Below are 144,179 nucleotides of genomic sequence, written 5' to 3'. Positions count from 1 at the left end.
CTCCACTCTCACCAAGGGACAGATCAACTAGACAGACACCAAATAGGGAAATAAAAGCACTCACAGAATCCCTAAATCAAATGGACCTAATAGACGTCTACAGATCATTTCACCCAAACTCAAAAGAGTACACCTTCTTTTCAGCACCGCATGGAACCTTTTCCAAAATAGACCATATAGTGGGCCACAAAGCAAGCCTCAACAGATACAAAAGGATTGAAATAATCCCTTGTATACTATCTGACCACCATGGACTAAAGCTCGACCTCAACAACAACAGGAACAACAAAAAGCCGACACGCACATGGAAACTGAACAACTTACTACTCAATGACAGCTGGGTTAAGGAAGAAATAAAGAAAGAAATTAAAGACTTCCTAGAATTCAATGAAAAGGAAGGCACAACATACCCAAATTTATGGGACACATTGAAAGCAGTGCTCAGAGGAAAATTTATAGCACTAAATGCCTGCAAGAAGAAATTCGTAACATCACATACAAACAACTTAATGGCCCAACTGAAAACCCTAGAAAAAAAAAGAAACAGATACACCCAAGAGGAGCAGACAGCTGGAAATAATCAAACTAAGGGCTGAAATCAATCAACTAGAAACAAATAAAACTATCCAAAGAATCAATGAAACAAAAAGCTGGTTCTTTGAGAAAATCAACAAGATAGACAAACCCTTAGCCAAACTAACTAAAAAGCAGAGAGAAACTATCCAGATCAGCAAAATCAGAAATGAAATTGGGGACATAACCACAGACATTGAGGAAATCCAAACAATTATTAGGTCATACTACAAAAGCCTATATGCCACAAAATTTGAGAATCTAAAAGAAATGGATAATTTTCTTGAAAGATTCCATCTACCAAAACTAAGTCAAGATCAGGTAGAAAGACTGAATAGCCCTATATCTCCCAAGGAAATCGAAGCAGTCATTAACAGTCTCCCCTCCAAAAAAAGCCCTGGACCAGATGGCTTCAGCGCAGAATTCTACAAGACCTTCAAAGAAGTGCTAACTCCAATTCTCCTCAAGCTATTCCACAAAATAGAAACAGAAGGAACACTACCAAACTCATTCTATGAAGCCACAGTCACCTTAATACCTAAACCACACAAAGACCCAACAAAAAAAGAGAACTTTAGGCCTATCTCTCTTATGAACATTGACACAAAAATACTCAATAAAATACTTGCAAACCGAATCCAAGAACACATCAAAGATATCATCCACCATGACCAAGTAGGCTTCATCCCAGGCATGCAAGGGTGGTTCAACATATGGAAATCCATCAATGTAATCCACTACATAAACAAACTGAAGGAGAAAAACCACATGATCATCTCCTTAGACACCGAAAAAGCATTTGACGAAGTCCAACACCCATTCATGTTTAAAGTCTTGGAGAGATCAGGGATACAAGGCACATACCTAAACATAGTAAAGGCAATATATAGCAAGCCTATAGCTAACATCAAACTCAATGGAGAGAAACTTAAATCAATCCCACTGAAATCAGGGACAAGACAAGGCTGTCCATTGTCCCCATATCTCTTCAACATAGTACTTGAAGTCCTAGCCAGAGCAATAAGACAACTAAAGGAGATCAAGGGGATACAAATCAGAAAGGAAGAGGTCAAAGTGTCACTATTTGCAGATGATATGATAGTATACATGAGCGACCCCAAAAATTCAACCAGAGAACTCCTTCAGCTGATAAACACCTTCAGCAAAGTGGCAGGATACAAAATCAACTCAAAAAAATCAGAAGCCCTCCTATATACCAAAGACAAAAAGGCTGAGAAAGAAATTAGGGAAACAACACCCTTCACAATAGCCACTAATAACATAAAGTACCTTGGTGTGACTCTAACCAAGCAAGTGAAAGACCTGTTTGAGAAAAACTTCAAGTCTCTGAAGAAAGAAATTGAAGAAGATTTCAGAAGATGGAAAGATCTCCCATGCTCATGGATTGGTAGGATTAACATTGTGAAAATGGCCATACTGCCAAAAGCAATCTACAGATTCAATGCAATTCCCATCAAAATACCAACTCAATTCTTTACAGACCTTGAAAAAAAGATTCTCAGCTTCATATGGAGAAACAAAAAACCCAGAATCTCCAAAACGATCCTGTACGACAACAGATCATCTGGAGGTATCTCCATTCCTGATCTCAAGCTGTACTACAGGGCAACAGTAATAAAAACTGGATGGTATTGGCATAGAAACAGAAAGGAGGATCAATGGAACCGCATAGAAGACCCAGAAATAAATCCACACACCTATGAATACTCGATATTCGACAAAGAAGCCAATTCCATTCAATAGAAAAAAGACAGCATCTTCAACAAATGGTGCTGGACCAACTGGATGTCTACATGCAGAAAAATGAAAATAGATCCATATTTATCACCCTGCACAAAACTAAAGTCAAAATGGATCAAGGACCTCAACATAAAACCAGATACCCTAAATCAATTGGGAAAAAAATGGGGAACAGCCTAGAACTCATTGGCACAGAAGACAACTTCCTGAACAGAACACCAACAGCACAGGCTCTAAGAGCAACAATCAATAAATGGGACCTCATAAAACTGAAAAGTTTCTGTAAAGCAAAGGATACCGTCATCAAAACAAAACGACTGCCTACAGATTGGGAAAGAATCTTCACTAACCCTTTATCTGACAGAGGACTAATATCCAGTATATACAAAGAACTAAAGAAGCTGAAAAGCAGCAATCCAAGTAATCCAATTAAAAAATGGGGAACAGAGCTAAACAGAGAATTCTCTGTAGAGGAATTTAGAATGGCAGAAAAACACTTAAAGAAATGCTCATCCTCATTAGCCATCAGGGAAATGCAAATCAAAACGACCCTGAGATATCACCTTACACCCATCAGAATGGCCAAGATGAAAAACTCAAGCGATAACACATGCTGGAGAGGTTGTGGAGAAAGGGGAACCCTCCTCCACTGCTGGTGGGAATGTAAACTTGTACAACCACTCTGGAAGCTATCTGGCGCTTTCTAAGACAAATAGGAATAGTGCTTCCTCCAGACCCAGCTATACCACTGCTAGGTATATACCCAAAGTTTGTACAAGTACACAAAAAGGACACTTGCTCAACCATGTTTATAGCAGCTCTATTTGTAATAGCCAGAACCTGGAAACAACCCAGATGTCCATCAACGGTGGAATGGGTACAGAAATTGTGGTATTTTTATACAATGGAATACTACTCAGCAATCAAAAAGGAGGAAATCATGAAATTTGCAGGCAAATGGTGGGATCTAGAAAAGATCATTCTGAGTGAAATATCCCAGAAGGAGAAAGACAAACATGGGATATACTCACTTATATAGACCTATAAGATATGATAAACATAATGAAATCTATACACCTAAAAAAGATAATCAATTGAGCGGACATGGGGTAAGATGATCAATCCTCATTTAGAAAGACAGATGGGATGTGCACTGAACGTATGACAGGAGTCTACTGAGCGCATCTGAAAGACTCTACCTAGCAGTGTTTTCAAAGCAAAGACTCATGACCAAACCTTTGGCAGAGTACAGGGAATCATAAGAAAGAAGGGGAGTTAGTCTGTTGGGGAAAGGATAGGAGCTCCACAAGGACCAAATATATCTGGGCACAGGGTCTTTTCTGAGACTGACATTCAACCAAGGACCATGTATGGATATAACCTAGAACCTCCACTCAGATGTAGCCTGTGGTAGCTCAGTAACCAATTGGTTTCCCAAAGTGAGGGGAACAGGGACTATTTCTAATAGGAACTCAATGACTGGCTCTTTGGTCTCCCCACTCCCGAAGGGAGGAGTAGTCCTGTTAGGCCACAGAGGAGGGCTTTGCAGCCAGTCCTGAAGATACCTGATAAAACAGGATCAGATGAATGGGGAGGAGGTCCCCCCTATCAGTGGACTTGGAAAGGGGCACGGTGGAGATGAGGGAGGGAGGGAGGGACTGGGAGGGAATGAGGGATCGGGACAGGGCTGGGATACAGAGTTAATAAAATGTAACTGATAAAAAAAAAATAATAAAAAAAGAAAATAGAGACAAACTCCCTGGCAATAATCAATGGGAATCGGTTGAGAATCGGATGGGAAAATTTTCTGCAATGTTTCAGACATGGCTTAGAAAAATAGCCATTGTGATTATATGCCTTAGCCATTGTGTTTGTGTGCCTCAGGAAAGGTCACCTGCCCTGCTAAACTTCTGTAATGTCAAGGCTTGTGCCCCCCTGTTTGTGCCATGGAAACCCCCTGCTCACAAACTTTCCCTTTAAAAATCCTGTTCACTCAGAGCTCAGAGTCCCACTTCTCTACTGCTGTGCCAGTGAGATTTGGGTCCCGAGTTCGATCGCTTTCATAATAAAGCTCTCTTGCAATTGCATCAAGCCATCTCCTGGTGGTCTCTGAGGGTCCCGTGAACCTGGAGGGTCCCGTGAACCTGGCATAGCATTTGGGGGCTCATCTGGGATGCCTCGGGACCTCTAGGATTCCTGACCTGGAGAGCTTAGTCCCGCGGGTAAGTGTAATGTCTTCTATGTTGTCTGTCTGCTTTAAATGTTTGTTTGCCTTTATTCTTTTTTCTTATCCTGAAAAGCCTCGAGGTGCTTAAGGGAGCAGCCAAATTATGTATGACAGACGTGTCGGGGCCTAGGCTGTGGGAGCTTCAAAAGACGTTTTGTTGTCCTGGAATTTCTGCCTCCTCGGGACCCCTGGGATAGGGGGACTGGAGTGAGGATCTGTTTCGGCCTCCTTGGAACTCCTGGGATAGGGGAACTGGAGTGAGGATCAGTTTTCTGGAACTTCTGTGGCAGAGAAGTCCAGGTTTTCAGTGTTACTTAGTTTCTGTGTGTGCTTAATTGTTTTTTATTTATTTTCCTTGGTGTTGTGCCGGAGTTACTGTTTAACTTTTGTGACTAATTGTGGTTTTGCCTCTACTTGAGAGTGCTTGATTTTACTTTTGTTTAAAACTGTGGCTGTTTTCGTTTCTATGATTTCAGTTTTGTCCCGCGATGTTAGCCTGGGTATAGGCTGTAGATTATTGTCTTTGGTTTTGTTTTTGTCTGAGACAGCCGGTTCTTTTGGTGCATGAGTGATTTACTATTTGTTGAAATTGTTCTCCTTACTTCTTTTGTGTTCTCTTGAATTCTCTCGACGAATAGACTGACTGACTATATGGGACAGACTACTTCTAAACTCCTTGACTTGATTCTGACTCATTTTGGAGAGGTTAAAGCTAGAGCTCACGGTCTTTCAGTTGATGTGAGAAAAGGAAAAATGATGACTTTTTGCAGCTCAGAATGGCTCACCTTCAATGTGGGCTGGCCACCAGAAGGAACATTCCACCTTCCCACCGTCTTAGCAGTGAAAGATAAGAGTTTTTCAGAAAGCATGCGGGCACCCAGATCAGGTGCCATATATTGTAGTTTGGAAGGACCTGTTGACTCATCCGCCTCCATGGATTAAGCACTTTCTGATTCCCACTAACAATTCTCCTTCCATAGAATCTCCGGAACTAGAGGTCACTGCTCTGATGACTGAGACCAAGAAAAAAGACCGCAAAGGTACCCCTTCAACTCCCTCTGCTCCCCTTCACCCTATTTTGCAGGATGGAACTCCAGAGGAAGCCATTTTTCTACTCCCTCCATATAGACCTCCTCCCACCCCTCAACCAGCTCCTTCAGTGCGGGACACTCTACCACCATCTGGCCCGGCCCAGAGGATCTGGAGCTACCGGGCAGCCTCTCCCTCTGGAGTGTCAGAGGCAGATTCCACAGTCCTTCCACTACGGGCCACTGGACCACCAGATAATAATGGCAATCAACCTCACCATTATTGGCCTTTTGCCACATCAGATCTTTATAACTGGAGAACTCAGAATGCCAAGTTCTCTGACAACCCTAGAGATGTGATTGATCTCCTTGAAACTGTTCTTTTCACCCATCAGCCCACCTGGGACGATTGCCAGCAGCTTTTACAGGTTTTGTTTACCACAGAGGAGCGGGGGACGTACTATTTCAGAGTTTCGAAAAAATGTCCCAGATGTTACAGGAATTCCAACTACAAATCAAGCCTGTATTGATGATTACTTTCCCTACAGGAGGCCCAACTGGGATTACAACACAGCTGAAGGTAGGGAGTGTCTGCTAGTCTACCGTCAGGCTCTGTTGGCAGGTCTCAAAGCGGCTGCAAGACGGCCCACTAATTTGGCCAAGGTATATGATGTCAGGCAGGGAATGGATGAGAGCCCAGCCACCTTCCTGGAGAGAATTAGTGAAGCCTTTCGCAGCTATACACATGTAGATCCAGAAAAGCCTGAATATACAGGTACGGTTGCTTTGGCTTTCATTAACAAGTCCACTCCAGACATAAAAACAAAATTGCAGAAACAAGAAAGAATAGAACAGATGACATTGCAAGATTTGGTTCAGATAGTTGAGAGAGTGTATAATAACAGGGACAGCTCTGAGGAAAAGCAGTTAAAAACAGGAAAGGCTTTAAACCGCGATCTGGCACAAGTCCTATTGGCCAACAATGTTTCCGACCCCAGAGAAAGGAGGCGCCAACTTCAGTGGATAGTTCAAGACAAAGGACCCAAGGGACGAAGCAGACCACCAGTGGGTAAGAACCAATGTGCATACTGCAAGGAGGAAGAACATTGGGCTAAAAACTGCCCTCATAAGGGACCCAGGTCCCAGATTAAGGTCCTGGCTTTGGGGGAAAACTGAGGGGGATGGGGTTCGGATCCCCTCCCCGAACCTAGGGTAAGTCTGAGCATGGAGGGGAAACCTTTAGACTTTTTAGTAGATACTGGAGCTCAGCATTCAGTGCTCCTGAAATCTGAAGGACCAGTCTCATCAAAAAGGTCTTGGGTCAAAGGGGCCACCGGTATGAAACAATATTCATGGACTACCCAAAGAACAGTGGACCTAGGAAAGGGCTGGGTAACCCATTCATTCATGGTAATTCCAGAGTGTCCTTATCCCCTGTTGGGGAGGGATCTGCTTACCAAAATGAAAGCTCAAATTCGTTTCAAATCAGAAGGGCCTCAGCTATTCAATGAAAAAGCAACCCAATTCAGGTGTTGACTCTAAATTTAACTTCTGAGGTGGAATATAGTTTGTTTGAAGAGCCAATTACCCCCTCAAGTGACTTGCAGGCATGGCTGGCACGATATCCCTAAGCCTGGGCAGAAACTGGAGGAATGGGATTGGCAAACCACTGACCCCCAGTGTTTGTTGAACTCAAGCCTGGGGCAGATCCCGTTCAAATACATCAATATCCCATGCCCCAAGAGGCTCGAAAGGAGATAACTCCTCACATTTGAAAACTACTGGCTGAGGGGGCTTTAAGGCCATGCCGTCAACAAACGGATAATGGATATACATTCAACAGTGCCTAATCCATATACTCTTCTGAGTTCTTTTTCACCTGAGCAGACTTGGTATACAGTATTAGATTTAAAACATGCTTTCTTCAGCTTATTATTAACCCCAAGAGCCAAAAGTATTTTGCCTTTGAATGGAATGACCCGAGAGAGGAATAAATGGACAATTAACATGGGCTCGTTTGCCACAAGGATTTAAAAACTCTCCCACCATCTTTGACAAAGCCCTCCATGAAGATCTGGGTGAGTACCGAAAAGAAAATCCAGATATTACTTTAATTCAATATGTTGATGATCTCCTAGTAGCAGCAGGGTCAGAGCAAGCCTGTCTGGAAGGTACACAGAGACTTTTGCAGACCTTGGGGAACTTGGGCTATCGAGCATCAGCTAGAAAGGCACAACTTTGTAAGACTGAAGTGACATATTTGGGCTATATTCTAAAAACGGGACAGAGATGGCTATCAGATACCAGAAAGAAAACAGTCCTCAGTATTCCTCCACCTACAAGTCCTTGTCAGGTGAGAGAATTCTTGGGGTCAGCTGGCTTTTGCAGACTATGGATACCTGGGTTTGCAGAAATAGTTAGACCCCTTTATGAAGCCACCAAAAGAACCAAGATCTTTGAATGGACTACAGAACAGCAACAGGCATTTGAACAACTCAAACAAGCTCTGTTGTCAACACCAGCTCTTGGGCTACCCGATATAACCAAGCCTTTCCACTTGTTTGTGGATGAAAACAAAGGAGTGGCAAAAGGGGTGCTGACACAAACATTGGGGCCTTGGAGAAGACCAATAGCATACCTGTCTAAGAAACTTGATCCTGTGGCTGCTGGATAGCTACCATGCCTTCGAATCATTGTAGCAACTGCACTCCTGGTTAAGGACACAGACAAATTGACTCTGGGCCAAAATCTGATTGTAACCACCCCCAATGCCATAGAAGGAATACTTAAACAACCACCCGATTGATGGTTGAGTAATACCTGTATGACTCATTATCAGACTTTGTTAATTAATCCTGGTCAAGTCATTTTTTAGCCCCCTGCCTCCTTGAATCCAGCAACCCTCCTGCTAGACCCGGATTTGGAACAGCCTCTACTTCAATGTGAAGAAATTTTGGCTCAAGCACATGCCATTTGTGAGGACCTTAAGGATACACCCTTGCAAAATGCTGACCACACTTGGTTCACAGACGGAAGCAGCCTCATCCATGAGGGTCAGAGGAGGGCAGGTACAGCAGTAACAACTGAGACTGAGGGTTTATGGGCTCAATCTCTTTCTCCAGGAACATCTGCCCAACGGGCTGAATTAATAGCCTTGACCCAAGCTCTGACTATGGGCAAAGGGCTGGCTATCAATGTATACACGGATAGTCGTTATGCCTTTGCCACCGCCCACCTACATGGGGCTATATGTCAAGAGAGGGGACTCCTCACAGCAGAAGGAAAAACTATCAAAAATAAGGAGGAGATCCTTCAGCTCCTAAAAGCCTTATGGCTTCCCAAAAAACTAGCCATTATTCATTGCCCTGGACATCAGAGAAATAATACTAAGATAGCAATGGGAAATAACCTTGCTGACAGAACAGCCAAAAGTGTTGCACTCCAGGAAACAACTGCTATACCACCAGAACCACCTGATCCAAACTTACCAAATGCACCCTGGTACACAAAAGAGGAGATCCAATGGGCAAGAAACCAGCCCATGAGTCAATGCTTAGAAGGATGGTGGCACTCATCTGAGGGTAAGTTGATCCTGCCAAACTCTCTAGCCAGAACAATCCTTAAAAAGATTCACAGAGTTACCCACATGGGATCTAAGAGAATGGCAGATGCTGTCTGGCAATCAAAAGTAACATTCCGGGACATACATAAGACTATAGATGACATTGTGACTAACTGCAAAGCTTGTCAACTGACTAATGCCACCAACCAATCACAACATCCAGGGACCCGTCTTCGAGGTAAGAGACCTGGGGCTTATTGGGAAGTTGATTTCACAGAAATCAAACCTGGAAAATATGGCTGCAAATATCTGCTGGTGTTCATGGATACCTTCTCAGGATGGACTGAAGCCTTTCCCACCAAAGATGAGACTGCCCAGATTGTGGCAAAGAAGTTATTGGAGGACATTTTGCCCAGGTATGGCTTTCCTCACATGATAGGGCCAGATAATGGACCAGCATTTATGTCAAAGGTAAATCAGAATGTGGCTAAGTTTATTGGGGCAGATTGGAAATTGCATTGTGCATATAGGCCCCAAAGTTCAGGACAGGTAGAGAGGATGAATAGAACATTAAAAGAGACCTTAACTAAATTGACCTTGGAGATTGGCGCTGACTGGGTGATGCTCCTCCCCTTTGCCCTCTATAGGGTCAGGAATTTCCCTTACCAGCTAGGTTTAACTCCCTTTGAGATTATGTATGGGATGCCAGCTCCTATAATACCCAACTTTAAGACTGATGCTATTGCTGAAATGGATGAAGATGATTTACTTTTTCGGGTCAAAGCCACCCAGTGGGCTCATAAACATGTTTGGTTTAAACTACGTGATCTTTATGAAGCAGGCCCAGTACCAGAGCCGCACAAATTCTGGCCCAGAGATTGGGTATACGTGAAGCGGTTTCATCAGAATACACTGGAACCTAGGTGGAAAGGACCCTATATCATCTTATTGACCACTCCTACGGCTATCAAGGTTGACGGGATTGCTGCTTGGATCCATTACTTGCATGCTCAGCCAGCTAACCCGTTATCCATCCCAGAGGATTATCTGACTCCAGCGGCTCCAGAATGGAAGGTCTCCAAGGACAATGCCAACCCGCTCAAGCTAAAGTTACAACACTCCTCCAATTAATAACTATAACTTTAAGTCTCTTTCAGAATCAGGCAGCCCGTAATCCACATCAATCCCTAAATTTAACTTGGAGCGGTATCCATACAGCTACAGAAGAAATTATGGGTTCAACGTGTAAGATAGCACCTCGAGGAACCTGGTGGCCCAATCTCCAGTTTGACCTGTGCCAACTGGCTAAGGGGGATCAAGATATGGACACATAGATTACACATTTTTAAAAAACAAAAAACTGGTTTGTGCTGGTCCTAGTGAAGGTGGAGGCTGCTTCATGAGGCTATTCTCCTTCCCCAGAGAGCCAGGCTTTGGACACATGACACGAAGGATGACCTTGCGAGATACCCCCTTCTATGTGTGCCCTGGGAAAGGGAGATCAAAATACGGGGTTAGCACCTGTGGGGAAGCAGATACAATTTTCTGTTCGAGCTGGGGGTGTGAATCCACAGGCACTGTGCCCTGGCGTCTTCCAGAGAATGACCTGATTTCAGTTTCAAGAATGGACCTAAGTGCTAATCCACTACTTAAAAAATGCCACACCCTGTTTTGTAATCCGGTACTGGTAAACTGCACTGACAAAGGTAAAGCCTTCCACTCCTGGGAAACTGGGAGAACCTGGGGCCTTAGGCTATACAAGTCTGGATATGATCATGGATTCATTTTTACAATTAAATTGCAAGTCACACCGCCCAGTACCACTGACCACCCTGTGGCTATGGGACCTAATGATGTCCTAGCACCTAGGCTGGCACCTCCAAAGCCAAATCCTACAATGGCTCCAGCTCCCACAAACGCTAAGGCTCCAGTTAGTTCCACCTCAATAAGGTCCCCTTCAGACCCTGATGACCCCCTTTGGTCAATGATGCTGAATACTTTCCAGATTTTAAATGCATCTCAACTAGAGCTTACTTCTTCCTGCTGGTTATGTTATGATGTTAGGCCCCCTTATTATGAGGGAATAGCACTCATTGATAGTTATATTATTGGGGAGGCTAAGGACTGTAGATGGCAGCAGAAAGGACACACCCAAATGACTTTACAATCTATAAAAGGGCAAGGTGTCTGCCTAGGAAAAGTACCAGATCCTTTTCAAGAATTATGCAACAAAACTGAGAGAGTAACTGCCTCGGGTGTTAAATACCTAATTCCTCCCCCTGAGGGATGGTGGGCCTGTGGATCAGGGCTGACTCCCTGTGTTAATGGCAAAAAAATTGTCTGATCATAATGATTATTATGTTTTAGTTCAATTAGTGCCCTGGCTGATTTATCACTCACAAGAAGAGGTTCTTAGCCAATATAATGATAAAAAGGTACCCCAAAGAATAAAAAGAGAGCCAATCACTGCCACAACTTTAACTGTTCTATTGGGACTGGGATTGGCAGGTGCCAGTACAGGTATTTCATCTTTAGTGATGCAAAATCAGTATTACAATGAGTTGAGGGAATCAATCGATGCAGATATTAAGCAATTTGAAAATTCAGGTACTCATTTCCAGGAGTCATTATCCTCACTGGCTGAAGTGGTGTTACAGAATAGAAGAGGTCTAAACTTGTTATATTTACAGCAAGGAGGATTATGTGCAGCGCTAGAGGAAGAATGTTGCTTCTATGTGGATCATTCAGGGGTAGTCAAAAACTCTATGGCTAAAATAATAAAGGGACTAGAAGAAAGAAAAAAAAAACAAAGAGAGGCATGCCAAAGCTGGTTTGAAACTTGGTTTGATGCCTCCACATGGCTTACTACTTTAATTTCTACCTTGCTAACGCCCCTTCTTGTTTTTTTGCCTTTAATCACTGTTGGACCATGCATACTTAATAAATTATTGGGATATATTAAACAAAGACTTGGAATTATACAATTAATGGTAATGAGGTACCAATACCAACAGCTTGGAGATGACCTTGAACTGTAAGAGCCCAAGATTGGCCTCTTTAGTTACATGAAAGGGGGAAATGAAGAGTTAAATTAGCCAGAATATAACTCCATTTTGAAATAAAGATTTTGACTGGGAACAGAATTCAGGTACCAGGAAATATCACAGAATGTACACCTGGCAGAAAACAAAGTTAACTCTCATAGCAACAGCCTCAAAGAAATACAACAGAATAAATGCTTCATAGAAAATAGAGACAAACTCCCTGGCAATAATCAATGGGAATCGGTTGAGAATCGGATGGGAAAATTTTCTGCAATGTTTCAGACATGGCATAGAAAAATAGCCATTGTGATTGTGTGCCTCAGGAAAGGTCACCCTGCCCTGCTAAACTTCATCCAATTCTGTAACGCCAAGGCTTGTGCCCCCCTGCTTGCTGCCATGGAAACCCCCTGCTCACAGACTTTCCCTTTAAAAATCCTGTTCACTCAGAGCTCGGGGTCCCACTTCTCTACTGCTGCGCCAGTGAGATTTGGGTCCCAAGTTTGATCGCTCTCATAATAAAACTCTCTTGCAATTGCATTGAGTCATCTCCTGGTGGTCTCTGAGGGCCCCGTGAACCTGGCATAACACCCTCTCCCTCTTTCCCTCCCAATCCTCCCCTTCCTCCCTCATCTCCTTTCTGCCCCCTTCCTAGTCCACTGAGAGGGAGGTCCTCCTCTCCTTCCATCTGGCCCTAGCAGGAAGGAAGGAAGAATTAGTATAACCTAGAGGGGATAGGGAACCCCACAAGGACCAAAGAACATTTCTTTTTAGACAGAAATCTTATTACCTTATGGGAGGTTTATGACCCCATGTAGTGCCTCCAGGCCATAAATATGACCCAGGTTTCAGTCAGACGACAAGTTCTCAGTATCCCTCAGTGTAAACTCTTAATTGTACAAGATGCTGATTAGAAGGGAATGCTCTAAGTACAATGACCTCCAAGCTTGGGTAATACCTAATCAGGAACATAATACTCCTTGGTATATACCCTGAAGAATCATATACAATACAGAGTCCTTTGCACAACCACATTTATTGCAGTACAAGAGTCAAGAAATGGAACACACCCAGATGTCCACCTTTGGATGAGTGGTATTTATAAATTCCATGGAGGGTGTTAACCTGTAACAGTGAACACTGTGTTATCTCCAGGAAAATAAATAGAAATGGAAATCTTCAGATTATATTATGCAAATGAGACTCCCAAAGACAAGTTTCCTATTTTTCTGTCATGTTCAGAATCCATATCTAAATGTACATGAAATGAAACTGAAAGAAATAGCATAAGGGAGAAAAAGAGAGCTTACAGGTTGGGGGCAGAGAACCATAAAATATAATGTAAAGAATAAGAAATACCAATACCATGTTTTCCCTTATTTGAAGAATCTAATATTAAATATATATGTATCCATATATTGCTTTATAAAAATTCCATGACATCAAGGCTGATGAAGTATTTGTGGAACAATGTTGATTGGCAGGAGGCAAGAGCAATGATATGTATTTATGAAAATTAAACAGTTTAAGTAATTATTTGTTTGCTAAATATGTAATACAAATAATAAATTAAAATTATGACTACAAATAAATGTAGTTATAAAGTTGAAAGTTCACTAAATAGATTAGTTGCATTTGAACTATTAACTATAGACACAACCACAGCTTTCTTGAGTAGTTAGTCAAAATTTCCTTCTCTTGCTTAGCTTCTTTAGGTATAAAGATTTTAGTATGTTTATCCTATATCATATGTCTAATATCCATTTATAAGTCAGTATCTACCATATGTGTCATTCTGTTTCTGGGTTACCTCACTCGGGATGATTTTTTCCTAGGTCCATCCCCTTTCCTTCAAATTTCATGATTTCCTGGTTTTTAATAGCTGAGTAGTATTCCGTTGTGTTGCTCAGATGTAGCCATGGCAGCTCAGGCTCCAAGCGAGTTCTCTAGTAAAGGTAGGAAGGCTGTTTCTAACATGAACTCAGTGACCTCCCTATGGAGGAGTGCAGCCTTGCCAGGCCACAGAGGAAGACAAAGCAGCCAGTCCTGATGAGATCTGATAAAGTAGGGTCAGATAGAAGGGGAGGTGGATCCTCCTCAGTGGACTAAGGAAGGGGCATAGGGCGAGAAGATAGAGGAAAGGAGGGTGGGACTGGGAGGAGATGAGGGAGGGAGTTAGAGCCAGGATACAAAGTGAATAATTTTTTTTAAAAAATGTCCTTCTCTGGGAGGAAGTCCATGTTCAATTAAGTATCTCCCATAAGAGCAATTTTAGCCATAAATAATATTCTTAGTTGATGGGGACCAGCCTTAGCAATAGCCAGGTCCTGAAGAGGAGCTAAGGAGTGGGTAAGGGTGGAGTGAGTCAGGCATGGAGGCTTCAGAAACCTTTATCCTGACTAGCTAGCAGTCAGACTGCTTCTGTATTCAGTATTCTGTATTTATCCATGCAGTAGGCATGGATAAAGTCATGTTGTTCCAAAACATAGAGCATATCATTTTGTTCCTGGATACATGTTTTAACTTACTCTTGGTCATAAATTTAATCATCACTGGTAAACTGTAAGACAACAGAATTATCTTTTACAATCAATTTCCCTTATCAACTGAGTAAACTCACTTTTAAGGATCTTGAGGCATATTTTTCCAAAATATGACAACTTTCAGGCTGGTAGGCTTTGCAGTTTCAAGGCCACTAGACAGAAAAAAAATCTCCAAGCCAGCCTGGGCATTGTTTAAAAAGTACATTGTTATTAGAAACGGTGAGTCCTTCCAATGCAGTGATTGTCATTTAAAAGATTCTCTTCTGTGTCATTAAAAGTCTCATTGGAAGGGAACAATGTTCTTGGCTCATATTGATTATCACTAGGCAAATCATTAAAGATGATTTTCATGTATCAGATGTGGTGCAATAGGTTCTACTTGCAATTACCCTGAGGAGGCGCCAGAACCATCTTTAATAACACCCAGATGGAGAGTCTCTGTTTCTTGATATCACCAAGTGATAGCAGTCCTTCTGAGCTGGTGATTTTATTTTGCAAATCCCTTACTTGATGTCCCTCACAGGCACATTGCATGTCAGGAATAGGTTCTTATGCCCACTGTTATTCCAGCAGCAGAGCCTGTCCTGGATAAGGCCCAGCAGTTGATCACAGAATAAGTTCTCTGGAGTATTTCAGCTGTTACTGTGAAGTTCACACAGCCCTCAAGATATCTTCATTTGGTTTCGTTATAAAAACCATGCCACAACCCACGGGGATGGGCATACTAAAAAGGTGGACAATAACAATGGATGTTGAAGACCTGGAGAAAGTGGAATATGATACTATGGACCCCTGTAATGAAACCATGTTATGAAATAGTCTACTACTACAGAAACAGTTACTTAGCAACTGAAGACACTGTCATATCAAAATGACATACGACCATGTGCTTAAGAAAGGAAAACAAAGGTAAAGACAGACTATTTGACTCACCACTAAAAAGTAATAAATAACTGTACTTCCCAGTGATAGGCTGGCATTTATCATTTAAGTAATTTTTGTTGGGATTTGTCAGAACCATTAATATTTTTGAGAATGCAGTCCAATGGCAATGAAAGGGAAAATTTGTTTTTCTTACTGATGTTCTCAAATTGCTAAACACAGTAGAGAATAAAAGCTTTCCAATGATAGGTATAAAGAAAAAACCTACTGAAAATAAAACAAGTTACAAAGTCTCTACTCCACGGTAAAAAAAAAAAAAATACAATACAATGAAGAATGTAAGAAAATATATTAACCAATACACAGTAAATCTTGGAAGTATAACAGGTGAAAGAGACACCAAGTTCTGTCTAAAACTTTCTTTTGGTTAGGGTTTTTTCCAGAGCAATTTTAACATCCTTGTTCCTAAGGCTATAAATTAATGGGTTCATCATGGGAACCACAATGTTATAAAAGACAGAAGATATTTTTCCCTGATCCATGGACTCTGCTGAGGAAGGTTTTAGATACATAAATGCACATGAGCCAAAGAACAGAGAAACAGCAATTATGTGGGAGCTACAGGTGCTGAAGGCTTTGGACCTGCCTGCAGTGGATCTTATTTTGAGGATGCTGGAGAGGATAAAGCCATAAGAGGTAAAGATGATGACAGTAGGCACAATGATGTCCTTTCCTGCTACAATGAACAACTCTATCTCATTGACATAGGTGCTGGTGCAGGAGAGCTGCAGCAAAGGGAGGAGATCACAGAAGTAGTGGTTGATGGTGTTTCCATCACAGAATGTCAGTCTCAGAACACATCCAGTGTGGATTATGGCACCAGAAAACCCCATCAAATATGAACCAAGTATAAGATAGGAGCACACCTTAGGAGACATGACAACATTATACAAGAGTGGATTACAAATGGCCACATAGCGATCATAGGCCATTGCTGTCAGTACATAACATTCAGAAATGACAAAAAAACAGAAGAAGTAGAATTGGCTCATACATCCCTCATAAGAAATAACATTCCTCTTTAGTATGAAGTTCATCAGCATTTTAGGTGTAATTGCTGAACAGTAACAAAGATCTATGCAGGACAAATTGAAGAGGAAAAAATACATGGGGTTGTGAAGGTGAGAATTCAGCACAATCAGCATGATCAAAGCCAAATTCCCCAATGTGGTTATCATGTACATCACCAGAAAGAGTAGGAACAAGGGTATTTGTAGGTCAGGCTGGTCTGTTAATCCCACCAAGATGAATTCAGTGACCAAGGAAGCATTTTCCAGAGTCATTCTTCTATAAAAGTATCTGTAGTAACAGCAACAACAAAAAGATGAAATTAGGTAACATAAAAGAACATACCACCAAGGCTTCTCCTATATAAGTGAGGTATCTACAAGAAATGTCTGAAATTGAGTAATTTGAAACCAGAGAGCCGCATTTCATGATACCACATGGTTCAATGGCTTCATCTTCCACTTTAAACACTGAGTATATTATAGAATATCAACAACAGTGTATAAAAGCTGACTAAGCTACACAATACAACTATTCAAAAAACTAGGGGAGAAGGGAAAGCAGGTTGTGTCAACTCAAATTGCCCCTCCTGTCTTTTTCAGTTTTTCCTTGACTGAGCTTCTCCCTTAGTCTGAAAGAGGGTAGAGCATCATGCTACTGAACTTCATCTACATTGGACCCTTGCAGAATTGCTACATAAATAAAAGAACTTAATTCTAGGAGTAGCTAATGTAGTGGACTCTGTGTCCAATCTGATAGTTTAAAAGGGACTGGCAGATGTTGATGTATTAACTTCTTGTACAAGGAAACCAATAGCTTATTGGGTATGCTTCAAAACGCAGCAAGCTTGCACTGGGCAATAAAGAGAGAACTAGTCACTGAATTGACTGTGAGTTGAAAGAAGTAGTGAGAATTCTGGAATTTTCTTTTTTAAAAGAAAACACAGAAATATAAGAATATGTTTTCTTTTATTCCCAGGTGTGGGGATACGGGCTGACTATGATTTGACTCTTGTTCTAGAAGAGGCAGAGTTTCGCCAGCTGCAGATAGTTTCTATGATGGTGTGACATTTGGAATTCTGGGAATTTTTCAGAGGGTATATAAATGTTAGGGGCCCTGAGGGGTGAGATTGGGGGTTGTTGGCCATTCAGGGGGTTGCTCATTCAGCTTGCGGTTTGTTAATAGTTTTGATTACAGAAAAAAGAAAAAGAAATTAGATTCAAGGATCCCTGTCTCCCTCTCCTCCCTCTATTCTTCTTTCTCTCCTCTCTAGTGATAGGGAGTGACAACTGGGTGCTAAAGGTTTGGAAAAAAGAAGAACACACAAAGTAGCAAAGACCAGGTACAAAAAGGATCACATTTAAATGTGTTTTTGAGGTTTGGCTGAATCTGTCTCTCTTTCTCTCTGTCCGTCTTTCCCTCTGTCTTTCTTTCTTTCTATCTGTCTGTATGCCTGTCTTTCTCTCTGTGTGTATGTGTGCTTGTACGAGAGTGTGTGTGTATTTGTGTGTATGCACATGAGCCCACAAGCTCATTTTCCTAGCATTTAATTCATACCAAGTAAAGATGACAGAACAAACTGAAAAGCATACAGTTTGGGGAGATTATTGTGAACCACCTTGCAAGTAGTAATCTCCAGTTAGATGATCTTTGTCAAGCAAATAGGAGCCATGCAAATAAGCACTCTTAGGGTCTTGCAGGTACTGGGGCTAGGATGCAACTTCTTCAAGTAGGCTGCAGCACTCCTGATGTTAAGTATTTGAGAGTCCCAGACTTTGCTGTAGAAATTCTCCTAGAAAGGACTACCTTCATTTTATAGTTTCTTACTGGTAGCTTTCTTTCCAATTTAGACACCAGCCTTGTCACAACAAAACCCTTAAGTTCAGAAGTGAGATCTGTCTATTGAAATAGAACTTGTTGATTAAAACACCACAGGCAACTTCTGTTTTTGTTGCCCATACAAACATCTCCTGCTCAGTTTGCAGGACATTTCCCAGTGAATTTTGGTTAGATTTTATGACTGCACACATTGGGAAAGAAAGCAAGATCTCAGATGTTGGGTTTCAGTTCAAATGAAGTCTTTCTGCAAACACAATAAGCTCAAATCTTAAAATGGAAAATACTTTTTGACCTCCATGATACGTATAATCTAATGGTTTCCACACAAGCAGAAAAGAGGATGTTGGTTACTAGAGAAAATGGGAGAAAAAAATCAAGATAAAAGGGTAAAAGGATGTCAAATGTCACTATAAAATGTGCTGAAAAGCAAAAGAATAGCTATAAATACAAGATGTTTGTTTTAAACATACAAGGAATCTATGCTAAAAATGAAATTCATTCATTTGGGAAAAATGCCTAGACGTGGAGATCAACATGTTAAAGAAAATAATGCCTCAATGTCAACCTGAAATTGTTAAGAGGATATGTCTCATGGTCACCTTCTCACTACATGTATGTACATTAAAACAAAATAAAAGGAGGCTTGTGTGCAAGAAAACCATGCTTGAATTAGTGTCATTGTTGGACATTTCACACTTAACACATGAATTAAAACAAATTTCTTATCTCACATTATCATTTTAGAGTTTAGAGATATTAAAGTGAAGGTGCCAAATAAAAAGTGAAATATTGGAATAGAATTCAAAACTTACCCTCTTGTGTTGAGAAAACTTTCTTGCTTGCTTACCGGTTTTATTTACCCTGGTCTCCTGAAGAAGATTTAGATTTCCTTGATTCCAAGATATAGAGCACAAAATTAATAACCCATACTCTTTGGAAGTCTTTCTGAAATACTAATCACAATTCATAAAACTTCTCCCTCACATTCTAAAGAATCACAGAGAAGCATGAAGCTTTTCTTTTTATCATGCTGGCCCCTGGGTGAGACACCAGAATATGTTACATAAATTTACTCCTATCCTACTGTGGGTAAGGCTGTGGGTAAGGAAGGGTTTTCCTCAGTCTCTTCTCTGGATACAGGGCCCAGATTTAAAGAGGTAATGGGGTTAATGTATGTGCCTGCTAGTCCATGGTGCGTGACCAGATCTTTAGAGACCAGTTCCCTATTCAGGTATGCCTTCCTCTTTAGGGAATACACTTCCGCTCCGCTTGGGCCAATACTGAACTCGGCATCTGCCAGCCACCTTCATCTCTTTAGGGAAATCTGCTGCTTTTCTTATTTTCTCTTAGCTTCCAGATTCATACATGGAAATGTTCCACTGAGTCTACTTCCAATATCATCTACAATCTCATTATTTTTAATTTCAAGGAAGTTACCTTTTGGAAAATATTTTTTCATAGTCATGTTTTGTTTTTACAGATCTCTATCAAACTCAGGAAGTAACCCATGCTAGGTATGTGCTCTACCACTGAGCAGTATTTCCAGACCTCCAAGACTCTAAAACCACATTTACTGCTCTGTGTGAAGTGGAGTACTCTTTTAATTCCACCACTCAAGAGGTAGAAGCAGGCAAATCTCTGTGAATTCACAGCTGGCCTATTTCTACCTATTAAATGCCAGGAGAGCCAGGGCAACATAATAAGATATTTTCTCAAAACAAAAACAAATGAAATCACATTTAGAGTTGCAAATTTAATCTCATGCAAGTTTGGTTTATTTTTCTTTGTGTTGTTGTTTTTTCTATTTTCAACATTTTTTATATTGCTATAGGCTAACTGATAGAAAAAAAATCAAGGTAAAAAAAAAAAGAGAGGCATATACCCAAATGATCAGTAAATTAACAAACATTTTAAAGTATGTAACATGCCAGCACAAAATGCAAATTAAAACCATTTTGAAATTGCATTTTATCCCACAACTATCATGAGATAATCAAATGACAGCAAATGCTGATGAGGATGCGGAAGAAAGCTAACACTTATACATTATTGTGGCATATGAACTGGTGCCACCACTGTATAAATAAGTATGGGTTCTTCAAAAAGCAGGAATCCTAGTTACCATGACGGAGCTACACTATCCCTGAACACATATCCAAAGACTCTATATCCTACTAAAGAGATGTGATCACATACACGTTGATCACTGCTTTATTCACAATAGCTAGAAAATGGAATTGGCTTGTAGATAAATAAAATATTAATGGATAATAAGCTAATCACATAATTCTTATCCTTTAGTCTATTAGTAGGTAGCATTGTGTTATTGAATTTTATAGAGCAGCTGTTTCTCGCTTTATGTAATATTCTTATATAGATAATTTGGTCATGAAAAATGGCTTTTTAAATATGTTGTTAAATTGCTTATATTGAACTATCCTTTCATCCCTAAAATGAAGTACAATTTGTTATTGTGAATGATTTTTGGGATATGTCTTAGATTTTATATACCACAATTTTAATAACAATGTTTTATACCATTTTATTAGCAAGACAGACACATAATTTTATTCCTTAATTGCTTTACCCAGTTTTAGAATTAGAATATTCTTTTAGATTTTCTACTTTACTGGACACAGGATTTTGCATTTCATCTACTTTAGATTTTCTACTTTACTGGACACAGGATTCTGAATTTCATCAGTCTATTGTAATATTGCCATTTTTATTTTTAACAATATTAATGTGTGCTTTCTCTTTCTTTTGGTTATCATGGATAGGAATAGACACTCTTGATTGTCTTTTAAATAACCTTCACCTTGTTTCATTGCTTTTTTTGTATTTATATTTTTATTTCCATTTCTTCTATATCTGAAATAATATTTCTTATTTCTTTCTAATTTCTTATTCGGGGTTTAATTTATTTTTATTTTTCTAATGTCTTAAAACATGGCTCTTTGATCACCTCCCCATGAATGGGGGAGCAGCCTTACCAGGCCACAGAGGAAGACATTGCAGCCAATCCTGATGAGACATGATAGGCTAGGGTCATGAAGGGGAGGATGACCTCCCCTATCAGTGGACTTAGAGAGGGGCATGGGAGGAGATGAGAGAAGAAGGTGGGATTGGGAGGGGTCTATAGCTGAGATACAAAGTGAATAAACTGTAATTAATATAAAAATAAAAATTTAAAAAACATTCTATTAAGCTACATATTAAGTTATATTTTCAAGCTTTCTCTACCTTCATAATAAAATTATTTTAGCTCTTAGCTTCTATAATCTTAGAACCATTTTCCTTGTGTCCACAAGGTCCAGTATATTAAGTTTTTATTTCATTCTAATCTATGAATATTTTATTTTTTTCCTGATATATTTTATAGAACATTCATGATTTAAAAAATGTACTATTCTGGCTATTACAAATAAAACTCCTACAAACATGGTTGAGCAAATGTCCTTGTTGTGTACTTGAGCAAATTTTGGGCATATACCTAGCAGTGGTATAGCTGGGTCTTGAGGAAGCATTATTCCTAATTGAGTAAGCACCAGATTGACTTCCAAAGTGGTTGTACCAGTTTACATTCCTACCAGCAATGAAGGAGGGTTCCCCTTTCTCCGCAACTTCTCCAACATGTGTTGTCACTTGAGTTTTTGATCTTGGCCATTCTGATGGGTGTAAGGTGAAATCTCAGGGTCATTTTGATTTGCATTTCCCCAATGGCTAATGAGGTTGAGCATCTCTTTAAGTGTTTCTCTGCCATTCGATATTCCTCTATCAAGAATTCTCTGTTTAGCTCTGTTCCCCTTTTTTTAATTGGATTACTTGGTTTATTGCTTTTCAGCTTCTTTAGATCTTTATATATACTGGATATTAGCCCTCTGTCAGATAAAGGGTTGGTGAAGATTCTTTCCCAATCTGTAGGCGTTCGTTTTAGTTTTGATGATGGTGTCCTTTGCTTTACAGAAGCTTTTCAGTTTCATGAGGTCCCATTTATTGATTGTTGCTCTTAGAGCCTGTGCTGTTGGTGTTCTGTTCAGGAAGTTGTCTCCTGTGCCAATGAGTTGAGTTCTAGGCTGTTCTATTTGTAATAGCCAGAACCTGGAAACAACCCAGATGACCATCAATGGGGGAATGGATGCAGAAATCGTGGTATTTTTACACAATGGAATACTACTCATCAATCAAAAATGAGAAAATCATGAAATTTGCAGGCAAATGGTGGGATCTAGAAAAGATCATTCTGAGTGAAGTATCCCAGAAGGAGAAAGACAAACATGGTATATACACACTTATATAGACCTAGAAGATATGATAAACATAATGAAGTCTATACACCTGAAGAAGATAAACAAGAAAGCAGACATGGGGTAAGATGATCAATCCTCACTGAGAAAGACAAATGAGATGTGCATTGGACGTATGACAGGAGTCTACCACAGAAGGCATCTGAAAGACTCTACCAAGCAGCATTTCAAAACAGATACTAAGACTCATAACCAAACCTTTGGCAGAAGGGTTTGACGTGGAAAGGATAGGAGCCCCACAAGGACCAAATATATCTGGGCACAGGGTTTTTTTCTGAAACTGTTTCTCCAACCAAGGACCATGTATGGATATAACCTAGAACCTTTGCTCGGACGAAGCTTGTGGTAGCTCAATAACCAATTGGTTTCCCATAGTAAGGGGAACAGGGACTATCTCTGACAGGAACTCAATGGCAGGCTCTTTGACCTCCCCACTCCCCAAGGGAGGAGCAGTCCTGCTAGGCCACAGAGGAGGACTTTGCAGCCACTCCTGAAGATACTTGACAAAACAGGGCCAGAAAGAAGAAAGGGGAGGAGGTCCTCCCCAATCCGTGAACTTGGAAAGGGGCAGCAAGAAGCTGAGGGAGGGAGGGTGGGATTGGGAGGGAATAAGGGAGCAGGATACAGTTGGGATACAGAGTTAATAAAATGTAACTAATAATAATAAACAATAATTTAAAAAATGTACTGTTCAGTCTCTATGATTTAATATATTTTCTTTTTTAAATTAAAACTTTTTTAATTTTTAATTTTTATTTTTATTAATTACAATTTATTCACCTTGTATTTCCCCTATAGTTCCCTTCTTCCTCCCCTCCCAAACCCATCCTCTCTCCCCCTTCTCTACCCATGCCCCTCCCCCAGTCCACAGATAGGAGAGGTCTTCCTCCCCTTCCTTCTGATCCTAGTCTATCATTCTCATCAGGACTGGCTGCATTGTCATCTTCTGTGGCCTGGTAAGGCTGCTCCCCTCTCAGGGGGAGGTGATCAAAGAGCAGGAAATCAGTTCATGTCAGAGAAGGTCCCTGTTCCCATTACTATGGAATCCACTTGGACCCTGAACTGCCATGGGCTACATTTGTGCAGGGGTTCTAAGTTATCTCCATGAATTGTCCTTGGTTGGAGTCTCAGTCTCAGAAAAGACCCCTGTGCCAGATATTTTGTTTCTGTTGCTCTCCTTGTGGAGCTCCTGTTCTCTCCAGATCTTACTATTTCCCACTTCTTTCATAAGATTCCCTGCACTCTATCCAAAGTTGGCCATAAGTCTCAGCATCTGCTTTGATACCCTGCATGGTGGAGCCTTTCAGAGGCCCTCTGTGGCAGGCTCCTGTCCTGTTCCCTGTATATTTTTACTCTTGATTTCAGTTTTTAACTATTGTAATCAGAAAGACCACAAGAAACCGCTTCATTTTTTTGTTGGTTTGCTATTACTGAAACTTTATTTATGTTTTAAAATGTGGTCTACTTTTAAAAAGTTCCATAGTCTGCTGAGAGTGTATACTTTCTAGTTTTTACACAAATGTCCATTTGATATCTACTAAATATTTTTTACTTGGGGTGTCATTTAATTCTGATGCTTAATTTTACCTGCATACCCCACATGCTGTTAGAAATGGGGTGCTGAAACTATCCAGTATTATTAGCTTAAGGTCAGTGTGTCTCATGAATTTGGGTGTGCTAATGCTTGGTGAAATTATATTTAAAAATATAATATCCTCTAAATTGATGACTGTCTTCATCAGTATGAATTGATATTCTTTATCCCTCTGAATAATCTTTTATTGAAATCCATTTTGTTGTTGCTGTTGTTGTTGTCGAGACAGGGTTTCTCTGTGTAGCCTTGACAATCCTAGACTCACTTTGTAGACCAGCCTGGCTTCTAACTCACAAAGATCCACCTGCCTCTGCCTTCCTGAGTGCTGGGATTTGAAACCCATTTTTTCTATTAAATTTTTATTTTTTGTATTAATTACAGTTTATTCACTTTGTATCCCAGCTGTAGCCCTTTCCCTCCTCCCCTCCCAATCAACCCAACCCCCCCAACTCCTCCTGTGCCCCTTCCCAAGTCCACGGATAGGGGAGGTCCTCCTCCCCTTCCATCTGACCCTAGCTTATCCAATCTCATCCAAACTGGCTGCATTGTCGTCCTCTGTGGCTTGGCAAGGCTGCTCCCTATCCAGGGGAGACGCTCAAAGAACTAGCTCGAGTTGAGGTCAGAGACAGTCCCTGTTCCCCTTACTAGGAAACACACTTGGATACTGAGCTGCCATGGGCTACATCTAAGCAAGGGTTCTAGGTTATATCCATGAATGGTCCTTGGTTGGAGTATCAGCCTCAGAAAAGACACCTGTGCCCAGATATTTTGGTTCTGCCACCATGCTTGTGGAGCCCCTATCCTCTACAGGTTTTACTATCTCCCCTTTCTTTCCTAAGATTCCCTGCACTCTGCCCAAAGTTTGGTATGAGTCTCATTATCTGCTTTTATACAAGGCTGGGTAGAGTCTTTCAGAGGGCCTACATGTTTCCTGTTTTCTCCTTCTTCCAAAGTCCTTCCTGTTTGCCTTTCTTTCTTTCTGAGTGAGGATTGATCATCTTAGGAGGATTGGTCCTCCTTCTAGCTCACCTTCTTTAGGTGTAGAGACTTTTGTAGGTTTATCATATATTATATGTCTAGTATTCACTTATAAGTGAGTATATACTGTGTGTGCCTTTCTGTTTCTAGAATACCTCTCAGGATGATCTTTTCTAGATCCCAGCATTTGCCTGCAAATTTCATGATTTTCTTGGTTTTTAATTGCTGAGTAATATTCCATTGTGTAAATGTACCACAATTTCTGTATCCATTCCTCCATTGAGGGACGTCTGGGTTGTTTCCAGGTTCTGGCTATTACAAATAAAGCTGATATGCACATGGATGAACAAATATCCTTGTTGTGTACTTTAGCATATTTTCGTTATATGTGTAAGAGTGGTATAGCTGGATCTTGAGAAAGCGCTATTCCTAATTGAGAAAGTGCCAGATTGATTTCCAAAGGGGTTGTAAAAGTTTACATTCCCACCAGCAGTGGAGGAGGGTTCCCCTTTCTCCACATCTACTCCAGCATGTATTGTCACTTGATTTTTTGATCTTCGCCATTCTCATGGGTGTAAGGTGAAATCTCAGTGTCGTTTTGATTTTCATCTCCCTGATGACTAAGGACATTGAAAATTTCTTTGTTTCTCTGCCATTCTATAATCCTCGACAGAAAATTCACTGTTTAGCTCCGTACCCCATTTTTTAATTGGATTAGTTGATTGGTTGCTTTTTAACTTCTCTAGTTCTTTGTATATACTGGATATCAGCCCTCTGTCAGCTATAAGGTTGGTGAAGATCCTTTCCCAGTCTGTAGGCTGTCATTTCGGTCTGATGACAGTGTCCTTTGCTTTTCAGTTTTATGAGGTCCCATTTATTGATTGTTGCTCTTAGAGCCTGTGCTGTTGGTGTTCTGTTCAGGAAGTTGTCTCCTGTGCCAATGAGTTTTAGGTTCTTCCCCACTTTTTCTTCTAACCGATTTAGTGTGTCTGGTTTTATGTTGAGGTCTTTGATCCACTTGGACTTTAGGCCTCTGCAGAGTGATAAATATGGATCTACTTGCATGTTTCTACATGTAGACATCCAGTTAGACCATTTTAAAGACATCAGTACTAGTAAACCAGTTTGCTTTTTAGTTGTATTTTTTGGAATTTGTATTTCTAGACTATCACTCAAGGCTGTTTTTGTCTTTGCCATTAATGTCCATTTCTTGAGAGCAAGTAAAAGATACAATCTATTTTTAAACCAAGTGATTTAGCACATGTCTATAATTACAGAATTGAGATCGCCACATTCATACTTATTTTTTAAAATTATATTTTAATTGCTATCATTTCCTGTTTTATAAGGTTTGGCACATTCTTAATTCCTACTTGCTTAATTGTTCTAATGCAATTTATTATATTCTTTAGTTTCATGCCTGTTTATCTTTTTCTTCAGTATAATAAAAACACCAAAATAATAAATATCAATGTAATACAAAGCTGTTTATTGCTTATGATTACTTATTATCAGCACAATCATCTTTTGATTTGTTTTCTCCAAAAACAAATCTACCTCCCATTCTAGAAAGGAAATACAATAATTTGGTTTTGAGCACAAAATTTCTTTCAAATTACTTGATTTATTGATGTTCAGATGTTTTTTGGTTTTGGTTTTTTTCATTTTAAAAATTTTATTTTATTAATTACACTTTATTCACTTTGTATCCCCCCATAAGCCTCTCCCTCCTCTCCTCCTGGTCCCACCCTCCCTCCCCCTTCTTCACACATGCCCCTCCCCAAGTCCACTGATAGGGGAGGTCCTCCTCTCCTTCCTTCTGATCTTAGTCTATCATGTTCAGATGTTTAAGAGTTCCCTACTGAAATAAGAGGCTTTGGTGACTATAAGCCAACACTGATTCATTATATAAAAGTCCAGATATCAGAAAAACATTAATTGTTCCCCGATATTCTTACCTTCAGAAATTAATATTTCTTTATTAGTAATAGCTTAAACCTAGCCTACTAAGGGAAATCTAGAAGTTTCTAAATATTTAAGGCTTTTTTCTTTGTAGATATATTATGATAGAATGTTTTTTTTATTTTTCTTATTTTCTTGAGTTTCAGTTATCATTCCTCCTTTATTTTAATTCATTTATTAATTAACAAATTAATTTATTGTGGCATATGCATACCATAGTACATGTGTGGAAGTCAGAGATTCCTTCAGGAATCAATTTTTTCCTTCCATCCTGTGGGTTCTAGGGATTGAACACAGGACATCAGTCTTGGCAGGTGCCAAGACTGTGAGATGATGCACCATCTCACCCAACCACTATTTTTTTTTCAAATTCTACCCAAATGTAGCCATTTCCTTTTCACATCCAAACATCATTATCTTGTGACCATAGCAAACTGTAGATTTTCTCAAAACTTTGAAAGTGGAAGAAAATACAGAAAATAAACATGTGTTTAGATTAAAATGAAACTTGTAAACCCCATTAGAGAGGGAACTCACATATTTTGTTTTTGTGTCCGGGCATGAAGGTATGTGTTAAGCTCTTTCCTTTCCTATGCTGGTTTTCTTAAATATCAAATGCCTGAAAACATTCCAAATTCAAATTTTTGATTGTTTTTGAACAAAATCTGGCTTTTTCAGCCAATAACCTTCAACTATCTTAAATCACAACAAAAAGAGCCTTTAAAATATTTTCTGGTTTAAAACAAATCAACATTTATCCTGATAAATGTGTAAATGTGTTGCCCATGTAAAAAAAAAAAAAAAGGAGGCAGTCACTTTCATAAAAGAATGATTGTTTTATTTTATTTTATGCCTTCACTGAAACAAAACTAGTAAATGTTGTGTGTCCAAAGCTAAAAAAGGGCATCCTTTTACTTGAGGCTTTATTAAAATAATTGTCACACTTTATTTATCAATCTTGCTGCAAATTAGTATTCTATTTGTGATATATATATATGCATATATGATGCAATCTAGTGAGAGTTTTGGTACAATGATGAATATTAAAAAAATACAACAAAGAATCTCAATGTTTACAGCAAAAAGACAGATTGTATTTGATGGTCTTTGTGGAACTTTGTCTACACCTAAGATAATCATTTATGAAGTTCAATGATGGGAATTAAAGCTAGACATAGTCTCATTTGTGAATTCAATAGAATGTAATAAAAAGAATCACACACCCTTTTCCTTAGAAAAATTTTATCTTAGCATTTGTTTTATCACTTAATAAAGAATTTATCTTTCCTAAAAGAAAAAATATCAAAAATGATTATAAAAAATCAATTAATCAAATGTTTTAATGATAAAATATGTACTAAATGATAAGAGGAAAAAGGTAGCTATTGTTAACAAAATCTGCAAATTAATTTAGAATATACTTAACAATTACACAAGAAAATAGGAGAACATTTCTTCTTCTAATATTTTAGTAAAAATTTATAAATTTCTACATAACTACAGGTAACTAGACATGCTGTTTCTATCATAATTTCAACATGCTCAAGGTTTTCCTCAGGGCAACTTTAACATCTTTGTTCCTCAAGCTGTAGATTAAGGGGTTCATCATGGGGACCACATTGGTATAAAAGACAGAAGAGATTTTTCCCTCATCCATTGACCCAGCTGAGGAGGGTTTAAGATACATAAATGCACCCGATCCAAAGAACAGAGAAACAGCAATGATGTGAGAACTGCAGGTGCTGAAGGCCTTGGACCTGCCCTCATTGGAGCTGATGTGGAAGATGATGGAGAGAATGAAACCATAAGAGATGAAGATGGTGATGCTGGGCACAGTGATGTTGATGCCAACCACGATAAAAACCTCCAGCTCGTTGACATAGGTGCTGGTGCAGGAAAGCTGCATCACAGGGAGGATGTCGCAGAAGTAGTGGTTGATGGTATTTGCATCACAGAAAACCAGTTTCAGCATGAATCCTGTGTGAGCCATGGCACCGGAAAATGCCATCAAGTATGAACCGAGCATTAGGTAGGAACATATTTTAGGGGACATAACAATGTTATATAAGAGTGGATTACAGATGGCCACATAGCGATCATAGGCCATTGACATTAATACATAACACTCAGAAATAACGAAAAATGAGTAAAAATAAAGTTGGGTCATACAGCCCATATAAGAGATAATATTCTTACTTAACATAAAGTTCAATAACATTTTGGGTGTAAACACTGAAGAATAACAGAGATCTATTAAAGACAAGTTAAAGAGAAAAAAGTACATGGGAGTATGAAGGTGTGAATTCAGTCCGATTAGAATTATCAAACCCAAATTCCCCATCATAGTTACCATATACATTAAAAGAAACAGGAACAGCAGAGGCAGCTGAAGATTGGGCTGGTCTGTTAAGCCAATCAGAATGAATTCCGTCACAAAAGACCTATTTCCAAAAACCATTTTTTTTTCTATTGGAATCTGTGGGCACAGGACAATGTGTTACGTTATAAAGCAGTTTAACTCTTCCCATATATAATCTCTTGCCACCAATATGTATTCACAGGAAAATTTCAAGTCTATCTCAGTTTCAAACTGTAGACTCTACCTTTCTCATGACCATGAGTGGCATAGAATCTCCCCAGTTTGATAATATGCTTCTACTCAGTGTTATTCAGCTACTTAATGAATGAAGGCTGTGTCAATTCATGAAATATAACTGCTCACAAACCAAGGTATAAGGAAGGTGGGAGTGGGAAGACATGACTTTTATCTTATTATTTCTTCCTTGTCTTTATTTACTTGCTTTCTGGGGAAAAAAACAGCAATGGAATATTTAATCAGTGCTGATCTCTATTCCATGCATAAGAAAGGATTCTGCCTACAGTCAAAGTTCCTAAGTACTGTATGCCACAGAATCAAAGTTCTAAATCTACTTTTAAAATTTCTGTACTTAACACAAATAAATAAATAAATAAATAAATACAATTCCATAAATGGAGAAGGAATTTATTTAGACTGTATTTCTAAACTATCTCTATTTTCTATCTGGAATATATTTATGTCAGCTTTATTTCCATCACAGGGTTTAATAGATGGGGAAGATATCAACCTGTCTTATATTTCTAAACCTCCATCATAAACAAAGTCATTAAGGTACGTAGAATCCATAAACTCACCCTTGTTGAGCCAGAAAACATTGGTGTTTCTTCATTCTTGCTTGAAGTGAAAATTTCAGGATTTGTGTTTTATGGAGTTTTTGCTCTTGTTACTAAGACTTAGTTACCAAAGTGCCTCCGAAATATTTAGGAAGTGTAGGTTACATTTTCTGATTAAGATTTTTCATTACTTATTCATAACATGGAAAGTCTTCACATTGGTCTATTTGCACCTTTTTAATATGGAGAAGGCTCAGTGTGAGTATAATAATATTAACATAACATAGAAGGTTTTAAACAGAATGAAAGCTTGTTTGTTCTCTTCCCTTGAGAACAGACCTTCAGTATAAGAAGGGAGTAAAAGGATTTTATTTATACCCTGGACCAAGATCTAACCTTAATCCCTAAGGAACTTGCAATTTCACTGAAGTTTTTTATTCACCCTTGGGCTTATACAACTCCCAGACAAGCCCCAAAACAAAATTCCATCTCTATATTGTAGTCACATCTGAATAGAAATATTATCACATTTCTTCCCACATCCTAAATAGAAATAATCCAAGTGTTCTCATTTTATATTTCCTAATTCCTTTGTCTGAAACAGTTCAATAATTGGAGTAGCTCAGTTCAATAGCCTCTCATAAAATATTTTATTTTGTAAAATTTCACCCTTCCAAAGCTTGTACTTTTACAATAATTAGAATTTGCACCCTAAGGGTCTTTCTAAGAATTCAATGTAATTAGTTCTACCAGCTAAACTTCCTTTGTTTTATGTTCATCATTTGTAAAGTAGTGATATTGACTAAGAACACATATCTTATCAGGTTGTGGTGCAACTAAATTAAATATTGTTAAACTGGTAATCCATAATGTATTGTATTACTCTTGGTTGCCCACCAGATGGAAACAACATATTTCTGAAAAACACCTTTTGGCTGCAGGATATAGAGAAATCAATCTTGAAAGAAACAAGAAACTTTCTCTCTCTCTCTCTCTCTCTCTCTCTCTCTCTCTCTCTCTCTACTGGCTAGTATTCATAGTATGGGCCATCACTATGCAGAATGGTAGGTATAAAAAGATACAAAGACATTAATGATATTATCTACTGATGGACCCTGCATACTACAATGTGAATCTGCAAGGCAAGATGTCCCCACTGGTGCTATAATGAAAATACTGTCTAGGGTCAGGTGGAAGGTGTGGGGGACCTCCTCTATCAGCAGACTGGGGGAGGGGCTTAGAAGGAGAAGAGGGAGAAGGGTGGAAGGGAGGGGATAAGGGGGCTACAGCTCAAAAATGAATAAATTGTAATAATAAATACAAATAAAATGCAAAAAAAGAAAAGAGTATAATCAGCTGTTCACTTTATTGGATTCCTGTTTCACAGGAAAAATATTTTATCTCTTACTGTAAACATAGCCAAACTCATGGGTAGGATGCCTTGAGTGGAAGGCATGGAATGGAAACATACTGTTAGTGTTTTTATTAAATGGTCATATATTCAAATGGATTTCTAAATATTCATATTACTATAGATCTATATTATTCTCATATTTGGTCAGAGAAGCTTCATATTGCAAAGAGCACTAATGCAGAGATGAGGCCATAACAACAGACAGTGAGGAAATCCAAGGAATCATTAGGTCCTATACCAAAAGCTAATTGCTACAAAATTTGAAAATCTGAATGAAATGGATGATTGTCTTGATAGATTTCATTTACCAAAGTTGAATCAAGATCAGGAAATAAATTAAATAGTCCTATACACCCCAATAAAATAGAAGTTGTCATCAAAAGTCTCCCATCCACAAAAAAAAAAAAAACAGGACCAGACAGTTTCAGTGCAGAATTCTACCAGATTTTCAAAGAAGAGCTAACGACAATACTCGTCAAACTATTTCACACTATAGAAACAGAAGGAACATTACCAAACTCATTTTATGAGGCTACAGTCACCTTGATACCTAAACCACACAAACACCCAGCAAAGAAAGAGAATTTCAGACCAATCTCCTTTATGAATATTGACGCAAAAATACTGAATAAAATACTCGCAAACCAATTCCAAGAACATGTCAAAGGTATCATCCACTATGACCAAGTAGGATAAAAAAGCATTTGACAAAATCCAACACCCTTCGTGTTTAAAGTTTTGGAGAGATCAGGAATACCTGATAGACTAGGGTCAGACAGTAGGGGATGAGGACTTCCCCTATCAGTGGACTAGTAAAGAAGGCTAGAGGAAGAAGAGGAATGGAGGGTGGGATCAGGAGGAAATGAGGGAGGGGACTACAACACAGATACAAAGTGAATGAATTGTAAATGATGATGATGATGTAAAAAGAGAAATTAACCAGCTTCAGTGAGAGTCACTTCAGCTAGTACTAATTGGGGTATGGTTCTTGCTCACCAACCTCAACAATTCCCTGGCTTTACTACTAAGAGTGTACTTTCCTGAACTTCGAATTGTTTTCTAAGATTTTTACATCAGAGCCACTAGCAAAAGCACTTTACCTACTCTTGCTGAACAATCTATTTTTCCAATTCTTTCTAAGGGTAGTGGCCATTGCTAACAATCTACACCTGTAGGTTCTTTTGAAGGATGGTGGTTAAATCATTTCTGCTCTAGCAACTATGCCTGAAAGAGAACAAGCATTGTTATTTGTAAGTGCCAGATATACTGCCCAGTCAGGGCCTGAAGCCTCCTTAGAATTTTCCCACAATTCATATATTATGAGGGACGTGGTGACCATAAGGGCAACAAGCAGTGCTATGCTTCATAACAGCATGATGTCCTCAGAACACATAGTTCTTGGAGCTGTGCCACACCGAGACACACCTGTCAAGGCTCTGCTAGCTGGTGGATCACATTCCATGAGTTCTACAGCTGTTTTGCTGCTGCTCATTCAGACAAGTAGCCCTCCTCTGTGAAAAAGATGAACAATCTGAGAAAGAAATTAGGGAAATAATACCCTTCACAATTACCGGGAAAAAAAATGTATCTTGGAGTAACTATAACCAAGCAAGTGAAAGACTTGTATATTAAACAGAAAAACAAAAACAAAACCAAACAAAACTCTGAAGAAAGAAATATCAGACAATGGAAAGCTCTCCCTTGGTCATGGATTGGTAGGATCAACTTAGTAAAAATGGCCTTCTTACCAAAAGCAATCCACAGATTCAATGCAATTTCCATCAAAATACCAACAATTCTTTACAAATCTTGAAAGTACAATTCTCAACTTCATATGGAAAAAAAAAAACCCAGAATAGCTGAAACAATCCTGTACAATAAAAAATCTTCTGGAAGTATCTCTATCCCTGATCTCAAGCTGTACTATAAAGCAACAGTAATAAAAATGACATGGTCCTGGAAGAGAAACAGACTGGTGTATCAGTGGAATTGAATCAAAGACCCAGAAATATACCCACATGCCTACGGATACAGGATTTTTGACAAAAAAAAGCCAAAATCATACATTGGAAAAAAGATAGCACCTTCAACAAATGGTTCTGGTCTGAATAGATGTCTACATGTAGAAAAAGCAAATAGATACATATTTATTACCCTGCACTAAATTAAATTCCAAGTGGATCAAAGACCTCAACATAAAACCAGACACATTAAATTGGTTAGAAGAAAAAGTGGCGAAGAGCCTTGAACTCATTGTCACAGGATACAACTTCCTGAACAGAACACCAATAGCACAGGCTCTAAGAGCAACAATCAATAAATGGGACTTCATGAAACTGAAAAGCTTCTGTAAAGCAAAAGACACTGTCATCAGAACAAAACAACTGCCTACAGATTGGGAAAGGATCTTCACCAACCCTATATCTGACAGAGGACTAATATCCAGTATATATAAAGAACTCAAAAAGTTAAGCAGCAACAAATCAAGTAATCCAATTAAAAAATGGAGTACAGAGCTAAACAGAGAATTCTCAATAGTAAAATATCGAATGGCAGAGAAACACTTAAAGAAATGTTAAACGTCCTTAGTCATAAGGGAAATGCAAATCAAAATGACCCTAAGATTTCACCTTACACCCATCAGAAAGCAAAGGACACTGTCAACAGAATAAAAGGATAGCCTGTAGACTGGGGAAAGATCTTCACCAACCCCACATCCTGTTGTAACCTGCTTAAACTCTGCAGCTCCTCTGTTGAGACCTACTTTATTCCTTAGCATAAGTGTGGCTCCTCTGTTAATACCTGCTGTAGCCTTTAGTATATCAGAAGCCATTCTGCCTTCAAGTCTCCATTTTGATTATGTCTCTATGGTTTCATTTCTCAAACTCTGAATATTTTTTTTAAATGGACACTCTATGAAGTAAGTCTCCCAACTGCAGAACCAGTCAAATTAAAGGTCAGTTAGAAATGCTTTGTTGTTCTGAGTGAGGATTGATTATCTTACCCAGAGTCCTCCTTCTTGCTTAGCTTCTTTTTTTTTTTTGTTTTTTCAAGTTTTAAATTCATCTTTATTTATTTTGAGACAGGGTTTCTCTGTGTTGCTCAGGTTGTCCCGGACTCACTTTGTAGACCAGGTTGGCCTCAAACTCACAGAGATCCACCTGCCTTTGCATCACCAAGTGCTGGGATTATAGGCATACATCACCTCACCCAACTTATTTTTTTTTTCAATGCAGTTTATTCAGGAACCTTAACAATCCTTGGACCCTGGGGAAAGCCAGCCCACAGCTTAAATAGCCTCTGGGTAGCCAACCCAGGCGTGCCACGTGGGCAATGCAGATAGGTCCACATACATGGAAGCAAGCCAGATCCTCAGCCTTAGCCAAATGTGGAATTGTTCGTGACAGAGAGCACTCACCATCAGGAAGGTGGAAGGCGGAAACCAGCTCCATCTTTAAGGCACAGCATTCCGCAGCTCTCTACAGTTCCCCCTTTTTGTTTTAGATGCATCAGGCAAGAGTAGAGGTCTGATCTCTGATATTAGAAATAAATTGGGACTTTGTACCGATGTTCATTTAGGTGTCATCCACCCAAAGAGCATCAGACCCGTCTGATACCTTTTTCTCAGAGGCGGGACCTGGGGCATCAACCCGCATGCAATCAGACATGCTCTTCTCTGGGTCCAAAGCGGCTGACCCTGAGTGCAGTGCTTAGCCTCGCATCCTGAGCGTAACATTTTAGCTTTTTATGGTATCCAACCATGCTTGGGGAGAATGTCCTGCTTCAATGGCTGTAAAGGCCTGAATGATCATGGCTGCATGGCTGCATCACACTGTTGTGAGACTCTAATCTTGCATATATACCACAGGCAAACCAAGGAGACCAACACCAGAAGGCCTGCTAACGTTCCAATGCCCACCCATTCCTTCAGATGATTCATGGCTGCAGCAATCCATGTTGATAATCCTGTGGCTAGACAGATGTAGCCCAGGGCAATTCAGAGTCCAATTGGGTTACATAGTAATGTGAAGAGGGACTGCCTCTGACATAATCTGATTGGCCTGCTCTTTGATCACCTCCCTCTGGGGGGGAGCAGCCTTACCAGGCCATAGTAGAGGACAATGCAGCCACTTTTGATGTGAACTGACAGACTAAGATCAGAAAGGAGAGGAGAACCTCCCCTATTAGTGGACTTGGGGAGTGGCATGCAAGCAGAGGGAGGAGGGAGGGTGGGGTTGGGAGGGGAGGAGGGAGGGGCTTATGGGGGGATGCAGAATGAATAAAGTGTAATTGATGAAAAATTTTAAAAAAAAGGGAAAAAATAATTTAAGAACCTTAAATAACTTTCAAAAATGGAAGAAAACATGGAGTTAGTCAATTGGCATGGAGCACGTCTCACCCCTGGGGGCAATGGTCTCCTGAACCTACTCAGACCTCGGACACCACCACTGCTAGTTCTAGAACTGATGCAGGATGTTCCAACGAGGGGGTTAAGGCTTCTCATAATATTTCCTATAAGCCCACACCTGTTTGTCTATATCCCCCATTTTTATTCATTATTAGCCAGATAGAGCCAAGTAATTGTGGTAATGATACTTGCTTTTTTGCCCAATGCTGGAATGCTAGTAAATTTAGGTATGCCCTGGTTACTCGCATGCCTCGCTGGGTGCCTGTGCCCATTGATGCCCCTCACGCTATGACTCTCTTCAGACAGAAAAGGGATCTTGGAACTACAGCCACCATTGTTACTACCATCTCATTGGCGGCTGTTGGAGCTACCACTGGGGCATTAGCCATGAGTCATACTGGGCAGACTGCTCAGACCCTGAATAATCATTTAGCCAATGTAGCTCATGCCTTAGTTGTACATAAAGGAATTAATGCTCAACTAAAAGGAAGCTTGATGGTGTTCAATCAGAGGATTGACCTCGTGCAGGAGCAAATTGATACCCTATGGCAAATCGCTCAACTTGGCTGTCAATGAAAATATGCTGGACTTTGAGTCACTAGCATATAACATGAGAATTTTTCCTGTGCTGCAAATTTGTCTAAACAATTGTCGAGCTATATTTTAGGTAATTGGACTGGAGAATTCGATACTACGATGGAGCAGCTGAGAGTGGCCATTGTCACAGTAAATTCTACCAGAGTGGACGCAGGACTTGCTTAGCTTCTTTAGGTGTATAGATTTTAGTATGTTTATTCTGCATTATATGTCTAATAACCACTTATAAATGAGTACATACCATGTGTATCTTTCTGCTTCTGGGATACCTCATTCTGGATGATCTTTTCTAGTTCCCACCATTTGCCTGCAAATTTCATGATTTACTTATTTTTAGTTGCTAAGTAGTATTCCACTGTGTAAATGTACTACATTTTCTGCCCCTACCAATGGACTTGGGGAGGGGCATGGGTAGCGATGAGGGAGGGAGGGTGGGATTGGGAGTGGTTGAGAGAGGGGGCTACACCGGGGATACAAAGTGAATAAACTGTAATTTATAAAATAAATAAATAACATTTAAACATGCTAAAAGAAAGAAAGAAAGGAAGGAAGGAAGGAAGGAAGGAAGAAGGAAAGAAAGAGAACCTGGTTTCATTTTTGTTACCTGGTAGTTACCTAGTTGTGGTTTGTTTCCTACGCCTGGTTAAAGTTTTGTTACCTGGTTGTTACTGTTTTTGTAACAGACTTTAGGTGAAGACTTGGTTACTTTTTTTTTTGTATAAAAAAACCTGCTTTAGGAGCAGACTGTCTGGTTCCTGAGACCAGATTATGGCCCTGGCTGGTCAGTTCCTGTTTAGCGTTTCGTTGAGTCTGGTGTGTGAGTGGTCAGTGAGCAGCTATTCTTGAACCTGTAGCACATCCAACAGAGGGCTAATATTCAAAATAGATAAAGAACTCAAGAAGTTAAACACTAACAAACCAAATAACCCAATCAAAAAATGGGGTTCAGAGCTAAACAGAGAATTCTCAACAGAGGAATATCAAATGGCAGTGAAACACCTAAAGAAATGTTCAACGTCATTTGACATCAGAGAAATGCAAATCAAAAGGACTCTGAGATTCTATCTTACACATATCAGAACGGCTAAGATGGGAGGGGATGAGAGAGGGGGCTACAGCTGGGACAAAAAGTGAATAACTGTAATTAATAAAAAAAATTTTTTTTAAAGTTATGACCGCACATGCTGATGAGGATGTGGAAAAGGGGGAACATTCCTCCAATGCTGGTGGGAGTGAAAACTTGTACAACCACTTGAAATAAATTATAAAAAATTAATTTATATATATGAAAAAACAAATGAATTACTTTATTCACTTTCCATGCCAATTGTAGCTCCCTCCCTTGTCTCTTTCCAGTCCCTCCCTCTTTTACCCTTCCTCCTCCCCTAGTTCTCAGTAAAAGGTAGCCATCCCCCGTACCATCTGGCCAGAGCCCATCAAGTCTCATCAGGACTGCCTGCATCCTCTTCCCCTGTGGCCTTGCCAGGCCCACCCACTATGGGGAAGTGATCAAAGAGCAGATTTGTCTTCCTCTGTAGCCTGGCAAGGATGCACCCCCGCCCCCAGGAGGCAGTGCTCAGAGAGCAGGTCACTAAGTTCATGCCAGAGACAGCCCCTGTTCCCCTTACTGGGAAACCCTCTTGGAGGGTGAGTTGCCATGGGCTACATCTGAGCAGAGGTTTTAGATACTCTTCATGCATTGTCCTTGGTTAAGGTATCATTCTCTGCAGGGGCCCCTGGGCCCAGTTTTTTGGTGTTTTGTTTTGTTTTGTTTTGTTTTGTTTTGTTTGACTCTGTTGGTCTCCTCGTGGAGCTCCTGTCCCCTCTAGGTCTTTCTATCCCCCTTCTTTCATAAGATTCCCTGCACTCTACCCAAAGTTTAGCTATGAATATCAGCCTCTGCTTGGATACCTGGAACAGTAAAGTCTTTCAGAGGCCGTCTGTGGCAGGTTCTTGTCCTGTTCCCTGTCTTCTCCCTCTCCCGATGTCTATCCTGTTTGCCCTTCTGAATGAGGATTGAGCGTCTTCCTTAGGGTCCTCCTTCCTGTTTAGCTTCTTTAGGAGTATAGATTTTAGTATGTTTATCTTATATTATATGCCTAATAACCACTTATGAGTGGGCATATACTATGTGTGTCTTTCTGCCACAAAGGAAGACAATGAGGCCAATTCTGATGAGACCTGATGAGGTAGTGTCAGATAAAAGGGGAGGAGGTCCTCCCCTGTCAGTGGACTAGGGGAGGGGCATTGGGAGAGAAGAGGGAGGGAGAGTGGTATTGGGATGGGCTAAGGGAGGGGGCCACAGCCTGGATACAAAGTGAATAAATTATAATAAATAATAAATAAACAACAACAACAAAAGAGAAAGTGTGCCTTTACTGAAGGAATGTGTTAATGGAGGTGGACTTTGAGGATTCAAAAGCTCACACCTGGCCCAGTTTCTGTCTTTGCTTGCAAGCCATGAGTCAGAATACAAGTTCTCAGCTACTGCTCCAGCGCTGTGCCTGCCTTTTGCCATGCACCTTGCCATGATGGTCATGGACTCACCCTCTCTTACTATATTCAGGCCCTCACTTAAGTGCTTTCTTTCATTAAAAAACAAAAAAGCAGGACGAGAGAATCCAAGTCAGAGACAGCCCCTGCTCCCCTTGCTAGGGCACCCACATGGAGACAGAGATACCTAAGGGTTATATCTGAGCAGGGGGTTTAGGTCCTCTCCATGCATGGTCCTTGGTTGATGCATCAGTCTCAGTAGGGCACCCTGGAGTAAAGTGAATAAATTAGCCAAAAGAACCAAAGTAAAAAAGAAAAGAAAAACTGATGGGATACATGAAACAAATACATTAATGAAAAAAAGAAGAAAAGAAGTGAAATAAAAAACAGCGTTTCCAACAGGGTGGTGGAAATGCTTCCCAGCACTTGGGAGGCAGAGGCAGGCAGATCTCTATAAGTCGGAGGCCAGCCTGGTCTGCAATTGAGTTCCAGGAGAGCCAAGGCTACACAGAAAAACCCTGTCTCAAAAACCAAATCAAATCAAAACAAAACAAACCAAAACAACTCATACAAACAAACAAAAAACCCCACACAATATATAAAAAGTAATTTGGGAAAACTTAGGAGAGATGAAATATAAAATATTTTTCTACAATTTTGAAAGCAATAAATAAAGTCTAGGTGAAGTTTGAATGGAATGCGGTGGAATATTAATGTTAAAGATTAACAAACTTGACATCAGTAAATAAAACAAAAGATTTCCCTTAAGAGACAAGGTCAGTGGGAGATGGGAGTTCAATATTGGCATAGGGCAGGTGATATATCAATCCCCAAAGAGAAGGTCATACTTTAGTGCCTAAGATCATAAAGATATATATATCATGGTTTAGCATGCAAAAGAAACCACCTCATTTCCTGTTTATAACTGGCACCTGTACTCTAGGAAGAACTGAGGAAGATTTTACTGTGGGTTTACAGGCAAGTGCAGTATGCGTTAAGATTTTCTGGTATCTTATCCAGTAGCAAGAGTGATCATAAGTTGAAAACCTGTTTTTTTTTCATCTAGTGCATCAAAAGATTAAGAATTCATATTATACGTTATGAGCAGCATTTCCAAAAGAGTTCCAAGAAATGTGAGAGATTCATTTTGTGCTTCAAATTATTGGAATTCAAGAAACACCAAGTCTTGTAGCTTGATATTGTCCTTTGGAATAACAAGAGCAGGTAATAAAAAGAGAACTCATGATTTTTCTCTCCTAAGTATGATAAAATATATTTTAAAAATTCCTTTCATATTTTCTAGATTACTATATATAAGTAAATTTCTCTTTCTTTTTCTTCTCATAATAACCTCCTAAGTTTTTCTTTAAGTTCATGACCTCTTTCTTATTAATTTTTTATTATATTAATATATGTTAATATATTATTTTATCAAAATTGTTAATTTTAAAAGGTGGAACATGTATGCAGGTACATGCATGTGCACATAGTATGTATACATACATATATATTAACACATAAGTACAACATTTTCATTTTATATGTCATTTGCATGTTATGTATGTTTTGAAGTCTATTCTAATGTCTAACTTTTATGCAAGACTTTTATTGAGACATCCCTGAAGTCTGAAGCAAATCATAGAAGATTTACAATTTGCTTTGAGCAATATATTCATGTAAGATGCCCAAAGTGAAGTTAATTCGCATATGCCTCTCCCCACATAGACTTGTTTTCATGTGTGTGGGGCTGAATATAAAGTAAGAAGACAATTTTAGGATGTAATCTGTTCAGACTAAAGTATACATCAAAGCATTATTACATATTATTAATATGCTGAACACTGAGTCTCCAAAACTGAATCATATTTTATAACTAAACTATTTACTCTTCAGTTAGCATTTCTTGCCTTTGTCTCCCATAGAGTCTAGCAAGCAGGTTTGTGATTTTTAGGCATTCCTAGCACATGTGTCATATGTATGGGAGAACATAGAGCTGTAAATTCTTTGTGGAACTTTACTTTCTCTGTTTCTTTTCTATCTTCACAGATTCTCTAAGGGGAAGAATGGCTCTGACAAATGGCTCTTTGATAACAGAATTCATTCTTTTGGGTTTAACAGATAATCCTGACCTCCAAATACCCCTGTTCTTAGTTTTTCTAGTAATGTATATGATAACTGCCTTGGGGAACTTGACGTTGCTCTTTCTGATTGTGCTGAACTCTCACCTTCACAGCCCCATGTACTTTTTCCTCTTTAGCTTGTCTTTCATAGACCTCTGTTATTCTTCTGTTGTTACACCCAAGTTGCTAATGAACTTCTTACTAGAGAAGAATATTATTGGCTTTGCAGGATGTATGACTCAACTCTACTTCTTCTGTTTTTTTGTCATTTCTGAATGCTATGTCCTGACAGCAATGGCCTATGATCGCTATGTGGCTATCTGCAATCCACTCATGTATAATGTTGTCATGTCTCCTAAGGTGTGCTCCTATCTTATGCTTGGTTCATATTTGATGGGGTTTTCTGGTGCCATGATCCATACAGGTTGCATCCTGAACCTGACCTTCTGTGATAGGAACATCCTCAACCACTACTTCTGTGATCTTCTGCCTTTGATGCAGCTCTCCTGCACCAGCACCTACATCAATGAGATAGAGATTTTCATTGTAGGGGGAAAAGATATCACTGTGCCTAGCATAGTCATCTTTATCTCTTATGGCTTCATCCTCTCTAATATCCTCCAAATAAAGTCCACTACAGGTAGGTCCAAAGCCTTCAGTACCTGCAGTTCCCACATAATTGCTGTTTCCCTGTTCTTTGGATCATGTGCATTTATGTATCTAAAACCCTCCTCAGTTGGATCTTTGAATGAGGGGAAAGTATCCTCTGTCTTCTATACCATTGTGGTCCCCATGATGAACCCTTTAATCTACAGCCTGAGAAATAAAGATGTCAAAGTTGCCCTGAGAAAAACTTTAAGCAGGAGAAAGTCTTGGTGAGAAACATACTTTATGACAAATCTAATATTCTCTAGGTGTGATGCGTAGTTCATTATTTTAGTTTCTCCTCATAGTAAGGTAACATATTTTTCTTTCCATATCTGAGGAATATGTTTTCTTTGTTTCAATACAATTCTTACCTGTACTTTCAGTATTAAAACATTTTAGGACTAGTAATTAGTAATTAAATTACTAATTGAAGGCCTTTTTCATTGTTATTCTGGGGTTTGCTCTAAAAAATAAAAACTGATCTGCCAGTTAATAAATAGTTAGTCTACATGGTATTGGACAATGCTGCTCAATTTTTATGTCTGTTTTAAATGACTATTTACTGCTTCAGTTCTTTCTACATTTGCTAACTATAACCCAATACCTTCTTTTATCACATTAGTCATATTTATATTGATAAATATAGATGTATATGTTGAATGAGCAAGATTCTAGAGTTTAGAGTAATCTATTAATCTTGATTTCAAGCCTAGTACTTTTAATACTGACTAAATCTACTACAATCTTTAAATATCATTTCACAAAAGCAAAAAAATGGTAATATTTTAACTTTTGGAATTTGTGGCTTTATCCTAAATATAAGGTTAAAATACAGCATTTATTTTCACATCTTTGATCAAAACATGTATTTCCCACGAAGTCTAAATCCTCCTTACCTGAATTTTACCAAACACACAAGTGAGGTGCACAAGCTCCTCCTCACTGTGTGAGACACATTACAAGTTATGCTGCCATTTTTTTCTCCCTACTATTGAGGAGCACAAAATAATTTTTAGTGATGATAACCTTACAAGAAGTATTCCACAAAACATAACAAAAGAAACAAAGGGGTAAAATTAAAATGGAATGCACATCCATTCCATTATAGGCACAAAATACAACAACAAAATCACAAAGAGTAGAAGCTAACAACCCACACTATTGAAAGGAAATCCAACTTAAGCCATGCTAAAGAGCAGATAGAATAATTAGTCCTTTAATGAGGGTTGTCCTTCCCAGATTCTCACTCCTAGTTCAGTAGGGTATGGGTCATAGCTATGCATATTCACAAATTTGTTACCTTTTCAAAACGATTGAGAAAATACAGCTTCTCCTTTTCTTCTTTCTATCTCTTTTCTAACCATGTTTTCCCCAAAGCTTCAGCTTTTCTCAATTTATTTTTTATATTTTTATTAGTTATTTTTATTTTTATTAATTACAGTTTATTCACTTTGTATCCTCCCTGTAGCTCCCTCCTACCTCCCCTACCAATCGCACCCTTCCTCCTTCTTCCCCACCCATACTTCTTCTTATAGGCAGGGTAATTTTTGGATCAAAGGTTTTGTGGATGGGTTGTTATTCCCTTCCCTTCACTAGAAGTCTTGCCTGGATAGAAGGTGGTCACTTCAATCTCCATGTCCCCTCTTTGTTAGGATTCATAATGGCTTTATTCATAATAGCCAGAAACTGGAAACAACCTAGATGTACCTCAACTAAACAATGGATAAAGAGTGAAAGACAGATGGGATGTGCATTGAACGTATGACAGGAGTCTACTGAGCGCATCTGAAAGACTCTAACTAGCAGAGTTTTCAAAGCAAAGACTCATGACCAAACCTTTGGCAGAGTACAGGGAATCATATGAAAGAAGGGGAGTTAGTCTGATGGGGAAAGGATAGGAGCTCCACAAGGACCAAATATATCTGGGCACAGGGTCTTTTCTGAGACTGACATTCAACCAAGGACCATGTATGGTTATAACCTAGAACCTCCACTCAGATGTAGCCTGTGGTAGCTCAGTAACCAATTGGTTTCCCAAAGTGAGGGGAACAAGGATTATTTCTAACAGGAACTCAATGACTGGCTCTTTGGTCTCCCCACCCACGAAGGGAGGAGCTGTCCTGTTAGGCCACAGAGGAGGGCTTTGCAGCCAGTCCTGAAGATACCTGATAAAACAGGATCAGAGGAATGGGGAGGAAGTCCCCCCTATCAGTGGACTTGGAAAGGGGCACGGTGGAGATGAGGGAGGGAGGGAGGGACTGGGAGGGAATGAGGGATCGGGACACGGCTGGGATACAGAGTTAATAAAATGTAACTGATAAAAATAATAATAATAATAAAATAAAAAAAGGAAAAAAAAAAGAAATTGTGGTACATATACACAATGTACTGACCTAATAAAAACAAGGAAAAAATGAAATTTGCATCCAAATGGATGGAACTAGAAAAGATCATCCTTAGTGAGGTAACCCAGACCCAGAAAGATTCATATGGTATGTACTCACTTATAAGTGGATATTAGACCTATAGTACAGGATAACCATACTACAATCCACAAACTCAAAGAAGTTAATTAATAAAGAAGGCCCAAAGGAGGTTGCCAGAATGTCACTAAGAAGAGAAAATAGAATAGATAGCAGAAGTGGATGAAGGGAGGGAACTGAGCAGGAAATGGAATGGGAAGAGAAGTGAGAGTGGGGATCAGATGTGGGGAGAACAGGGGTGGGAAGTAAGAGGGCTGGGAAAGAGAAAGGAAACTGAGGAAGGCATCTCTTTGACAGGCTGGAGGCCTGTGACAAGATAAGCTTCAGGGAGGATATGTATGTGACTCTAGCTCAGTAAAGCAAGTTCTTATTGTAAGAATTTTATAATAATTATTAGGAAAAATATATATATATATACTTCTGTGTTCATTAAACTATAACCTTCCCCCCACAAGAGAATATTCTCAGTGATCACTTCAATGTGATAACATGTTAGGGATGGCATACCTTTATGTGTTTGAGACACTTGATTCTGTTTTACTGTTTTTTGGTACTCTTTGAGCAAAAAGTTCGGTTTGAAGGATTTGCAATTAGTTTATGTTTTCTTTATTGACTTTAACACTGTTTTCAGGTCTTGAACAGTTTTATTCATTTCCTACACTTGTTTGATTGTGGTTTCCTGTCTGTCCTTGATGCCTCTATTTGTTTGTTTATATATTCCTGTATTTCTTTGAGAGACGTATTTGTTTCCTATTTATATGCCTCTAATAACTGCATAAGCAAAGATTTAAGGTCATTTTCCTATGTTTCAGTTGCATTAGAATATCCATTTGTGTGTGGGGGGGGGTGGTTCTGATGGAGCCAGGGTACTCAAAATGACTCTGAGATTCTATCTTACAACTATCAGAATGGCTAAGATCAAAGACTCAAGTGATAACACATGCTGGAGAGGATGTGGCAAAAGGGGAACCTTCCTTCATTGCTGGTGGGTATGTAAACTTACACAACCACTTTGGAAATCAATCTGGCACTTTCTTAGAAAGTTGGGAATAACACTACCTCAAGACACAACTATACCACTCCTGGGCGTATATCTGAAAGATGGTCAACTTTTGCTCAACTACATTCATAGCAGGTTTATTCATAAGAGCCCGGATCTGGAAACAACCGAGATGTCCCTCAGTGAAAGAATGGATACAGAAACTGTGGTACATCTACTTGATGGAATACTACAGATATTAAAAACAAGGAAATCATGAAATTTGCAGGCAAATGGATGGAACTAGAAAAGATCATCCTGAGTGAGATAACGCAGACCCAGAAAGACACACATGTTCTTATAAGCAGATTTCAGTCATATAGTACAAGATAGACATATTACAGTGCGCAGACCCCAAGAAGATAAGTCTGATGGGCATCTTAGGCTTCATTTTGGCCCAGTAGGTTGAAGAGTGGAGGAAATCTCTCACACGGACTATGTTGCCTGTTGTTTTGATCACTTCCCCCTGATGGGACTTTCCTATCAAGCCACAGAAGAGGAAGAACTCAGTCCTCATGTGAATAGATGAGCTTGGGTTTCTGGGTATGGGGCTTCCCTATTCTGAGAAATAGGGAAAAGTGGATGCAGGCAGGAGGGTGGTACTGGGAGGAGAAGAGGGAGGGACCTATGAACGAGATGTAAATTGAATTAATTAATTGATTAATTAATAAAAAGTATGTATTACTGAACAAGGATGACACCAGGAGACATGACAACAGTGAAGGGGGAAATCTCAAAAGTTCTCCACCAAAGAACAAGAACATAATACAACTGAAGAATGCTAGGAATAATACAAAGAGTCATTTTTTTTCAGGGAAGAAATGTACACAATCAGTTACCAATTATTATATGGTCATTTATGAACTCATGCAAAGAAGTAATATGTGGACTGAGGTTGTTTTTATATATTTAAGAATATATATAAATATATATGTAGCAATAGCTAAGTAAATAGAAGCTCAGATTTTTAGAGATGGCAAGAGGATATGCATTGGAAAGGCAGGAAGCAAGAAAGAGCTGGTGGAAAATTTATGTAATTATATTTTAATTAAAAAAATAAAACTACTAAATTCAATAAATAAAAACTCTACAAAGTTTTTTATTTATTCACTTTACATCCTGATCTTATCCCCCTCCATTCTCTTCTACCAGTCCCATCCTACCTCCCTCTTTCCTCTCCCCCATCTTTACTCTTCAGAAAAAGGGAAGTCCTCCTCTTATCAACCTGCCCCAATACATCAAGCTGAATCAGGACTGAGCACATCATCTTCCCCTGTTGCCTGGCGAGGCATTCCTGCCAGGGGAAAAAGATAAAAAACCAGGCAACAGAGTCCATGTCAGAGACAGCTCCTGTTCCCATTAGTAGGGAACCCACAAGAAGACTGATGTGCCTGCCATTGTCTACATCTTCGTAGAGGACATAGGTCCAGGCCACACATGGTCCATGGCTGGTGCTTCAGTATCCACAAGCCCCACTGGGCCCTAGTTAGTTGGCTGTGTTGGTCTTCTTGTAGATCTGTTTCCTTCCAGTCCTTCTATCCTTTTGCCCAAAATTCCACAAGTCTTCCTGTACTTGGTCCAATGTTTGGCTGTTTTTCTCAGCATCTGTTTGGATTCTAAAGAGTATCTAAACATGTCCCCATTGGCAAATATGAATGAAACATTTTAAACAAAAAAGCTTAACAGTTTAAGTTTAGATATTCTCAGAAATTTATATTACTACTTCAAAAGTACTATCTTCAAAAGGTGTCCAGCCTTGTGGTCCAGCCATAACTGCACACCAGAGAGTGCTGTGGTTTAACAATGGTGCACCACTAAGCCCCAAAGATATGACCTGTTGCATTCACTTGAAGTCCTGCACAAGACTCTTAGAGTTGCAAGTTTTATAGATGATCCATGCAGAAAAATTAACAATTTCAGCTTCAGTAGGTTTGTTTCATGCTGTAGTAAATGTAAAATAAATGTGGGGCTATATAATGTTTATTATTAGCTCTGTGTTTATTGAGGAGGTATTATCTAACCCTCTATAAGGCATAGACACTTGTTAGAGTTTATAATTGCCTTATTTACCTTGCCCTGGGCTGTTATTTCACTTACACTATCTCAATATCCTCCCCATCTATCTCCCAGACCCAATCCAATGTCATCCACTTTAATCCTCCTCAACTTGACATCCAAAATCCCATAGTACTTGATTTTACTCTTCATCTGGATGTTTTCTCCATCCATGCCATCCTCAGGGCCTTCCTCCTAGCCCAAGTATTTTGTGTTTTTTGTTTTTTTTTTTCCTTCACACTAACCAATTGTGGTATCCTTGTTCCTCCTCTCTTCCCAAATGTATGTCTTCTGTGAGTCTCTTTGTCCCCTCCCAGCTCAGGAACTTTAGCCACAGCTACCCCATTCTGCCTTGCCATAGGCCATTTAATTAGCCAATCAGGTAGTTTTACATACACAGATAGGTGTATCCAGATCTTGCGGGATAGTAACATGCATCAGACCAACCTCCCACAGTTTCATTAGAAATTTATGAGCTATTACTTTTCAAAATTTATAAACTACAATAACGCTTGAGTGCCTGTTATACGTTTTAATGTACAAAATAAATAAATAAATTGACCAAATCAAGATATCGCTATCTTTAGCTTTAAGGAACCTAACATGAAAGCACAGAAGCCTATGGATTGTTTGCGCTAACTGGCGGCCTCTGGACATTTTGTTCACTATAGATACACAGAAATATGGATTGTAGTTGAGCAAATATCCTTATTGTGCACTTGAGCAACTTTTGGATATTTGCCTAGGAGTTGTATAGCTGGATCTTGAGGAAGCACTATTTCTAATTGTCTGAGAAAGCACCAGATTGATTTCCAAAGTGTTTGTATAGGTTTACATTCCCATGAGCAATGCAGTAGAGTTCCTCTTTCTCCACATGCTCTCCAGCATGTGTTGTCACTTGAGTTTTTATTTTTTATATTAGTTACAGTTTATTTACTTTGTATCGGAGCTGTAGCCTCCTCCCTAATTCCCTCCCAATCCCACTCTCCCTCCCCCATCTCCTCCCTGTCCCTCTCTAAGTCCACTGATAGGGGAGGTCCTCTTCCCTTCCATCTGACTATAGCTTATGAGGTCTCTTCAGGACTGGCTGCAATGTCCTCCTCTGTGGCCTAGCAAGGCTGCTCCTACCTCAGAGGCAGGGGCGAGGGGGGGAGGTCAAAGAGCCAGCCATTGAGTTCATGTCAGAAACAGTCCCTGTTCCCTTACTAGGACACTCACTTGGAAACTGAGCTGCCATGGGCTATATCCGAGCATGGGTTTTAGGTTATATCCATGCATGGTCCTTGGTTGGAGAAACCATCTCTGAAAAGACCCCTATGCCCTGATATATTTGGTCCTGTGGAGCCTTGTCTTCTCCAGGTCATACTAACTCCCCCTTCTTTCATATGATTCCCTGCACTCTGCCCAAGGTTTGGTTATGAGTCTCAGCATCTGCTTTTACATACTGCTAGGTAGAGTCTGAATACTACAGAGCAACTAAAAACAAGGAAATCATGAAATTTGCAGGCAAATGATGGGATCTAGAAAAGATCATCCTGCGTGAGGTATCCCAGAAGCAGAAAGACACACATGGTATATACTCACTTATAAGTGGATACTAGACCTATAAGATAGGATAAAGATACTAAAATCTGTACCCCTAAAGAAGCTAAATAAGAAGGAGGTCCTGGAGTAAGATGATCAATCCTCACTTAGAAAGACAAATAGAATGGACATTGTAAGTAGGAGAAAACAAGTAACAGGACAGGAGCCTACCACAGAGAGCCGCTGAAAGCCTCTACCAAATAAACTTTTTGATCTCATAGTTGATGTGCCTCACCTTGCCCTTTAGATTAAAAACATGTATCAAATTGTCGCTCTATAAAAATACTGTGCATCAGTTTTTTAAAGTGAAAAAAAGTTACCTACTTAATATACAGTTCTTACCAAGTTGGAATTTTGGCTTCTGTTTTAGCTGTCTTGTTTTTCTTAGTATATGTTTGTGGAGGCAAAATATATACAATTAAGTGCTGCTATTAAAAACACCAGGACAGAATACAGCAGGGTGAGTGGAGTGCCTGAAAAATGGATATTGCTTTATTGACAACTCTGGAAGTTAACAATTCAGGGTTGGTTTGTGCAGAGGTTCCTGTTATTGAAGGCTTCTTACTTAGTTTAGAGATGACTAGCTTTAACTGGGTCCTCACCAGGACCTTATTCTGTGTATCAATACCCTTGTCTGAATTCACACTTCTTCTGCTTATAAAGATACCAATCAAATTAGATTAGAGCTTACACTATAAGCTTCATTTTAAAGTAATCCCTACATTAATGACTCCATTGTAGGCTTAGATTTTTAAAACAGCTACTTCATTTAAGGTTCTTAAAAGCCTTTTCCTCTCTTCCAATCTCACCCCCACTTTAAGTAGGAGATTAGTAGGGGAAAAAAGTCTATAGATCTCTTTTATCTACTTCCTGCTGATTAGGGTCCATAGGTCCTTAGGGGATTACCAAACTCAGTCATCAGAATACCAGCAGTCTGGCCAAAACACTCTTCAGCAGCAGCAGAATGATTCAGCAGAAATGGCTAGACTCTGCCCAAAGGACACAAATCCTACCAAGCAGAATAACTCTGCATGAGCAGTTCTCTGGAGCATTTCCCTCTGTGAGACCATCTAAGGATGGAACCATTGCAAAGTACAATACAAAAGCACAGAGATGCAGAAATCATTGTCTCACTGTTTGTGAGCTTCTATTTAACCCTTCTCAAAGTCCACAGGAGGATGTTTTGCAGCTCACAAAAAACAGGCCCCTCCTACAAGATAGTTTTCAGCTGACCAAAATCATATGCCCTCTCAAGCAGTCTGTTTTCCTTGGGTGCTGTTTCCCAAAGGGGAAAAACATTCCCACATACCACACTTGGCACCAAAACAAAAAATATATTCACATGCCACAACTGATTTTCCAACGAAACCAGAAACTTCCACTTCAACCTGGATTTAGATGATGCCATTTTACAACAAAGTGCTGGATAATTGATACTACATTAATATTAACCATAAAGCAATACAAAAATTATATTAATTTCCTTGAAACACCATTGTCATTATGTGTGAGAGATAACATTTTATTTTGTATCATTAAAAGAAAATAAAGTTGCCAGCTATATACCAAAATTATATCCACTAATATATTTACTTTAATAGATTTAGTCAAAAATATTATAAGGTTCTTGACACTGCCATAGAAACAAAGCAGTCATGTACATGAATTGAATGTGGAAGCCATTATTTTATTTTAAAATGTTTTTATTCTTTGAAACTTTCATATACAGTCATACAGTGTGTATTGATCATATCCATGTAGCATTACCTTGGTAGTGTTCCCACTCGATCCTCCTCCCAACTTCATGTCTTCTTTTTTATTATTATTAATAACCCCATGTCTAACTACTACTACCTATAAGTATAAGAATATGTGGCTCTCCACCAGGGCATAAGTAACATACCAGTCGCCATGTCCCCAAAGGAGAGTGGCTATCCCTTCATCAGCAGAGATCGACTGCCAATAGCCATTTCCCATGTACATCAGGAACAAAAAAAAACAGGAAAGAACTTCATCATTTGTGCATCTTGTTTTCCAAGAGCCCATAAAACATTTTATTATTATTATATAGTAAACATGTAAATAAATACTCTTCCTAATAATAAACGTTTTTAATTAAAAATAAAAATTAAAAATTTACAACCACCATTATATTCTTTGTGTCCTTCTACCTATATTCTTTGTATATCATTGCTATGTTATAATTGGATTATTTAAAGATTTGTTTATTTTATTTTATGTGTATGATGGTTGTGCCTGAATGAATGTATAACACACACATACACACAAATGCAAGGTAGACAGTAAGACCAGGAGAATGCATTGGATCTCCTGGGACCAGATTCACACATGGTTGTGAGTTGACATGTGGGTACTGTGAATCAAACCTAGGTCTTCTGCAAGACCATGGAGTGTTCTTAACTGCAGAACCATTGCTCCAGTCTCTGGTTTGTTTGTTTGGTTGGTTCTTTGAATTTATAATATAATCATAACATTTCTTCCTTTCTTTTCCTCCCTTCAAACACACCCATATAACCATCCTCTGTGTTCTTCAAATCCTGGCCTTTTCTTCACTAGTTATTGTTTGAAGAATATGTATATGCATATGTATATAGAGAGAGTATATATATTTTTATATATAACCTTTTAATCTATATTATGATATTTCAATTTATGTTTTCAGGGATGACTATTCAGTGCTGGACAGCTAACTGGTATTCTCTTCCCCAGGGAAGACCACCCCTCTCCCAGATTTCCTTGGTTGCCTATAGTTCTTTGTGTAAGGTTGATGTCTTATGGGCTTCTTCCCATTCCCATCCACTTTGCCATGTCCCTTTGTCTGGTCTTTGTTCAGACCACATCATATTTTTAATTAAAGTTATTTAAATTGTATACCTATTCAATATCTATTAAATAATATATATAAATAAACAATTTTCAGTGGCAATGAATTTATTAAATCTGTGTTACCACCAATTTTTCTGACTCGATTTCAATGGGAATTTCAATAGCCATGATAATGTTTGCACAAGAACAGCTATATTAGAACTCCCAATAAGCCAACACCAATATGGATGGGTGACTCATTTCAGGGATGTTACTTGTCAAGAATCTGCATCTGAGAAAACACTAAAATAAAACTTGTACAAGATGAAACAAAATACGCTGTTTAAACGTGCAACACATGATTTAATTTGTACAGCATCTTTAGTTTGGAAACTAAGCCTGAGAGATATAGAACACAAAACTCACAGAATTTATAGTCAAAAGCCCCTCATGTGTTTACAGTTTCAGTCCTCTTTCCTTGTAGAGACATTTGTAACACATGGGTAAAGTGGTGGGATCAATGAAACTTTCATTTTGGTTGATACCTGATGCACTTCAGATCCTGCAGCCTGGAATTTCTCTGAGGTCAAACATGAAAATATTAAGAAAAAAAAATTTGGCCTGGCACTTAAAGAGTTGCTAAAGTATTGCTAAAGGGAGCTACAAATCATCAATGAATTGCTTAACGTATCTGGAGGATGTGTACAAAATAAATACAGGGCTTTAAAAAGGTAAAAAATCTTATCCTTTGTATAGTTAAAATAGTTTGAATTTTTATTTCTTCCATCAGCACTCATTTTACCTATAGAGACTCTTAACACATCAGCTTTGTTTCTAAATTATTTCTTTATGGATAACACAAATCTCCAAGTTTGTGTCCTTACACACTATATTGGAGCTGAATTAGTGTCTTTTCTGCTTATATACTCACTAAGGTTTTCATTGCCTGTCAGATTTTGTGTTAACTACTCCACTTGGTGGAAATACCATATTTATGGCTGTCTCCTTCTGTTCAATGACCTCTCAGCTCACAAATCACCTCCTCAGACAAGCCCACCATTGCCACTCGTTCTGAAGAAGCCACAGGTGTTCCCCATATCATCTCCTTACATAAAACCTCAAATATAAACTGCATGATTTTTTTACATATAAACTTCTGAAACACAGATAATACAATTGAAATATGTGTCTGTTAATTAATTAAGATTATAAAATTCATGATGAGAACAAACATCCTCTTCAGAACATTATTGGAATTTGTGGTTAGAAATTTTGCCAGTGAGGATGGTCTGTCTTCAAACTCACCATATTCCTAAAGTCAAGGATGTGCACACAGATGCAGGTTCCATTTATTTTGGCCACTGAAAATTGCTATTTTATCTCTTGTCCTTAGGAATTGGGATAAGAAAATTTGACTTTACTCTTTCAAATACTCTTGAACTTAAAGTAGGACGAGAAGTCAGTGTGACAGTAACACCCACATTTCTCCTCTATTTCTAGGAAAGAATGAATTCTCTCCCAACAGAAAGTTGTTCAGCCCTGAACAGAGATTCCTTAAATTAGGAAATGAATAGCTCTAGGACCTCCAAATGAATGCATTTCTATCACAGCTCTGTAGGGTTCTAATTGGAGTATAGTAAAAAAACATACTTCAAAACCTTGTCATTTCTGATTTTGTTAATTCAGAACTTGTACTTACACAACCAATACGCAGTGATATGTGCCTACCTATAATCCCGCACTCAATGAGTTTGAGATAGTCCTAGGCTACATGATGAGACAAAATGTAAAGTGAAAGTTAGAAAATTGAAAAGTGAGAGAAATAAAAATCAGAGTATTCACTTAATATTTTTGAAAGAACGAAGGACTCATCTTCTTCTTCACAGTGTCTTGATCCATGAACTTATTTGTACAATCAGTTTTCTATATTAACAAATAATTGAAATTTCATTTCGACGTCGTAGGATTCTCTATAGCTTGATAAATTGCACGTAGCAAGTAAGGTCTACATCTATAAGAAAACTGTTTCTATCTATTTAATCATGCTTTTCTTCAAAGTCTTACTCAGTGCAATGTGGACATCCTTGTTCCTCAAACTGTAGATGAAAGGGTTCAGCATTGGGCCCACAATAGTGTAGAAGACAGTGGATACTTTATCTTCACCCACAGATCCGATAGGAGAAGGCTTAAGATACATGAATGCTGAGGCTCCAAAGAAAATAGAAACCGCTATTATATGAGAGCTACAGGTACTGAAAGCCTTGGACCTGCTCTCTGTGGAACGGATATGGGAAATGCTGGAAATGATCAAAGTGTAAGAAGTGAAGATGATCAGAGCAGGTCCTATCACATTGACACCCACAACAATGAAAACCACCAGCTCGTTGATGGTGGTGCTTGTGCAGGAGAGCTTCAGCAGAGGGGGTATGTCACACATATAGTGATTGATGACGTTGCCATCGCAGAAGGTGAGTCTCAGCATGCACACTGTGTGGGCCAGGGCACCCACAAACCCCATTGTGTACACACTCACTGTCATCATGAAGCAGACACGATATGACATGGTAACCTTATAAAGCAGTGGCTTACATATGGCCACGTATCTGTCGTAGGCCATTGCTGTTAAAATACAACATTCATCAATAACAAAGAAGGCAAAGAAAAAGAGCTGAGTCATGCACCCAGCATGAGAGATGATGTTCTGCTTCACAAAACTCACCAGCATTTTGGGGGTTATGACAGAGGAGTAGCAGAAATCAATAAAGGAAAGGTTGAACAGAAAGTAGTACATGGGGGTGTGCAGGTGAGGATTCAAAACAATCAGAATAATCAAGCCCAGGTTCCCCACCATGGAGACCACATAGATTCCCAAGAAGAGGAAGAAGAGAGGCAGCTGGAGCTCCGGCTGCTGAGTCAGGCCCAGCAGGATAAACTCCTTCACTGTGCTGGAGACATTGCCAGAGGCCATTCCTCTTCAGGTGGTATCTGTGGGAATGGAAAAAAACAGGGAACATTAAGGTAAAATCCCAGTTTGTTTGTTTATTTGTTTTCAGTAAACTCACAATAATAATATTAAGAGCCAGAATGGAAAATTAGTGTCAAACCTGGCCTTCTCTGCACGTTTTCTTTTCTACTTACATTTCCATATGCATGTCTTTATAATAATAAGGGAATGTGTGAAGATAAATAGTGGGCCAGGGAGACCACAGTAGCACTTGAATCCCAGGATCTGCAGTGGGAAAGGGGAGAACCGATTCCTGCAAAATTTTCTCTGATCTTCACATAAGAACTGTGAAATGGATGAACTCACACACACAAACACATAAACAAATAATAAGTTATTTAATATTTAAAAGGATTGTTATCTAATAAATTAATATGTGTGTATTAAATACACACTTCTGTGAGGATAAAGGGAAGACTGCTTCCGCACCTCTGCTATATTTCTACTCTGATAGCCTAGCTCCTACCTCAGGATGGGTTGTCTCCGGTGAGGTGAGGCACATCGAGGACTCCTTGGCTCCCTTAGTAGAGGTTCTAAAACACAAGTTTATGTTTTTGCTTTGAGACTTCAGGAAAGATTCTTCTTAACTTTCCTCCCTTTCATTACAGTGGTAGTGGGTTCCAATAGTTCTGATGTGTTTAGGGGCATATGACATGGAAAAAGATAATGCTCTTTTATTTTTGGAATGAATTCTGGATTGAGAGATCCAGAACACACTGCTCATTCTCTAAGGCTCTGAGAATTCATTAGCTACAGATCATAACTGATGGAGAGGATTTGCCCACAGGGTCCTTCTTAGCCTTGGGGAGATAAATAGCATCTACTGATGCCAAAGGAGCTGCTTGCCAACATGGCCCAAGAGGTTTTTATGACCCTGTAAATCCTAGGGACCTGATTAAAAATTGAAAGACCTATGATCCTCCAGGGAAAACAGTATGGAGAATTAGTTGGCCTGTATTTCCATACATGTTCACTACAGTGAGATTGGCTTTGTGGAACTATACCATTTTATATCCATTTTAATTTCATATCAAATGAGGATGTCCAAGAGAATATGAAATTAAGGAAAACATAGCATATGTCCACAGAGGAGTCTTCCTAGCAGCTGTCACACCTGAAAGATATATATATATTCCCTCCCTGGTAATTTGAATGAAAATTGTCTCAAATATTGGCATGAATTTAAACAGGTGGTCTCACTGGTGATATTGCTTAGGGAAGCTATGGAAACTTTAAAGGTAGAAACTTACTGGAGAAGGTATGATACTGGTTTGAGCATTTATAGCCCTAAAACACTTACTATACTATCTCTCTCTCTCTCTCTCCCTCTTTTCTATGTGTGGATGAAAGTGTGATCAGCCAATTTCCTGCTTCCGGCAACATGCTATGCCATGCTTGCTAAGATGTACCATTTGGTTTTGGAAATATAAATTAAATGCTTTTGCATATTGCTTTTGATCATGGTATTTTAACCTATTTATATACTCACTAAGAACACATATGTGCATGTGTGTGGGTCATCCACCGAGGTATAGTCAACCCATCAATGGCTCCCACCCTAAATACATGTTCTCACACAGTGGGCTGCTAATGCTTTCCTGACTTCTACTTGTTCTCCAGTCAAAATACAGGAAACAGAAGATTTGAGCTATCACCTAGATATGATCGATTTTTCTCTACATATAATTTTTCCAGTTTCATTCACTTAAATTCAAATTTTACTATTTCATTTTTCTTAATGGCTGAGTTATATTTCATTGTGTATGGCTATCACATTTCCATTCACTTTTCCTTTGTTGATGGACGTCTACCTTCTTTTCCATAGTTATTGCTAATAAAGTCGCAATGAACATTAACATTTAGGTACCTTTATTGTAATAAATAAACTCCTTTGTGTGTATGCTGGGAAGTGACGTAGCTGGCTCATGTGGAGGATCTATTCATAGGAATGTGAGTACCGCAGACTGATTTCCACATTGCTGATAGTGTTCCCTCCTCCCAACAGCATATAATAACTCCTGTTCTCCTACACCCACATCTATACTTGTCATTTGTATTCCTGATGACTAGAATGAGGTGACAGAATCTAAATTTATGGGTGTAGCTAAGGCTGCTGAACAGTTTTTAAAGTGTTTGCTGAACATTTGTTTGTTTGTTTTGAGGGGTTCAAGAGTCTATTTTATTTTAACATTTATTTATTCATTCATTATCTATTTGTTTATTTATTCACTTTACAGCATGGTCAAAGCCTACTCCCTCTTCTCCTCCCAGTCCTACTCCCACCCCACCCCCTTATTTCCCCATCCCCTTATCCTCATAGAAAGGGAGACCTCCCGCATGGGTACCAACCCACCCTGGCACATAGAGTTGTAGCTGGACTAGGCACATACTCTCTCACTGAGACCAGACAAGGCAGCCCAGCTATGCGAATGGGACCCAAAGAAAGGCAGGTCAGAGACAGCCCCTGCTCTAATTATTAGGGGACCCAAACTGCACATCAGCTACATATGTGTAGGTTCAGCCCATGCATGCTCTTCAGTTGGTTGAGTCCCCATGGGTTCAAATTAGTTTATTCTTTAGGTCCTGCTGTGGTGTCTTTAATCCCTTTGACTCCCTCAATCCTTCCCCTCACACACACACTCTTCCACAAGACTCCCCGAGATCCACCTCTTGTTTCCTGTTGGTCTACACATCTACGTCTATTAGCTCCTGGATGAAGTTTCTCAGAAGACAGTTATGCTAGGCTCCTGTCTGCAATCTTCGCAGAGTATCATTAATAGTGACAGAAGTTGGCTCTCTCCCATGGGGTTGCTCTCAAGTTGGGCCAGTGATTGGCATTCCCTCAATCTCTGCTCCATCTCTACCAGTTGTCTTGTAGGCAGGACAAACTTTGGGACTAAAAGGAGTCTTTTGTTGTTTTTTGGGGGGGAGGGGAGGAGGTGAATAGCATAGAGATCAGAACATCTGGACATGCCCTAAAAGACCCAGTGGCTAGGAGATGGGAGGGATCTAGCCTATATGTTCCTGGGGTAGCAGGCCTGCTGAAGGCTGATGGAGTAGTGGCAACACCTGTTTTTTACGTTAAGATTTTTCTTTTAAGAACATCTTGTTCAGTTCCACAGCCAATTTATTACTTGGGTTGTTTGGTTTTTGATGCTTAAGTTTTATTTTTTTATTTTTGTGGTTTTTAATTTTTCCCTTATTTGTTTTAGTTCTTTGTATATTTTAAGTATTTTTCTTCCCTTTCATCTTATCAATTTTAGAAAAAAATTCTACAATATATTTTGATCATATTCTTTTCTCTCCCCTAACTCACCCCAGATCATACCCACATCCTAACCCAACCACCTTCACTCCTCTCTATAGTCCTCTCTTCTTTCATTCTCTCTCTCACTCTCTCAGAAAAACTCAAAGGTTGAAAATCAAAAAGACAAAATAATAAGACAAACAAAAAATACCAAACCAAAGAAAGAAATCACATACAAAAACATAAAGTTTTCTTTGTGTGGCCCAACTACTCCTGAAAATGGGGCCTGTCCTGGAGTATTGATAAACCCATTGATCCTCCATTAGAGAAAGCTGTTTTCCCATTTCCCAGCAGGTGTCAATTGCAAATAGCTTTTTAGTTCAAGGTAGGACTTAGCGTCTACTTCTTTCTCAGTGCTGGAATTTCGTCTGGTTTGAATTGTACTAGTCCTGTTTCTGTGCATGTCATCATAGTCTCTGCAAGTACATCAGCCCTCTGATGTATGTGCATCAGTCCTCAAGTGTCTGGAAGGTACTCTGGAGTCATCTACCTTCTCTGGTTCCTGCAATCTTTCTGCTTCCTCTTCCACGTAGATCCCCGAGCCTTGAGATCACTGGGACTGTCTTTAGGAGTGATGAGAAGAAAGTTACTAGTTACCATCCACAACCTGCCAGTAAGGCCCTATTGTTGAAGAGACCACGTGCTTATGCCATTGAACATGGAGAAATTGAGTTAGTGACCAACACAATTTTCATCCCCTCCTGACTAATGTTCTGGAGCTAGAAGGTACTTTGATTATTACCAGAGAAGAAAAGTAATCATCATCTCTCAGTTACAAACCCTATGATCTGCAACAGTTGAAGGGAGAGGTATCATCTCAAGACAAACTGAGACCAAGTTTTCAACACAAGGAAGATTAATTTTCCCCAGAGGAAAAAAAGAGCATGCAACAAGAGATGAAAACAGGAGATGGAGGACAAGCAAGAAGGCAGCAAGGCAAAGGAGAAAGGGGTATTTGTCCTTGGGGTACAAACGACTTCCTCTGGAGAGAGAGAGGAGGCAGGTGTAGCCCAGAGGCAAATGTCAATTTGTAGAGGCAAAAGGGGAACCCATGTCAGGATAAATTGTTTAGTTTTGATTGGACATGTTAATTAAGGTGGCCAAAAGAGGGCTTTTGATTGCTAGACTTCAATACTTTGATAACTGGACACTGTTAGTCAGCTTCAGGAGGAGGAAATGGGCAAATAAAAGAATACATTTTTGTGTCTAGGTTTAGGAATGTAATCTAATGATTTTTAGCAAGGCAGAGGGAAAAGGGCAGAAGGAAAAAGGGGAAAAGGAATGTAATCTAATGATTTTTAGCCAGAGACATGTTTGCCATGCTCCAGCTAGTTAAACTCTTCAACAGTGACCTGTCTATGAGATTTACTGCTGCAATAGTAGCACAGATTTTTGTGTGCATGTGTGAGAGAGAGAGAGCCACATTTTAATGTTGATAGTATGTGAGAATGCTACATGTAGGCAGGACTCAAGATTTTATTATATATATTTTTTTCTTTTGTATCTGAATATAGTTGATGCTTTCTCTACTCTCCACAGTTCTTCCCACTTCCTCTCCCATCCAGATCTACTTCACTTTTATCTTATCTCTCATTAGAAAACCAAACAAACAAACAAAAAAACAAAACAGGCTTCTAGGAGTTAACAACAAAACATAACAAAATAAAATATGATAAGATAAAAATGAAAACTATCATATCGAAGTTGGAGAAGACAAGTCAACAGAAAAATTTAAAAAGCCCCAAAACAAGGCACAAGATTGATAGACCCAATAATTTACACATTCAGGAGACCCATAGAAATACAAAACTTACGGCTTGATTACACATGCAGGGGGCCTAGTGCAACCTATTCAGGCCCTGTGCTTTAGTCTGTCAGTTCACACAAGCTTAGCCCATTTTTTTTTGAGGGCCTTGGTCTCCTGGTATCCTCATGCTCTCTTTCTCCCACCTCTCTTCTGCCACCACTTCTGCAGGGTTCCCTGAGCTCTGGGTAGAAGGATTTGACCAGACATCTAAGTTAGAGCTGTGTGTTTCAAAGCCTCTCTATCTCTCTGTCTTTCTGTCTCTCTCTCTCTCTCTCTTTCTCTCTCTCTCTCTCTGTCTCTCTCTCTCTCTCTGACTCTCTGTCTCTCTGCATAGCATATAGTAGCATAAATGTTAACAGAATAACCAACCACTTTTTAAAACTGAATTTAAGGCTCACTTCATGAATTCTTTTTTATATTTTAGTCACTAATCCTCTGAAAGACAAATAACTGGCAAAGACTTGTTTCCTATTATATTGACTCTCTTACTCACTAGATGGACAGTTTTCTTTGCAGTATAGAAGCTTTTTAGTTTCATAAAATCTTATTTTCCAATTGCCAGAGCCCAAATTAAAAATAAAATAAAATAAAGATTTGCAGTATCTATAAGTTGAATTGTACTCCACACTTTTTCTACTAGCAGTTTTAGGTTTACTGCTTTGAGTAGTTTCAGGAAATATCATATACACAAAACATTGCATAGATAGGTTCAGCACATGTATCACAAAGGGTATATAGATATTGGCAACATCATTTCTCTAAGCATTTATATAAACTGTGATATTTCTATTAGAGAGAAGTCAAGCAAAATGGTAGTGATTAATTTGTACACTCAACATTCAAGAACTAGACATGAAAATTTATGATGTAGGAAAAATGTATAAATAAAGCTCAGGAGTCGAAACCTACCAAGTGAATGGAGGAGGATAACTGGTACTTAATGGTCTAGTCTTATAGTCTAGAAGCTACAAGATCCAGCTTCAGTGAGAAATTCTTCTAAAATAGCATGGTAAGTGATAAGTCACTTAACATCTGCCTCTGGCTGTCACTTGCATGTGCATGTACACATATATATGTGAACTTGCACAAACACAAAAAGCATGATGCTGACTGTGAATTTTGAAAGTGAAATCTAAAAGAATAAGAATTATAGGAAAAACAAAATTTTAAACATGTAAAGCCATTACAATTTTAGTTCACAACACCTCTAATTTCAAAAGCAGGCTGAACAACATGTGCCAACTAGTAATAGTTGTCTTATTTAAAGACATGAGAAAAGAAAATGTGTGAAAGACAGACAACCACAGAGAAGACAGCTAATAGGTATGTGCATTTGTATATATGGACCTCAAAGTTTTCAACATGGTTTGCTTTTAAAAGCTGTTACATGTGCACTTAATGATGCTGCTTTATAATCTATATTTATCTACATATTATTTCACAAATAGTACACTATGGGGTTGTTGCAGCATAGTCTTTAAGTTGGGTAATGAGAATCCGACATTGTTCTTTTTAAACTTTTATCGGAGGAGTTTGCACACAGGTACACTGTACATGCTTCCTTTCCACTCCCCTGTTTCACTTTTGGTTCCTTTCTTGTAGCCTCGTATATTCATGACCCCTTCTTCTATGTTTAAAATATACATATATACTAATATATTTAAATTTATATTATATTAACATATTTCATATATTAATATATATCCTACTTAGTCCACCAATTAGCATTGCCCTTCCTTACATATATTTAGAGCTGATGTTTAGAATTTGAGTCTTATTTTGGAAGAACAAGTTGGTCCCCATTGAGTGCATATAGCTCTTCCTCTAGGGGTGAGGCCTTGTTAAAACTTCCTCCATCCATGTTTGCATATTAACTGTTGTGGTTGTTGCAGGTCTTGTGCAGGCAGCGACGTGGTTGAGAGTACATGGGAACAATACCCTGATCCTTTCTAGAACACAGTTTAAAAATCTTCCAAGATGTTCCCTGAGCCTCAGATACCGGGTCTGTTATTCAGGTCTAGGCAGCTCATGGTTACTTTTTCTTTGCATTTAGAAAGATGGGGATCTCCATTCTAGTCTTCCTTTGCTGAAAAAACGATCAGACATACAGGCATAAGGATCAGCACTTAGGAGGCGGTGGTGTTTACACTGCAGAGAACAGAGCTGATTTCAAAAGTATGCTCTGGTTTGCAGCCCATCTGTTCTAAAGAAAAAAAAAAAAAACCATTGAGGTTGACAGAAACACAAATTAGAAATGATTGGATAAAATTGGGAACATTTACCTATTCCCAAGTTTTGCCTCTAAAATATCTGTCATGTATCATAGTGTTTGTGTTTCCATGACCAAAGTAAGGACCAATATTCTAGCCTTATTTATTTTATTATAAAAACAATTTATACATGAGTAAATATATTCTACATTTTTAAAATCCAAAAGAAAATATTTCAATGGACAGAGATGGTGACATAGGTCTAAGATCACTGTGCCCAGGAGGCTGGGGCAAAAGAAAGCAGGACTCATGCCAGCCTAGATGCTATGTTTGTTGTCTTGGTGTTTTTGTGTGACTCCTAACAGTGGGAGTGGAAATAGCTCTGACTCATTTGCCTACTTCTGGAACCCTTATTCTCCTACTGTGCTGCCCCCCCAAGCCCTGATAAGAGAGTTTGTGTCTAGTCTTTTTACATATTGTTTGTTATGCTTTGGTTGGTTCATATCCCTGGGAGTCCTGCTCTTTTCTGAAAGGAAATGGAGGAGGAATGGGTGGGGATGCTGGGAAGAGTGGAGGAAAGAAAAAAACTGCAGTTGATATGTACTGTATGAGAGAACATTTTTTTATTATTTTATTAATTACAGTTTATTCACTTTGTATCTGAGCTGTAGTCCCTTCTCTAGTCCCCTCCCAATTCTACCCTCCCTCCCTCATCTTCTCTCATGCCCGACCCCAAGTCCACTGATAGGGGAGGTCTTCTTCCTCTTCCCTAGAGAGAAATTTTTTTAAATAAATGAGATACAACATGGGGAAAAAGTCACAAATTTATATCTCTCAGGAATGCAAAATATAATGTTTGAAAGGAAAAATGTACTGACTGTAAAAACACATGCTTCCAGTATAATAATGAGTCAAATGAAAATTACAGCTAAGACAGAGGTTTAAAAGATCTCTCCATGTGATGGCTTGAAGGAGCAGAGCTGGGATAAGAAAGAATATACAACATCTGAAATCACAAAGATGGTAAAAAACACAAGACGACTGTAAAGTTACAGAAATATAAGAGATTCAGCAAAAGAAGTAGGCCATTCCAGACGTACTCTGATTATATAAATCCCTAGAAAGGAGATGTTGGAAAAGCAAGCTACTAGGCTGTTGTCAGGTCAGTGAAGGAGAAGTGAGTCAGGTACAGTAGTTGGAAGAATCTTGCAGCTCTGACTAATTGACAGAGTATTTCTGTATTTATGACACAACTCAGTAAGCAGGGATAGATTCATGTTGTTCCAAAACATAGATCATATCATGTCTGTCTCTGAACATGTGTTTTAACTTCCTCTTGGTCATAAGTTTAGTCATCATAGATAAACTATAAAAAGATCAGAGTTATCTTTTACAATCATTTCTGGGATCACAAGTTTAGTCATTGATAAACAGTTATCAGAACAGAGTTATCTATTACAGTCTTTTTCTTCATTTACCCATAACTCTACACTGAAGAATCTAGAGGCGTATTTTGCCAAAGCATGACAGTCCACATGCTGGTAGTTCTTGCAGTTTCAAGAGCACTAGACAGAAAGAAAATCTCCAAGACAGCATGGGCAGACTGATATGTCCCAAGTGGTGTATTTTCAGCTCTTAATGCTCTGAGTGCCAATTAGCATTAGGCCCAAGAAAAACTTCAGGACAAAGCTGCTGCAGTTATTATTCAATTTCTGGCATAATCGAATGCCTATATCTTATATATCTTTGTGGAATTCATTTATGTATCTAATATTTGTATTTTTTGTTCCTTGGTCATGTGACAACACAGTGGCCCTACATGCACTAGCTTTTCTAAGAAAGGGAAGACTTGATATCTCATTCTTTTATCATTTTTCTACACGGTTCTTTGTCTCTCAGTATAAGCCCCTGTGTAGGGCAGAGATGAATCCAGCAATCTAACTTTGTTGCTGTATCTTTTCCTCAAGGGGCACACCATATAAGGCCCCCAATCTTATATGCCACATAATTATCTGAGTGTGTGTTAGGAGGAGGCTTTGATCTGATCTTCTTACAAATCCTCTATCCCATCAAATCAAAAAGGTAATTCTTGTTTATCTTTTTAAGTTTGATCAAGACCAAAAGTGAAAGATGGCACTACTGTGATCATAACATGTGTCTCATTTTTGCTGGATCTTTGTCAAACAGCTGTGCTGGCTTTATGAGTTTTGCTGTTCTTGTTAAATATGGCCGTGCCAGCAGACCCCATTGAAAGGTCATCTTAAGGTAAATAGACAGGATACCCATAAAATAAGCCCATACCTCTTATAAGTCTGAAATCCAGTTATAAGTTTTCATGAAATAGTGACTCCTTTAGTGGAATTATACAGCAGGGACAGACTTGGAAGGCCGTCACCAGTCTCCAAATGTAGGTGGATCTTATTGTTTAAAAACTGACACACTCCTGGTACCAGAGAACACAGACCATCATGAAGCCTGAAGTTGAACATCCACAGGCCCAGAACACTGTGAAATGTAGTCAAGAAGATGGTTTGAGTGTGTGTGTGTCAGATGTTGACAGAGCAAAGTAGAAGGAAGCTCTGATCAAGGAGTAAAGTCTACAGGAGAAAGCAGATACATACAGTGGCTAAGAGCAGACTTCATCAACTAAAAGAACTCTGGAGTTTGATAGCCCTGAGCTGAAGTCAGTGGGTATATCAATCCACAAAGCTATCTGTCTGCCATGGATTTCACTACTATAAATTAGAGAACACGGAAGCTCCAGAAAACTGACTGGCATCCACAGTGGCGTCTTTCCAGATAAACAACTAACACTATGTAAGTTTTAAAAATAAGAATACATCATTTGCACAGATCTCAATGCTGTGTTTGCCTCCCCAAACCCCATTTCTCTTGTGAAACACCTCCAAACTAGAACGTTAGTCAAATCAGGTCTAAGAAGTGGGAACTTCAGAAAAGTAGAATCTGCTCAGCCTACACACTTCAGATTTAATCACGGCCAGCAGAGGGCCGGGGTGCACAAAGGAAAGAAGCTACTGAAGTGAAGACAGATCAACAGGCATCTTCTAGGTGCTCGAGACAGGAGAGCACAAGTTCAGCTAATTCTTGCCATGCTGCATACATCTTTCTGATGTCAGGTCTCAAAGATCTGCTTCAACCCTTCATCTGTTTTTTAGTGTATGTCATGTAATCAAACCCAAGATGATGTCTGGAGGAACTTCTTATTACTGGGTCCTCAAAGACTGGAGTCAGCCAGATATATGCAGGATAGTCAGAACCAATTGAGCGTGCCATCTCTTGTCTTACCTATAATTTATGATATATATATTATATATATGATATATGATGATCACATTATAATATATCACAAATTATATATATATATATATGAGTTATTCAACCATAAAGTAGAACAAAGTTGTGCTATTTACAGGAAGTGAATAACTAAAGTTATCACAGCAAGCAAAGCAAGACCTGGAGAGAGAAATATTACATCTTTTCTATAAGTTTCAGTTTCTAGATCATATAATTCACATATTTGTACCATGTGAAAGAAAAGCAAGCCTATCTGAGCAAAGGAGGGAGAAAAGAAAGAGAAGAAGAAGTGTAAGTATTGGAATTATTACCTTTATGAGTGAAACTGTCTATGTGACTCTCACCAGTATTTTCTATTAATATATGCCAAGCAAAGAATATAAGAAAAAGAAGCGCGTCTGAGGAATGAAAGCAAATATCAAAAATCTGGATTTAATGAAAGCAAAGAAAAATTGATCAGGTCTTTATGTAAAGAATAAAGCAGTGGTTTGGGAGACTTGTCAAAAGAAGGTAACAGCAGTGATTAAAACCAAAGTTTAACTATATATATAAATTTATCAAAATGTCATAATGAAATATATTGTCTTGTTAATAACTTCAAAATTTACAATAATAAAAATAAAACTTGTTCAGATACATATTATAAAAAATTAAACTGTGACATGCACAAATATGACAGTTTATTCAGTCATGACGAAGAATTAAATTATGTCATGTGAAGGAATAAGGATGAAACTGCAAATAGCTGCTTTACATTATTGAAGCCAGAATCAGAAAAATATCATATTTTTCTCTTATTTGCAGAATCTAGATTTTTAAATATAAATATTCATTATATGTTAAATATAATAAAATATTAAATTAAATAAGGAAACATGACAGGAGAGACAGGAGTTTAAAATCAGAGAGAAGGTAACAACAAAGGGTGGTGAGAGGAACAATGACAAAACATCACATTATCATTCATATGATCAGTAATTAATTATAACTATGTGAATATAATATATTGGCATGTATAAATACATACGTGACACTAAAGTTTAAGAAAGTATTTAGGGAATGGGGGAAAAAGAGACGTGAGAGAGCATAGAATGGTGGATGGGGAGAGTGAATGATCACGAATATAAGTAAAACTCTATGACTTAATAATCTTATAATGAAATTCAGTTTTTTGCTAACTGAAAATTAATTACAGTACCTTGTTTGCCTCCCCAATTAAACACCAACAACACCAGCCACAATTGTAGCCTTCCACAGAACCTTGTCTTCAGGGTTCCTCAAAGCTTTCCAGTTCATCTTTAATATGCAGAGTTCAGTAACTGACAAAGAACACAATGAGAGCCAGGTACAAGTCTGTAATCCCAGCACTCAGAAATCTGCGTTCAAGCCCCAAACCAACCAACCAAACAAACAAATGAAAAATAGTAAACCTAAAGAAAATTCACCACAGTGAACTGAATGTGATATTCTAAGTGTGAGCCTGAAACAGATAAGGACTATGAGATTAAAATCCAAAAACTTTCCAAGCCTGGTGGAAATGTATGCCTGTATGTATGCCTATAGTTCAGTGCTAGGGAGGAAGGAAGATCATGAGTTCAGAGCAGAATAGGCACCAGAGAAAGTTCTTGTCAAAAGTAAATAAATAGATAAATAAATGAATAACAGAACAAGTCTGAATAATGCAGATACTTTAGTAATATAGTAATATTGCTTCATTAATTATTACAAATATATACACTAAGATATGATAACGGGAAATGCACATGAAATTTATCTGCCACTCTTCTACTAAATTTAACACTTTTTTATGAATCTAAATCAATTCTAGTAATTCTAGTACTGAAGTATCAGGTTAGAAAATACATAGGAAGCTAAATGTAATTAGCAATTTAAATAGCAAAGAATGAATTTTGAATAAACTTGTAAAAATCAATAAAATATTCAAATTAAATTCAGAAAAAGGACTAGAGAATAGCAAAGCTTTGGTGGCACACTGGTCGTCTTTAGTCCACATACTGAGTATTTATTTAGCACCTGGAGAAGACAAACTAGAAGAGACAAAAACTAAAACATGCAGCTGAAGATGCCCAAAATTAAAACGTTAGATACCTAACTACACTAGGAGGCCCTGGGCTCTCAATAGTGTTCGATAGCAAGCTGACTAAATGAGCCGCATATCCACTATTATAGTTGAAACATTAGTGCTAGATTATTAAGGCCTAACCACCTGTAAACACAGATTTTACTGTGTAAAATCTTCTGCAATATTCTCTTTTAAGACAATTGCAATCGTCATAACATTTTGTAAAGTCTTTTAAATATTTAAGGATTATGTTTCACAGCAAAAATCAGAGAATAAGACATATTAATTATGCAGCATATTAATAGAAGTATTCAAGTATGAAGATGGGGAGATGGCCCGGTAAGTCAAACTGATTGTCACCTCAGCCTGATTACCTACGTTGTATCTTCTGAGCCAATAGAAAGCTAAACTACTGACCTCATATATCTTTTTTAAATTTTATTTATTTTTATTAAGTATGGTTTATTCACTTGATATCCCATTTGTAGGTCTCTCCCTCTTCCTCTCCTAATCCCCTCCTCCCTCCCTCTTTCCCACCCGTGCCCCTCCCCCAGTCCACTGATAAGGGAGGTCCTCCTCCTTCCTGCTGATCTTAGTCTATCAGGTCTCATCAGGAGTGGCTGTATTGTCTTCCTCTGTGGCCTGTGAAGGCTGCTCCCCCTTGAGAGGGAGGTGATCAAAGAGCAGGCCAATCAGTTCATGTCAGAGACAGTCCCTGTTCCCATTACTAGGGAGCCCACTTGGACACTGAACTGCCATGAGCTATATCTGTAAAGGGGTTCTAGGTTATGTCCATGAATGGTCCTTGGCTGAAGTATCAGTCTCAGAAAAGACCCTGCCCAGAATATTTGGTTCTGTTGCTCTCTTTGTGGAGCTCCTGTCCTCTCCACAACTTACTGCCTCCCCCTTCTTTCTTAAGATTCCTTGTACTCTGTCCCAAGTTCGGCTATAAGTCTCAGCATCTGCTTTGATACCCTGCAGGACAGAGTCTTTCCGAAGTCTTCTGTGGTAGGCTCCTGTCCTGTTTCCTGTTTTCTCCCTCCTCTGATGTCCATCCTCTTTGCCTTTCTGAATGAGAATTGATCATCTTACCCAGAGTCCTCCTTCTTGATTAGCTTCTTTAGGTGTACAGATTTTACTATGTTTATCCTATATGTCTAATATCCACTTATGAGTGGAACTCAAGCATCTTTAATCCCAGTGTATATGTGGGATGTAGAGGCAGGACAGTCCATAGAAACTCACATCCCAGCTATCCTGGCTTACCCACAGTGAAGGTAAACTGCTTTGAACAACGTGGAAAGATTAAAGTAACACCTGAAGGAGGACCTCTAGTCTTCAAACACACTTACAAACTTTAAACATCTATAAAATTCATCCAAAATTTAAAGTACTTGAGAAGATACAAGTCCATTTTTATTCTTACTGAATATTACTTCAAATAAAATGTATTGAAAATTACTAATGAAAATATGTAATTGTTCTGAAGCACAATTCATCAGGCCTTGTGCCTACTTGTTAACAACTATGTCTTTATTAATTACATATCATGTATGCAAATGAGTTTTTCTGATTTTATTTGTAATATAAAAAGTATTACACATTTTGTTTGTAACAATACTATCACATAGATGTCCACTCTGCAGTGATTAAATTTAATAAAATAGCCCATTCATCATTGTTAATAAAAAATAAATAAAACCATAATTGTTACTTCTTTGTAATATGAACATATAAAATTTACTTTATTAATTTAAGATATGAAATAATTAACCGGAATCATTATGTGGCTCAATGGACTCGAATGTAATATTGCTGATTGAAACCATGGACATGATTAGCCTTCTTCTTGTTGTCTTCCAACCAGCGTCCCATCCAGCAACCTTGATTCTACTACAAAGTGAGAAATCACCTATAATTTGTCATTTTTTGTTTTAGTTGTGGAAGGTTTTAATGTTTTGTACTATAAAATTCACTTTGCTTTTTGAGGTGAGAAGAGCCTAGGAGCCAGAGTATGGACCAATAATGAAAATTGCTTCATAAATATATTATAAATTACTAGGAACACCTCTTAGGTATGTTGAAGTTACAGAAACAAAAATAAAATTATCAATATATTGTAAAAGAAGTTTATCAAACTACACATGTAATGATAGGTAAAGTTACATTGATAAACAAAAGCTCCTCATTGAAAGCACTAACAAAATTTATGTTCCTCCAATTTCTTAGTGCACTATTGTTTCTCATTAAAATCTGTCTTTTCTCTGAAACTTACTCAATGATTTCCTTAAGGCCACCTTGACATCCTTGTTTCTCAAACTGTAAATCAGTGGATTAAGCATGGGTCCAACATTAGTGTAGAAAACTGAAGATATTTTTCCTTGTTCCATAGATCCAGAAGAATATTTAAGATACATGAATGCAGCTGATCCAAAGAAAAGAGAAATTGCCATGATGTGAGAGCTACATGTACTGAACGCTTTTGATCTTCCTTGTGTGGACTTGATGTTTAGAATGTTGGCAAGGATGAAAACATAGGAAATGAGGATTGTAAAGCTGGGAACTGTGATATTAATACCCACAACTATGAGAACTACAACCTCATTGACGTAAGTGCTGGTACAAGAAAGTTGGAGGAGAGGGAGAATGTCACACAAGTAATGGTTAATGACATTAGCATTGCAGAAGGTCAGTCTGAGCATGCAGCCTGTGTGGGCAGAGGCTCCAGCAAACCCCATCCCATAAGCGGAGAAAGATATCACAGAACAGACCTGAGGGGACATGGTAACCTTATACAGCAGTGGATTACAGATGGCCACATAGCGATCATAGGCCATTGAGGTCAACATGTAGCATTCAGAGATGACAAAGAAGAGAAAAAGGAACAGCTGAGTCATGCACCCCACATAAGAGATGGAATTCCTCTCAGAGATGAAGGTCATCAGCATTTTGGGACTGAAGACAGAAGAGTAGCAGAGATCGATGAAGGAGAGATTAAAGAGGAAATAGTACATGGGGGTGTGAAGGTGAGGATTGAGACCAATCAGGGTGATCAGGCCACAGTTTCCCAACACTGTGACAATGTAGATCATTAGAAACAGGCAAAAGAGGGGCAGCTGGAGCTCCGGACGATCTGTCAAACCAGCAAGGACAAACTCAGTCACAAAGGAGCCATTTCTGGCCAGCATGCTTATCACTGAAAATCTAGGAGAGAAGAAAATTGTATTATTGAACCAAACAGCTCTAATTTCTAAGCTTTCAACAGCAGAAGAATTTGGCAAAATTGAAAAAGTTATCTTTTGGCTCTATTGGTCTCTTTTTGAAGCTCCTGTCCCTCCAGGTCTTTCTATCATTCCCTTCTTTCATAAAATTCCATGCATTCTGTCCAAAGTTTGGCTATGAGTCTCAGCTTCTGCTTGAATACTTTGATCATTGGAGTCCAACAGAAAAAAACAAAACAAAGCTGGGCCTAGCAGGCCCTGCAGAGACTAATATCCCAACCAAGGACCATGCATGGAGAGGACCTAAAACCCCTGCTCAGATGTAGCTATATACTCAGTCTCCAAGTGGGTTACCTAGTAATGGGAGCAGGAGCTGTCTTTGGCATGAACTCAGTGGCTGCTCTTTGATTACCTCCCCTTGTGGGGTGCAGTCTTGCCAGGCAATGGAGGAAGACAATGCAGCCAGTCCTGATGAGACCTGATAGGCCAAGTTCAGATAGAAGGGAGTGGTCTAAGGGAGGGGCATAGAGAGAGAAAAGGGAGGGGGCCACAGCTGGGACAAATTGAATGGATTGTAATAAATAATAATCATAAAAATATTATTGACTAAAAAAAGAAAAAGTTATTTGTCACCTGGATATATTATCACACTCTTCTTTTCCTGCAAATGTGTCACTCCTGCCTTTTTTAATCTTCATAACTGAGTATTACAGTAATATTCCTCTCTGCTTGCCTTAGCATATTTAGGTAGTGTGACTGGCCTGAAGCCTATCCACTGATAAACTTAGGTAGTGGGATGTGGTTTACAAAATTTACTCCCTTTCATCTGCTCCTTACTTCCCATTAGGTAACCTAGTTCTTCTGTGGTGTCCATAAACTGAATTCCTGTAGGGCATCAGACCCACGGATACATTCCTCACACTGGGTACAGTTTCCATTGAACTTACTGGAAGTCTCTGTGAAGCTAACAACTGATAACAGGTATGAGAGATATCCAAGCATCTTGATATTTATCTTTTTAATTCTATGATATCTAATTTTATTCTTCAGTGTTTCTTCACATTTTCTTCTACTCTATTCTAGCTTCTCAGAGGAATGGAGGATTTACTTTCATGGGTCTACAAAGACATGGAAGAGAAAATACTAATTAATATGGGTGTGGGTTTCATTAATGACAAATATTTTAATGCCCCAAATGTATTCTTATTATATATAAACTCTTTATGCACACGGTACTTCAGTATTCTTTTTAAATAAATATCTCCTTCCTGCTAAGGTATCACTGTAATTAATGTGTAACCTGGACCTATTATGCTTGTCTTGCTATCAAACTGAAGAGGAAGCAAGAATACTACAGACAAGCAGTGGAGTGTGAGCTCCATACTACTGATTGCTGTTGTTGTTCAATGTAATAACTACTCTCTTTTTTTTTACCCAAAAAAGGAATTGGAGACATGAGTAGGGAATGAATGAACTCACCTTTTCTTGTTTCTCAACAGTCCTTTATATAGGTCTCACCTCCACTGCCTACGAGGTGGATTCAAATATGACAAGAGGTAGCCAAAAGTCATCACAAAATCCAGTGTAGCAAAAGTATGATTGCACAGGTCTCACAATCCGAACATCACAGGAGTCACTCAGAGATGTGAATAACACTTCTAACTAGTAATTTCCCCCCAAACAGTAAAGGAAATTCACAAACGTCACTCCAGAGCCACCATTTACATAAAGGATGGCCTGCTTATAGTCCTTTTGGACCTGATTATAAATCCATGTACAGGTTCCCCCAAGGAACACTCCATGGTGATCAAATATGAAGGGGGAAAAAACAATTTATGTTTAAATCCCACTTTTCTCCAGGGACTGTCTAGTCCACTGGGTATAGATTTAAAAAGATGTAAATACAATTAATATCATTAAAATTTTCGCTAAGTGAATGTCTATGAAGTAAATTAGTTTTAGTAAAAATATGTATGCAATTGAAATAAATTTATTTGTTATGCTCATTTTAAATATTTTAATATGTATTAATTATACAAAGCAAGAGTTGCATCTAATAAATTTTGAATGTATTCATATTCATGTCACGCTACTCTTTCTATTTCCTGTCTCTCCACTCCTTTTTCTCTTTTACAACCCTAATACTACCAATTCGCACTTATGCCCTTTAATATTTCTCTATAGATTCCGCATACAAAAGAAAATATATAACACTTGTCTTTGTATGATTAGCTTATTTTGCTTAACATGATGGTTCTCAGATCCATCTATTTTCCCCTAAATAAAATAATTGCAGTGCATTTTATAAGTGGAGTAATAAACCTACAATGTCTATGATGTCACATGATCATTATACATACATCATTTGATGGGCACTTTAGTGTTGAGTTACACATATATCAGGGATGAAAACAGGTTATTTATTCTTAGTCACTGATACTTTAAAATACATAAAATTGGAATGACCCTTTACTTCATGATAGTTTAATTATCTTGCATTGTTCAGACAAAGCTTTATCCATAATAGAATAAAATTAAATCAGTAAAATGACTTGATATTTATCTTAGGAACATCCATTTCAAAAAAACATAACTTCACAATTTCCATAAATACATGGATATAAGTATATGCATATATATATATATAAGCAAATATGAGTATATATAAGTATATATAACCGTATCTACTATATCCATGTATTTTGATATATTTTAAGTAAGAATTGATATACTCTATATTTTAATGTAAAAATTTTTAACTTAAAATTATCTGAATAACATTGCTAGATTTAGTGTTCAGAGGTTGTTAGCAACATATTCCAGAGGATTCTTTGTTAATTTTAGTATACACATGAACAGAAATTGAAATTTCCCTCAAAATTGTATGTTAAGGTTCACCATTAAATTTCTATTTACTATAATTGCTTCTTCCACTCAACAAGCATTCATTAATAACTTCCTATACACAAGTCAGTGTGGGCGTGAAAAGAAAGTGAAATAAGTTAACTGAGTGGTGAAGAGTTCACTTATAGCCCTTATTGTGTTAGTTGTAATAAGTGAGCCAACTACAGGTAGTGGAAGCATCAGTGTCCCGTAGCAGGAGAATACAGGAAGGAATCAACATCTGTCGATGCTCATTTGACCAAGTAGTTCTCTCACTGGTCCACATAAATGTCTGAAAGGCTTCAGCCTTCAATACAGGGCAAAATTTAAGGAGATTAAAAGAATGCGATGCCCTAAACACACACACACATACACACAGGGGCTTACAACTAGTGAATGAGATAGTCTTTGCATTACACTAAAAAAGTTCTAAAAGAAAGGGAATGTTTTTGAGGACTGGGTAAGCTATGCCCACATGTGTGTGGGATGTCATGAAAACATCCTGGAAGAATTCAATAGAAGGGGAGAAAGCAACCATTTGGTTAAGACATCCAGGGTGGCTGGGCAGTGGTGTCCCGACTCCTTGGGCATATAGGAGATGAGAAAATCAAAACAAGTCCTTAAAATTATTAAATAAGGATTCACATAAAGTTTTTAAAGTGATACACAAACTCCTCTCATCCAGCTTCTGCCCACGGTGACATTACAAGTGTAAAACAATAACAACAGTAAGAAACTGACACTGGTACAATAATGTTAACTAGACCACAGATACTGTTCAGCTTTCAGGTACTCCCTCCCTCTCCCAACACTCTCTCTCCCTCTCTGTGTGTGTGCATGTGTTTGTGTGTGTATGTGTGTGTTTGTGTGTGTGTATTTTCAAGGGTCTCTGCATAGATATGTAAAACTCAATCCTACTTATGTATTGTAATAACGCTCACCACTATAAAGATACAAAATTATTCTACCAATATAAAACAGCAGCCAGATATAATCTATATATCCTCACCACTAACATCATCATCTTATTCTCTGACAACAGTGATCTCATCATCATCTCTATGGATGACTAACTTGAGGATGATTGATGAACTCCTACTACATGTGACCTCTGGAGCTGCTCACAGAGTATTGTAGTTGTTTTTTGTTGTTGTTTTGTTTTGCTTTTCACTAAGCATAATGCCTTTCAGATCTCTCTAAGCTGTGGCATCTGGCAACAACTTATTGATTTAATGACAGAAAAAGATTCATATTACACATATTTGTGTTTTATAAATCATACCATATTTGTCTTTCTGGGTCTGGGTTACTTTGATCATGATAAATTTTTCACGTTCTATCCACTCTCTTGCAAATTTCATGATGCCATTTTTAAGCAGCTGATACCTTATGAATGTATGTACCACATTTTAAAAAATCTATTCTTATGTTAAGGGATAATTGTTTCCAATTTCTGACTACTTTTGATAGAGCAGCAACGAACATGGTTGAGCGAGTATCCTTGCGGTAGAATGGAGCATACTTTGAGTATATGCTCGAAACTGGTATGGCTGGACCTTGAGGAAGACTGATTCCTAACTTTGTGAGAAAGCATCATACTGAATTCTGTAGTGGATGTATAAGTTTGTACTCCTACCAGCAGCAGAATAGGGTTTCCTTTGCTCCACGTCCTTACCAGCATGAGCTGCCATTTCTATTATAGTTCTTGCCATTCTGACAGATATAAGATGGAATTTCAAAGCAGTTGTGACTTGCATTTCCCTAATGACTAAACACATTCATATTTTCTTTGTTTCTCAGCCATTTGAGTTTACTCTATTGAGAACTCTTTATTTAAATCTGTGCCCCATTTTAAATTTGTATTATTTTATTTTTTAATATCCAGTTTCTAGGGATCTTTATATATTTTGGATGTTAGTCCTCTGTTGAGTTGGAAAAATATTTTTCCATTCTGTAAGCTGCTGCTTTACCTCAGTGATGTCGCTCTTTGCCTTACAGAAGCTTTTCAGTTTCACCAGGTCCCATTTATTAATTCTTGATCAGAGTGCTCATGAAAATGGTGTTCATTTCACACATTCAGGAACTTTTCTCCTGTACCAGTACTGGGTCTGGGATATAATCTCATTGATTTGTTGACCCATGGAAATCCACAAACGACCCTGCCACAAAACTTTACATCTATAATGCTATTCTCTCAGGAAAATATTCTAAGGCATGGGGGGTACAAAGCTGTGGAAGTAACCAACCACTGTCTGATTTGACTTAAGGCCCACTCCCTGACATGGAATCTATTGCCTATACTGCTTCATGACCAAGAACCAGAGTCTACATAGCCCAGAGACCTAGGGAAAAACCAAATATTTTTAAAAAGTAACAAAAATAGAAAAATGGCTTCTAATGATATTCTTCTATACTCACAGATCAGTGCCTTATTCAGCCATCATTACAGAAGTTTTCTGCGTTGCAGATGGAAACAAATAGAAATTACACAGAGAAAGAAAGAAACCTTGGAACCATCAACTCTAAAAGGAATGTCTCCATCAAATCCCTCCCATCAAGCTCAGGGAACCCATCAGAAGAGGAAGCAGAAAGAGTGTAAGAGCCAAAGGGAATGGAGGATAATAGGAGATCAAAGCCCTCCAAATCAGCTGGCCAAAGCTTAAATGAACATGTAGAGGTTGAAGCAGCACAGAATCTGTACAGGTCTGCACAAGATCCTCTGCATATGTATTATGGCTTTAAGTTTAGTGTGTTTTTGGAGGACTCCTGAGTGAGTGAACGAGTGAGTCTCTGAGTCTTGTAACTTCTTTGGGGCTCTTTTTCTTTTGGTTTGCCTTGTTCAACTCTGATGTGGTGTTTTTTTGTTTTATCTTATTATATTTTATTTTGTTATGTTTTGTTGTTATCTCTTACAAGTCTCTTCTTTTCTAATGAAAGACATAAAGAGATTGAATCTGGATGGGAAGAGAGAAGGAAAGGAACTGGGAGGGGTTGAGGGAGGAGAGACTGTAATAAGTATATACTATATGAGAAAAGAGTCATTTTTAATAAAAGTAAAAAGAATGAGAAAGGAATAAAAAACAACTGAGCTCACAGATGTTCTATATTTATTATGTTATTTAAAATCATAATTATAAGTTATAACCACATCAGGCAGGAACAGAAAGGACTGGAGGTCAAACCTGAGAATCTATATAATTTCCAAGTGTGTACCTTGATTTGCCCATAATTGAAGTACTCAAAAGGTAAAGAAAAGATGTCTTTGGAGAAAGCTGGCTATCTCGACCAACTTTATTGGTGAGCTTTGAAATCAACTGAAAGACTACAACTCAATAAATAAGTAGATTATGATGGAAAAGGACCCTGATATCAATTTCAGGCATCTATGTGTACACACATGTACACTCAAACCTCATGTGTCCACAGACTCATATGAACACCATACACACACGCAGATGAGATAGACAGACAGACAGATAGATAGATAAATGAATAACTAAATAAGCCTGTTTACTTCACAGAACTGAACCACACATTGTTCTGCTATTGACTAAAAAAGAACAATACTTTGTAGTTTGAACTTATAATTTAATATTTACTTTTTATTAAGTGCATTTAGGTTTGGGTTTTACACAGCTGATCATTAAGAAATCTTGCATGTCTAGTAAAATGTGTACATTTAAGTAGATTTCAAACTGTTTTTCATAAATCTAATTCATCATATGAAGTAAGGAATAAAGCAAAAATTACAAAAATATAGAGTATTCTTGAGAAGTTAACTTTAAGCATGTTTGGTAATCACATAAATGTTGCAATACATAAAAATTCTTACCTCTAGTGCAATTTTATTCAGATTTATGTAAAGATTTAACTAGTGTAAGGATTTCTCATTCTATATTTCCAAACATGTGTTTTAGAACTATTCAAATATCATGTTATACATAAATAAAAGAATCACAGTTTAAAGGTTAATCTCACTCCAGCTGCACATACCTACTGTTTTCTATATTATTTACACAGAACTGAAACAGTCTGTCCTGGTAGAAAAGGTAAGGCTGTGTCTAATCAAGAACCTCACAATATTCACAACCTGTTGTCTCAAGAATATGTTATCAGTAACGGTCCCTGAAGATGACAAGGCTTTATGTAGAGATGACTGCTTGTCAGCCATGATGCTTTAGCGAGCCATTGTCTGTGATGGCCAGGCCCTATTAGCAGAGTATACCTGAGTCTCCTACATTCCTGACAGTAACCCCTCAAATGGACTCCTGTGAGCAACCCCAACAAACTCATTGTTTTTCCAGCTTGACTTGTGTTCACCTGTTTCTTTGGCCTGTTGTTGGTACCCTAAGTAGAATAACTGAAAGTTTATCCTGGTGTCCCCGGCAAAAGCCATCTATGTACATGATGGACCATGAGTTATGAGCGATTCAAGTCCTGTATATACACACGAAAGAAAATGGGATACAGTACAATTAACTTTTTTTGTGTTTGCCTGGCTCAGTCATATTTCTCTACAAATAAATATGTGACATTAGCTAGGCTCTGTAAATATATATTTAGCTAAGAGAACATGACTGATTGGGAAAGCTTCCTCAATCCATCTCCTCAGTCTCACCATCCTAGAAAAATGATCACTAATTTTAAAGGAATATGAAAATATTTCTCTGTCTCCTATGCCTGTGCCACTTAAATACGTGCACTTAACTGCGCACACTATAGGATCATGAGCTTTTTAAACTCAATCTTAAATCTCTGCATTACTCCTATAACATGCATCGTGGCTGGCTCTATTTTCCAACGCAATCCAAACTTCTGAAATCATTATGAAACAACTCCATAGGGGTCTGCCTGTTTTTTTTCCCTACAATTATCTGTCCTTTCTTTTCTTCTTCCAATGTACAATAGGGATTATTATAGCCTCTGATTCATAAGCTCTGTGGCCTTAAAAAAGAAAAGGGGAGGAGGACCTCCCTTTTCAGTGGACTGGGAGAGGGACACGGGTGGGGAAGAGGGAGGGTGGGATTGGGAGGGGAGGAGGGAGAGAGGTACAGGGGGGATACAAAGTTAATAAACTGTAATTAATAAAAATAAAAAATAAAATATATAAAATGTTAAGAGAAAAAAAGTCACGTAATTATTTCTTTAGCCAGATAATGGATACATATATAAATAACAATATAGATATGCATATTGCTTTTGGCCCTGAGACTAGACTCAAACAAAAGCATATATGTACTTTATCCCTAGACCTTAAGCGTATCTGTGGTTTGGTTTTTAGTGGAAGTAAATAGATTGTTTTCATAGAATTTCATTTTTTTTCATATATAAATATCAGAGGAAATAAATGACCCTGTGTTGTATGGCCAGGAATGTGAGTATGTCATGTTAAAAAAAATCATAGCTGAATCCTTATATCAGAGAAAGACAGTGACGTTTTCAGCTCTATTTAAAACCAGATATCAGACTATTTGTGTTGTCATAATTGTGGTGGTGGAATAGGCTGATAATATCCTTGGAGACTTGTAGGAATCAAATATTATTTAAATAAAGTACAATGTTTCATTATAGATTACATTATAGATGTAGGAGTAAAAGTATAGAATTACAAAAAAAAACTTTTGGGAGGGAATGAGAGAGGGGACTATGGCTGAGATACAAAGTAAATAACCTGTGGTTAATATAAAAAATTAAAATTATTAAAAAAAATAAAATAAAACCTTTAGGGGAAGCCAAATAATTTAAAATTTGACAACTATGCCATATCTGCATTTTGTCATCTTTTATCTCATCTAATTGAGTTAATAAAACTCCCATTGCCATTGTCACAGTAAATTCTACCAGAGTGGACGCAGGACTAGCCGCAGGATTATCATCATGGATTGCTGCAGCCATGAATCATCTGAAGGAATGGGCGGGCATGGGAGCATTAGCAGGCCTTCTGGTGTTGGTCTCCTTGGTTTGCCTGTGGTATATATGCAAGATTAGAGTCTCACAACAGTGTGATGCAGCCATGATCATTCAGGCCTTTACAGCCATTGAAGCAGGACATTCTCCCCAAGCATGGTTGGATACCATAAAAAGCTAAAATGTTACGCTCAGGATGCGAGGCTAAGCACTGCACTCAGGGTCAGCTGCTTTGGACCCAGAGAAGAGCATGTCTGGTTGCATGCGGGTTGATGCCCCAGGTCCCGCCTCTGAGAAAAAGGTATCAGACGGGTCTGATGCTCTTTGGGTGGATGACACCCAAACGAACATCGGTACAAAGTCCCAATTTATTTCTAATATCAGAGATCAGACCTCTACTCTTGCCTGATGCGTCTAAAACAAAAAGGGGGAACTGTAGAGAGCTGCGGAATGCTATGCCTTAAAGATGGAGCTGGTTTCCGCCTTCCACCTTCCCGATGGTGAGTGCTCTCTGTCATGAACAATTCCACATTTGGCTAAGGCTGAGGATCTGGCTTGCTTCCATGTATGTGGACCTATCTGCATTGCCCAGGTGGCACACCTGGGTTGGCTACCCAGAGGCTATTTAAGCTGTGGGCTGGCTTTCCCCAGGGTCCAAGGATTGTTCAAGGTTCCTGAATAAACTGCATTGAAAAAAATAAAATAAAATAAAACTCCCATTGTCTCATGAAGCAAAACAAGCAAAAAAGAAAAATAAAAATTGTCTTAGAAGTACAAGAAAGAAAGAAAAAGAACATAAAAAGAAAAAGAACACAATCTATAAATTTCCTTGCACAGAAGAGGAACACAACAAAAAGCCATAGGTATTGTTATCTTTAGGAACAGAAAGACAAAAGAACAGGGTCTCGATCTGATACTGGCAATAACCAATGTCTTGGAGCCATATGAAACTGAAAACAACTTTGATGGAAAAAATTAGATACCAAAGGTACATTTCATAGTAGCGGGAGGAAAGCTATTATGGTAGAAGTCCCTCTCCAGCCTCTAGAAAGAGGAGAAGAAAACAGAATAGAAGAAATGGAATGAGAAAGACAAAGAAGAGGGGAGACAGAAATGCAGTGGAGCAGGGCTAAAAAGCCCTACTGTTGCCCCAGCTTGTGACTCTCTTCATGGTTCTCTTCACAGCAAGTTTGACATCCTTGTTCCTGAGGCTGTAAATGAGAGGATTCAGCATGGGCACCACAAGAGTGTAAAACACTGAGAAGAATTTTCCCTGGCCCACAGTCTCAGCAGATGATGGCTTGACATAAGCAAGCAGCCCAAATCCGTAGAAGAGACTAACAGTTATGATGTGAGACCCACAAGTGCCCAAGGCTTTGGACCAGCCTTTACCTGATGACATATGAATGATATTGAACAGGATCATGGCATATGAGACTAAGATAATGAGGCTAGATAAAATGATAATTGTTCCCACCACAGCAGAGCTCACAAGCTCATTGACATAAGTACTACTGCAGGAAAGCTGAAGGAGAGGGAAGATGTCACACATGTAGTGGTTGATGATGTTAGAATTACAAAAACTGAGCCTGGTCATAAACCCTGTGTGGACCATGGCACCCGCAAAACCCATCAAGTAAGAACCAAACATCAGCAGAAAGCAGATCTTAGGCGACATGGCAGTTGTGTACTGGAGGGGCTGACAGATGGCCACATAGCGATCGTAGGCCATGGCTGTCAGCACATAGCATTCAGAGTTGACAAAAAAGCAGAAGAAAAACAACTGACTCATGCATCCTGTATAGGAGATGGTTTTCCGCTCTGAAACAAAACTCATCAGCATTTTGGGGTTACAAACAAATGAATAACAGAAATCAATGCAGGACAGATTGAAGATGAAAAAGTACATGGGAGTGTGAAGATGTGAATTTAGGCAAATGAGATTCATTAAGCTCAAGTTTCCCACCACAGTCGCTGTGTAGTTTAGTAAGAAGAGGACAAACAGGGGCAACTGGAGCCCTTGTTTAACTGTTAATCCCATAAGAATGAACTCAGTCACTGAAGAGTTTCTTTCTGTAACCATTTGCTTCGTGAACTGCATCTGTAATAAGAGGAGAAGAAAACGACACCAACAACTAACCCATCTTCGATTCCAGAGTGAGAACTGGAGTTACCGCTTACGATGTTTGGGGCTTAGTGAACACACAGCATACAAATAGCACAACTGCTAGTGTTTGTTCTCCAGAAAGCCCCACTTCCTCTTTCCTCACACCCATTTTATCTCCACACATCCAGAGGAAAAAAAAAATGCAGATAAAACTCCGATGTCTCTGAACATTATTTCCCTTGGTTTTCCTAAGCTTTCCTAGGAATTAGGGCAGAAAAGAGTAGCATGTAAATAACCCACCATGGTCTGAAGAGAAATTTTCCAGGCAAGGAATATTCACAGCTCACCTTTGTTTTCTGGAGCCTTCCCTGTTATCAGAACTCTGATGTCTTCCTCCTCATTGTTCTGAGAGGGTGGCAGTTAATAACAATGAAGGTTATAGTCGTTAGTATAGATATGAGTGTGTCACTCTAGGAATAGCATAACGGGAAGTAAAGTGATCTGTACTTGAGAACTTCACTAGGAATTTATTTTCCCATTTAGGAAAGAAAATCATTATCTTCTATGAATCTCCAAAACATCCCATTTGTTAAACGAGAATGTGTATCCTAAGACCAAGGTTTCTGAGAAAATGAATTAGCAGTCCAGGAAATTATTCTCTTTGTTATGGGACTTCTTCCCACACTGGATGAACCCTCGAGGATAGATGTCACTGAGCTTGTGTTTGCATCCAGTGTCATAGCTAGAGCTGGATGTTTAGAGATCATGTAATTTCCCAGCAGGAGTACCTGAGCCTCAGGGCAGAGATGTGACTGGTCCCCTTTCTTATTCTCATTATACTTCTCACAACTCTGAAAGACAAATGTCCAAGGATGTGCCCAACTGCCATTTGTGATTTTTTTATGATCACAGTAATAAATATTAGACAGATAAGTAACCTTGTACAAAAATTTAATACAAGGAGGATTGCAAGTAAGCATAAATTTAAATCCATATTTTTTGACTTTGTAACTACAAAGCTCCAGACTTCTCTGACCCTTGTTTATGTATAGTTGTAAAATACACTCATAAAAAATTATTTGGTTTTATATCAGTGTAGAAGTCTTCTCCACCATATGCAAATCCATGGTTCAATTTTAGCACTGCACAAAGAAAACTAGGGTAATATTCTCAAATTTAAAAAAAAAAAAAGCTATATCACTGTGTAATTCAATGAAATTATTCAAAGACGTATTAGAACTCTACTGGTGGAGAAACAGTCTCAGAAAAGACCCCTGTGCCCAGATATATTTGGTCCTTGTGAAGCAACTATCCTTTCCACGTCATACTAACTCCCCTTCTTTCATATGATTCCCTGCACGATGCCGAAGGTTTGGTTATAAGTCTTAGGACCATGTATGGATATAACCTAGAACCTCTGCTCGAATGTAGTCTGTGGTAGCTCAGTAACCAATTAGTTTCCCATAGTAAGGGGAACAGGGACTATTTCTGACATGAACTCATTGGCAGGCTCTTTGACCTCCCCACCCCACAAGGGAGGAGCAGTCCTGCTAGGCCACAGAGGAGGACTTTGCAGCCAGCCCTGAAGATACCTTATAAAACATGGTCAGATGAAAGGGGAGGAGGTCCTCCCCAATCTGTGGACTTGGAAAGGGGCAGGGAGGAAATGAGGGAGGGAGGGAGGGAGGGTTTGGGAGAGAATGAGAGAGTGGAATACAGTTGGGATACAGAGTTAATAAAATGTAACTAATAATAAAAAATTTTAAAAAAAAGAATTTTACTGGATGTATAAAGGGGAGCTGATAAGTGTTAGCTACCCTTTACTCCACAGTCTTATTCAGATATGTTGTTTCTCAGCTTTGGCACTGTTGGCATTTGAAGTATGTACCTTGTGGTACCATACTATGGAGTGGAGCAGAAAGAGTGTGTCCTTGGACACACCTCCAACATGTTAAGCTCTCCTCCCATCATCATGTACTCCAGTTGTCACCAAAAGAATTTCTGTAACTATTTTAAGGCATTTTGTGCGTACTAGTGTGGCTGAGAAAATTAGGTGCCAAAGTATGGTGCCATTAGAGTGAGAAGTTGGAGATTAAGAGCTGCTAAGAGATGATACATAAAAATCAAATTCTAAGAAAAATTATCAAACTGTTCTCACTTGGACGAACTTAAAATTCCATTTTAAAACAGTAAAAAAAATTCAAAGGGTTAACCTTTTGTATAGAGATAATTTTCATAGTTCTAGGGAAATATATAGATATATATATCAGGAACCAATTGATTTCCCATAGTGAGGGGAACAGGGACTATTTCTGACATGAAGTCAATGGCAGGCTCTTTGACCTCCCCACCCCACAAGGGAGGAGCAGTCCTGCTAGGCTACAGAGGAGGACTTTGCAGCCAACCCTGAAGATACCTGATAAAACAGGGTCAGATGAAAGGGGAGGAGGTCCTCCCCAATCAGTAGTCTTGGAAAGGGGCAGGGAGGACAAATATATATGTTTGACATATATATATATATATGTATGTAGATATATGTGTATATATATATATTATGTCAAATAATCTACTTATCATGGGTTACTTTTGCTGCTTACAATTTCTACTTAATATTAACTCAAGCCTAAGAAATGATAGTTTATATTTGATATGTGTTATTATGACATATTATTTGAGTATCTGACTTGTTTCATGTGAATATTACATGTACTGTTTACTTGAATACTGGAATCAAACCTCTGAACCTCACCCTTGTGTAGCAAGTGCTCTTCCTCAGTGAACTATGTCCGCAGCCCTGATTTACTTATTAATTTTAATTTCTGTAAATTTTTGAGTGTATTGTATAAATTTCTTACATTATTTATTTATTTATTCATTTTTACATCCTGGTCTTAGCCCCCTTGCTTTTCTCCTTCAAGTCCAACCCTCGCACTTCCCTCCTCCTCCCCTATTCCTGAGAACTTCCCTCCCCCCCACCCCAGCTCATCAAGTTGAGGGAGGACTGAGTCCATCCACTTCACCTGTGGCCTGGTATGGCAGTCTTGTCAAGGGGATGTGATCAAAATCCAGGCAGCAGAGTCCTTGTCAGAGACAACCCTTGCTCCCTTTGCTAGTATATCCACATTGAAGCCTGAGCTGCCCACCCACTACATATATGTAGGGCATCTAGGTCCATTCCACCCATAGTCCCTGGTTGGTGCTGCAGATGCCACAGGCGCCTCTGTACCCCGGTTAGTTGACTCTGTTGGTCTTCTTGTGGAACTCTTGTCACCTCTATGTCCTTTTATCCTCCCCCCCACACATACACACCTTTTCACTAGACTCCCAGATTTAGTTATTCTGCAGGAGGGGCTGAAAAATCTACTTGGACCTATTTAGGAGTCATTGTTAAGAATGCACGCCTGGGTTGGCTACCCAGAGGCTATTTAAGCTGTGGGCTGGCTTTCCCCAGGGTCCGAGGATTGTTCAAGGTTTCTGAATAAACTGCATTGAAAAAAAAAAAAAAAAAAAGAAAGTCAAGCTCAGAAACATTGCCATCCCTACACAGAGAGTGGGCACCACACAGCAGGACTAGAATCTGAAGACCTAGGTTTGAACTTTTTATCTTCAAGATTGTGATGGTTAAATTTTCATTGTTAGCTTGACTGAATTGAGACATGATTAAAAGATTAGTACATTGAAAAAAAAAAAAAGAATTATAAAATCGTCCGAGTAATGATTCTAAAAGAATCTTCCTGGCAAATAAAAGCAATCACATAAGAGCATAGGCAATGAATAACATATAGATTTTTATGCTATGTAATTTTTTGTGTGTATATGTAATATATGTCTACACACATATATGAAGGATACAGGAAAAACAAGCATGGAAAGGCAATCAGGAGCAAGAATCAATCTAGAGATGAGCTACCTAGGGACTTTGCCTACTAGGCCACACCCATCACAGATATTGGAGCAGTGGGCACCTCCAGTTAGCTTTCTTGCTTGCCTCAAGTCCATTCCTGCATGATTGGCTCTTGATAAAATACAACAATATTTTAGAAATTATGTCATAGAAAATGTTACAGATATATCTTAAGATCTTATAAATACAAGCAATAGTGGAGACATCTAACAGGACTTTAAAGAAAATGCTCATAGGAAAAGAGGGGACTCGGTATTTCAAAGGAATAGATTAAATAATAAATTATTGAGTTTAAATTTTTAATGTCAATGAGAAAGATAATACAGCTGCTGGAAAACACTGGGTTTTAGAAAGGACTGCTAAATTAAATCAAACTATGGATCTCTTAACTTCAAAATGGAAATCAGGAAATGTGTTGTGTTTGGGAAAGGAAACAAAAAACCTGTCACTCTCTCCAAATTAAATAAAAAATCAGATTTGACTAGGGGAGATTGCCTGAAGATCTTGGCTACAGACAGGTTAAAAGAAATCAAGAGCAACAAAATGGATAACATGTATGGCTGATCCCTCTACTTGGGAACAGCCCTGAGGCTGGCTGAGACGTGAGAAAATGTTTCTACATAGCCAATAAATCCTGTTGGCCACAGAGTCTTCAGGATTTATCATGCCATCCTTTCCTATGGCATAGACGAAAACTATGTATTACAGTCCGGTGCTACAGTCCAGACTGGCTTATGAAGAAATGCCTTTCACCTACTCAAACAAAAAACAGAAAAATCTTTTTTAGCTTAATTGTGCACACTGCACGTTCCATATATGTGGTTATACAAAAATGTACATCACCTGTGAAAGTTTATATGTTCACAGAACAAAAGGACCCGACACCAAGGAAGTTGGAGTGACCCTGACAAGATTCATTATGAAGGATGCTGAAATGCTGAGATGTGTTTGTTCCAGCATCCTGCTTGATCCAGTCATAGATTGCCTTTGTAGCTGTTTTCTAAAGAATCTGCATCTAAAACAATTTAAAATATCTAGGTAGATCACCAGCATCATAGAATGTTCCAACCAGGACTTCAATTAAGCCCTGCACTTTCACAGCTCACAGAGACTAGACACAGAGCACAATATTTCAAGGACAGTTTTTGAAAATAAAAATGATAGAAATAACACTTACACATTAAAAGAAAAGTTTTTAATTGCCCCTTATTTAAGATATAAATACACATATATGAACATAACTTCAATATCTTGACATATACATATTAATGTAAGTGAACAAACCTAAAATTATGAACAAACATATATTTGATCAATGAAATATTATTTCAGCTGTGGCTTGTTTTGGGCATTATATCTTTTGTTGTAAAAGAGAATTCTGTCATGTAATAAGATGAATAGTAACTGTTGACACTGTTTAATCCTCTGTTCAGAGGCCAGACACTTTTTAAAACAACCATATACATAATCCAGATATCAAAACTAATGATAACTACATTTACATTCGTGATAAATTGTCAGTTCACAACAGCAATGTCAACTGGGTTTGAAGAAAATCATGGGCAAAAGGTAATGTAATCCAGCTTTAAATATCTGAAAAAATTGGACATTATTCCCCAAATATGTAGTATCACTAAAGGCACATATCTAAAAAACCAGAATAAAAAAATATCTTCACAATACTCAGAACAATTCTCAAGGTATTGATGACTTTACAGTCTTAAAAGTTTTAACATCTAATTTCTTTTTTTAATGTAAGCACAAGTAATTAATACCCTTAAACATGAGATGGGTCTACAGAATTCTTTCAGAAAAGCAAAACAGAGATAGATTTATTTAGAAAACAATCAACTCCCTGAGAGTCCTTGGATGGATAATATATATCAGAAAAATAATAACTGGTGCTGTAATTTAAGGTTAAAACAAAACAAAACAAAACAATATATCAGTTCCTGCTCATTTCCTCCAACTCTGGTGTCTGAAGAGCATGTTGTCTTCAGCAATAGTGTTTTGCCTTCAAATTCTGAAGGCCAACTAAAGGCCACGGGAATAGTGCAGAAAACTGGGGGAAAATCTCTTTGAATCTCTTGAACAGTAATTCAGAGGAAGGGCTCACATGCCTGACACTGAACTGAGGACTAGCTCTCAGAGTATCAGAAGGTGTGATATATGCTGACAAGGGGGAAACAGTCAATAGTCCTATGCAGCTGCAAAATCTGTGAATGACAACAATGACCACCATTTCAAGATATCCCTAAGAGCCCAATGATGGCACTTTTGTCTTGGGAACAATCAATGGCTGTCTAAGTGTTTTAAGGCCTGCATAATAGGCAGGAATTGATACCTGATACTGTAAACCTAGCCAACCACCCATCCATGGCTAGTCAAGTCATGGAACCTAGAGGATAACTTACTACTGTCACTTTCCCAAACCAGTAAACTTTCTCACTCCATTCAGAATATATATTCTTATACTTACTGATATGTGTAGATCTCAACATCATTAAACACACGTCTTTCCCAAGTAGATCAGAACCATTACAGAAATCCACAGCTGATCAAAATGCAGAGAACAAATCGTCATGGGTTACCCGTCCCCAGTGACTACATACGTGCTATAACACCTACACTTTAGGGTCAGAGGACATCAAGAATGAAGCCTGAAAAGACTGTAAGAGCCTGAAGACCAGATGTCTGCTGTGAGATAGTATCTTCTTTATATGACAGGACATTGTACCCATGAAATTTCAAAACATGCCTGCCTAAACCAGACCTGAACAACAGTAACAACAGCAACATTTGCTATGCCAATGCAGATAGAGGAAATCTCGCAAGGTCTCACACCTAGATTAAGAGTTATTGGCAATTAACAGCTACCAAGTATAGAAGAACTCTGTCTTCTCCTGAGGTGAGCCCTCTGATAGGCTATCTGATCCCAAATAAAGTAAATAAATATAAGTAATACTAAAAAACTAAGTAGGCTTTATTTGCACATATATGTATATATATATTAATATGTGCATATATTAAATTAGAGATCATGAATTTGAGACATGTGGTGGAACACAAGAGTTGGAGGGAGGAAAGTGGGATACAAATGATGTATATATAGTACCAATATAAAATTTTCTAAATAAGTAAATAATAGAAAAAATATGAAAAGATATCCCAGGGTCCCTACTGAATCAAGGTACAGGAGTAAGTTGGAGCCACATTCACACATAAGACAATTCTCCAGGCATGAATAAGTCCGCACAATTGTAACTCCATTCTATGCAGAGAGATGAAAAAAAAATGTGACTACAGTTCATGGAGAAAGAGGTAAAGACATTAGAGTAGAAATATTCCATTCCCTGTCTATACATATTATAAAAAGAAAAATGCAGAGAAGGAATGTGCATCATAGAAGGAAGCTGATAGGGAAGAGAAGTGAAGAGAAAGAGCCAAATAGGAGACGTGGATGATGTCGACAACCTTGCCAGTTCACTTAGACTGTGATTTTCTTCAGTGTCCTCTTCAAAGCAAGTTTAACATCCTTGTTCCTGAGGCTGTAAATGAGAGGGTTCAGCAAAGGCAGCAAAAAAGTGTAAACTACTGAAAAGAATTTCCTCTGAACCACAGACTGTTCAGATGATGGTTTGATATGAGCAAGCAGACCAAAACCATAGAACAGGGCAACAGTTGTTATGTGAGAACTACATGTGCTCATGGCTTTGGACCAACTCTTAGATGATGACAAATGAATAACATTAACAAGAATCAAAATATATGAAGATACAATAATGAGGCTAGATAGCACAACAACTACAGCCACAGAAACAGAACTCACAAGCTCATTGACATGGCTGCTACCACAGGAGAGCTCAAGGAGGGGAAAAGTATCACACATATAGTGGTTGATAACTTTTGCATCACAAAACCTGAGCCTAATTATACATCCTGTGTGGACAATAGCAGAAGAGAGCCCCATCAAATGTACAGCAAGCATTAGAAGACAGCAAGCCTTAGGAGACATGACAAGTGTGTACAGCAGGGGCTGACAGATGGCCACATACCGATCATAGGCCATGGCTGTCAGCACGTAGCACTCAGAATTAACAAAAAGGCAGAAAAAAAACAACTGGGTCATACATCCTGTGAAGGAGATGGTGTTGGTTTCTGAGACAAAGCCCATCAGCATTTTGGGGGTAAATACAAATGAATAGCAGAAGTCAACGAAGGACAAGTTGAAGATAAAAAAGTACATTGGTGTATGAAGATGTGAATTCAGACAGATGAGACACATGAGGCTCCAGTTTCCCACCACAGTGGCTATATAGTTGAGCAAGAACAGGACAAACAAGGGCAACTGGAGCACAGGCTGGTCTGTCAGTCCCACAAGAATGAACTCAGACACTGAAGAAGAATTTTCCTTGGCCATTTGCTTCATGTGTGACATCTGTAAAAACATTAATCAGAACGAGGTGATTTTAACAAAGGAGCCTGAACTTTTTTTGTTTATTCTTTTTTTGATATTTTATTAATTACACTTTATTCACTTTGTATCCCCCCTGTGGTTCCCTCCCTCCTCCCATCCAATCCCTCTCTTCTTCCCCCCTCTGCATGCATGCCCCTCCCCAAGTCCACTGATAGGGGGCATCTTAACCCCAGAGAAAGGGTTGACATGTACTGGTTCCGATCTCAGGGTTGTCTAAAGAAACACAGCAAGGCATCCAAAGAACATGACTATCACGTTTTCTCTATGGCTCACCCACAGTGAGTGACTTTGCCCTAAGATAATGCTGAGAGGAATGGCGCTGAACATTTCCCCATTCTTTGCCCTCCACTAATGATTTGAGCTAAAAAAAAAAGCAATCCAGATCCTATGATTTATATTGCTTTGTATTTCAAGGGAAATTACCAAACATGGGTGATTCAGGGCTTACCTTTTTTCTGGATGCTTCAGTGCTGTTGAATCATCTGGGGTCTGATGATAAGTGAGTTAACACACATCAGAATATATCCAAAACAGGTACACTGGGTTCAGTGACACAATTTCTATTTGAGAATTTAGCTAGATTTTTCTCCTTACCTACTTGAAGGGAGAAAAAAACATGCATGAAATTGCAAAGATCACCTCATTCAAATTACATACTGTCTTTTGGACAAGCACAAAAAATTATTCTCACCTTTATGACTTCCTCCCATGTTGCAGGAACCCCATAATGGTAGAAATTATCTATTTACAAAAGATACCAGAAACCTAACATTGGATCTTTGGGGACTGGAAGGTCTACCCAATTTATAGTTTCCCTCCAGGAATACCTGGTTCCCAGGGCAGAAATATATGTGGTCCTTTGTGAATTTTTCCATTATGTAAGAACAAATCTAATAAAGAAAAGCCAAGGATATAATGATTTCCTAAAATCCTCTGGGAATTCATTAATAAATATACAATGCCTTAATTTTCAACAGAAATTTTGTGAAGAATAGATTTAAAAAAATAAAGAAAGCACTTTAAGTCCTTCTGAGCTTTAATCCATGTTGTGATATTTCTTACTATGAAGGTATAAGAAGTGATGTAATTTACGTGATCTTTATTTTGTATTTGTAACTCCATATTCTTCTGTGTATCTGAAATAAGGTTCATAAAAGATAGTTTGGACTTGAGTTTTTTATGCAAGATGATAAATATTGATAGTTTTTGTTTCTTCTACATGCTGACACCTTGTTAGACCAGCATCATTTGTTGAAAATGCAATCTTTTTTGGCTTATTTGTCAAAAATTTGGTGTTCATAGGTGTGTGGATTCACTACAATTAGATTCCATTGATCAAACTGTCTGGTTTTATTGCCAATACCATGCAGTTTTTATTAGTATTCTTCTGTAGTGCAGCTTGAAATCAGGGATGGTGATACCTTCAGAAGTTCTTTTATTGTATAGAATTGTTTTAGCTATCTTGAGTTTTTCATTTTTTATGTGAAGTTAAGGATTGCTCTTTCAAAGTTTGTAAAGAAATGTGTTGGAATTTTGATGGGAATTGCATTGAATCTGGAGACTGATTTTGGTAATATGGCCATGTTTACTATGTTAATCTTATTGATCCATGAGATGGGAGATCTTTCCATCACTAATATCTTCTTCAATTTCTTTCTTCAAAGACTGGAAGTTCTTGTCACACAGTTAACTTGCTTGGTTAGAGTTACACCAATATAGTTTATATTATTTGTGACTATTGTAAATGGTGTTGTTTCCCTAATTTTTTTTTCATCCCATTTGTTGCTTGTATAAAGGAAGGCTACTGATTTTTTGAGACAATTTTTTACCTACCCAGTTTGCTGAATGTGTTTATCAGCTTTGGGAGTATAGATCAAAGACATCAAAATAAAACCAGACACGCTAAATTCAATAGAAGAGAAATTGAGGAAAAGCCTTTAACTCATTATTACAAGAGACAACTTCTGAACAGAACACCAGCAACTCAGGCACTGAGATCAACAATCAATAAAGGGGACCTCATGAAACTGAAAAAATTCTGCAAGGCAAAAGACACTGTCAATAGGACAAAACAGTAGCCTACAGGATGGCAAAAGATATTTATCTATCTATCTACATACACATATATGTATACTGTCAGATATATATATATATATATATATATATATATATATATTCAAGAAATGCCAACAAACCAAATGATCCAGTTAAAAAATTAGGTACAGAGCTAAACAGAGAATTTTCGACAAAGGTATCTCTAATGGCCAAGACGTGTTTGAATAAATGTTCACTGCCCTTGGTTATTGGGGAAATGCAAATTAAAAGGAATTTGAGATACTATCTAACAGCCATCAGAAGAGCTAAAGTCAAAAACTCAAGTGACAGCACATGCTGGTGAGGATATGGAGCAAGGGGATCCCTCCTCCATTGCTGGTGGGAGTGCAAACTTGTACAACCACTGTGAAAATCAATCTGAAGATTTCTCAGAAAATTGGGAATAGATCTATGTTAAAAAAAAAAAAAAAACAACTATACCACTCTGGGCATACATCCAAAAGATGCTCCATCATACCACAAGGACATTTGCTCAACTATGTTCATGGCAGCTTTATTCATGGTAGCCAGAAACTAGAAACAACCTAGATGTCCCTCAATCTAAGAATGGATAACGAAATTGTGATGCATTTGGACAACATAATACTATTAAATTATTAAAAATAAACAATCATGGAATTTTCAGGCAAATGCATGGAACTCAAAAAGATCCTGAGTGAAGTAACCCTGACCCAGAAAGACATTCATGGTATGTACCTACTTGTAAGTGGTTATTAGCCATAAGGTACTGGATAACCATGCTATAATCCACAGACCCAAAGTAACCACAGAGGGCCCAAGAAGGGATGCTTGAATCTCACTCAAAAGAGGAAATAAAATAGTCATCTGAAGTAGATGGAAGGAAGGATATGAGTGGGAGATGAAGTGGGGAGGATAACAGGGGTGAGGCTCAGGTGAGGGGAGACTAGGGGTGGGAGAGGGAGGACTGGGAGAGAGAACAGAAACCTGTGATGGGGCATCTCTGAGACAGGGGAAGCTCCAGAGAGTCTGTGGTAGTGACCCTAGCTGAGACTCTTAGCAGGAGGGGATATGGAGGTTGAAGTCTAAGTCTGCACTTTGTATAGCCAGGTGGGACTTCCAGTGGAGGGAGGGAGACTCAAACCCACACATAAAACCTTCGCCCCAAAATGTGTCTCACCTACAATAAGCGTAGGGATGAAGTTGGAGCAGAAATTGAGAGAAAAGCAAGCCAATGACTGGCCCAATATGAGACCCACTCCATGGGAGAGAGTCAACTCCTGACACTATTAATGATGCTCAGCTGTGCTTGCAGACAGCAACCTGGCGTAACTGTCTTCTGAGAGGCTTCATCCAGTAGCTGATGGAAACAGATGCAGAGACCCACAGCCAAACAGTAGGCACCTCATTCAGGATGATCGTTTCCAGTTCCTACCATTTACCTGAAAATTTCATGATTTCCTTGTTTTTAATTGCTGAGTAGTATTGCATTGTGTAAATGTACCACACTTTCTGTATCCATTCCTCAGTTGAGGGGTATCTGGGTTGTTTCCAGCTTCTGGCTATTACAGATACAGCTGCTACATACATGGTTGAGTAAATATCCTTATTGTGTACTCGAGCCTCTTTTGGATATATGCCTAGAAGTGGTATAGCTGGATCTTGAGGAATCTCTATTCCTAGTTGTCTGAGAAAGCGCCAGATTGATTTCCAGAGTACTTGTACAAGTTTACATTCCCACCAGCAGTGGAGGAGGGTTCCCCTTCCTCCACAACCTCACCAGCATGTGTTGTCACTTGAGTTTCTGATCTTGGCCATTCTGATGGGTGTAAGGTGAAATCTCAGGATCATTTTGATTTGCATTTCCCTGATGACTAATGATATTGAACATTTCTTTAAGTGTTTCTCTGTTATTCGATATTCCTCTATTGAGAATTCTCTGTTTAGTTCTGGTTCCCATTTTTTAATGGATTGAATGATTTGTTGCTTTTTAACTTCTTTAGTTCTTTATATATACTGGATATTAGCCCCCTGTCAGATATAGGGTTGGTGAAGATTCTTTCCCAATCTGTGGGTAGTCGTTTAGTTCTGACAACAGTGTCCTTTGCTTTACAGAAGCTTTTCAGGTATATACTCACTCATATAGACATATAATATAGGATAAACCTACTAAAATCTGTACACCTAAAGAAACTAATCAAGAGGGAAAACTCTGGATAAAATGCTCAATCCCCATCCAGAAAGGCAAAGAAGGAGAAAACAGGGAACAAGTTAGAAGCCTGCTACAGAGGGCCTCTGAAAGGCTCTGCCCTGCAGACTATCAAAGCAGATGCTGATACTTATGGCTAAACTTTGAGGAGATTGCAGGGAATCTTATGAAAGAAGTGGGAGTTAGTAAAACCCAGGGGGTGGGGGCAGGAGCTCCACAAGGAGAGCAACAGATCCAAAAAATCTGGGCACATGGGTCGTCCCTGAGACTGATATTCCAACCAAGTAGCATGTGTGGAGATAACGCAGAACCCCTGCACAGATGTAGCCCATGACAGTTCAGTCTCCTAGTGGGTTCCATAGTAATGGGAACAGGGACTGCCTCTGACTTGAACTGATTGGCCTGCTCTTTGATCACCTCCCTCTCAAGGGGGAGCAGCCTTACCAGGTCAGAGAGGAAGACAATGCAGCCACTCCTGATGAGACCTAACAGACTAGGATCAGAAGGAAGGGAAAGAGGACCTCCCCTACCAGTGGACTTGGGGAGAGGCATGCTTGGAGAAGGAAGAAGAAGGGAGGGGTTGGGAGGGGAGGAGGGGGGAGGAGAGAGGGAACTACACGGGAGATACAACGTAAATAAAGTGTAATTAATAAAAAAATTAAAATAAAAAATGCCAAAAAAACAGGCAAAAAAACAAAAACAAAACAAAACAAAAACAATAGGCAGCTCAGGAGTTTTGTGAAATGGTGGGAGGAAGGACTGAGGAAGACAAGTAGCCTGGGCCCACAGGGGCTCACAGAGACTGAACCATCAACTGAGAGACCAAAAGATAAAGTAGCAGCGATCTAGAGTAGGTGCGGTATAAAAGTTAGTAATGCCCTGAGGGGAGAGCTAGCTCACTGCGTTCTTTCCCCACCCACTAGAGATACAGTTGCTAGGAAACTGGACCCTCCCCCTAGGGAGGGACACCTGGTCATGGTCAATGGTCTGGGAACCTTCCTATAGCCAATTGATTCAAAATGTAGCATCTTGACCAATAACAGGAATCGCCCCTGCCTTGGGCATGCTGGGAGGGACCAGAATCTATATATCACCCAACTAACACACTGGTATTCTATCTTACTCCATTCAGAATGTCTAAATAACAACTGGCTAGGATATTCAGAGAAAGTAACCCTCATACAAAACTAGTGGAAATGTAAAGGAGTTCAGACACTATAGAAATGAGCACAGAGGTTCCTCCAGAACTGCTCAAAATGAGCCTTCAAATGATCCTGTTTGTCGCTTTTGGACTTCAGTAGCTATAACTGCACACCCATGTTTACTCAAAAATTCTTTGTAGCTGAGTTACAGAACCATTCTCCCATTCCAAATTATCATAAAAAGTAAATGAAATTTGTAATTGTTCTAGATCTTCCTCAGTGTTAGAAAAGTCAGGGGGTCAAGATTTTACTTTCAAGTTTAGTCATCCCCATGGATGTAATATATTTGTTTTAATTTCAAATAAGGTTTCCTTTTTGCAAATGCTGATGTTCCATCCCCTATTTTCTTTGGTGACAATGGGTATTCAAATTTTTCCTGTGTCTTACTGTTTTATTTCTTTGTAATTGAGTGTGTTTAGTGTTATTTACTTATTGTACATAGCAGTTTCTCATGAGATATGTATTTTAAAAAATACTTTCTGTCATGGTGTGGTTTGCTTTATTTTTCTTTATTGACATAAAAACAGAAAAATATTATATAAAGATATAATCAGACAAAAATTAAGGTATTAATCTCTTCATATAGAAACTTTTGTTCCTTGAGATCTGGGAAATATTGGGGGGAAAAAAACTGTATTTCCATTTCTAGCCAAGATGACCAAACTTAACTCTTCATTTGTGTGCTTGATAACTCAATATCCTAATGAGTGATTTCAATTTAAACACATGGCAAATTTTATGTCAAAGTACCTAAACCATTATGCAAAACAGTAAGAAAGTTTAATTCATAACAAGGAAAAAAACTGATGAATTTGAAATGTATCTATATTTTAAGTGAACAGACAAAAGCACAAAGAACAATTATGTGTATGAAAATCATACCATTTAAGAAAGAACTCAAGCTCCAGATGTGAGATTCCACTATATGAGCTATTGGCCAGAGAGGACCAGAGCCCTCCCAAGTAATACAGAAAATCTTCATTGCTCTTGGTTGCCCACAAGAGGTAGATAGTAGACTTCAACTTACAATGTTAAATGCATGATACACTTTAGGCACATGGTACAGAAATCAAGTTGGAACTGAGCTCGAGGATCCCTCCTTGCTGGTTATCATTCATAGTGCCAGAAAATGCAACACAGGCTTTTGCAAGAGAACATTTATCAAGTTTCACTTAGCTATAGAGTATGTGTGCTATAATAGTGATATTCCAGGAAAGAGACATCCACTAAAACAATAATTCTACAACCATTTGAGGGATAGAACTTTCCTTGGATCACGTAATATATCCAAGTAAACTATATTCTTAATTACTAATGAGACTGTGTAGCTACTTCTAGACTATAACTGCATCATGCTTTGTGTTTATACATATGATAGAAACATATTTTATTCGTTTATTCGGTATTTCAAGCATAATCTTACTATACGGCTCAGGTAGTCTGCAAATTCAAGATCCTTGTACTCCTCCTTCTCTAGCACTGGGATTACAAACCTACTTTTCCTTTAAGGATTACTAGCAATGTTCTTGTTCACATTTTCTTTCTGTTGTTGCTTCTTTGATTTTGTTTGTTTGTTGCTGTTCACATTGTTTTGCTTCTGAAATAGGGTATCTCTACATCATCTAGACTGGCCTGTAAATCAGCATGTATGTCAGAATGGTCTTCAAGTCGTGCCTCATTTTCTTTCATTCTTATATTTTGTATGTGCCACCACAGTTCAGTGTGTGTGTATGTGGGTGTGTGTCTGCATGTTTAGCACTTCAGTTGGTAGCATGAACCTAGGCGACCAGGACATATGAGGTAGACACAAGTATCATGCAATAGCTAACTTTATTCAGAGCATCGGGCAATATATGCTCTGAAAGTTAAGAAGGATCAAGTGAGTAAGGTGCTCAATCACAAGGACAAGCCACACACGGCTTGTTTTTTTCCATACAGATATATAACTAACATGTTTTTTAGTTATATATATATATATATATATATATATATATATATATATATCATGTTTTTTCCATACAGATACATAACTAACAATAGCTGAGGTGAACTCACTCCTATCTGCTGTACCCGGGAGGAGCATCCAAGCACATTCAAAAACAGTTCCATGTTTTTGGAAAATCTGAGGTCACAAGACTTTTGTCTTTTTTCTTGGAGTTTTCTCACAAGCACTCAGAATTCCCCTCCCTTAACCTTATTCTCTCTCTCTCTCTCTCTCTCTCTCTCTCTCTCTCTCTCTCCTGGACTCACTTTGTAGACCAGCACTCATTGGCCTCAGACTCTCAGAGATCCACATGCCTTTGCCTCCCTGAGTGCTGGGATTAAAGATGTGTGCCACCACACCCAGCTCACAACTTTATTCTTGCCCTGTGTTCTGGTGTGTGTTTGTGTGTGTGTTCATGATTATTTATTCATAGACGAGTAAACATAAAGCATAGAAAGTGTCATAACCTCTAGTGAAAAGAGCTAAAACTAAACAAGAATTTTAGTAACGAAATATTCTATTTACATAAGGCAGAATATAAAGACATAAATCAAGAGAAGGGACATTTTAAAAATGTAAATGTATTCTTTAATGCATAATTTTTCACAGCATTGCAATGCTAATTTAAAACATTATCCAGTATTTTTAGGTAACCTTAGAGGGAAATAAAATGCAACCTAAATAATGGCTATTGAACAAAAAAGAATGCTGAATTTATAAGCCTGCAGAGTTTTTGTCTGATCTGCTTATCACTGCTAGGTGATTATTCTGTTTTACATCTCTCATTATGGAGAATTAACAACCTTTTTCTAAGTTATCTCTCCAAGAATATACAGCAAACAACTTTCAGAAGATGGAGATAAAATTTCCTTCCAGAAAAAGAAATGAGAGAGAGAGAAGGAAATTTCTGATTGTTACAAATTTGAGGTATGTATACCAACAACCACCTTACATTGAGAGTTCCCTAAAGTTGAGACAGTGACACATACAGCACTTAAGCTTCCTCCACACTGGCTCTATAAGATAGGAAATAAAACGAGGCAAACTTGAAGTCCGTGCTGTCTACTGTATTGTGAATGATCACGTTGCTCCTGAATCAAGCCAAGGCACAGACTTCTTCCATGACCACCACAGCTGCTAGCCAGGTATAGAATGAGCCTTTGCTTAGGCTGTTGTAATAGAGTAGGTGATGCTGTTTTAGTCCATTATTCTTTTTTTAATATAATTTTTATTTTTATATTCATTACAGGTTATTTACTTTATATCCCAGCTGTAACCCCCTCCCTCATTCCCTCCCAATTCCACCCTTCCTCCCTGCCCCTCTCTAAATCCATTGATAGGGGAGGTCCTCCTCCCCTTCCATCTGACCCTAGTTAATCAGGACTAGCTGCAATGTCCTCCTCTGTGGCCCAGCAAGACTGCAAGACTGCTCCTCCCTTGGGGAGGGGGGTCAAAGATCCCACCACTGAGTTCATGTTAGAGACAGTCCCTGTTCCCCTTACTAGGGAAAACCCATATTATTCTTGCTCCTGGAGCCACTGGGTACTGACACATTGGACCTCATTACTCCTAACCCCATGGCACTTTTTTCTAGGCAACAATCTGCCAAAGCAAACAACGTGAAATGCCAAATATGCCAGGTAACATGTGACTGGCCTAGGCCCAATACCACATCATCTAAGATGCATGCTGTTTCTGCAGTGCTCTGTTCAGGTGCTTCTTTATGAACTTGAAAAGGGTAATAACCTTAGAGAGAAATATTTGAAATTTTTGATGAATGCAGAAAATCCAGAATACATGAAAATCTCAATTACTTGGGGAGATGGAATGAATTAGGTGGGTAAACAAGCACCATTCAATGGCATGAACATGTCGTTTCTGAGAATTTTTAGTTACATTTTAGTTTGACAGCTCAACATATGGATATTGCCTTTATGTTGATGATACTGAATTTTCATGAGTTGATGTAATGGTCCATTTTTATGAAAGAGAATCAATATCAATCTAATATATGTTAATAAAAAGTTATGGGATCATAACTTTCCTAATTCAAGTTATACATTTGAGGAACCTATGATGTCAGAATACTATAAGCCATATGTGCATATTATATATGTATATAATTTAATAAATACATATACAATAACACCAAACCTTCAGTAATTAGAGAATATGCTTATATTAACTAGCATTATATTTATACTGCTTTAAAAAAATCATTGACCAGTGTCTGAAGAATAAATATTATTAAAATATGTTTTATTAAAATTATTTCATTTTCTCTGGATATTTTCATTTTCATTTCATTTTCTCTGGATAATATATCTTATTAGAAATTCAAAATAAGCTTGTTTCTTCCACAAAACTTAACCAGATAACTTGTTGATTTGTTCTGCACTAAACTATGATGCTGAACAAAATATAGAACTCTGTCTATACTTTTTATGATTGTAACTCAGATCCACTTTCTGTGAAGTATCAAAGCTTTATAGATATGAGTTTTACACATCTTATTCTATGTCTTTAACAAAAGTTGTGTTCCGATTAAAATATGTGTTTCTGAGAACACTTCAAACCATCTTTCACAACTCTATCATGGTCTGTAATGAATAAAATGGAAAACCAGTAGTTGACACCGAGAAATTAAACATTGTAGTAACTAACCAATATTGAAACAAATCCAAATGCCTGACTCTGTGATACCAATCATTTAAATTAGGTTTAAAAAGGTTTTAACAGGCTTTTTTTCCTAAGCCCATATTTCCAAATAAAATCTTTTAGAATCCTTCAACTGTCAATATAAAAATTACAGTTTAAAGATTTACTCTACCATAAACAAGACATATTCAGTATTTTGTAGCTATATCCTCAAAATAGAAACATTTCTTCTTGAAAGAGGCTTGTAATACTCTCAAAGCTTGCAAAACTCATCACACTGACAAGCCAGTGCTCTATGAACACATTAGCACTGAACAGTTTCTGGGAGAAAGCAGAATGTGGAGAGCTAACTACAAGTTAGACCGCGAGCCACAGTAAGGAGGCAGCTGTGCTTCTGAGGCTTCTCCAGTGAGCCACCTGCCTATGAATCTCCCATATTCCTGCTAGTAGTTACGACGAGGCCAACATATAAACTTCAAAATAGCCATTGTTTCACCAAACCAGAATTATGCCATATTATTTCTTTGGTCTGGTGTTGGTTCCCCATCTGGAGTAAATAAACTTTAATTTTGTTTTCTTAGGAGACATCACAACATTCACTGAGAAGCATCTGCCCTTAACTCATTCATGGTCATGACAAGCACTAAAGATGTGTTCTCTTCCCGTGAGACACAATAAAAAAGTGTGACAGAATACAAATTTCTATTTCCGCATTTTATGACCAAATCACTTTCTATTCAAATAAAGATATGGTGTGTGACAGACTTGTGAAAGTTTCATATGTAACTTTGGGCATGGTGAAATGCCTCATCAGGATGGCTTACCCAAATTCCTCAGTGCCATCATACCAAAATAAATCTCAAAGGCAAGAGAACAACATGAAGTATTGTTCTGATGCTCACAATGCTTGTGACACTTTAATCTGAGGCTGTTGTGGAAATGTGTGCATGATTTCATTTGTACTGCCAATCTCTACAGGTAAACTCCTTGTAACAGTCATCTATATTCTTATACAACCGCAATCTTTTCAGTAGTCCATAGTCTTTTAGGGCCTCCAATCTCTGCAATAGTCCGTATTCTTACACACTTCCAATCTCTGTGATAGTTCATATTCTCTTACAACTCCCCATCTTGCTGTCTTGGGAACACTTTTCTGTTTCTTCAGAATTCTGTTTTCTTCCTACAAATTTCTTTCTTTTAAGTATTTTTTCTGTGTATATATGTTTTAGCTTCTGTGTGTATGTGTGTGTGTGTGTGTGTGTGTGTGTGTGTGTGTGTGCCACATACATGCCTGGTGCCCATGGATGCTCAAAGAGAGCATTGAGCCCCCTGAAACAGAAGTTACAGAGAATTGTGAGTTACCTTGTGAATGCAGGAACCAAACCTAGGTCTTCTGCAAGAGCACCATGTGTCTTTATCCACTAAGCCATCTCTTCTCTTCCCCCCATACAGTTCTTCAAGAGAGACATAAGGTATTAAATTGTGTTCTGCACCACTCAGCCATTTATTCATCTAGGCTACAGATATACAGAGAGATACAGGGAGACAGAGGTGAGAAGTAGAGATTTCCTTTGCTCCCTGGAGTTAAACTCACAAACAATGGCATGTATAGATATATCCTTAAACATATACCCAGCAGGTTTTGTTTTTCAGGAGTAAGTTGCCTCCTGATTTTTATTTTTACAACATAGTATTCAATTTGGGGCAAGAGAGAAAATAATCTAGATATTACCATGACCTTTTGGTCTTTGTTTTGAAGTAAAGAAACTATATTTCTTAAAAAGGATTGTAGACATAGCCCCAATATCAGGGAAAAGAAAGTGACAATCTCAATTAAGTTCATAACAAAATATAAATGGTAATGCATTATCAGAATTCATGGATTTGAGACATTGAGCTGAGAAGTACGCCAAATACACACTCAAATAACTATAAAAATAAAGCCTAATCCCAATAAATAGACTTCCATCACAGGTTTGAAGCTAAAAGCCAAGAGTAGGAACCAGTCACACAGATACACACACACACACACACACACACCACTAAATAATTATTGGAATATTGGCAGTTCTATCACACCCACAATTTTAGTCATTTTTGCCTTTTTAAAACTACATCTGTAGGTAAGAAAACTGTCAAATCTTAAAGTAGTTCTAAACACAGTTTCAAAACTTGAGAAAGAAACAGGTGACAAATAATGCATAGATGAGATGTAGCCAAACAGGGTCTTTGCCTGACACAGATAATTAACACCAGCTCGAATCTAAGGCTATCAAGTCGCCAAGACATATTTCGAATTCATGACTGGAAGAAAATTGATGGTAGAGTAGAAACCATGTTGACACTGAAGAAATATTTGAGGAAGGAACAAGAATAGCAGACAGGTAATGGAAGACACTTTAACCAGTAGAGACAAGGCTACGGGAAACGCCACTGGTTCAATTAACCGGTGATTCTCTTCAGGGTTTTTTTCACAGCAACTTTGACATCCTTGTTCCTGAGGCTGTAAATGAGAGGATTCAGCATGGGTACCAAAAATGTATAAAACACTGAGAAGAATTTTCCCTGGCCCACAGTCTCAGCAGATGATGGCTTGACATAAGCAAGCAGCCCAGATCCGTAGAAGAGACTAACAGTTATGATGTGAGACCCGCAAGTGCCCAATGCTTTGGACCAACCTTTACCTGATGACATATGAATGATATTGAAAAGGATCATAGCATATGAGACTAGGATAATGAGGCTACATACAATGATAGCTGTACCCACCACAGCAGTACTCACAAGCTCATTGACATAGGTGTTACTGCAGGAGATCCGAAGGACAGGGAAGATGTCACACATGTAGTGATTGATGATGTTGTTATTACAGAAGTTGAGCCTGATCATTAAGCCTGTGAGGACCACAGCACTAGAAAACCCTATCAAATATGAACCAAACATCAGCAGACAACAGATCCTAGGTAACATGATAGTCTGGTACAGTAAAGGCTTACAGATGGCCACATAACGATCATAGGCCATAACTGTCAGCACATAACTCTCAGAATGGGCAAAAAAACAGAAGAAGAACAGCTGAGTCATGCACCCTGTAAAAGGAATGGTATTCTTCTCTGAAACAAAACTCACTAGCATTTTGGGGGTAAAAACAAATGAATAACAAAAATCAATGAAGGATAGATTGAAAAGGAAAAAGTACATTGGTGTGTGAAGATGTGAATTTAGGAAGATAAGACTCATTAAGCTCAAATTACCCACCACTATGGCTGTATAGTTCACTAAGAACAGGAAAAACAGGGGCAACTGGAGCTCCGGTTGGTCTGTCAGACCCATAAGAATAAACTCAGACACCGAGGAGTCATTTTCTGTAGCTATTTGCTTCACGGGTGGCATCTGTAAGAATGGACGATGACACTATCAAGCAATTCATCTTTGACTCTAGAGGGATAAGCTGAAATTATTAGTTTATGAACTTGAATTGATAGAACACACAGCAAGCCATGCAAAGATCTGCAGCTACTCATGTTGATTTCTGAGCAGCTCCTATTTCTTCTTTATCCTACTCATAATATGTATATCTGTCCAGAAAGCATGAAGATAAACATCCCAATTTCAATGTAATTCCATTTCTTTCCTTGGTCTTTACTAAAAATTAAAGCTGAAAAGAACAGCATATGGGACTTTTATGAAGTATTTATAATTTATATAACTTTTGGTTTCAAGATACATAGTCAAGAAAAAAAGGTAACTGTGCTTACCTTTGTTCATGTGGAGCCTTCTTTCTTTGAAGCTCTTAGAGCTTTCCTCCTTAGTGTACTGTGAGGGCCAAATACCTCAAAAATTTTTAAAAAGGTATAGACATCAGCACAAATGTGCTTATGAACTCCTAGAAGAGATACAGAGGAAATATTTGTTTGAAAATTTCTTGACAAGTTTTTTTCACATATACAAAATAAAATAGCAATCATATGTAAGTCTCCAAAGCTTTGCCTCACTCAAATGAGAATATCTATTTCAAGATCACAGAGAATTATTCTCTTTTTTGTGAATTCATCCCTGTTGGATGTGTGCCTGGAGAGCCTTAATTAGAGAGCTTGTGCTTGAATTCAGTGCTACAGAACTAACATTGGAGCTTTTGAGATTCAAAGTTCTGCTCAATTTATTATTTCCCACTAGGGGTACCTAGTCCCCTTGGCAGAGTTGTGAGGGTTCCTCTTTGTCCTTCTCCTCTGTGCTTTGTCTGTATCTATAAGAAGAGTGTCCAGGGACATACTCAACTGCAATTTGGAGCTTTCCTGTGGGCATCTCTGACTGCAGTCATACACATTAGACCAATGTTTAATACTATACCAAAAAAAAAAAAACTTCTACAAAGACTTGGAAAGCATAGGAACAGTCTCTCAAATAACCTTGAGTTTATACTCACTCCACTTCCTTAGAAACTGTAGACTACGTAGACTGTTTATTATGTATTTTATATCTGCATATTCTTGTGTAAGCCTATAGAAATAGACTCAGGGGGAAAAGGGTGCTTGGGTTTTGGGTAAAGTTCTTGATTATAAAAGTTTGTTAGGTGTACATATTTTGGTATGTTTATCCTATATTATATGTCTAGTATCCACGTATGAGTGAGTATATACCCTGTGTGTCTTTCCTAAGGAAGCTAATCAGGAAGAAGGATTCTGGCTAAGATCTTCAATCCCCATTCAGAAAGGCAAAGAGAACGGACATCGAAGAAGGGAGAAAACAGGAACAGGAAAGAAACCTACCACAGAGAGCCTCTGAAAGGCTCTACCCTGCAGGGTATCAAGGTAGATGTTGAGACTCATAGCCAAACTTTGGGCAGAGTACAGAGACTATTATGAAAGAATTGGGAGATAGTAAGACCTGGAGAGGACAGGAGCTCCAAAAGGACAGTGACATATCTTAAAAGTCTGGGCACAGGGGTCTTTTCTGAAACTGATACTCCAGCCAAGGACCACTCATGGAGATGGCCTGGAACCCTTTCACAGAGGGTAACCTATGACAGTTCAGTATCCAATTGACCTCCATAGTAATGGGGACAGGGACTGTCTCTGGCATGAACTGATTGGCCTGCTCTTTGATCACCTCTCCCTGAGGGGGGATCAGCCTTACCAGGCCACAGAAGAAGACAATGCAGCCACTCCTGATGAGACCTTATAGACTAGGATCAGAGGGAAGGGGAGAAGGACCTCCCTTTTCAGTGGACTGGGAGAGGGACACAGGTGGGGAAGAGGGAGGGTGGGATTGGGAGGGGAGGAAGGAGGGAGGTAGAGGGGGGATACAAAGTGAATAAAATGTAATTAATTAAAAATTTGAAAAAAGTTTGTTAGGGCTCATTCTGTAAAAAACAATATTAAAATTATTAAATGAAAGTAAAGAGATCGTGAGTTTTTTATATAAAGATGATATGCATGGTGTGTTAAACATAAGAAATTCTATTAGACATAACTCTATTAGAAATAAGAAAAGACACTGGTGAGTCTTAGTTTCTTCATCCTCTTTCACATTCTTGTTCAGATATTTCAAGTGTCTAATCAGGACACATTTGAATGACATTTATTTGTATTGTGGTACTGTTGTCTTATGTAGAAAAATAAATAAATAAAGAGCATGCCCGGTGCCTTCTCATTCCATGTCATTCTCTCCTTCCCATCACTCACAGGTGTCAGTTGTGGCTAATGAAATTCCTTGAGAAAGAGTCAAATGTTTTGTGGATAACAATGGAGATCAGAAAGTCAAGCTCTGAAGTCTCATGCTTCCCATGGTAACTACATTGAATAAATAACACTGGAAGAGTTAAGAGAAAATTATGAAAAATAATACTCTGTGTGTTTTAAATTAGTCAAGAATGATGAGCAAGGAGCATATGGATTGAGATATAAGGTTGTTTACTACTGTAAGAAACTAAAAATTTATTGATTGTTGCTCTTAGAGCCTGGTTTGTTAGTGTTCTCTTCAGGAAGTTTTCTCCTGTACCAATGAGTTCTAGGGTCTTCCCCACTTTTTCTTCTAACCGATTTAATGTGTCTGGTTTTATGTTGAGGTCTTTGATCCACTTGGACTTTAGTTTTGTGTAGGGTGATAAGTATGGATCTATTTGCATTTTTCTATATGTAAATATCCAGTTAGAGCAGCACCATTTGTTGAAGATGCTTTTTTCCATTTGAATGGTTTTGGTATCTTTGTCAAAGATCAGGTGTCCATAAGTGTGTGGGTTTATTTCTGGGTCTTCTGTTCAGTTCCATTGATCCACCATTCTGTTTCTATGCCAGTGCCATGCAGTTTTTATTACTGTTGCTCTATAATACAGCTTAAGATCAGGAATGGAGATACCTCCAGAAGATCTTTTATTGTAGAGGATTGTTTTAGCAATTCTGGATTTCTTGTTATTCCATATGAAATTGAGAATTTTTCTTTCCAGGTCTGTAAAGAATTGTGTTGATAATTTGATGGGAATTGCATTGAATCTTGCTTTTGGTAAGATGGCCATTTTTACTATGTTAATCCTGCCAAGCCATGAGCATGGGAGATCTTTCTATCTTCTGATATCTTCTTCTAATTCTTTCTTCAGGGACTAGAAATTTTTTTCATACAAGTCTTTGACTTGCTTGCTTAGGGTTACACCAAGGTACTTTTTGTCATTTGTGGCTATTGTGAAAGGTGTTGTTTCCCCAATTTCTTTCTCAGCCCTATTGTCTTTTGTATACAGGAGGGCTACTGATATTTTTTTTTTTTTAGGAATAATAACTAGTATTTATTGAGACAATGTGGAGTCATGGATTAAAAAGTGCCAAACTCATTATACGTATGTTGCAAGTATTCATTTTAATCATCATGAAACTGTGACATCTGCATTATCAATACCATCTTTATTTTAAGGATGAGGAAAGTGAGACACAGGAAGTATCCAGAAAAGTATAGGATGTTCTGGATGCCCTGAAAAGATGGGGCTGGGAAAGAATCTCAATTTTAAGGGAGCATAGAAATAAAATAGGAATGGCGACCTCATAGTCATCCTTAACTCTTATTCTTCATTTTCCACTTTTAATATATAGGAAATGTGTTGTAGCTTGGGCTTTCACGTGTCTCCATAGGTTGAACAAATCACTACCCTCATTTTACTCCTTCAGTTTGCTGCTAAGAATTCTCTAGCCATCTCATTGGGAAGACTAAATTAAGATTTTGGGCTAGGAATACCACTCAGTGTAAAATGTTTCCCTGGGATGCACAGGGTCCCATGGATTTTATCTCTAGTGCAGAGGGATGGATTAAAGATGGAGCTGATTTCCGCCTTCCACCTTCCTGATGGTGAGTGCTCTCTGTCACAAACAATTCCACATTTGGCTAAGGCTGAGGATCTGGCTTGCTTCCATGTATGTGGACCTATCTGCATTGCCCACGTGGCACACCTGGGTTGGCTACCCAGAGGCTATTTAAGCTGTGGGCTGGCTTTCCCCAGGGGTCCGAGGATTGTTCAAGGTTCCTGAATAAACTGCACTGAAAAAAAAAAGGAGATCTGTGTGTCAAGCACAGAAAAAAAAAAAAGGTCAAGGCAATAGATAGAGATTGGATCTATATGTGTGCAACTTCTAGATGCTTCAAGTATATTCTCTCTCCTTGTCTCTCTTCCTCTGTCTCCTGATTTTTTTTTTGAGTTAATTTTGTATCCAGCCAATTTTCTGAAGGTGTGTTTATCAGCTGTAGAAGTTCCCTGGTAGAATTTTTGGGGTCACTCACATATACTATCATATCATCTGCAAATAGTGATAATATGAGTTCTTCCTTTCCAATTTGTATACCCTTGATCTCCTTCAACTGTCTTTTGAAAATGAAAAGCTTGTGTAAAGCAAAGGACAGAGTCATCAAAACAAAGCAAATGCCTACAGATTGGGAAAGAATCTTCACCAACCTTTTATCTGACAGAGAACTCAAGAAGCTGAAAAGCAACAAACCAAGTAATCAAATTTAAAAAATGGGGAACAGAGCTACACAGAGAATTCTTGATAGAGAAATATAAAATGGTAGAGAAACACTGAAATGCTCAATCTCATTAGCCATCAGGGAAATGCAAATCAAAATTACCCTGATATTTCACCTTACATTCATCAGAATGGCCAAGATGAATAACTCAAGTGACAGCACATGCTGGAGAGGTTGTGGAGAAAGGGGAACCCTCCTCCACTGCTGGTGGGAATGTAAACTTGTATAACCATTCTAGAAAGCAATCTGGCAGTTTCTCAGACAACTAGGAATAGCGCTTCCTCAAGATCCAGACATACCACTTCTAGGCATATATGCAAAAGAGGCTCAAGTACACAATAAAGACATTTGTTCAACCATGTTTGTAGTAGCTTTATTTGTAACAGCCAGAGCTGGAAACAGCCCAGATGCCCCTCAACTGAAGGATAGATACAGAAATTGTGGTACATGTACACAATGGAATATTATTCAGCAATAAAGAACAAGGAAATCATGAAATTTGCAGGTAAATGGTGGGATCTGGAAAAATCATCCTGAATGAGCTATCCCAGAAGCAGAAAGACACACATGGTATATACACACTCATATAGACATATAATATAGGATAAACCTACTAAAATCTGTACACCTAAAGAAAATAATCAAGAGGGAGGACTCTTGCTAAAATGCTCAATCCCTATCCAGAAAGGCAAAGAGGATAGACATCAGAAGAAGGCAAAATGAGGGAACAAGTCAGGAGCCTGACACAGAGGACCTCTGAAAGGCTTTGTCCTGCAGACTATCAATGCAGATGCTGAGACTTATGGCCAATTGCTGGGCAGAGTTCATGGAATCTTAGGAAAGAAGTGGGAAATAGTAAGATCTGGAGAGGACAGGAACTCCACAAGGAGAGCAACAGAACAAAAAAATTTGAACACAGGGGTCTTTCCAGAGACTCATACTCCAACCAAGTACCATGCATGGAGATAACCTAGAACCCCTGCACAGATGTAGCCCATGTCAGTTCAGTGTCCAAGTGGGCTCCATAATATTGGGAAGAGGGACTGCCTCTGACATAATCTGATTGGCCTGCTCTTTGATCACCTCTCCCTGAGGGGTAAACAGCCTTACCAGGCCACAGAAGATGACAATGCAGCCACTCCAGATGATATCTGATAGACTAGGATTAGAAGGAAGGAGAGGAAGACCTCCCCTATCAGTGGACTTGAGGATGGGCATTCGTGGAGAATTGGGAGGGAAGGTGGGATTAGGAGGGGAGGAGTGAGGGGTGTATGGGGGAATACAAAGTGAATAAAGTGTAATAAATAAAAGTTAAAATTAAAAAACTAAAAATCTCTCTAACAATTGTTTGTATCATTTACATTCCCTCAGAAATAAATGAGATTTTCTAATATTTTTAGTGTTTTATCCTTTGCAATATTTAGCATTGTCACAGTTTCTTATTTTAATCATTTTAATAGATGATTACTAATATCTTCTTGTTTTATTTTTTGAGTTCTTATCTTTTTATTAATTCTTTGAATACTTGATAGTCATTTTGTAAATGTCAAGAAAGTTAACTCCAAATAGTGAACTTTATGTGAATACATTTCTCATCTTTTGTTTGTCTTGTTTTATATCAAAGTTCTTTTATAAGATAGTATTTTAACCTTGGAAAGTTTCATTTACATAATGTGTATTGATAATACCAATCTATATAATATAGAATAAACATACTAAAATCTGTACACCTAAAGAAGCTAAGCAAGAAGGAGGACCCTAGGGAAGATGATTAATCCTCATTCAGAAAGGTAAATGGTATTACTTTGGTTATAGTCACCACATGGGATAGAAGATAGAACTTCAAATAACAGTCTGAAAATGTGATGTGCTTTTCTTAACTTTCTATGTAAGCAACCAGCTAAAAGCATCCCCTCAGGACAAGAGCTCCACAAGGACAACAACAGATCCAAAATACCTGGGCCTGGTGGTGAGGGGACTGCAGAGACTAATATTCCAACTAAGAACAGTGTATGAAAAGGACCCAGACCCCCTGTTCAAAGGAAGCCCATTGGCTGCTCTGTTTCCAAGTGGGTTCCCTGGTAAGAGGTACAGGGGCTGTGTCTCACACGAACTCAGTGGCAGGCTGTCTGATCACCTCCCCCTAGGGGGTGCAGTACAGCCTTGCCAGTCCATGAAGGAGGAGGATGCAGCCATAAGCTAGTGTCAGATAGAAGTGGAGGAGGTCCTCCCCTATTAGGGGACTAGGGAAAGGGCATAGGGGGACAAGAGGGAGGGCGGTGAGACTGGGAGGAGACAAGGGAGGGGGCTGTAGACAGGATACAAAGTGAATAAATTGTAATAAATAAATATATAAATATTTTTTTAAAAAAGCATCTTCGCAATGCACAGGTAGGATTTAAATTTATGATGAAATGCAAAAATCATGAAAGGCCTACCTGTTCAGTATTTATCATCATGAAAGCAAGGAGACATATTTTACATATTTCTTTTCTCCTTAGCGCATCCAGAGTCAGGGCAAAGAGTTTTGAAAAAATGATTTCCATTCAGGAAGTCAGAGATCTCCATCTCAACCTTTTTAGTGGGATGTTCCTAGTCAGCTTCTAGAACATCTATGAAGAATTTATAACAAAACCTAACACTTAGTACAGCAAATATATACTAAATGCTAATTTAAAACTCTGTAAATAATCAAAAGAGTTTATCAACCTAAGAGTGAAAAGTCCTGGGAGAGGCTGGAGAAAGGGCACCTGGGAGGGCTGAAGGGAGGTAATTGTATTTCAAATAAAAACATATTTTAATATTTTTCAATAAAAAATTAATTTTCCTGATTCTTGAAGTGTTTTTCATACAGATCTTTCACTTTTTTGGTTAGAATAACACCAGGGTACTTTATATTATTTGTGGATATTGTGAAGGGTGTTGTTTCTCTAATTTCTTTCTCAGCCTTTTGGTCTTTAGTATATGGGGGGGGGGGGCTACTGATTTTTTCTTTTGAGTTAATTTTGTATCCAGCCACTTTGATGAAGGTGTTTACCAACTGAAGGAGTTCTCTGGTAGAATTTTTGGGTCACTTATGTATACCATCATATCATCTGCGAACAGTGATACTTTGACTTCTTCCTTTACAATTTGTATCCCCTTGATCTCCTTTAGTTCAGTTATTGCTCTCGCTATGACTTCACGAACTAAGCTGAAGAGCTAAGATAACCGTGGGCAGCCTTGACTTGTTCCTGATTTCAATGGGAATGATTGAGTTCCTCTGCCTTTTAGTTAGTTTGGCTAAGGGTTTGTCTATATTGTTAATTTTCTTTCTTTTGGAATTAAATTTTATTTTTTACATTAATTACCTTTTATTCACTTTGTATCTCAGCTGTAGCCCCCTCTCTCATTCCCTCCCAATCCAACCCTCCCTCCCTCATCTCCTCCCATGCCTCTCTTCAAGTCCACTGATAGGGGAGGACCTCCTCCCTTCCATCTGACCCTAGCTTATCTGGTCTCATCAGGATTGGCTGAAATGTCCTCCTCTGTGGCCTGGCAAGGCTGCTCCTCCCTTGGGGGTGGGGGTGGGGGAGTGTCAAAGAGCCAGCCCCTGAGTTCTTGTCAGAGACAGTTCCTGTTCCCATTACTAGGGAACACACTTGCAGACTGAGTGGTCATGGGCTACATCTGAGCAGGGGTTCTAGGTTATATCTATGAACAGACCTTGGTTGTAGTATCAGTCTCAGAAAAGACCCCTGTGCTCAGATATTTTGGTTCTGTTAATTCTCTCAAAGAACCAGCTCTTGGATTCATATGGAAATCAATCAGGCCCTTTCTCAAAAAAATAGATATAGTGCTACTTCAAGATCCAGTTATATCACTCCCAAGCATATATCTAAAAGATGCTCAACCATACAACAAGGACATTTCCTTAACTATGTTCATAGCACCTTTATTCATAATAGCCAGAGTCAGGAAACAACCTAGGTGTCCCTCAACTGAAGAATGGATACAGAAATTGTGGTACATTTACACAATGGAATATTATTCAGCAATTAAAACAAGAAAATCAATGAAATTTGCAAGCAAACGGGTGGAACTAGAAAAAATTATTTTGAGTGCAGTAGCCCAGAAGCAGAAAGATACATATGTTATATACTCACTTATAAGGAGATATTAGCCCATGGACTTCAGCTGAGCAGGGGTATAGATCCTCTTCATGTATGGTCCTTGGTTGGAGTATTGTTCTCTGCAGGTCTGCCTGAGCCCATGTTTTTTGGATCTGTGGTTTTCTTGTGGAGCTCCTGTCCTCTCTAGGTCTTTCTATCTCTCCCTTCTTCCATAAGGTCCCCTGTACTCTGTCCAAAGTTTAGCTATGAGTCTCAGCATCTCCTTAGATACCCTGATGGGTAGAGGAACCCATCAGGGTATCTAAGGAGATGCTAAGGTTATCTTAGATACCTTAGATAACCTAAGGTATCTAAGGTTCCCTGTACCCAGGGAACAGGCTCTTGTCCTGTTCCCTGTCTTCTCCTACTCTGATGTCTATCCTCATTGCCTTCTGAATGAGGTTTCAACCTCTTCCCTAGGGTCACTTTTGTTGTTTAGCTCCTCTAGGACATAGATTTTAGTATGTTTAATCCTATATTGTATGGCTAATATCTCAGGGTAATTTTGATTTGCATTTCCCTGATGACTAAGGACGTTGAACATTTCTTTAAGTGTTTCTCTACCATTTGATATTCCTCTATTGAGAATTCTCTGTTTAGCTCTGTACTCCATTTTTTAATTGGATTACTTGATTTGTTGCTTTTTATCTTCTTGAATTCTTTATATATACTGGACATTAGCCCTCTGTCAGATAAAGGGTTGGTGAAGATACTTTCCCAATCTGTAGGCAGTCATTTTGTTTTGATGACAGTATCCTTTGCTTTACAGAAGCTTTTCAGTTTCATGATGTCCCATTTATTGATTGTTTATCTTAGAGCCTGTGCTGTTGGTGTTCTGTTCAGGAAGTTGTCTCCTGTGTCAATAAGTTCAAGGCTCTTCCCCACTTTTTCTTCTAACCGATTTAATGTGTCTGGTTTTATGTAGAGGTCTTTGATCCACTTGGACTTTAGGAAACAAAACGCTTCACAATAGCCACAAAAGACATAAAGTACCTTGATGTGATCCTAACCAAGCAAGTCAAAGACTTGTATGAAAAAAAAAATTAAGTCTCTGAAGAAAGAATTAGAAGAAGATATCAGAAGATGGAAAGATCTCCCACGCTCATCGATTGGCAGGATTAACATAGTAAAAATGGCCATCTTACCAAAAGCAATCTACAGATTCAATGCAATTCCCATCAAATTCCCAGCACAATTCTTTACAGACCTTGAAAGAAAAATTCTCAACTTCATATGGAATAACAAGAACCAAGAATTGTTAAAACAATCCTCTACAATAAAAGATCTTCTGGAGGTATCTCCATACCTGATCTCAAGCTGTACTATAGAGCAACAGTAATAAAAACTGCATGGTACTGGCATAGAAACAGAATGGTGGATCAATGGACCCAAATAGAAGACCCAGAAATAAACCCACACAATTCTGGTTTTTGACAAAGATGCCAAAACCTTACAATGGTGCTGGTCTAACTGGATGTCTACATGTAGAAAAATGCAAATAGAACCATACTTATCACTCTGCACACAACTCATTTTTTATAAAGAAACCAGAAGTGCACTGTGGAAAAAGGACAGCATCTTCAAGAAATGGTGCTAGTCAAAAAAAAAAAAAAAACAAAAAAAAAAAAAACAGATCTACACTTTTCACCTTGCACAAAACTCAAGTTCAAGTATATCAAAGACATCAACATAAAACCAGATACGCTGAACCTGATAGAAGAGAAAGTGGGAAGTTGCCTTGAAAGCAGTGGCAAATAAGTCTTCTGGGACAGAACACCATTATTGCAGGCAACAAGATCAACAAATAATAAATAAGACCTAATGAAACTGAAAATTTCTGTAATGCAAAGCACACTGCCATTCAGACAAAGAAAAAGGTTACAAAATGGGAAAAGATTTTTATCCAAATTCATATCAAATGGAAGACTAATATCATATATATCTGTGTTTGTGCATGTATATAAATATATATGCATGTATGTCAAAAAAACCCAAATAATCCAATTTAAAAGGAAAAAGTTCTAAACAAAAAATTCTCAACATAGGAATCTCAAATACAAAATGGCCTTTCACAAGTCTGTTTAGTCACACACTGTAAATGTAAAAATAAATGTAAAAGAAAAAATGAAAAAGACTAAGAATTTAGACTACTCTTGAGAAATCAAGAATATTCAATGGTCATATTACCATTAAAATAAATAAAAATTCTTAATAGCATTGATTGTCAGACTGATTTGATTTCTCAGACACATTGTTTTTCTAATTTTGCAGTTCTAAGTCAAATGTATTAGAAATTTTAAGCAATATTAATATAAAAATTATACTTTCAAGATCTATTGAATCCTAAGCATGACATATCCTCTATTATGGAGTTATACTCTGTAAATTGGAATATTGGCTTCTGGAGGGAAGACAGGCACTTTTAATACTCGGAAAACTCATGAAACACATTGTCTTCACAAGACATTGCCTAAGAACATATTATCAGTACACACACAGTTCCTAGAGGAAAACAGACTCTGACTGCAAGGTGAGAAGGAAGTTTCACTGAGGGAGCTTTAAACATTCATCATCCACATATCTTTGGGTTTTTCCATGAACACTATAAAGCATATTTTACACCCAACACACACAATAAGAAAGAAGCACATGGTATGTGCTCATATGTGGATTTTAGGTATAAACTACTAGAAAAGCATACTATGAAACACAGACCCAAAGGAGATAAGAAAATAGAGGATCCAAGGGAGGATGCATAAATCTCACTGAGAAGGGGAGACAGAATAGACAGAAGTAGTGATTGAAGAGAGGGAATAAGGGAAGAGAGAGGGTGTAGAGAGTTAAGAGAGTGGAAACTAGACCGAGGGAGAAAAAGGGAAAGAGGACAGAAGGCCTTTAGTGAACAGAGAACCTGAGAGTGGCGTATCTCTGTGACAAGCTCCTGGGAGGAATTCAAGCAGAGACTCCTAGGAGCAGAGGGCATAGAAACTGAAGAGGACACCCTCTAGCCACACTAGTCGACTAGTAGAGTGAGGTGAACGCCAACTAACCCATTAAAATTTCAACCCCAAACTTATCCTGCTTTCAAGATGTGCTGGGAAAAAGATAAAGCAATTAGAGCAATTGGTTGGGAATACCCAAGCAATGCCTGAACCAACCAAATACCCAAACTTTGGGAGAATGCCAACCTCTGCCACTATGAATGATATGTTGCTAAGTTTCCAGACAGGAGCCTATCAAAGATGTCCTTTGAGAGAATCCATTCAGTGCTACCTCAAAACAGATGTTGAAACTCACAGCCAAATATATGGTGATGAGTAGAGAGTCTTCTGGAAAAGTGGGAGGAGCAAGAAAAGGACCTCGAGGTGCCAGTAAGAAGACCAACATTGCCAACAAACCAGGCCCCAGAGATGCTTGCTAAAACTCTATCAACCAAGGTCCATGCAGGGACTGACCTAGGCCTCCTACTAAAATGTAGCAGATGGGCAGCTTAGGCTTCATGTGTATATTAGTAAAGGATGAGGAGGCTGCATTAGACACAGACTTTCTCGCTAGCTTTTTGATCACTTCCCCTTGATGCAACTGCCTTTCCAGGCCACAGGGAAAGAGGACATGCTCAGAACTGATGCAATTTGATGAACTGGGGTGGATGGGAAAGGGAGCTACCCTTTTCTGAGAACTAGGCAAGGGTGGAGGGTAAAGGGAAAGAAGAAGGTTGGTCCTGGGATGGGAGGAGGAATGGGGTTACAACAATGAGGTGAAGTAAATGAAAAGTAAATAAATTCAAAAGGAAAATGTAATGCAAAGCAATTATTAGTTGTGTGTTTCATGAATGAATTATATTTCTGTCTAAATAAATATAAGGCACTTGATAAACTTCTTACAGTACATACTAAACTATAAGGATAGTGACATACCTCAAAAAGGCTTAACAAAACCCCTTAATCCTGTCATTCCTGAAAGAGAATCACTAATCAAAAATAGGAGACAAAGTATTGCTATGTAGCTCAGCAGCTTTACAACACATTATTCCTACATTTCCACTGGGGAATGTGTCAAAAACAAAAGCAAAATAAAAACAAACAAAACATGAGCTTGAAAATTCTAACATAAGCATCCTGACTGAGTCCATAATCTCATAGATTCCTTTTTGGGGGAATCATAGGGAATAACTCTCCAGATGTTGTTTCTTCACTTTCAATTTTTCCTCTCCATGTATTACAGCATAAGAAATGCAACATGAGTGAAAATTAACTGTGAATCATTAGTTGTATGGACTGGCAGTGCTCATTTGACCATTTCCTTATCTACGTGGCAGACGGATACAGAGGTCTTTTTCCTAATGTGCTATTTCTTTTACAGAAGCCAACTGATATCCTTTAAGAAAACACTATCCATTCTGTAGAATGGAATGCAAGGGATAGTCTAGATACTGTTAAAACACTGTGTTCTGTTGCCAAAACTGTGTGTAACTATAAGAAAAAAGTCATAGACACAATCCACATATCATAGATAATAAGGTGATAATTTCAATTCTATTAATAACAAAAACATGTATTTGCTGAAATAGTCTCAAACTCATGAGGGAATGGAGAAACATGTGTAGAAGAATAGACCTAAAACATGTTCTGATAACCACAAAAGTAAAACCTTACCCCAGCAAATGACAGATTTCAATAATCAATTTCAAAGGAAAATGTTTAAAAAGGACCATATCAAATAATTGCTGGTATTTTGATAGTTAAACAGTCTCCACAAATGACTTCACATCTCTTTGAATGAGTACATAGGTAATGAATCCTTCAAGTGAGGCAACACATCAAAATTGTATAAGAAAAAAAAAACAGAAAGAAATGAATAGGAAATAAAGAATAGAACTCCAGGAATTTTATTGGCTGAAAAAAAAATAGACATTGGGCACCAAGAAGAGAGCTCAGCTGTTAAGAGCTCTTAACACTCTTTCAAAAGACAAGGATTCCTTTCCCAGCACCTACATGGTGACTCTGAGCTCTCTGTAATTCCACTACTAGGGAAACAGACATCCTCTTCTATCCTCAAAAGGCTACCAAATACATGTAGTATACATACAGTCAGGGAGGTTCAACGTATTCGTATAAATTTTAAATTAATTGTACAAATATTTTTGAAAGAAAGATGAAATAAAAAGTACTAAGGACTTTTATCCTCAGGTAAAGTAAAAAAGCTGACCAGGGTTTCAATCTAATACAGCAATCAATGAACATGACATAATCTTAGATAAACATTGAATCTGAGGATGTCTTATATCCTCACAGTACTCACTTGCATGTCCTAAAAAGAAAAGTGATGTTATAGTATAAATTATATTAATGGAATTGAAGGCCAATAATAAATAAAAAGACCACAATATAAGTAATGTGGTCAAAATAAGAAACACACACACACACACACACTTCAAACTAGAAGTGGTGAGGAAGTAGTAGAATAAGTCAGCTTGTGATCCTTTTCCAGGTTTTCTTCACAGCAAACTTTACATCCTTGTTTCTGAGGCTGTAAATGAGAGGATTCAACATGGGCACCAATAAAGTGTAAAACACTGAGAAAAATTTAGCCTGGGCCACAGTTTCATCAGACAATGGCTTGACATAAACAAGGAGGCCAAATCCATAGAAGAGACTAACAGTTATGATGTGAGAACCACAAGTGCTCAAGGCTTTGGACCAAGCCTTACCTGATGACATATGAATGATATTGAAAAGGATCAGAGCATATGAGATTAAGATAATGAGGCAACACAAAATGATAGCTGTACCCACCACCACAGAGCTCATAAGCTCATTGACATAGGTGCTACTGCAGGAGAGTGGTAGGAGAGGGAAAATATCACACATGTAGTGGTTGATGATATTAGCATCACAAAAGCTGAGTCGGACCATACACCCAGTGTGAGCCAAGGCACTAGCAAAACCCATCAAGTAAGAACAAAATACCAACAGACAACAGATCTTAGGGGACATAACAACTTTGTACAGTAAGGGCTTACAGATGGCCACGTAGCGATCATAGGCCATGGCTGTCAGCACATAACTCTCAGAGTTCACAAAAAATATGAAGAAAAAAAGCTGAGCCATGCATCCTCCAAAGGAGATAGTGTTCTTCTCTAAAACAAAACTCATCAGCATTTTGGGGGTAAAGACCATTGAATAACAGAAATCAATGAAGGACAGATTGAAGAGGAAAAAGTACATGGGGGTGTGGAGGTTTGAGTTTAGGCAAATGAGATTCATTAAGCTCAAGTTGCCCATCACAGTAGCTGTGTAGTTCACCAAGAAGAGAATAAATAAGGGCAGCTGAAGCTCGGGTTGATTTGTCAGCCCCATGAGAATGAACTCAGACACTGAAGAATCATTTTCCACAGTCATCTGCATCATGTGTGGCATCTGTAAGAGTAAACATAGAAAGCAGTATTAACCCAGAAATCATCAACCACTCAAAAAAAAGTGGAATTATTGCTATACAAGCTTGAATGAGGTAACAGAGTCCTGAGGAGTCCCTACTTCCTTTCCTATACACATGAAATGTTTCTCTCTCCAGAAAGATACTTTTTTTGAGCATTGCATCCTTTTGTTCACCTAGTGTTTACTCGGGATTAAGGCCGAAAAGAATAATGTACACATTTTTCTCAGAACTAGGGATTTATATGATTTATATGGGTTTGAAGGTAAAATGTCAAGATAAAGATTATTCAGCACTAACCTTGATTAATCTGGAGCCTTTCCTGACATTGGAGTTTGTGATGTCTTCTTCCATACTGTGTTCAGAGAGCTAAGATTGCTAATAATGAATCAGGTAACTGCAATCAGTGCAAACAATGTGTCTCACTTGGTAGAAGAGGGTTCCTTGAGAAAAATGATATGGCTTCTCTTTGATAATTTGACCAATATTCTTGTATCATACAAAGAGACAGAGAGAAACAAAGAACGAAACAAAGGAAGAAAGAAAGAAAGGAAAGAGATTTCTTGTATGAGACTCCAGTGTCTCAAGGTTAAGATTTCTGAGAAAACTCCTTAGAAGCACAGAAAAATATGCTCTACTTTATGATATTCTTCATATTAAATGAGTCCCTTGAGGTAAAAAGTGTTCAGTTTGTACCATAGAACTGACATCAGTCCTTTAGAGACTCAACATTCTACTCAATTTATAATTTTCCAGCAGGAGTATGTAGTCCCCAGAGCAGAACTGTTAGTGGTCCCCTTTGCCATTCTCTTCATCAGCTCTACAAGATGAAATGTCCAGGGACATGCCCATTTGCCATCTGTACTTTTCCATGATTTCAGTAATAAACTGTTGACCAAGGATTAATAATGTAAAAAAAAAAAAGAAAAGAAGAACACTTGTGGGAAGGGGATAAAAGAGTATGAAAAGGCTCTCCCGTTAGTACAAATTTACAGTAGAACTTTTCACTTCTCAGCTATGAAACTACAGAGTATGCCAGTCCTTGTTTATTTACATTTGTATATTCATATGAATTACTATAAAATATACAGGAAAATTGATAAATTCTAAATGAGTGGTAGTTCTCAGTTATCATGCAGAAATTCATGGGAGCAATTTCTACAAGCAATAAGAATTTCAAATATTACATAAAACAAATTGTTTTGAGACAATTTACACAATGTATCAGAAGTTTACTAGATAAAAGAAAGTATACTAGTATGTGTTAGTCCCCTTAAACTGTTTTCATCTTTACTCAGATAAATTTCTTCCTGCATTGACGCATTTGGAGAAAGTAAATTTTTGTTGTGCTGTTGTCCTGTATAATGGAGAAAAACAACAACAACAAAAAACCAGAAAGTTTGGTGCTTACCATCTCATGCCATGTTTTCCTCCTCACCACCATACACACATACATGGTAGCCTAAATATTTCTCTACAAATTACCAAACGTTCATTGCATGGTAATTGGGCTCAGAGAATGGGTACTGAAGGATAATTACATTTGGAAGTTCTTTGAAGAAAAATACATTGAAGATGGGAAGAATGTTGCTTAAGACTGATAATAAAAGAATCATGCACACTACCAATAAAAGTTAATTCACAACATGTCATGTATGTAATCATAAAATCTGAATTCATAACACTCTTAGAAAAAAAAAGAGAGTACAGTAAGAAAATAATGGGACTTAAGGATCTGGAAACAGTTTTAAATTAGCTGTGTCTTTCTCTGTTTTTCTCAAAAAATCTCATTATTCTTTCCAGTAGATTGAAAGTTTCGAGGGCCCTTGGTTATGTAAGAGAAAGAATTCATGATAGAAAAATGAGAAATTTAGAGAAGATGAGTTAATGAGAAAAATAAGTCAAATAATGTTCTCAAAGCATGGAGAATAGTCAAGACCTAAGAACGTCTTTGCTGTCTTGATTTACATTAGAGGTTGCCTTTGAGAACAAAAGAATTTGAAGAAAACACCATAAATGTGTATCTGTGTGTGTGTGTTTGTCTTTCTCTCTCTCTCTTGCTTACTAAGTGTGTGTGTGAGTGTGTGTGTGTGTGTGTGTGTGTGTGTGTGTGTGTGCTTATCCTTCCTTCATTTGGGACAAGGACACTTGATTGATCTGGCAGAAACTGTCATGGACCATTGCTAATGATACCTCTTACAAGACTCATCATAGTCGCACAAGATTTTCCTCTGAGGTCTCCCACACAATATTTTTTTTAATTAATATCAGGGTCAGTTTCATGGCCAATATTTTTTTAATTCTATTAGTTTTTAACTCAAAGCCTCATCCCAAAGTGATCTGACCCTCTGCATGAAAATATACAAGAAAGAATCTCAGTGAGAATATGGAAAGAGAGATTGCTTTTTCCAGTGAGGGAATACTCTAAGAGTCTAGACAACTGCTGGCTTTATTGAATTAACAAGACGATGTTCTACACACAGGGAAACTGAACAACTCTCTACTCATTGACAACTGGTTCAGGGAGGAAAGAAAGAAATTAAATATTTCATTGAATTCAATGAAAATGAAGGCACAACTTACCCAAACTTATGGGACACAATGAAAGCAGGGCGAAGAGGAAAGTTCATAGCCCTAAGTGCCTTCATGAAGAAATTCGAGATATCTCACACAAGCAACTTAACTGCATACTAGGAAGTACTAGAAAAAAGGAGAAGCAGACACATCCAAGGGGAGTAGACAGCTGAAAATAATAAAACTCAGAGCTGAAATCAATAAATTAGAAACAAAGAGAACAATTCAAAGAATCAATGAAAACAAGAAATGTTTCCTTGAGAAAACCAGCAATATAGACAAATCCTTAGCCAAAACAACTAAAAAGCAGATGTCTTTCCACCAAAGTTTAAGAAAATTTAAAAATAATAAAAATGTTTTCCACCAAAAAAAGATAATACCAATCTATTACTTCCCTCCAAATACACTTGATGCTCTCACTTCATCTTCCTTCCAGCTTTGTGTCTATTTACTTATTGTTATTAATAACCTCTGAGTCCCTTTAATACTTCTCATATGCATATGAATATGTTGGCTATCCACTAGGGAATTAGGAACCTATCTGTAGCCACTTGTCAAAGAAAAGTATACTTCTTCCTCCAACGACCATCAACTGCCAATAATTTCTCAGAGAGCAGTGTGACCTCAGGAGCACTTCCCCCATCCCAGACACACACTGAAATGAAAACGATCATTTAAATCCTATTTATTTTAGGAAAAAGGACAGAAAAATGAAATAATTTGTGGACAGATTTAATTAATAGATAATACCCTGCATGTTTAGATCTCAACAATGTACCAAAGTTTAACTAATCGCAGATATAAAGGGCAGTTCACTAAAATTTAGTTTTTTACCAATAACCAAAGAGTTTTGATAATACTTTCAATTAAATATCCTTATGTAATGACTGATGCCACAAGAAGAAAGATATATAGAAGTAATCTCAGGACAGAACAAGAGTGATAGCTTTTCCCCTGCTCTGAGATAGTTTTTCATTTCACCTAGTTCTCATATCATTTTCCACCTCTTTACTAAATTCATTTTTTTTTAATGCAGTTTATTCAGGAACCTTGAACAATCCTCAGACCCTGGGGAAAGCCAGCCCACAGCTTAAATAGCCTCTGGGTAGCCAACCCAGGTGTGCCACCTGGGCAATGCAGATAGGTCCACATACATGGAAGCAAGCCAGATCCTCAGCCTTAGCCAAATGTGGAATTGTTCGTGACAGAGAGCACTCACCATCAGGAAGGTGGAAGGCAGAAACCAGCTCCATCTTTAAGGCATAGCATTCCGCAGCTCTCTACAGTTCCCCCTTTTTGTTTTAGACGCATCAGGCAAGAGTAGAGGTCTGATCTCTGATATTAGAAATAAATTGGGACTTTGTACTGATGTTCATTTAGGTGTCATCCACCCAAAGAGCATCAGACCCGTCCAATACCTTTTTCTCAGAGGCGGGACCTGGGGCATCAACCCGCATGCAATCAGACATGCTCTTCTCTGGGTCGAAAGCTGCTGACCCTGAGTGCAGTGCTTAGCCTCGCATCCTGAGCGTAACATTTTAGCTTTTTGTGGTATCCAACCATGCTTGGGGAGAATGTCCTGCTTCAATGGCTGTAAAGGCCTGAATGATCATGGCTGCATCACACTGTTGTGAGACTCTAATCTTGCATATATACCACAGGCAAACCAAGGAGACCAACACCAGAAGGCCTGCTAACACTCCCATGCCCGCCCATTCCTTCAGATGATTCATGGCTGCAGCATTCCATGTTGATAATCCTGTGGCTAGTCCTGCGTCCACTCTGCTAGAATTTACTGTGACAATGGCCACTCTCAGCTGCTCCATCGTAGTATCGAATTCTCCAGTCCAATTACCTAAAATATAGCTCGACAATTGTTTAGACAGATTTGCAGCACAGGAAAAATTCTCATGTTGTATGCTAGTGACACAAAGTCCAGCATAATTTCATTGACAGCCAGGTTGAGCGATTTGCCATAGGGTATCAATTTGCTCCTGCAAGAGGTCAATCCTCTGATTGACCACCATCAAGCTTCCTTTTAGTTGAGCATTAATTCCTTTATGTACAACTAAGGCATGAGCTACATTGGCTAAATGATTATTCAGGGTCTGAGCAGTCTGCCCAGTATGACTCATGGCTAAGAGGACAGGGTCTCCACAAGGAGAGCAACAGAACAAGAAAATTTGAACACAGGGAACTTCCAAGAGACTCATACTCCAACCAAGGACTATTCATGGAGATAACCCAGAACCCCTGCACAGATGTAGCCCAGGGCAGTTCAGAGTCCAATTGGGTTACATAGTAATGGGAAGAGGGACTGCCTCTGACATAATCTGATTGGCCTGCTCTTTGATCACCTCCCTCGGGGGGGGGGGGGGGAGCAGCCTTACCAGGCCATAGTAGAGGACAATACAGCCACTTTTGATGTGAACTGACAGACTAAGATCAGAAAGGAGAGGAGAACCTCCCCTATTAGTGGACTTGGGGAGTGGCATGCAAGCAGAGGGAGGAGGGAGGGTGGGATTGGGAGGGGAGGAGGGAGGGGCTTATGGGGGGATGCAGAATGAATAAAGTGTAATTGATGAAAATTTTTTTAAAAAAAAGGGAAAAAATAATTTAAGAACCTTAAATGACTTTCAAAATTGGAGGAAAACATGGAGTTAGTCAATTGGCATGGAGCACATCTCGCCCCTGGGGGCAATGGTCTCCTGAACCTACTCAGACCTCGGACACCACCACTGCTAGTTCTAGAACTGACGCAGGATGTTCCAACGAGGGGTTAAGGCTTCTCATAATATTTCCTATAAGCCCACACCTGTTTGTCTATATCCCCCATTTTTATTCATTATTAGCCAGATAGAGCCAAGTAATTGTGGTAATGATACTTGCTTTTTTTGCCCAATGCTGGAATGCTAGTAAATTTAGGTATGCCCTGGTTACTCGCATGCCTCACTGGGTGCCTGTGCCCATTGATGCCCCTCACGCTATGACTCTCTTCAGACAGAAAAGGGATCTTGGAACTACAGCCACCATTGTTACTAAATTCATTTTTTTAATGTTGTAGATGTGAGTGAGCTTATGCTCATGCACAAGTAGGCCATGGTGCCTATGTGAAGAACAGAGAACAACTTGCAGAAGAGAGATGTATTTCTACCATATGGCAAGTGACATTACCTACCAAGGGAATGTCCCAGGCTTTGTTAAATTTATAAAGGTCAAATAAAACAGCAGAAAAATAATATAAAAAAGTAAGGACCATCATCAAGATAACATATTTGAAAGTTACTTATTTAGACTTTCTGTACTATCCAGTCTTGTGCTGAAAAGCACCTAAAGATGGAGGAAGGATGGCACCAAGAGCCATGGGAACCATGTTCACAAGTTACAAAGAACATACCTTAAATTATCTCACAAGGGGTTTTTTTTCTGTTTATACATCTATTTCTTTCCTTAAATTTTAATGCTGGTTAGGTTCACACCAAGATACTTTATGTCCTTTGTGGCTATTGTAAAGGGTGTTGTTTCGCTAATTTCTTTCTCGGCTTTTTGTATTTTGTATACAGAAGGGCTACTGGTTTTTTGTTTTTGTTTTTTTTTTTTTGAGTTAATTTTGTATCCAACAACTTTGCTGAAGATGTTAATCAGCTGTAGGAGTTCCCTGGTAGAATTTTTGGAGTCACTCAGGTATACTATCATATCATCTGCAAATAGTGATATTTTGAATTCTTCCTTTCCAATTTGTATCCCCTTGATCTCCTTCAACTGTCTTATTGCTCTAGCAAGGACTTCCAGAACAATGTTGAAGAGATAAGGAGAGAGTGGGCAACCATGCCTTGTCCCTGATTTCAGTGGGACTGATTTAAGTTTCTCTCCATTGAGTTTGATATTGGCTGTAGGCTTGCTCTATATTGCCTTTACTATGTTCAGGCATGTACCTTGTATCCCGGATCTCTCCAAGACTTTAAACATGAACAGATGTTGGATTTTGTCAAATGCCTTTTCAGCATCTGAGGACATGATCATGTGATTTTTCTCCATTAGTTTGTTTATGTGGTAGATCACATTGATGGATTTCCATATATTGAACCACCTCTGCTTGCCTGGGATGAAGCTTACTTGGTCATGGTGGATGATAAGTTTGATATGTTCTTGGATTCAGTTTGCAAGTATTTTGTTCAACAAATGGTGCTGGTCTAAATGGATGTCTACATGTAGAAAAATGCAAATAGATCCATACTTATCACCCTACACAAAACTAAAGTCCAAGTGGATCAAAGACCTCAATATAAAACCAGACACACTAAACCACTTAGAAGAAAAAGTGGAGAAGAGCCTTGAACTCATTGGCACAGAAGACAACTTCCTGAACAGAACACCAACAACACAGGCTCTAAGAGCAACAATCAATAAATGGGACCTCATGAAACTGAAAAGCTTCTGTAAAGCAAAGGACACTGTTGTCAGAACTAAACAACTGCCTACACACTGGAAAAGGATCTTCACCAACCCTATACCTGATAGAAGACTAATATCCAGTATATATAAAGAACTCAAGAAGTTAAACAGAAACAAATTAAGTAATCCAATTAAAAAATGGAGTCTAGAGCTAAACAGAGAATTTTTTTTTAAACTGTCTACTCTCAAGTGTTCATCTGATCAATCTCTGTGCAGGGTATTTTTATATTTTTTTATTATTATTATTATTTTATCAGTTACATTTTATTAACTCTGTATCCCAGCCGTGTCCCGATCCCTCATTCCCTCCCAGTCCCTCCCTCCCTCCCTCATCTCCACCGTGCCCCCTTCCAAGTCCACTGATAGGGGGGACCTCCTCCCCATACATCTGATCCTGTTTTATCAGGTATCTTCAGGACTGGCTGCAAAGCCCTCCTCTGTGGCCTAACAGGACTGCTCCTCCCTTCAGGGGGTGGGGAGACCAAAGAGCCAGTCATTGAGTTCCTGTTAGAAATAGTCCTTGTTCCCCTCACTTTGGGAAACCAATTGGTTACTGAGCTACCACAGGCTACATCTGAGTGGAGGTTCTAGGTTATATCCATACATGGTCCGTGGTTGAATGTCAGTCTCAGAAAAGACCCTGTGCCCAGATATATTTGGTCCTTGTGGAGCTCCTATCCTTTCCCCATCAGACTAACCCTTCTTTCTTATGATTCCCTGTACTCTGCCAAAGGTTTGGTCATGAGTCTTTGCTTTGAAAACACTGCTAGTTAGAGTCTTTCAATAGAGGAATATCGAATGGCAGAGAAACACTTAAAGAAATGTTCAAAGTCCTTAGTCATAAGGGAAATGCAAATCAAAATGACCCTAAGATTTCACCCTACACCAATCAGAATGGCTAAGATCAAAAACTCAAGTGACAACTCATGCTGGAGAGGTTGTGGAGAAAGGGGAACCCTCCTCCACTGCTGGTGGGAATGTAAACTTGTACAACCACTCTGGAAATCAATCTGGTACTTTCTCAGACAACTAGGAATAGCGCTTCAGTTCTATTAGTTCTAATAGTTCTCAGACAACTAGGAATAGTGGTATAAGATCCAGCTATACCACTCCTAGACATATACCCAAAAGTGGCTCAAGTACAAAATAAGGATATTTGCTCAACCATGTTTGTAGCAGCCTTATTTGTAATAGTCAGAAGTTGGAAACAGCCCAGATGCCCCTCAGTGGAGGAATGGAAACAGAAATTGTGGTACATCTACAGAATGGAATATTACTCAGCAAAAAAGAACAAGGAAATTATGAAATTTGCAGGTAAATGGTAGGATCTGGAAAATATCATCTTGAGTGAGCTATTCCAGAAGCAGAAAGACACACATGGTATATACTCACTCATGTAGACATATAATATAGGATAAACCTACTAAAATCTGTACACCTAAAGAAATTAATCAAGAGGGAGGACTCTTGCTAAAATGTTCAATCCCTATCCAGAAAGGCAAAGAGGATGGACATCAGAAGAAGACAAAATGAGGGAACAAGTCAGGAGCCTGACACATAGGACCTCTGAAAGGCTCTGCCCTGCAGACTATCAATGCAGATGTTGAGACTTATGGGCAACCTTTGGGCAGAGTGCAGGAAATCTTATGAAAGACGGGGGAAACATTAAGACCTGGAGAGGACAAGAGCTCCACAAGGAGAGCAACAGAACCAAAAAATCTGGGCACAGGGGTCTTTTCTGATACTGATTCTCCAACCAAGGACCATTCATTGAGATAACCTAGAACCCCTGCACAGATGTAGCCTAAGGTAGCCCAAGACTACTTCAACAAAACTTTCAAGCATGACAGATGAAGAAAATAACATATTCTGTGATAACATCAAAATTTTAAACTACCTATTTACAAATTGAGCCCTAAAGATGTTACTAGAAGAAAAATCTCAACCTATAGAGATTAAGTACATCTATGAAAACACAGGAAATATATAATCTCACACTGAAAAAAATCAAAAGAAGAAAAGCACACACACAAACACACACACTCCTATACACACTATTTTCATAAAAAATTAATAATAACAGGAATCAACATTCATTGATATCCCTCAAAATCAATGATCTCAATTCCCCAATAAAAAGACACAAATTAACAGAATGGATATAAAAACAAGGTTCGTTTTTCTGCTGTGTCCAATAAACACACCTCAACATCAAAGATAGACATGACCTCAAAGTAAATGTTTGAAACGTGGTATCCAAAATAAACGAACTTAAGATGCAAGCTGGTGTATCCATTTTAATATCTAACAAAATGGCTTCCAGCCAAAACTAACCAAAATATATAGGGAAGTACACTGCATGTACTTTGAGGAAAAAATGCACCAAACCAGCATTTCAATTATTTATTTACTTATTTATTACCATTTGTTGGCTTTGTATCCTGGCTGTAGCCCCCTCCTCATTTCCTCCCAGTCCCTCCCTCTTCTCCCTTTATGCTCCTTCCCTAGTCCACTAAGTTCATTTCAGAGGCAACCCCTGCTCCCCTTATTAGGGAACCCATTTGGAAACTGAGCAGTCTATGGGCTTCCTCTGAGCAGGGTGTCTAGGCCCTCTCCATGTATGGCCCTTGGTTGGAGTATTGGTCTCTGCAGGCCTCCTTGAGCCTAGGTGTTTGGGCTCTGTTGGTCTCCTTGTAGAGTCCCTGTCCACTCCAGGTCTTTCTAAACCCCAACATCTTTGTTTCTCAGGTGAGAAGAGAATCTACAGGGATACTCAAAGGTCCATCTTCAGGCCACTAGGCTAATGCCAGGGAAAGTTCCCAGGCTCTTGCACTTCACTGCAGGAGCCCTAGGCAACCCACCCAAACCCACCATCTGTGGATACCTACCTGGGACCAACAGTGGAGGAGCATGCATGGCTCTGACTGAGATATTTCAATTATTAAAATGTATATCTCAATACAAGAGCACCCAAGTTTCTAAAAGAAACATTATTTAAATTTATATCACATATTGACTCTCAAACACCAAGAGTGGAAGACTTCAGTTCCCTACTCTCACCAACTCACAGGCCATCCAGAAAAGAATAAATCTAAGAAAAAAAAAAAGACAGGAGCTAACAGATGTTATAAATTAAATGAACCTAATAGATATTGACAGAATATATAACCAAAACAGAAAACAATATGCCTTCTTCTTTGCATGTCATAAAACATTCTCAAAAGTTGATCACATACTAAGACACAAAGCAAGTCTAAATAGACATAAAAATTGAAATACCTCAGTACATCCTATCAGACTATCATGAATTAAACCTGGATATCAACAACAGAAACAACAGAAAATTTACGAACTCATAAAAGCAGAACAACTCTCTCCTGATTAAAAAATTAGTCAAATCTAAAATAAATATATTAAAGATTTTCTAAAATCCAGTACACGGAGACTTATGGGACACAATGATGGTGATGCTAAGAGGAAAGTTCATAGTCATAAACTCCTACAAAAGAAAGAAAGAAAGAAAGAAAGAAAGAAAGAAAGAAAGAAAGAAAGAAAGAAAGAGAGAGAGAGAGAGAGAGAGAGAGGGAAAGAGAGAAGGAGAGAAAGAGAGAGGAAGGAAGGAAGGAAGGAAGGAAGGAAGGAAGGAAGGAAGGAAGGAAGGACAGACATTGTACTAAAATCACACATGAAAGCTCTAGAACAAAAAAAAAAAAAAGCACACCCAAGAGGATTAGAGTGTAAAAATATTTCAAATTGAGGGCTGAAATCAATAAAATAGAAACAATGAGAACAACACAAAGAATCACAGAAACAGTTTGTACTTTGAGAAAACCAACAAGATAGACAAACCCTTATCTAAACTACCTGAAAAACAAACAGAATATTCAAATTAATAAAATCAGAAACAAAAAATAATAAATAAATAAATAATGAAATCTGAAACAAAAAGAGGGGCAGAACAACAGTCATCGAGGAAATTCAGAGAATCAAAAGAACATACTTTAAAAAGGAAATGAGAAAGGGAGGGTGCAATTGGGAGGAGATGAAGGAAGGGGCTCCAGCAGGGATAAAAAGTGAATAAACTGTAATTTATAAAAAAAATAAATTAATAAAAAATTTAAAAGGCTATATTCCACCAAATCCAAAATTCTAAAATGATAAATAAATAATTTTCTCAGTAGGTACAACTTACCAAATTTGTATCAACATACATAAACAATTTAAATAAACATATAACCCCTAGTGAAATAGAATCAATCATTAAGATTTACCCTCCCGAAAACAAAAGCCCAAGGCCAGATGGCTTTAGCATAGAATGAATTCTACCAGACTTTCAACGAATAGTTAATACCAATACTCTTCAAATTACACCACAAAATAAAAACAGAAGGGACGCTGCTCAATTTATTTTATGAGGCCACAGTTACCCTGAGACACAAACTACATAGGGACTCTACAACGAAAGATAATTACATACCAATTTACCTTATGAACATATATACAAAAATAATCAAGAATATACTTGCAAACTAGATCCGAGGACACACGAGAGAGATCATCCACCATCCTCAAGTAGGCTTGATCATCCCAGAGAGGTAGGGATAGATCAATATAAGAAAATCAGTAAATATAATCCACCATATAAACTCACTGCAAGTTAAAAAAAAATCATTTGATTGCCTCATTAGATGTAGAAAATCCTGGAAAGATTAAAGACACAAGGGATTAAAAGATACCTAAACATAATAAAGGCAATTTACACCAAGTCTATATAGCCAACATCAAATTAAGGAAAGTGAAACTTTAAAGCAATTCCACTTAAAATCAAGAACAAAACAAGATTGTCTGCAGGGAACCATAGAGTCGGCCTGTCCTGGCTGCCTTAAGAAACATGTATTATTGTTTTTTACAAATTAGTCTATGGTTCCTAGAGCACTGTATGCCTTCAGTTCCTTAGGTTCTGATGTACTCCCTCAGGCAGCAAAGGATTCAAACCACTCTTTTTTTTTTTTCCTATATGTTCCCTTGGAAGTCAAGGATGAAAGATAGACAGGACAATTGGTCTTGGATATTAATCTTGTGTACCCTGTAAAGCTTGCAAACATCATTGTATCCTGACAATAGAACTGTATTGATTTATCCTGGCAATTGTCACTATATTCCAATTCTGATAAAGATATAAAAAGTCTGATTGCACAAGTTTACATTCCCACCAGCAATGGAGGAGGGTTCCTCTTTCTCCACAACCTCTCCAGCATGTATTGTCACTGGAGTTTTTGATCTCAGCCATTCTCATGGGTGTAAGGTAAAGTCTCAGAGTCATTTGGATTTGCATCTCTCTGATGGCTAAGGACATAGAGCATCTCTTTAAGTGTTTCTCTGCCATTCTGGAGTCCTCTACAGAGAATTCTGTTTAGCTCCGTACCCCACATTTTTAATTGGATTGCTTGATTTATTGCTTTTTAACTTTTTTAGTTCTTTATATATTCTGGATATCAGGCCTCTGTCAGATATAGGGTTAGTGAAGATTCTTTCCCAGTCTGTAGGTTGTTTTTTTGTTCTGAAGACAGTGTCTTTTGCTTTACAGAAGCTTTTCAGTTTCATTAGGTCCCATTTATTGATTGTTGCTCTTAGAGCTTGTGCTGTTGGAGAGGACAGGAGCTCCACAGGACCTAATATATCTGGGCACAGGGGTCTTTTATGAGACTGTATCTACAACCAAGGACCATGTATCGATATAACCTAGAACCCCTGCTCGGATGTAGCACACGGTAGTTCAATATCCAAGTGGTTTGCCTAGTAAGGGGAAGAGGTACTATTTCTGACATGAACTCAATGGTTGGCTCTTTGACCTCCCTTCCCCCAGAGGGAAGAGCAACCTTGCTAGGCCACAGAGATGGACATTGCAGCCAGTCCTGAAGAAACCTGATAATCTATGGTCAAGTGAAAGGGGAGGAGATCTCCCCTATTCATGGACTTGGAAAGGAGCAGGGGAGAGATGAGGGAGGAAGGGTGGGATTGGGAGAGAATGAGGGAGTGGGCTAGAGCTGGGATACAAAGTTAATAAACTGTAACTAATATTTAAAAAATAAAATAAAGTAATTGCCCTGCAGACTATCAAAGCAATGCTGAGATTTGTGACCAACTGTTGGGCAATGTGCAGGGAATCTAATGTAAGAAGTGGGAAATAGTAAGATCTGGAGAGGACAGGAACTCCACAAGGAGAGCAACAGAACCAGAAAATTTGAACACACGGGTCTTTCCAGAGACTTATACTCCAACCAAGTACCATGCATAGAGATAACCTAGAAGCCCTACACAGATGTAGTCAATGGCAGTTCAGTGTCCAAGTGGGTTACATAGTAATGGGAAGAGGCACTGCCTCTGACATAATCTGATTGGCCTGCTCTTTGATCATCTCCTTGTGAGGGAGGAGCAGCCTTACCAGGCCACAGAAGATGACATGCAGCCACTCCTGATGAGATCTGATAGACTAAGATTAGAAGGAAGGAGAGGGGGACCTCCCCTATCAGTGGACTTGGGGAGGGTTATGCATGAAGAAGGGCAAGGGAAGGTGGGATTAGGAGGAGAGGAGGGAGGGGTTTATGGGGGGATACAAAGTGAATAAAGTGTAACTAATAAAATTTAAAAAAATAAAAAAGAACATAAAAAAGAAAAAGAAATTTTAAAAAGTCTGATTGCTCTCAATAATATTGTAATAGTTTAAGTTTTGCTGGGTCCCCTCCACCTGGCCTGGTCCAATTCCTAGAAGCCATATCTGATGACCTTGGTCTGATAAGTAAGCATGGCTGCTGACAGTTGTCAACAGTCTCCCTACCTATTCATTATAGTACTTGAGCTCTTAGCTAGGACAATGAGACCACTGAAGGAGAACAGGGATACACATATTGGAAAACAAAGCGAAAGTATCATTATTTGCCAGTGAAATGATAGTATATATAAACCAGGGAATTTCTAAACATGATAAACACTTTCAGCAAATTACCTAGCTATAAGAGTAACTTAAAAAAAAATTGGTAACCTTCCTATATACAAATGATAAACATATTGAGAAAGAACTCAGGCCAAAAACACTTTTTACAATAGAATCAAATAATACAAAAAAAAAATCTTAGGGTAACTCTAAACAAGCAAGTAAAACACTTATAAATAAAAATTCAAGTCCTTGAAGAAGAAATTGAAGAATATATCAAATGAGGGAAGGATCTCTCTTGCTCATGGATTACTAGGATTAACAGTAAAAAATGGTCATCTTACCAAAAGCAAAGTACAGACTCATTACAATATCCATCAAAATTTTAACACAATATTTTACAGCTCTTAAAAGAGTGATTCTCAAATTCATATGAATAAAACAAAAAATCCAGGATAGCTAAAACAATCCTAAACAACAGAACTGCTAGATAGTTCACCATTCCCAATTTCAAGTTGTACTGGAGAGATATAGTAGTAAAAACTGCACAGTATTAATATAAAAACAAACATGTTGATCAATATAATCAAATTAAAAATTCAAGTTTAAATACATGCATATATGTACAACTCATTTTTTTATATGAAGCCACAAGTGCACGGTGGAAAAAGGACAGCATCTTCAACAAATGGTGCTGGTCAAACAATGTGCACATGTAAAAGAAAGAAAACAGATCCATACTTTTCACCCTGCACAAAATTCAAGTTCAAGTTCAAATGTATTAAAGACATCAACATAAAACCAGATACACTGAACTTGATAGAAGAGAAAGTGGGAAGTTGCCTTGAAAGCATTGGCAAAGAAGTCTTCCAGAACAGAACACCATTACTACAGGCAACAAGATCAACAATTCATAAATAAAACTGAAAGGTTTCTGTAAGGCAAAGGACACTGCCATTCAGACAAAGAAAAGGGCTACAGAACGGGAAAAGATTTTTATTCAATTCATATCAAATGGAAGACTATATATCCTGTGTGTGTGTGTGTGTGTGTGTGTATGCATATATGTCAAGAAAAAGACACCAACACACCAAATAATCCAATTTAAAAGATGGGAAACGGTTCTAAACAAAAAATTCTCAACACAGGAATCTCAAATACAGAATGACCTTTCACAACTCTGTTTAGTCACACACTGTAATAAATGTAAAAGAAAAACTGAAAAAGACTCTAAGCATTTAGGCTACTCTTGAGAAATCAAGAATATTCAATGGTTATACTACCATTAAAATAAATAAAATTCTTAACAGCACTGATTGTCAGACTGATTTGATTTCCCAGAAGCATTATTTTTCTAATTTTGCAGTTCTAAGTCAAATGTATTAGAATTTTGTTTTGTTTTAATTTCATTTTATTATATAATTTTTAAATTCCTTTCTTATTTCTTCAGTGACACACTGTTCAATCAAAGTGTATTGTTTCTTTTCAAATTGTTCACTTTGAGGCTTCCCTTGCTGTTATGAGTATTTTTTATCTTATTTTTTTAATTTTTATTAATTACAGTTTATTCACTTTGTATCCCCCCGTACCTCCCTCACTCCTCCCCTCCCAACCCACCCTCCTTCTTCCCCACCTGTGTCTCTCTCCCAGTCCACTGATAAGGGAGGTCCTCCTCCCCTTCCTTCTGATCCTAGTCTATCAGGTCTCATCAGGAGTGGCTGCATTGTCTTCTTCTGGGGCCTGTCAAGGCTGTTCCCCACTCAGGGGGAGATGATTAAAGAGCAGGCTAATCAGTTCATGTCAGAGGCAGTCCCTGTCCCCATTACTATGGAGCCCACTTGGATATTGAACTGCCATAGGCTACCTCTGTGCAGGAGTTTCAGGCCATCTCCATGAGTAGTCCTTGGTTGGAACATCAGTTAAGAATTTTTAAACAATATTAACATAAAAATTATACTTTCATCATCTATTGAATCCTAAGCATGACATATCCTCTATTATGTAGTTATACTCTGTGAACTGGAATATTGACTTCTGGAGGGAAGACAGGTGCTTTTAATACTCAGGAAACTCATGAAACACATTGTCTTCACAAGACATTGCCTAAGAACATATTATCAGTACATACACGTTTCCTAGAGGAAAACAGACTCTGACTGCAAGGTAAGAAGGAAGTTTCACTGAGAGAGATTTAAACATTCATCACCCACATATCTTTGGGTTGTTTCATGAAGACTATAAAGCATATTTTACACCCAATACACACAATAAGAAAGAAGCACATGGTATGTGCTCATATGTGCATTTTAGCCATAAATTACTGAATAAGCATACTATGAAGCACAGATGCAAAAGAGATAAGCAAAATAGAGGATCCAAGGGAGGATGTATAAATCTGATTCAGAAGGGAAGACAGAATAGACAGAAGTAGTGGTTGAATAGAAGGAATAAGGGAAGAGAGGGGATGTAAAGAGTTAGGAGAATGGAGACCAGACCTAGAGAGAGAAAGGGAAAGAGGACAGAAGACCTTTAGTGAAAAGAGAAACTGAGCATGAGGTATCTCTGTGACAAGCTGGAGAAGGCTCCTGGGAGAATATGAGAGGAATTCAGGCAGAGACTACTAGTAGCAGAGGCCATAGAAACTGAAAAGGACACCCTCTAACTAGATTAGTATACTAGTAAAGGGAGGTTAACACCAACACACCCACAAAATCTTCAACCCCAAATTTACCCGGTCTGCAAGATGTGCAAGGAAAAAGACAGAGCAATTACAGCAAAAAAAAAAAAAAAAATACCCAACCAATGCCTGACCCAACCAAATACCCAAACAAATGGGAGAGTGCCAACCTCTGACATTATGAATGATAATCTGCTAAGCTTCCAGACAAAAGCCTGTCAAAGAGGTACTTTGAGAGAATCCACTCAGTGGTATCTCAAAACAGATACTGAAACTCACAACCAAACATATGGCAACGAGTAGGGAGACTTGTGAAAAAGTAGAAGGAGCGAGAAAAAGACCTTGAAGTGCCATTAGATCCACAACAAGGCCAACAAACCAGGCCCAAGAGATGCTTGCTGAAACTGAAGTATCAACCATGGTCCATAAAGGGACTAGACCTAGGACTCCTACTAAATAAAATGTAGCAGATGAGCAACTTAGACTTCATGTGTATATTCTAGTAATGGAAGAGGGGACTGCATGGAACACAATCTCCACAAATGTCTTTACATCTCTTTGAATGAATACGGAGGTAACAAATCCTTCAAATAAGGAAACACATCAAAATTATATCAGAAAAAAAAACAGAAAGAAATGAATTGGAAATGAAGCATAGAACTCCAGGAATTTTACTGGCTGAAAAAAAAAAAAAAGCATTGGGCACCTGGGGGAGGATTCAGCTCTTAAGAGCTCTTAACACTCTTTCAGAACACAAGGATTCCTTTCCCAGCACATACATGGTGACTCTGAGCTCTCTGTAATTCCACTACTAGGGAAACAGACATCCTCTTCTAAACCTCCACAAGCTATGAAATATGTATAGTATAAATACACTCAGGGAGGTTCCACATATTCATATTAAATGCACAAGTATTTTTGAAAGAAAGATGAAATAAAAAGTACTAAGGACTTTTATCCTCCGGTAAAGTAAAAAAGCTGACCAGGGTTTCAATCTAATACAGCAATCAATGAACATGACATAATCTTAGATAAACATTGAATCTGAGGATATCTCATGTCCTTACAGTACTCACTTGCATGGTCTAAAAAGAAAAGTGATGTTATTGTATGAGTTATATTAATGGAATTGAAGGCCAGTAATAAATAAAAAGACCACAGTATAAGTAATGTGGTCAAAATAAGAAACACACACACACACACACACACACACACACACACACACTTCAAACTAAAAGTGGTGAGGAAGTAGTAGAATAAGTCAGCTTGTGATCCTTTTCCAGGTTTTCTTCACAGCAACCTTTACATCCTTGTTTCTGAGGCTGTAAATAAGAGGATTCAGCATGGGCACCAATAAAGTGTAAAACACTGAGAAAAATTTTCCTTGACCCACAGTTTCATTAGATGATGGCTTGATATAAGCAAGCAGCCCAGATCCATAGAAGAGACTAACAGTTATGATGTGAGAACCACAAGTGCCCAAAGCTTTGGACCAACCTTTACCAGATGACATATGAATAATATTGAAAAGGATCAGAGCATATGAGATTAAGATAATGAGGCAACACAAAATGATAGCTGTACCCACCACAACAGAGCTCATAAGCTCATTGACATAGGTGCTACTGCAGGAGAGTGGTAGGAGAGGGAAAATATCACACATGTAGTGGTTGATGATATTAGCATCACAAAAGCTGAGTCGGACCATACACCCAGTGTGAGCCAAGGCACTAGCAAAACCCATCAAGTAAGAACAAAATACCAACAGACAACAGATCTTAGGGGACATAACAACTTTGTACAGTAAGGGCTTACAGATGGCCACATAGCGATCATAGGCCATGGCTGTCAGCACATAACTCTCAGAGTTCACAAAAAATAGGAAGAAAAAAAGCTGAGCCATGCATCCTCCAAAGGAGATAGTGTTCTTCTCTAAAACAAAACTCATCAGCATTTTGGGGGTAAAGACCATTGAATAACAGAAATCAATGAAGGACAGATTGAAGAGGAAAAAGTACATGGGGGTGTGGAGGTTTGAGTTTAGGCAAATGAGATTCATTAAGCTCAAGTTGCCCATCACAGTAGCTGTGTAGTTCACCAAGAAGAGAATAAATAAGGGCAGCTGAAGCTCGGGTTGATTTGTCAGCCCCATGAGAATGAACTCAGACACTGAAGAATCATTTTCCACAGTCATCTGCATCATGTGTGGCATCTGTAAGAGTAAACATAGAAAGCAGTATTAACCCAGAAATCATCAACCACTCAAAAAAAAGTGGAATTATTGCTATACAAGCTTGAATGAGGTAACAGAGTCCTGAGGAGTCCCTACTTCCTTTCCTATACACATGAAATGTTTCTCTCTCCAGAAAGATACTTTTTTTGAGCATTGCATCCTTTTGTTCACCTAGTGTTTACTCGGGATTAAGGCCGAAAAGAATAATGTACACATTTTTCTCAGAACTTGGGATTTATATGATTTATATGGGTTTGAAGGTAAAATGTCAAGATAAAGATTATTCAGCACTAACCTTGATTAATCTGGAGCCTTTCCTGACATTGGAGTTTGTGATGTCTTCTTCCATACTGTGTTCAGAAAGCTAAGATTGCTAATAATGAAGCAGGTAACTGCAATCAGTGCAAACAATGTGTCTCACTTGGTAGAAGAGGGTTCCTTGAGAAAAATGATATGGTTTCTCTTTGATAATTTGACCAATATTCTTGTATCATACAAAGAGACAGAGAGAAACAAAGAACGAAACAAAGGAAGAAAGAAAGAAAGGAAAGAGATTTCTTGTATGAGACTCCAGTGTCTCAAGGTTAAGATTTCTGAGAAAACTCCTTAGAAGCACAGAAAAATATGCTCTACTTTATGATATTCTTCATATTAAATGAGTCCCTTGAGGTAAAAAGTGTTCAGTTTGTACCATAGAACTGACATCAGTCCTTTAGAGACTCAACATTCTACTCAATTTATAATTTTTCCAGCAGGAGTATATAGTCCCCAGAGCAGAACTGTTAGTGGTCCCCTTTGCCATTCTCTTCATCAGCTCTACAAGATGAAATGTCCAGGGACATGCCCATTTGCCATCTGTACTTTTCCATGATTTCAGTAATAAACTGTTGACCAAGGATTAATAATGTAAAAAAAAAAAAAGAAGAACACTTGTGGGAAGGGGATAAATAGTATGAAGAGGCTCTCCCGTTAGTACAAATTTACAGTAGAACTTTTCACTTCTCAGCTATGAAACTACAGAGTATGCTAGTCCTTGTTTATTTACATTTGTATATTCATATGAATTATTATAAAATATACAGGAAAATTGATAAATTCTAAATGAGTGGTAGTTCTCAGTTATCATGCAGAAATTCATGGGAGCAATTTCTACAAGCAATAAGAATTTCAAATATTACATAAAACAAATTGTTTTGAGACAATTTACACAATGTATCAGAAGTTTACTAGATAAAAGAAAGTATACTAGTATGTGTTAGTCCCCTTAAACTGTTCGCATCTTTACTCAGATAAATTTCTTCCTGCATTGACGCATGTGGAGAAAGTAAATTTTTGTTGTGCTGTTGTCCTGTATAATGGAGAAAAACAAAAACAAAAAAAAAAAAAACAGAAAGTTTGGTGCTTACCATCTCATGCCATGTTTTCCTCCTCACCACCATACACACATACACGATAGCCTAAATATTTCTCTACATATTACCAAATGTGCATTACCTGGTAATTGGGCTCAGAGAATGGGTACTGAAGGATAATTACATTTGGAAGTTCTTTGAAGAAAAATACATTGAAGATGGGAAGAATGTTGCTTAAGACTGATAATGAAAGAATTATGCACACTACCAACAAAAATTAATTCACAACATCTTGTGCACCTAATCATAAAATCTAAAGTCATAACATTCTTAGAAAGAAAAGAGTGTACAGTAAGAAAAATAATGGAACTTATGGATCTGGAAACAGTTTTTAATTAAAAAAAAATCTCATTAGTCTTTCCAGTGGATTGAAAGTTTCAGAGGGACCTTGATTACATAAGAAAAAGGATTCTGGACAGAGAAATGAGAAATTTAGAGAAGATGAGTTAATGAGAAAAAATAAGTCAAATAATGTTCTCAAAGCATGGAGAACAGTCAAGACCTAAGAACATCTTTGCTGTCTTGATTTTCATTAGAGGTTGCCTTTGAGAATGCAAGAATTTGAAGAAAACACCATAAATGTGTATCTCTGTGTTTTTTCTGTCTCTCTCTCTCTCTCTGTCTCTCTCTCTTACTCTGTGTGTGTGAGTGTGTCTGTGTGCACGTGTGCGCATGTGTGCAGTTATCCTTCCTTCATTTGGGACAAGGACACTTGATTGATCTGGCAGAAACTGCCTTGGACCATTGCTAATGACATCCTTTACATCACTAATCATAGCTACACAAGCTTTTCCTCTGAGATCTCCCATATAATGAATTTTTTATTAATATCAAGGTCAAGTTCATGGCCAATAATTTTTTAACTCAAAGCCGAAGCCCAAAGTGATCTGATCCTTGACCCTCTGCATGAAAATATACAAGAAAGAATCTCAGTGAGAATATGGAAAGAGAGATTGCTTTTTCCTATGAGGGAGTACTCTAAGAGTCTAGACAACTGCTGGCTTTATTGAATTAACAAGACAATGGTCTACACACAGGGAAACTGAACTGCTCTCTATTCGATGACAACTGGTTCAGGGAGGAAAGAAAGAAATTAAATATTTCATTGAATTCAATGAAAATGAAGGCACAACTTACCCAAACTTATGGGACACAATGAAAGCAGGGCGAAGAGGAAAGTTCATAGCCCTAAGTGCCTTCATAAAGAAATTTGAGACATCTCACACAAGCAACTTAACTACTCACCTGGAAGCACAAGAAAAAAAGAGAAGCAGACACATCCAAGGGGAGTAGACAGCTGAAAATAATAAAACTCAGGGCTGAAATAAAAAATTCGAAACAGAAATAACAGTTCAAACAATCAATGAAACCAAGAGCTGGTTCTTTGAGAAAATCAGCAATATAGGCAAACTTTTAGCCAAAATAACTAAAAGGCAAAGGGACACTATCCAGATCAACAAAATCAGAAATAAAAAAGGGGACATAATGACAGACACTGAGGAAATCCAAAGATTCATTAGATCCTACTTCAAAAGCCTATATGCAAAAAAAAAAAAACTTTGAAATGAATTGGACAATTTTGTTGATAGATTTCATTTTAAAAAAATTGAATCAAGATCAGGTAAATAAATTAAATAGTCCTATATCCCCTAAAAAAAAATAGAAGCTATCACCAAAATTTCTCATCCAAAAACAAAAAGCCCAGGGGAGATGGTTTCTGCTCAGAATTCTACAAGAACTTCAAAGAAGACCTAACTCTAATACTCTTCAAACTATTTCACAAAATAGAAAAAATAAAAAAAGGAACATTACCGAATTCATTCTATGAGACCACTGTCACCTTGATATTTAAACCACACGAAGATCCAACAAAGAAAATTTCAGACCAATCTCTCTTATGAACTTTGATACAAAAATACTCAATAAGGTAATTGCAAACTAAATCCAAGAACACCTCAAAGGTATCATCCAGTATGACCAAGTAGGCTTCATCCCAGTCATGTGGGGGTGGTTCGATATACAAAATCCATCAATGTCATACAACATACAAACAAACTGAAAGAAAAAAGAAACAAGATCATCTCCATAGATGCTAAAAAAGCATTTGACAAAACCCAACATCCATTCATGTTAAAAGACATGGAAAGATCAGGTATAAAAGGCTCATTCCTAAGCATAGTAAAGACAATATACAGCAAGCCTAAAGCCAACATCAAACTAAAACAGGGAGAAACTTAAAACAGTCTCACTGAAATCAGGGACAAGGAAAGGCTGCCCACTTTCTCCATATCTCTTCCACGTAGTACTTGAAATCCTAGCAAGAGCAATAGGGCAACTAAAGGAGATCAAGGAGATTCAAATTGGAAACAAAGAAGTCAAAATATCACTATTTGCAGATGATATGATAGTATACATGAGCAACCCAAAAAAAAAAAATCTACCAGGGAACTCATGCAGCTGATGAACACTTTCATCAGAGTGGCTGGATACACAATTAACTCAAAAAAAAAAAAAATCATTACCCCTCCTGTATGCAAAAGAAAAAAAAAAGCTGAGAACAAAATTAGGGAAGCAATTCCCTTAGCAATACCACAAATAACATAAAGTAACTTGGTGTAACTCTAACCAAGCAAGTGAAAGACATGTGTGAAAATAAATAAATAAAAGACTTCTAGTCCCTGAAGAAAGGAATAAAAGAAGATATCAGAAGATGGAAAGATCTCCCCTGTTAATGGCTCAGTAGTATTAACATAGTAAAAATGGCCATCTTACCAAAAGCAATTGATATATTCAATGCAATTCCTATTAAAATATCAACAATTTTTTCAGACATTGACAGAACAATTCTCAACTTCATATGGAACACAAAAAAACCCAGAATAGGTGAAACAATCCCATTCAATAAAAAAAATTTCTGGAGGTATCTCCATCGTTGATCTCAAAGGTACCATAGAGGAACAGTAATAATAAAAACTGCATACTACTGGCATAGAAACAGACTGGTGGATCAATGGAATCAAATCAAAGACCTAGAAATAAATCCACACACCTGCAGACACCTGATTTTTGAAAAAGAAGCCAAAACCATAAAATGGAATCAAAGATAGCATGGTCAATAAACGATGATGGTTTAATTGGATGTCTATATGTAGAAAACTACAAATAGATCCATACTTCTCACTCTGCACACAAGTAAAGTCCAAGTGGATAAAAGACCTCAACATAAACCAGACACACTAAAAGGAAAAGTGGGGAAGGGCCTTGAACTCATTGGCACAGGAGACAATTTCCTGCACAGAACACCAACAGCACAGGCTCTAAGAGCAACAATCAATAAATGAGACCTCTTGAAACTGGAAAGCTTCTGTAAAGCAAAGGACACTGTCGTCAGGACAAAATGACAGCCTACAGACGGGGAAAGGATCTTCACCAACCCTATATCTGACAGAGGGCTATTATATACAATATATAAAGAACTCAAGAAATTAAACACCAACAAAACAAATAATTGAAATTAAAAAATGGGGTACAAAGCTAAATGGGTAATTCTCAATAGAAGAATATAGAATGGTGCAGAAACACTAAGAAATGCTCAACTATGTTCATAACAGGTTTATTTGTGATAGCCAGAATCTAGAAACACTCTAGATATCCCTGAACTGAAGAATGGATACAAAATTGTGGTACATTTACACAATGGAATACTACTTACCTATTAAAAACAAGGAAATCATGAAATTTGCAAGCAAGTGGATGGAACTAGAAAAATATCATCCTGAGTAGGTATCCCAGAAGCAGAAAGGCACACATGGTATATACTCAGTTATAAGCAGATATTAGCCATATAATATCGGATAACCATACTAAAATCTACAGACCTAAAGAAGCTAAACAAGGAGGACCCTAAGGGGGATGCTTAAATATCATTCAGAATGGCAAACAGGATAGACACCAGAAGCATTGGAAAAGAGAAAACAGTACAGGAGCCTACCATAGAGGTCCCCTGAAAGGCTCCACCCAACAGGGGATAGAAGAAGATGCAGAGACTCACAGCCAAATTTTGGACAGCCAGCAGGTAGTCTTATGGAAGAAGGGGGATAGAAGAAAAAAAAAAAACAGATCCAGGGGAGACCTCATATACTTATGCATCAACCAAAGATGATATAGAGAGCAGACCCCCTGCTCAGATGTAGCCCAAAGACAGCTCACACTCCAAGTGGGTTCCTGAGTCAGGGGAGAAGAGACAGTCTCTGACATGAACTTGATTGACTCCTCTTTGATCACTTCTGTCTGGTGGGACAACATAGCCAGCCCATAGAGGAAGAGGATCCAGGCAGTCCTAACAGGACCTGAAAGGCTAGGGTCAAACAGCAGGGGAAGAGGACTTCCCCTATCAATGGACTAGGGAAGAGGGATAGGGGAGGAAGAGGGAAGAAGGGTGGGACCAGGAGGAAATGAAGGATGGGGCTATGGTACAACCACTTTGGAAGTCAATCTGGCTCTTACTCAGACAATTAGGAATAACACTTCCTCAAGACCCAGCTATACCATTGCTAGTTATATACCCAAAATTTGCTCAAGTACACAACAAGGACATTTGCTCAACCATGTTTGTAGCAGCTTTATTTGTAATATCCAGAACCTGGAAACAACCCAGATGTCCATCATCGAAGGAATAGATACAGAAATTGTGGTATTTTTACACAATGAAATACTACTCAGCAATCAAAAATGAGAAAATCATGAAATTTGCAGGCAAATGGTGGGA

At 38.3% G+C, this 144,179-nt stretch overlaps 10 protein-coding genes across 11 annotated transcripts; 1 reads left to right on the top strand and 9 right to left on the bottom strand.

Moving 5' to 3' along the window:
* Positions 1–16,027: 16,027 nt before the first annotated feature.
* On the bottom strand, positions 16,028–21,622 carry LOC110561346 (olfactory receptor 8B8-like). 2 transcript variants are annotated; one of them, XM_021657724.1, is made up of 2 exons: positions 21,609–21,622; positions 16,028–16,964 (listed from the first exon to the last, which is right to left on the bottom strand). In XM_021657724.1, exons 1-2 carry the CDS (start codon positions 21,620–21,622, stop codon positions 16,028–16,030), a joined length of 951 nt encoding a protein of 316 aa, XP_021513399.1. The 2 variants fall into 2 exon arrangements, with proteins under 2 accessions (XP_021513399.1, XP_021513400.1); XM_021657725.1 differs by lacking the exon at positions 21,609–21,622 and adding an exon at positions 18,809–18,822.
* A 7,268-nt stretch (positions 21,623–28,890) lies between these two features.
* Positions 28,891–29,835, bottom strand: LOC110561343 (olfactory receptor 8B8-like). Its single transcript, XM_021657722.1, has one exon. It carries the CDS (start codon positions 29,821–29,823, stop codon positions 28,891–28,893), a length of 933 nt encoding a protein of 310 aa, XP_021513397.1. The 5' UTR covers positions 29,824–29,835.
* Positions 29,836–40,363: 10,528 nt separating this feature from the next.
* LOC110561345 (olfactory receptor 8B8-like) lies at positions 40,364–42,429 on the top strand. The gene is made up of 2 exons (XM_021657723.1): positions 40,364–40,408; positions 41,477–42,429. Exon 2 carries the CDS (start codon positions 41,494–41,496, stop codon positions 42,427–42,429), a length of 936 nt encoding a protein of 311 aa, XP_021513398.1. The 5' UTR covers positions 40,364–40,408; positions 41,477–41,493.
* An 11,788-nt stretch (positions 42,430–54,217) lies between these two features.
* LOC110561348 (olfactory receptor 8B8-like) lies at positions 54,218–55,153 on the bottom strand. The gene has a single exon (XM_021657728.2). The coding sequence runs from the start codon at positions 55,151–55,153 to the stop codon at positions 54,218–54,220; it is 936 nt and encodes a 311-aa protein (XP_021513403.1).
* Positions 55,154–70,153: 15,000 nt separating this feature from the next.
* On the bottom strand, positions 70,154–71,115 carry LOC110561341 (olfactory receptor 8B3). Its single transcript, XM_021657720.2, has one exon. The coding sequence runs from the start codon at positions 71,097–71,099 to the stop codon at positions 70,158–70,160; it is 942 nt and encodes a 313-aa protein (XP_021513395.1). The 5' UTR covers positions 71,100–71,115; the 3' UTR covers positions 70,154–70,157.
* Positions 71,116–77,427: 6,312 nt separating this feature from the next.
* On the bottom strand, positions 77,428–82,029 carry LOC110561340 (olfactory receptor 143-like). Its single transcript, XM_021657719.1, has 2 exons — positions 81,068–82,029; positions 77,428–77,464 (listed from the first exon to the last, which is right to left on the bottom strand). Exons 1-2 carry the CDS (start codon positions 82,021–82,023, stop codon positions 77,428–77,430), a joined length of 993 nt encoding a protein of 330 aa, XP_021513394.1. The 5' UTR covers positions 82,024–82,029.
* Positions 82,030–89,420: 7,391 nt separating this feature from the next.
* LOC110561354 (olfactory receptor 143-like) lies at positions 89,421–90,383 on the bottom strand. Its single transcript, XM_021657739.1, has one exon. It carries the CDS (start codon positions 90,381–90,383, stop codon positions 89,421–89,423), a length of 963 nt encoding a protein of 320 aa, XP_021513414.1.
* Positions 90,384–102,787: 12,404 nt separating this feature from the next.
* LOC110561352 (olfactory receptor 143-like) lies at positions 102,788–104,012 on the bottom strand. The gene is made up of 2 exons (XM_021657736.1): positions 102,971–104,012; positions 102,788–102,799 (listed from the first exon to the last, which is right to left on the bottom strand). The coding sequence occupies exon 1, from the start codon at positions 103,927–103,929 to the stop codon at positions 102,979–102,981; it is 951 nt and encodes a 316-aa protein (XP_021513411.1). The 5' UTR covers positions 103,930–104,012; the 3' UTR covers positions 102,788–102,799; positions 102,971–102,978.
* Positions 104,013–118,159: 14,147 nt separating this feature from the next.
* Positions 118,160–119,116, bottom strand: LOC110561351 (olfactory receptor 143). Its single transcript, XM_060377241.1, has one exon. It carries the CDS (start codon positions 119,108–119,110, stop codon positions 118,160–118,162), a length of 951 nt encoding a protein of 316 aa, XP_060233224.1. The 5' UTR covers positions 119,111–119,116.
* Positions 119,117–130,839: 11,723 nt separating this feature from the next.
* On the bottom strand, positions 130,840–137,966 carry LOC110542122 (olfactory receptor 143-like). The gene is made up of 2 exons (XM_021628768.2): positions 137,051–137,966; positions 130,840–130,871 (listed from the first exon to the last, which is right to left on the bottom strand). Exons 1-2 carry the CDS (start codon positions 137,964–137,966, stop codon positions 130,840–130,842), a joined length of 948 nt encoding a protein of 315 aa, XP_021484443.2.
* Positions 137,967–144,179: the final 6,213 nt, after the last annotated feature.

This window comes from Meriones unguiculatus, chromosome 1 (assembly GCF_030254825.1).
Source record: "Meriones unguiculatus strain TT.TT164.6M chromosome 1, Bangor_MerUng_6.1, whole genome shotgun sequence".
NCBI classification, from domain to species: Eukaryota; Metazoa; Chordata; class Mammalia; order Rodentia; family Muridae; genus Meriones; species Meriones unguiculatus.
Note: the sequence above shows the minus strand (reverse complement) of the source record. Positions and strands in the feature narration are given on the sequence as shown.

Excerpts from the sequence above, each read along its gene's own strand:
- LOC110561343 (XM_021657722.1), bottom strand. The coding sequence starts at position 29,823 with ATGGTTTTTGGAAATAGGTCTTTTGTGACGGAATTCATTCTGATTGGC.
- LOC110561345 (XM_021657723.1), top strand. The coding sequence starts at position 41,494 with ATGGCTCTGACAAATGGCTCTTTGATAACAGAATTCATTCTTTTGGGT.
- LOC110561348 (XM_021657728.2), bottom strand. The coding sequence starts at position 55,153 with ATGGCCTCTGGCAATGTCTCCAGCACAGTGAAGGAGTTTATCCTGCTG.
- LOC110561341 (XM_021657720.2), bottom strand. The coding sequence starts at position 71,099 with ATGCTGGCCAGAAATGGCTCCTTTGTGACTGAGTTTGTCCTTGCTGGT.
- LOC110561340 (XM_021657719.1), bottom strand. The coding sequence starts at position 82,023 with ATGCAGTTCACGAAGCAAATGGTTACAGAAAGAAACTCTTCAGTGACT. Across the intron at positions 77,465-81,067 it reads AGAGTCACAAGCTGGGGCAA|GTGTGTATGGTGTTCATATG; the intron begins CAGTAGGGCTTT and ends TCTCATCTGCGT.
- LOC110561354 (XM_021657739.1), bottom strand. The coding sequence starts at position 90,383 with ATGTTTTTACAGATGTCACACATGAAGCAAATGGCCAAGGAAAATTCT.
- LOC110561352 (XM_021657736.1), bottom strand. The coding sequence starts at position 103,929 with ATGCCACCCGTGAAGCAAATAGCTACAGAAAATGACTCCTCGGTGTCT.
- LOC110561351 (XM_060377241.1), bottom strand. The coding sequence starts at position 119,110 with ATGCCACACATGATGCAGATGACTGTGGAAAATGATTCTTCAGTGTCT.
- LOC110542122 (XM_021628768.2), bottom strand. The coding sequence starts at position 137,966 with ATGCAGATGACTGTGGAAAATGATTCTTCAGTGTCTGAGTTCATTCTC. Across the intron at positions 130,872-137,050 it reads AAAGGTTGCTGTGAAGAAAA|TCTTTAATCTTTCCAGGATT; the intron begins CCTGGAAAAGGA and ends TAATCCCTTGTG.